Here is a 144,179-nt window from a genome sequence, read left to right on the forward strand (position 1 = left end):
CCTGCTCTTCACCAACAGCTTCTCCCACACTGCAGCACTAAAGCCTGCACGGCCAACACACACACACACACACACACACACACACACACACACACACACGCACACACACAGAGCTTTCTTAGAGTTTGTGGTTCACGAGCAGTCAGAGAAACCACACAGATGCAGACGGTTTCTCTGACTGCTCGCTGTTGTCGTGTCTTCAGAAAGCACTGCACGTGCGCGCCCTGCGGCCCTTCAAAGACGCCGGCGGACGCGAACGTCGCACTGGGGAGGAATGGCTGGTCACCATGGCCGACAGGGAGGCGCACATCCCCTCTGTGGCAGAGGAGGTGGTGGGCGTGGTGGATGTGACCACCCTGAGCAGCAGGCAGTACTGCGTGATCCTGGACCCGGTGGGACCCGATGGGAAACCTCAGCTGGGTCAGAAGAGGGTGGTGAAGGTGAGTCGAAGCTTCAGTTTTGCCGTTTCTAGTTTTGCGGCGTTCGTGTCATTTCCTCAGGCCTCATCGTTTCCCCTCGTCTTCCTCCATCAGGGCGAGCGCTCGTTTTTCCTGCAGCCTGGGGAGCACCTGGAAAACGGCATCCAGGATGTGTACGTGCTGTCGGAGGAGGAGGGGCTGGTGCTGCGAGCTGTGGAGGCCTTTAACGACACCCAGGAGGTAAGAAGAGAGCAAAACACAGAATCGCTTCATGTTTCGGTTGATTTTCCTAAAATATTCAGAAATTTGCACGACTGACTAAATCACGGCTGCCTCATGCAAACCTTTGTCTTGTGCTTTCACTGTTAAACCCTTCTGCGAGCTGGATTTGAGCTCTTTCTGAATTTCTCCTGAGCTCTGCTGTGTCTGCTAATCTCTCTCTGGGAGCGTCAGCTGAGCAGAAAGGAATGACAGGACGAGGCGTTGTCGGATGAAGGTTGGGCCTGCACAGATGTGCTGCGGTTTAAAACCATCTTGTGCAACCGGTCGATCAGAGAGCTTAAACAAGCAAACATGATAAGCGCAATAAAGAGGCCATCTGTGCTGCAGCTCTGTAAAGCCTGGTATGGAGGTCAAAGGCGTGTCTCTGGTTGAAAGGTGAGAACGCCTCGCAGCGCTGAGGGGTGTGGTTGGAAGGTTGGCTTTATTGCAGGTATTTCTAGGAACAGAGTGAACTCTGGTGCAGAGCAGTCATAGAAAGCAGCAGGTCCGGTTGAGGCCCAGGCTGTGAGCTGTTTGTGCAGACTGAGCGACCACTCCTGTGGAAATATTTATTGTGTGTATAGTTTTGGCAGTCGTTTAGGGTTTTTATTCAAAATCCTTCCAGGAGCAGCACTCGCCACTCTGCAGCCATCACAGTGTGAATGAACAGAGAGCCAAAACTATCATCACCTTCAAGTAGAAGAGAAATGGGACGCAATTAGTCTTCTGGGTCTTCGAGACCAAAGCACTAAAAGCCAACTGTTCCTAGAAAGAAGAGAACTCACTGAACAATAGAGTGAAACCAAAAAACAAGGCCTGAGCTCGCAGCCTGGCCACAAAACAGGAAAAAAGGTTTGCATAAACCAAAGTGTCAGAAAAACCCTACCAGGCCCCACAAACTTGTCACCTTTACCTTCCTATAGTAACAGCAGCGACTGCAGGCACACGTCCCAGCGCTCAGTAGCCAAAGAGCGAAGCTGCTGGAGCTGTATGCGCTGACCATAACCGGAAACGGCGAGGGAGGGAGCGGCTCTCCTCCAGGATGAGGCCAAAAGGTCAGCGGACGTGACGCCTCGCATTTCGTGTACAGAGGAGGTCGTGGTCCCCGCGTGCTGCTGGGCGTGATGGACAAACATCTGCACGTCGGTCTCTCGTTCCAGAAGTCTTTGCTTTGTTCGTCATGCTGCCACATTCTTTTAGACAGGAGACACGTTCGCCTGCTGTCCTTCCAAACAGCCGTACAACAGCCTGTTTATAACTGTGCTGCCCTGACCTTTGACCTTTAACATGGAAGTGACCTCTAATGTGAAACAGAAGTTTGTTCTTTTAAGGCAGAGATGGGACAATCAGCCTTTTAGCCCTTAACCCTAACATACATCAAGTCATGTCTCTATTTAATGTCATCATAGTGCATCAGAGGCAGTTTGTTTAACATGTGTGAGTACGTGCATTAAAACATGCGCTCTCTTGTGGTGCCTGATCCAGAACTGGGTGGAAATGTGAGCTTCCAGCAGGAACTGGTTTATATCCGGGTCACTGGTGATCCTGTTCTTCACCTTCCTTTCCTAACCCAGAGTAACCCACTCTCCTCCCCTTCTTCTTCTCTTCCTTCCTTTGACTAACCCCCCAACCCCTCTCCTGACTCCACCCACCATCACACCTTCCACCTTTTCCTCTTTTTATCTTCCCTTCACTTTTTTACTCAGTATTTTCCTCCAATCCCGTTTCCTCTCCCTCCCGCTCCCCCACCGCTCCAGTGCATCACCACGTTAACCCTTCTCTGCGTCGTCCTCCTCTCTGTCTCCCGTTCTCTCTGCCAGCAGGAGGAAGACGAGGAGGAGGAGGAAGAGCTGCAGGAGAGGGCCAAGCGCTCTCGCAGAAGTGGCACCCTCCGTCGCCCTGGAGACCGCTGGATGCTGCGGGGCCCCATCGAGTACGTCCCCCCTGCCAGCGTGGAGGTGTTGCTGCGGCGCCAAGCCATCCCGCTGGACGAGAACGAGGGCATCTACGTCAGGGACATCAAAACAGGAAAGGTAGGAGTGGCCTCAGCGTTCCCAGCCCCGCCTCTTTACATTGCCTTATATTTAGCAGATTGCTGCAGTCAGGTGACGCGCTATTGGAGGGATGAGCACTCGTCTTCCTAAAAGCGATGCTCTCACATGGTGCTGGTCTGTCTAACATGTCGGTCCAAAATCTCCTGTCGGTGTTCAGTTGGGTTGAGATGTGTGACTGTGAGGGTCAAAGGTCAATCTTCATCCTCATTAAAGCACTCAGAGAGCCCGTGTGTCCCGTGGTTGGATCCAACCTGGAAGAGAGCTCTCCCATCACGGTCCGAGGGTCGTCAGCATTTATCTGACCGTCGTGTTCAGGTGGACCCGAAGCGTCACCGCAGATTGTCCCAGCAGCCCACAGGCTGTGTGCGACGATGGGCGGAGCTTCCAGGACATAAGAGTCCTTTAAACCTAAACATAGAAGTCTGCATGTAAAGATGCTGAACCGCCTCAGCTCACTCATCATCACAGGACCCTCAGTGCAGAGGGTTCAGGGTTTTCCTTTTATGTGCCACGTGTCTGTAAATGATTGATGATCATGGTCAACGCCATAGCAACGTGTTGCTGGTCTGCAGGTGCGCGCGGTGATCGGTCACACCTACATGCTGACTCAGGACGAGGAGCTGTGGGAGAAGGACCTTCCTCCGAACGTCGAGGCCCTGCTGGGCGCTCGTCTAGACCCGCTGGCCGACCGCTCAGACCGCGGCCAGCAGGCACCGGCCGCCCCGAGGGAGAAGACCAGGGTGGTGTCCTTCAGGGTGCCCCACAACGCCGCCGTGCAGGTCTATGACTACAGGGAGAAGAAAGCCAGGTGGGCCCTGCTGTGGGCGGAGGTTGGGGTTAAATGCAGCTGAACTGCTGGTGCTGATGGTGGTGGTGGTTTTGTCTGCAGGGTGGTGTTTGGACCGGAGATGGTGATGCTGGGACCCGACGAGCAGTTCACCGTGCTGTCGCTGTCTGGGGACAAGCCAAAGAGGGCCAACGTCATCAAGGCCATCTGCCTCCTGCTGGGGCCCGACTTCTTCACCGACATCATCACCATCGAGACGGCCGACCACGCCCGGCTGCAGCTGCAGCTCTCCTACAACTGGTAACCGCACGCGTGTGTTTCATGTGAGGAGTCCATGGAGAGGCCGGTTCACAGCACAGCAGCATGATCTCTGACTGCTCTGTGTTTTTAAAAAAAATGTACATTTCCAGGTTAAAGCGCCGACAAACGCCGACGCCTCTCAAGTGTTTCTTACCTTAGCCCCTCCCCTTCTCCCTCTCAGGCACTTCGAGGTTAAGTCTCGGACGGATGTGGCCGACGCCGCGGCCGTGTTTTCAGTCCCTGACTTTGTGGGCGACGCCTGTAAAGCCATTGCATCGCGGATCCGTGGAGCCGTCGCCTCGGTGCAGTTTGATGATTTCCACAAGGTTTGTATGGGAACATCCAGCCTGTGACATCCTCAGCTCCTTAAGGTTTTACATTCAGAATGAAATTAAATCACAAACTGATGAAAAACAAGCTGGTCTGCAGGTCAGGCCGACCTACGTCCATCTCTGTGTCTGTGTTCTGGGACTTCACTCGAGCAGCTTTGCATGATTCAGTTCAAAATAATCCTCCTTTGTCTCATGCTGAACCTCAGAGCGGTCTCTGAAACGAGCTGTTTTACCCCCAGACCACCGCAGGTTCAAGTAATGGATTACTCTTACTTTTAAAAAAGTCTATTTTAAAAGTAAGAGTAATCCATTACTCGAACCTGCAGCCGATGTTTTGTTTTTTTTTTCTCCTCATAATTAATGTCAGCTGTACTCTGGCTTGATAAGAACAAATGACTAAAGTAAAATATTAAAGACTAAAATGTCCCTCCATCCGTTGTGGCGGGAGCTCGAGTCTAAACGGAGTCGAGTTTATTTATATTCAAATAAAAATATAAGCTCTTTACTTCAGCACCGTCTCTGTGGATCATAACTGCTCAGTTCATGTCCGAGTACCACGAATCATTTAAAAATCCCAGATTCTGACGTGATCATCGAGCCAACGTGTCTCTGTCTGCAGAACTCAAACCGGATCATCTGCTCGGCCGTGTTTGGCTTCGATGAGAAGATGCAGGTTCGCTCGAGTCTTCGCTTCCACCAGAACAACCTGGTGATCAGCAGCGTGGACATCCAGTCCGTGGAGCCCGTCGACCAGCGTACACGAGACGCCCTGCAGAAGAGCGTCCAGCTGGCCATCGAGATCACCACCAACTCCCAGGAAGCGGCTGCACGGTCCGACACACACACGCGCACACGCACACACACAGTATCAATGAGACGTCGCAGCTTCATGAGGTTTGCTTGCGTGCAGACACGAGGCCGAGCGTCTGGAGCAGGAGGCCCGGGGAAAGCTGGAGAGGCAGCGGATCACCGACCAGGCCGAGGCGGAGAGAGCCAGGAAGGAGCTGCTGGAGCTGGAGGCGCTCAGGTGAAGCCAGACGCTCCCAGCAGGAGAAAATCAGAGCATTAAATGGCTCTTAAATATCTTCTCAAGGTCACAGAATGCAAACAAACCACAACGCCTAACGTTATTAATTATGAGACTTTGACATGTTTTATGTCTGTCGTCACATTTTTGTCCAATTTCTAAAGATCAGCTTGGAGCTGTTTCAATGAGGCAGAGCTTGAATGTAAAACACAAAAACTTTGACAGACTCCAACCATCAGAAACTAATTTACAACAAACTGCAGACAAAACTAAAAGTGTGCGTGTGCGTGTGCGTGTGCGTGTGCGTGTGTGTGTGTGTGTGTGTGTGTGTGTGTGTTTCAGCGCGGCGGTGGAGAGCACCGGAGCAGCGAAGGCTGAAGCTCAGTCTCGGGCGGAGGCAGCTCGAATTCAGGGAGAGGCGGCGGTCAGCGAGGCCAAACTGAAGGCTGAGGCTCAGAGGATTGAGGCGGTACGTTCAGACTTCCTCCCTTTCAGTATAAAACATGTCACTAAAATCTGCCGCCTGCTTTAAAGTAACGAGTCGGCATCAAACGCTGACTCACAGCTCACTGATTTCACCAAAAATATTAAAAGTGAGCTTTAAATAAGTTTAAGGGTCGAATGATGTCACACCGATTAATTCAAAAACAACACAAAAAGACTTTGTGCTGTAATGTTATCTTCAAAAATATTTTAGTGGATATAACCTCGCCGTCTGAAAGAAAGCGGCCGGCTCACCCGAGAGCTCAGAGTCGCTGACATATTTCAAAGAAATAAAAAGTGACGGCCACAGTCGAAGGTGTTATCTTTTCCATTTTTTTCTCCACATCAGCTTTATTCAATTTAATCCAGCCTCAGTGCGCTTTATAGTGTACAGTAGACCCCATGATAATATATACAGAGAACAATCATATGACCCCCTATGAGCAAGCACTTTAGCGACAGTGGGAAGGAAAAACTCCCTTTTAACAGGAAGAAACCTCCGGCAGAACCAGGCTCAGGGAGGGGCGGGGCCATCTCCTGCCACCGGTTGAGGTGAGAGAAGGAAGACAGGATAAAGACAATATGTCTCTGTAATGTGTGTGTGTGTGTGTGTGTGTGTGTGTGTGTGTGTGTGTGTGTGTGCGCAGGAGGCGGAGCTGCAGCGCCTGGCGAAGGCTCGTGAGCAGGAGCTGAACTATAAGAAGGAGATCGACCGTCTGGAGGTGGAGAAGCAGCAGCGGCTGGCTCAGATCGAGAGTCAGCGCTTCAAGGAGATGATGGAGAGTTTGGGCAGCGAGACACTGAAGGAGATCGCCAGAGCCGGCCCCGAGATGCAGGTACAACACGCACGCCGCCGACACCACACCCACGCCGCCGCACAAACATGAAATGCTCAGAATTATTTTAAGAATAAGAAAGACTCGGCTGAGAGTCCACTCCACACAGAAGCTGATTTTAATGGGGATAAAACTGATGTTTAATTAATATAAATGAACATTTTCACAGTTCAGCATCTGAAGTGTTGCGTCAGTCAGTTCGTTCATACAAATGTTTATTAAAGTAAAAACATGAGCATTTTTCTCTGCTCTTTTTGTAGACGTCTGAGAACGACACATTTTATTTCACTGAGCATCAAACGAGCCATCGCTGTTCATGCCCTGCGCTTTTATTTTGAAAAATCAAACTACAGTTGCTAACTGACCACCGAGTGAGAGTGAAACTGGAAAACGTGCGACACAAACCGGAAACCCAAGGTTTGGTTGATGTGTGGCCTTCCAACAAACCAAACACGCTTTATTTTGAAAAGCTCAACAGTCGCGGTTTCCTGTTTCATCGCACTTTTTCAGTTTCACAACCAGCACTCCAACCACCGCTGCACTTTGGACAACTAAACCGATTAATCTGAAGCTCCGTGTGTTTGTGGACAGGCGTGTTTCAGACCAGACGCCCGAGACTTTGTTCACTTTGGGCGTGCTGTTTGTAACTGAAGACAAGCTCGTCATCGAGCTTCAACATGACCTCGATGAGTGGTCTGTGTATGAACGGCGTGATGATGAATAAGGCGAGAGGACGCTGAACTGCAGCACAGACTCGTTACAGCCTGTCTCCTGAAGATTTATTAACGTAGTCTTTGCTTTTAATTTGTGCTTGTTTAGTTTTCCATCACATCGCTCGCCTGACTCGGACGCTGGCTCGTTTTTGTAGCGTTTGCTCGAATAATAAACGTGTAATAATTAATTAAAACAAATATGAGATTGTTTACAGATGTAACAGAGTAACGTTTATTGTCTCATTTAAACCTGTTATTGCTGCGCAGCTGTTTATTCTGTATTATAATGGGGGGGTTATATTTAAGCATCTGCCCCAAAATAAGGTTTTAAACCCTTTTTTTAAATTTCTCTTGTCGTTTTTGCTGCTGCTGAGTTTAAAACTGTCTGCACTGGTTTGTTCCCTCCAGGTGAAGTTGCTGCAGTCTCTGGGGCTCAAGTCCACCCTCATCACGGACGGCTCGTCTCCCATCAACCTCTTCACCACAGCCAACGGCCTGCTGGGGGCGCTGCCGGGTCAGGGACAGGCCCAGTGAGGAAGAGGAGGGGAAGAGATGTGAAAGTAAACCTCAGCAGATCTTCTCTCCTGTGTTTCTCCAACTGTTACTTTCAGCTTCCTCCATCACAGCATGCAGACTTTTCAGTGATTTCTTTGTTTCTGCAGCCGTCAAACAAAACCCGTCTTTTAACCTCATTCATCAACGAGAAATGTTTATTTTTAATCATTTAAGCACAAATTTGTTTAGCTTTATGCAACACGAGTGTCAAACAGGAAACGTTAGACTAACTGTGACGGAGCTTCAGAGATTTAAAAAAACAAACCTGGACGCAGCTTCAGGCTCAGAAAAATGAAGCTGATGTACCTGCAATTCTGTCTGAAGGACACCAGGTGGCGACAGAGTTGCTGAAAAAGACTTGATCTGATGTGGAAAAATGGCTTTGTGACCTCTGACCTCTGTAAACTGGTCGTTCTGAGTCCTGCTCTTTTGTAGATCACAGTAAGTCTGCGTTCTCCTTTAAGCTGATTGGCTGACGGAGCGTGCAGTTTCAGTCAGACCCTCATCACATCTCGTTTTTTTAAACTAGTCGCTGACTAGTTTAGAACAACTGACTTTTCAAAATAAAAGCCAGAGGAAGTGCCACCAGTAGATGGGCTGCAGGTGGCGTCGCTCTGTGAAACGGTTAAAGACAAATATAAAAAGACTGCTGGTCGAAATTAACGACACACCTGATGGTTCAGTGGAACAAAGTTCACTGATGAAGATGACTCGTGACATTTAGGAATTTCATTCTGTCTCGTTTTCTTTATTTTTCAGGTTCAACATTGAAGCACGAGGTCGTGACAGGTTTTTTCTCCACCCACCAGTGAATATGTTAATATTCAATATTAAAGCGATGTCTGCTGTCCGGAGAAAGTGATTTGTGCACGTGTCGGAGAACCCGCGGCAAAGATGTTTCACCGTCGTAGCGCTGACAGCCAAAGATTTGTTCCTACTGAGCACTTTTTCTCCCAAGGCTAACAAGCTAAACTAGCTGTTTACAGATGCTGACTCTCTGGTGTGTGGATGTCTCTGCCTTACAAAGTGCTGATGTTCTTCCTTCTGTCGTTTATTCACTGAAGCAATATTAAAACTGACGTCCTCCTCTGTGCCCGTGTTTTATTTTCATGAGCTGTTCTGATTCGCCAATAATGAGCAAACAAAAGCTCCAACTGCTCAGTTCATCACCGTGTTTCTACTCCTGGCTCTGTGTGAGGTCATAGGGTGTCCCATCTCTGGGTTCAAATGTTCCTCCAGTCCAAAATCAAACCGTCCTCACTTTCAGCTCCAGTCAAACGATCGCGTGTTCTCTCAGCTGTTACAATAAAGTTCAACGTCAAAAAAAGGTTTGTGCTTTCCGTTTAAATCTGATACGCCCAGATTTAGGCTCTCCGAAGTGTTTGGGTGTTTGAGCACACTGCAAACAGTGTCTCGCCCACCTGTTCTTCAGCCAATCAGAAGAAAGAGTCTCAAAGGTCAAGGAGTGCACGAAGGCCTGGCGTAAAACAAGCAGGGATGATTTTGAGCTGTGACCCACGCAAAGCCAAAGAGCAGAGGCGGGCCCGTTTACCTCCACCTGAGGAAAATACACCTGAATGTAAAATGAACCTGGGCCGGTTCTAGACAGGCGTATATGAGGGGGCAGACAGAAATGTAAAGGGGGCACATGGTGGCAAAGGAGGAGGGGTGGGGGTGGTGGTGGGGTGCTCTGCATAACTGTTTTTGTCATATAATTGGATTGCACTTTTTCAGGCCTCTACCCTAACACCTGACCAACGTGGGTGGCCAAGATTCTGCTGGTCTAGCTTTTAGGGTCACTGAGACCACGTTAAGGTGGTAATCCCTCAGGGGGAAAACAGAAAAACAAAACCATAAAAAAATAAACATCTTGATACATGCTGAATCATCCAGATATCATCCCTTCAAGCTGGCTGTACTTAAACCTTTACTTAAAAAGCATCTCTAGACCCAGCTGTCTTAGCTAATTATAGGCCAATCTCCAACCTTCCTTTCATATCAAAAATCCTTGAAAGAGTAGTTGTCAAACAGCTAACAGATCATCTGCAGAGGAATGGCTTATTTGAAGCGTTTCAGTCAGGTTTCAGAGCTCAGCACAGCACAGAAACAGCTTTAGTGAAGGTTACAAATGATCTTCTTATGGCCTCTGACAGTGGACTCATCTCTGTGCTTGTCCTGCTAGACCTCAGTGCTGCGTTCGATGCTGTTGACCATAATATCCTATTAGAGCGATTAGAACATGCTGTAGGTATTACAGGTACTGCACTGCAGTGGTTTGTATCATATCTATCTAATAGACTCCAGTTTGTACATGTAAATAGAGAGTCCTCTTCACACACTAAGGTCAATTATGGTGTTCCACAGGGTTCAGTGCTAGGACCAATTCTGTTTACATTATACATGCTTCCCTTAGGCAGCATCATTAGAAGACATAGCATAAATTTTCACTGCTATGCTGATGACACACAGCTCTATCTATCCATGAAGCCAGGTAACACACACCAATTAGTTAAACTGCAGGAATGCCTTAAAGACATAAAGACCTGGATGGCCGCTAACTTTCTGCTTCTTAATTCAGATCAAACTGAGGTTATTGTACTCGGCCCTGAAAATCTTAGAAATATGGTATCTAAGCAGATTCTTACTCTGGATGGCATTACCTTGGCCTCCAGTAATGCTGTGAGGAACCTTGGAGTCATTTTTGACCAGGACATGTCCTTCAACGCACATATTAAACAAATATGTAAGACTGCTTTCTTCCATTTGCGCAACATCTCTAAAGTTAGAAATATCCTGTCTCAGAGTGATGCTGAAAAACTAGTTCATGCATTTATTACTTCCAGGCTGGACTACTGTAATTCTTTATTATCAGGATGTCCTAAAAACTCCCTGAAAAGCCTTCAGCTGATCCAAAATGCTGCAGCAAGAGTGCTGACAGGGACTAGAAAGAGAGAGCATATTTCTTCTGTTTTGGCTTCCCTTCATTGGCTTCCTGTTAAATCCAGAATTCAAAATCCTGCTCCTCACATACAAGGTCTTAAATAATCAGGCCCCATCTTATCTTAATGACCTTGTAGTACCATATCACCCTATTAGAGCACTTCGCTCTCACACTGCAGGCCTACTTGTTGTTCCTAGAGTATTTAAAAGTAGAATGGGAGGCAGAGCCTTCAGTTTTCAGGCCCCTCTTCTGTGGAACCAGCTTCCAGTTTGGATTCAGGAGACAGACACTATCTCTACTCTCAAGATTAGGCTTCAAACTTTCCTTTTTGCTAAAGCATATAGTTAGGGCTGGACCAGGTGACCCTGAATCCTCCCTTAGTTATGCTGCAATAGGTGTAGGCTGCCGGGGATTCCCATGATGCATTGAGTTTTTCCTTTCCAAAAGTTGATTCGGTTCATCTGGATGTTTTCAGTGGGAGAAATGTTTCGTCACTCATCCAGGTGACTTCTTCAGTCTCAGCTGACTGCAGGTTTCCCCAACCTTATAAACAGGACATTTGCATAATGACTGAAACCAGCCCAGTGAAGGAACAATGGGCTGTGAGGTCAGTTCCTTCATTATAATTATGCAAATTCTCATGACCACTGATCAAAGAACACTGATCAATGGCCATGAGTCCCATTCACAGAGAGTTGGGAAATGGCTGCAATCACAGCATTGTAAGATGGTGACAGATGTACCCTTAGGCCCCCTCCTCGATTCAGAGATGGTCTTTCCCTCTTCACGTAAATGGCCTCCTTGACTCCGCCCTCAAACCAGCGTTCCTCCCTGTCCAGGATGTGTACATCCTCATCATTGAAAGAGTGTCCACTAGTGATGGTAAATTCGATTCTTTTTACTGAATCGAGTTTTAATGAGTCACTCACCAAAGTGAATCGGGTTTCTTGAGTCATTTGAGTCACTGAGTCAGTTGACCAGAGAGTGCAAAAATGTATATTTTCACTCAAACTTAATTTGATTCTCTTTTAATGTAAATCCTACTGCTAAGATGAATGATTGTAAAAGAAAACAACTATTTTTTTAGAGCAAAAAAGAGCAAAAAAAATTCTAAAGGGAACATTTATTTATTTTTATTTTATTGGTATTTTCCTTAAATGTGTCAAATATATCTCATCTAAATGTCCACTGAGCTGTGAGCCAGGGGGCGGTAAAGCGCCTTAACATTGGTTGCCAACCAAGAAGAAGAAGAAGCTGTGCGCCAGGAGGGAGGGGGTGAGTGAGTGAGTGAGTGATTCACTTATGCTGTGATTCAGCACAGCAAGGGAGGGGGTGTCACTACCTGCTACTGTGAACCGAGGAGCTATTGTCTTGATGTGAGCTTCTACTCAGGGTTTTTTCTTCCAGTTCAGAGCAGAAATGTTTTTGTTAAGAAACTGGCTGATGTTGTTTTTTTCCCCACAATTTTAATTATAAGCTAGATATATTTCTACTAATGGAATTAGTTTGCTAACAGCAACAGGGATGAGTCAGTGAGTCAGTTGCGCTTGTGAATCATGATTCACGAGTCAGTAAAGTGATTCTCGAGTATTGAACGATTCGTTCACGAATCGAACATCACTAGTGTCCACTGGCCTGTAGGTGTAAATAGACTGCAGAGTCCTGGCCTGACGAGGTCGCTCTTCTGTGTTGTAGCCAGAGGTTGTTTGGTTTCCCCGATGTATAAATCCTGGCAATCCTCCTGGCACTGAACAGCGTACACTATGTTACTCTGTTTGTGTCGGGGGACCCGATCCTTGGGGTGGACCAGTTTTTGGCACAGCGTGTTTTGGGGTTTAAAAGCCACAGAGACCCGGTGTTTAGAAAAAATGCGTCTCAGCTGCTCCGATACTCCTGACACATATGGGATCACTACAGGTTTTCGCCTGGGCAGCGGTTGTCCTTCTCTCCTGGATCGGCTGGAGCTTTCTTTAGGTGCCTTCCCAGCTTTGACAAAAGTCCAGCTGGGATAACCACATTTACTCAGGGCCTTCTTGATGTGCTGTTCTTCTGCCTCCCTGGCTGCTGTGTCAGTGGGGATGGTGTTCGCTCTGTGTTGTAGCGTCCTGATGACACCCAGTTTGTGCTCCAGTGGATGATTAAAGTATTTGATCAATGAGCTTTGATCAGTGGTTGTTGATCAATGGTCATGAGAATTTGCAAATTAACCATCAAGGAACTGACCTCCCAGCCCATTGTTCCTTCAGTGGGCTGGTTTCAGTCATTATGCAAATGTACTGTTTATAAGATTGGGGAAACCTGCAGTCAGCTGAGACTGAAGAAGTCACTTGGATGAGTGACGAAACGTTTCTCCCACAAAACGCTACGTCCAGATGAACAGATTCAACCTTTAGGGAACAAAAAAGAAAATATTCCTCATCAGACTCTAACAACTAAAAACATAACATTTACCTTAATTGGATGGCCTATAACAAATATATTCAAGCTCAACAATAACACTTCTCACTACTGCTAATTTAAAAAGAAAAAAAAAAGTAGGCCAAGTTATAAAGAAAAAGGCAATTAACCAAGTCTTGAAAAATTAAACTGAAAAATAGAAATACAGAATAAAATAAAATATCCTTTACAACCAACAACATAAAATCTGTCTTAATTAAATGACCCAATTGTCAAATAAATTAGCCAAAAATGAAGTAAGAATAAAATAAGACATTCAATTTATGGCCACTCAAATTAACAGAGTCACATTAAACGCACCTCATTGCCTGCCGTAGCTGCACTTCACCTCAAAGGTAGGTTAATAAATTGGATTTAACTTAACCAAAGTCCCGCAATTATTGGAAAATTACAAAAAAAAAATGTTTCCAACAAATACAGTGAAGAATATTAAAATAATTCACTGTCAGTTACAGTCGTTATGATTCTGATGCCCTACCTACTGAGAAACCTGCCACCGGATCATTTGCATACTAACAGTGATTGGCTGAGGGGGAGGTGAGTGGGGGGTTCTCTGCCTCGTGCTCTGTGAGCCTGCGCACAAACAGCACGGAGGGAAAGAGCGAACGAGATGTGAAATATCTTATCTCATGTTTTTAGTCTGTTATTAGGATGGACTCGATCGCAGAGACGTCAGAGAGGAGGCGGCTCCTCTTTAACTCAATTCATCGACCCCGTAATTGAATCAGGGGAGGATAATGAAATCCCTCAAGGTTGACTCTAACTCTCTCCAACTGTCTCCTCTCCTTCAGTTTCCTCTTCATCTTCTGTAATCGATCCATCGGCCTCTGCCGGCTCCGTGTTTGCGTGGATATCCAGGATTCATCGATAAATCAGCTGATCGATGCCACAGAAACTCTGAGCAGTAAACAGTGACCGTCACAGTCAGACTGAGAACAGAGACGTGTGTTTGTGCAGCGACTTTTCAGTAAAAATGAATCTTAATTCATTAAGAAACTGACAGAAAATTAACTGGTGACTCACTCAGTCCTGCACTAATCTAATCTCTCCTCCCTGTTGGACTTTGTGTCAGATTTGATCTTTCGAGGACGTTTTCACATTTTTAATAGACTCATTACATTTTTATGTTCTGACTGTTCTTTTTTCTCTTACTTGTAAAAACAATAAGATCCAGAAACACGATGGTTCGTGACATCCTGAAGCCGGAGGCCCTCAGAGACAGTGCTGGAACAATCGCTTTATATTTTCAGAGTGATGTCAGAAACAGCGTTCACCTCAGCGTCTCTCTGCAGAGAAGTCGGCACCGTCCAGGCGACCAGTCAGGACCTGTGTGTTCTTCACATCCACCAGATCCAAGCAGAAGCAAACACAGCAACATTTACTGCAAGTCCGACTTCAGCCTGTAACCAGCATCACGCAGAGAAACACATCTGAGAGCGTTTTCCTGATAACCAATCAGGAGGCCACGCTGAGGACAATCCGAAGCCCTGAACCTCCCGAGTGCATTTTTAAATCATGACCCTGTGAGCCAGCGAGCGCGGCGCAGGCACAGATTCACCATCCTCAGGTCCTCAGCAGGGAGCCAGACCGCAGTGGCATCACGCTGAGCTCCAGAACGCTCGCCAAGGTGATACGAAGGCAGACGAACACAGAGAAACCAACTGCACCTTGTAAGGACCCAAGCACAGATTTACTGCACAGAAAACACTCTACAGCAAGAAGAAGAAGATCAGAAACACGCAGCGCTGCCGACTGAAGCCTCCGTCACACCATGAACTCCACAAGTACATACACAATACACAACTACACACATCCAACCACAAACAAAGGAAAGACAACAGCAATAACAATGAAGGCGAACCTTCAGGGTCATGATCTGCACAGCAGCAACTAGACTTGTTGTCCTTCGTGCCCCTGGTACTGTAGGAACGCAACAATCAGAAGCAGATTTTGGTCACAGCTGACCTCCTCTGAGTTTCATCGTTGGTTCTGGGAAAATGGGCTGAAAGGAAAAAGGCAGCAGGGTGGAGACAAAGGCTGAAGCAGCTCCGGCTTCAATTCATCACCACGTCACATGATCAACTATTGGTTAAACTTAAAAGTTTAAACTTAAGAGTTTAACCAAACTCCAACTTCTGCCTGAAATCACTTTGAAAGCCATTTAATGTGAAGGTGGCATCGCCCAACCACTGCAACATCAGCAACTCCTCCAACCTGCAACTAAACACAGCAATGACTGCAACATCAGCAACTACACCGACCAATGAAATTAAAACAGGATCTGCACGTAAAGTCGTACTGCAGCCAAACATGGAAACCACTGGGAGAACCAACCATACAGCAAAACACCGGCAGCTAAACCAACCAATCACAGTGAGGCAACATCTGCACTTAACAGCAATTTCTGCAGCCAATCACTGCAAAAACTCAGAGCAACTAGTCACAGACGCTACGGCAACAACAGCAATCTCTGCTAATACAGCAACCGTTGCATTGACAACCTGCAACTAAACTGTTGCAGTGGATTGGTTCTCCACCCACCTGCTGTTCAAACCTTGCCTTTGGAAGGGGCAGCCAATCATAAACAAAGGTGTCTTAAAGGAGGAGGGGCTAAAACAGCTCGTTTCAGACAGAGAATGACCCGAGGGACGGCAGTGAGGCCCAGTATCAGATAAAGAAGGATTATTATCAATCATGCAAAGCTGGGAGTGAGCAGAGCAGGAGTTGATAATCACCATCTTCCCTGTAATCATAAATCTGTGATTTTTCAGTGTTTTCTTGGTGTTTGCTGTCGCTCCGGCCTCACAGATAGATCGCTGTGACACAGGGAGTCTTCACACTCATTCCTGTGACAGCAGGCAGCAACACACACACTGAAACACAAGTACACTTCTCTCTGTGTTTTCCTTTAACAGCCATCTGTTTGTGTAGCTGTAGCACTCTGTGACCTTTATTTTGAAAGACACTCATACAGCCTCAGACTGGGTGAGTGGAAAACGGTTCACTTTAATGCTTTTGAGCTGCTTTTGTCTCCATCGAACATGAGTTATAGGAGCAGTACGCTCCCTAAACAGTACGCGTGTTTTTTGTTTCACTGTCTCCTCTGTGAGCGCCTCCTCCTGCCTCCTGAAGGAGGCTTTTCCTTTTTTCACCAGTGTTTGGGGTCATTTAGCTTCTCGCTTTCTCCTCATTTGTTATTGTTTTCACCTCATACCCCCTTCCTCTCCCTCCCCTGCTGCATTATGACAGTTCCTCTCCTCCTCCTCCTCCGTCGCGCCTCCTCCTGTGCTCATCTGTCGTTTCTCCTCCTGTCTTGTTACTTTTCCATCTTTTGTTCCTTCTGCAGAAACCCGGAGATGCCTCCATCTCAGCCCCCACACATGTAACACGAGCGCTCTTTAAAATTTTATTTCCTCTGCTTTTCTTCCCTGTTTCCCATCCTCCCTGCACCTCCCCACCTTCCTCCTGCTCCTGCTGTCCATCTCCTCATCTCTCCTCTCACAGCCCCAGCGGAGTCCTTTAATAATTTATAAGAATCTAAAATTCAAATGCAGCTCGCTGGGATAGAGAGCAAGCGAGCTTTTATTAACAGTGAAGAGCCAGACCTCTCTCTCTACTCTCCCACCACATCCCAACATCTCACTCCCTTGCTGGCGGTTACCATGACAACCCTCTCGCCCTAGAAACAAGTTGCAAGAAAATGAAGTCTGCCACCCCATCATGTCTCTGTCCTTCCTCCCTTGCTGCCTTAACGTCAAATTAAAAAGACATAAAACAAACATAAAAGCATCTGCAGCATGCAGCACGGTGACTTTTTAAGATGACGTTGAACACAAACGGTTGTTTCACTTTTGCAAACTGAGCCTCTGCGTTTCCAGTATCGATTACTGTGTACTTAAACACCCACACGCCTTCTGATTTATGGGCTTCTATTAAGCTGCTGATGGGCTGTGAATAACACACAAGTGACTCACGCATTTCAATGGCGTGACCGCGTTCAAAAAGAGAACGTTATTTTGCCTTTGCCATCAGAACGCCATGACAGAAAATGACAACGAATCCACATTTTTGCACAGATTTGGCCTTTTAAAGGCACGTCGTCCTAAACAGTCCTAAAAAACTCTTTTGTCTCGCTCCCATTTTTTGTTGTTGCATGTTGAAGTTTGATTTGGAACTTTGTTGCAATCCAACCGTGCAAAATATGATTTTTTTTACATTTCTAAGTGGTCTTAAACTTTTGATCGGGACTGTGTGTGCACCTGTGGCATTTGTATAAAATATTTTCATACATCATATAGATGTTGGTACTCACAGACAATGTTTATGCAAAGTCTCATCAAAATTGTTCCACCAGTCTAGAAGGAAGCGGAACATGCTATATATATATATATATATATATATATATATATATATATATATATATGTATATATATATATATATATATATATATATATATATATATATATATATATATATATATATATATATATATATATATATACACGACTACGAACGGAGCAGTTGTCAGCCACCTCCTGTACATGGATGACATCAAGCTGTATGCCAAGAGTGAAGCGAGACATCGATTCACTGATACACACTACCAGACTATACAGCAATGACATCGGGATGCCGTTCGGACTGGAGAAGTGTAGTCGGATGGTAACAAAGAGAGGGAAGGTAGTCAGAACTGAGGGGATCGAGCTACCAGAAGGCAACATTGCAGACATAGAGGACAGTTACAAGTACCTGGGGATCCCGCAGGCGAATGGGAACCATGAAGAGGCTGCTAGGAAAGCTGCAACCACCAAATACCTGTAGAGGGTCAGGCAAGTCCTGAGGAGTCAGCTGAACAGTAAGAACAAGATCCGGGCCATCAACACCTACGCCCTGCCCGTGATCAGGTACCCTGCTGGGGTAATAGGCTGGCCAAAGGAGGAGATAGAAGCCACTGACATAAAGACAAGAAAGCTCCTTACCACGCATGGAGGGTTTCACCCCAAGTCCAGCACCCTGAGGCTGTACGCTAAGCGGAAGGAAGGGGGCCGGGGACTGGTGAGTGTCAGCACCACAGTCCAGGATGAGACAACGAACATCCAAGAATACATTGGGAAGATGGCCCCAACTTACCGAGTGCTCAGTGAATACCTCAGGCAGCAGAAACCCAAGAAAGAGGAGGAAGGCGAGGATCCATCATGGAAGGACAGGCCCCTGCACGGTATGTACCACCGGCAGATAGAGGAGGTGGCTGATATCCAGAAATCCTACCAGTGGCTGTCATGATCCTGGGCCATGTTGGCCCAGCATTCTTGGTTCTCGTGTATTTTTGTATTTCTTTATTTAGGCCATGGTTCCTGGGTTGCTCTGTTAAGTTGTTTCTTATTTGATTTCCCCTTGTGGCTTTTACCCCCTGTGTGCCCCTCTGTGTATCTGTGAGCCCTCGTCTCCCCTCCTTGTGTTTTATTCCATGTTTTCCCCAGCCCGTTATGTCTGTGCTCTCTCTCCTCCTGTCTGAACCTCTGTACTTCCTGTTTTACTTTGACAGTCTCCCGTCAGTGTTGCGTTTTCTCCTGCCTTGTCTTGTTATGATTATCAGTGTCACCTGTGTTCCTTGTGTGCTCCCACTTCCCTCGTTAACCCTCTGTGTATTTATGTCTGCGTCTCTTTCAGTTCGTTGTCGCGTTCTCCCTCATACATGGCCGTGTGTTTCCCCGTGCAATATGTTTAGTTTCCAGTTTAGTTTGTATGGTCTTCCTGTCCAGCAATAAAGCTGCGTTCTGAGTTCATTCCTGCCTCCGCGAGCTTGCGTTTGGGTCCACTCCCTGCCTGCCACACAGCCGGTTCATGACAGTGGCTGGACCAAGCTGGACTGAAAGACAGCACAGAGGCACTAATCATGGCAGCACAAGAACAAGCTCTGAGTACAAGATCCATAGAGGCTGGGGTCTATCACACCAGGCAAGACCCCAGGTGCAGGCTGTGTAAAGATGCCCCAGAGACAATCCAGCACATAACAGCAGGGTGCAAGATGCTAGCAGGCAAGGCATACATGGAACGCCATAACCAAGTGGCCGGCATAGTGTACAGGAACATCTGTGCCGAGTATAACCTGGAAGTCCCAAGGTCAAAATGGGAGATGCCCCCAAGGGTGGTGGAGAATGACCGAGCTAAGATCCTGTGGGACTTCCAGATACAGACAGACAAAATGGTGGTGGCTAACCAACCGGACATAGTGGTGGTAGACAAACAGAAGAAGACGGCCGTAGTGATCGATGTAGCGGTTCCGAATGACAGCAATATCAGGAAGAAGGAACACGAGAAGCTGGAGAAATACCAAGGGCTCAGAGAAGAGCTCGAGAGGATGTGGAGGGTGAAGGTAACGGTGGTCCCCGTGGTAATCGGAGCACTAGGTGCGGTGACTCCCAAGCTAGGCGAGTGGCTCCAGCAGATCCCGGGAACAACATCGGAGATCTCTGTCCAGAAGAGCGCAGTCCTGGGAACAGCTAAGATACTGCGCAGGACCCTCAAGCTCCCAGGCCTCTGGTAGAGGACCCGAGCTTGAAGGATAAACCGCCCACAGGGGCGTGCTGGGTGTTTTGTTTTTATATATATGAAGTACTTGGACTTGGATGGTAAAGACAAGATAAAGTATATTTCTAAGTCAAATTAAATGGTTTTTAAATAAAATACACCACAGATGTTAATCCTGAGGCCAGACTAGACTAATGGCTGTAAGATTTTAAAAGATTAACGGCACTGGAAAAAAATCAAGATGACAATTTAGTCATCACTACTGCCCTTAAAGCAGCAGCTGACCGTCTTCTTAACAACTTTTCCTACTGCTGAAAAAAACCTGACAAGTTTGGATTTCTTTGGAGGATCCATGACAACACCGAGATTAATTGTTCTGAGGTCAGAGCAGCAAAGAGGAACTGGTCTGGAGATCCAAACTCCTTGAAAAGGCCTTTAGCTGTGGCCTTGGCTACTTTATCAGCGTTATTTTTAAGAGCTGTCAGAGATTTAATGCATCTCCCTTCAGAGTGCACCAAATCTACCAGATCGTAGACAGCGGTGGTTATTGTTTTTCCATCCACATGTATTTTCATGTGCTCGTGGGATTTGCTCATTAATAGAAAACAACTAAATTCCTGGGTAATTTTCTTAGCATCAGGTGACACCAGTGTTTCTGACAGTTCTTCCTCATCTGGGTTTTTGGAGGTTAGCGGCTGATGCTGACCCTCTGTGGGTTGAGTGTGAGACTGGCGTCTGCTCATTGCTTGTTTGTGAAGGTGGGTCCTGGTCTACTGCACTCACAGAGAAGGCTGGCTGCTTCATGGGAGCAGTAACTGGACTTGACTGCGACGTGATCCAATCATATCTCCTTCCTCCGATGGGGTCAGTGCTCTTACGATATCTTCCATGGCACCAGAAATGTTGTCATTTTGAATAGTTTGGACTAAACTTTCATTCTCCAACCAAAACCAGATGTTTTGTAAGAACTTTTCCACTGATTCTTGTACGAGCACATAGAGCACCTCAGGAGAAAAGGATACGTCAGATACACGCTGTGAACTCTTGGAGATGTCAGACTCCGAGAGACTTTTACCCATTTGCGTCCTGCGGGTTGGATATGTTGACTGGACGTGGTCGTACACTTTATCTGTCAACTCCCTTGTGAACATCTTGATTTCCTCACTTGACAGGTTCTCCAGGGGTTTTCTGATCATCTTAAGGGTTAATTTACTAAACAGATGATTAAGACCTGGCATGATGGTGCTAAATTTGAGTGGAAAAGAACTTTTAGCTGTGGTTTCTAAGGTTGGTGATTTTCGGGAAACTTCTGGGAGTGAACCTGATGGATTTAAATGTAAACCTGTGCTGGAGTCTCAGGGGAGTTTGACTGTTCTCTGAGAAAGGTGAAAAACCTTTTGCTTTTCTTCTGTTGTTTGTGGTGTTTTGGTTCATCTGATTTTGCAACTGATGATTCGCATGATGTGAAAAAGTCTTTCAGCTGTTTGATAATTAAGCCCACATCAGAAGCAGGCTTGGGTGAGCAACATTTCTCCCCTTATGTAATATCTTCTGCATCAGGATACTCAAAGTTATCAACTATTGCATTTGCTATGCCAGCTACAACTTTTTCTGCATTATCTTCCACATGTAAATACTGCAGACTGTCGAGTATTGTGTCATCGACATTAGCTACACTGGCTTCCCCGGAGTACCAGGAGGATGGACACTTTGAGCCTTCCCCTCAGTTTCTGCAGACTTCTTTCTCCTCGCGTTGCAGTTCTGAGCGACAGTCCTCGTCATCTTGCCTTATCTCTGCGTCTGTACTCCATCTCACAAAGCCTTAGTTACTTCTTTGATTGTTCCCGTCTTATAGATGATGGATTCAAGGTTCTCATTGCTTGGACCAGAGGAGCTGGGTGAAGCCTCCCTCTGCATGCACAGGCAGCTCAGCCCACCTGAATATCTCTTCAGACATGAGAAAGCATGCGTCTGAGTTTTTTTATGTTGGTTGTTTGATTGTGATGTTAACATGGACTGCATTTTGATCTAAGACAAAATAATTATTTAAAAAACGTATCCTTAAATGTAAATGTGGAGACACAGGTCATATCTGCCATCACATTATACTGGCATACAGTTTCTGGGCACTGACTCGGGTGATTCAGGACTCAATATCATGTTGGAATTACATGAAAGTTTGTAAAGGTTGCTATTTGAACTCTGCAGAGAACAAAAATATGTGCGGCAGATGTAAATGTGTGAGTTTCTCCAGCCTACGAAGGTCTCGCATTGACGTCAACAGAAATGATGGAAAATCAAAGACGCCACTTGTTTCTCTAGTTTCAGAGGAGGTGTGCGCTGGCAGGCCATGGTTACCCAGCGATAACAACGTTTGGTCCCCTGAGACGACCGGCGTGTAGCGAGAGAGCCAGCGAGCGGGATTTTTATTTTGGTTCGAGCCGCCAGTGAAAGTGTTTCTGTGCCGCTGCTCTCGGCAGATTCATGAGCCTGCAGACGTCGAGGAGGTCGTATTTAACGTGGGCTTTATTGCCTTCAAACATGGTCAAATATTCAACATCAGAAGTCAAGATCAACAGTGTCTTTGATAAATGTTTTGTGTACAACCATACTCATTCATTATGCTCCATAAAGCAATCAATTTAAGGCATGCACAGGCACAACGAGAGTCCGGTGTCAGGACACAGCAATCAATAATAAGAGGACATAATGAAGTTGGTATACTCATGCTTACACCATCCCCCGCCTTGCAGTTTCTCCTTTGTCTTAAAAAGAAAAAGCAGGAAGCAGGTCATACTGAGCGATACAAACATTAGATTACCATGTAAATACAAAAGAGATTCAGAGGATGAGACTAGAAATATAAAAATACAAAGATCAGGTTATCAGGTGTTCAAAGAGCATTTACAAAAGAAATGAAAATGACAACTGGTGTAACATAAAGAGTTAAAGTAGGCATCAAATGAACGGACCGTCACTAACTGCAGCTTCTATACAGCATGTACAGGTGTGTGTTCAAAATGAGAAGCTCCTGGGAAACTTTTCAGTATTTAAATGACAAAATGATAAAAGTCTTTTAGGTATTTTGGAAAAAATGTAACCTAATTTCATGATCGTTGATGAGAAATTATGACATTGAAATAATTAGCTAAACATGACAGAACATACAGCACATCCACACTGGTACTGGTTCAAAATTAGCATAAACCGTATTAAATTACATTTGATTTTATTTGCTTTGAATCAGATTGTTAAAAAAAAAAGAGCATTAATAAAATTTCAGTGGTAATTTCAGCTGCCGACCATGGCTCAGGGGATTGGGACGCTCATCTGTAACCAGAAGGTTGCTGGTTTGATCCCCATGCTCTCTCTGTCCTGGTTGTTGTGTCCTTGGGCAAGACACTTTACCTACCCCTGCCTACTGGTGATGGCCAGAGGGGCCGATATGGCAGCCTCGCTTCTGTCATCCTGCCCCAGGGCAGCTGTGGCTACAACTGTAGCTGCCTCCACCAGTGTGTGAATGAATTGTAGAATTGTAAAGCGCTTTATAAATGCAATCCATTATAATTTAATTTTTTTACTATTTCTTGTTGGAAAGTAGATTTCTAGCTAACCGCTGCCACTGATTTTTAGATTTTGTGCTAAGCTAATCATATTCTGCATCATTTTATTTAAAACAATTCAGATAATTTCTCTATGAAGAACAAGAAAGCGTCACCATGAAGCAGTTGGATTTAAATATTTTCATACATTATAGTTTTGTGTCAGGATTAGCTAACTAGCTAGCAATGCGAATGTTTGCTTCCTTCTATTCAATTAAACATTGTGCCTAAAACCCCAGTAAAGAACACTTCCCTGTCTGTTCAATATATAATGTCACAGAGTCACATGATCATATTAAACATTATGGTGGTTTCATATAAAGCATGCATTTCAGAAACATTTTTTTAAGTAAATTTCAAACAAGTTGCAAATTTTCTAAATGAAAAGCAAATTTATATATTTTCAAGCATTCTTTGGTATCTAGATTTGTTAGCTAGCATGCCAGCCTCCCACACTTTGCATTGTCAAATAAAATGTTAGCTTCCCCACTGAAGAACCAGGCCGTCTATTCACTGCGGACTCATTTTCTGTGAATTTATAATGTTAAGGAATTAGAAGGTCATATTAATCATGGCCAAGTTTTCCAAAAACAAGTTAAACATATGCTCAAGTATGTGTTAAACGTTGTGTTGACTTTTGTTTAAATTTATTTATGTAATGATGTCATGGGATTGCAACTAAAAGTGCAGAATTTAAGGCACGTTTCAGATGTTTTGAGCTCATCTTTTACTGGATCGTTTTTAGGGTTTGAACTTTGGGGTCATTCGTGTCATCAAATATTACCTGAAAACTTTTACATTTATTATATTATGACATCGTGGTGGGCACAGCCACAAAACACCCCTAAAGTAAAAAGAGTGTAGCTGACAAACTCTTGCTGCTGACCCTCAGCAGGCTTCCAGAATCTGGCCAATCAGAAGACAGTGGGTTTTAGCCGGGGCGGCATAAAAAAGATTTCAAAAAGATGAACTAAAAACATTTAGTATGGCATCTTCTTTAAAAAAAAAAAAAAAAATCTAAATTAGAAAACAAGACTATTTTACTAATTGTTTCTTTAAAGATGATAAATGCTGGTTACCAAAATCTTCCTCAGAGCTTTTCATTTCTCAGTGTTAGACAGCTTGATTCTTATAACACAGTTTTCTGTTTAAATATATCTTGTAGAGATTTTTCTATTTACACGAGTTGTGGCGGCTGGACAGATGAAGAAACGTATAGATTTGTGGAAATATGTTCATAATCAAAACCCTGCATGTAGATATCATAATTACAATGGCTGCAGTGAAACTCTCACAGGAACAGAAGCACAAAGATTTAACAGTCACTTAGAAATCGGTGACACCGTGTGATGTGTGGTTGGTTAATAAAACACGGTAGGCAGCTTTGAGAGGTAGCGCAAGCAGAGTCCGTATGAAACCGTGTAAGAGTACACCACAGCAGAAATCAGCAAAGCTAGCATTCATACTGATACTGAGCCAGGCCTTTTTTTTCCTTTTTATCATTTTTATTTTACAGTTTATTTTTTTGCATAATGTGATTAGTAAACAGGCATGCTACATACAGAACAGGAGTGGGCGGAGTGAAGGTGTGAATGGGATGGAGGTGACCTCGTGCTGCGTTCATGTCATACTGGAAGTATTTGTGTTGGTTTACGACACGTTTCTGATTTTTCATGTGAAAATACGGACAATGAAACCCGCGCTGAAGAAAGTTCTACAATTAACTAATGTTGTGACGCTGTCAACAAACGTACATCTAACCCTTAAACGACCGCCTCTGCAGTGACGCAGTCGATGATGCGACTGCTAACATTTGTGAAATATGACATGAACGCAGCGCTATAAGACCCTCCTTTCCTCCCCCACCTCTGAGCCTGACCTCACCTGTACACTCTGATTGGCTCTCAGTCCAAATGTGTCACCTGATCTCCTTAAAGACCTGCAGTGCATTTTTGGCACCGAGGTGACTGCAGTTTTGTCTCAGTGACAAACCCAGAGAGGCTGATGGGTTACCTTCCAATTATCATCCCATACTATTTATTTACAAAGTGCTACTCAGTTAGCTCACCTGCTAACTGAGGCTACAGTCTGTATAAAAGCATTCAGTAATAAATACTCCAAGCATGCACAGGTTATAGGGGATGAAGGGCTGATTTAGTTCCACAACAACAGCTTATATCCTCAAAAACTCCCTAAAGTTTCTGTTAGCATGCACACAGAGAGGCTAAAAGAGAAAGCGGTCCTGTGCTGGTTGGTGCGCACTCTCTGGTATTTGGCACAGCGTCACACTGAGGCTCAGCAAGCTGAGAGAACGCCGACTGGATGAGGACAAAATGAACGTTTTGAGAGCTTTTCTATGTAAAACACAAGCTGTTAAATAGCCAGTGTGCTCTAAATGGGGTCATGTCATAACCACAGCTACACCCGGCAACTAAGAATGAGCGTGTGGCCCAGAATCGCGTTTCAACAGCAATAAAAATCGTGATTTCAGGTTTGCTAAACAGTGTGTGGCTGCAGACAGTCGCTTTGTTTACAGTGGATTAGATCATTCATCAGGTAAACCGTAATACTCCATCATAAACATCTGTGAGTGTTGGATGGATTGATAATGCCAAAGCTGTTTCGCAGCTGCACTCTAACCAGATTTGGGTATTAGTATTAGCATAGTTTAACTTGGTAATTATTAACAGAAATTAAAGGCTGGTAAGAAAGAAGGAGACACCTTATAGATCTTATAGATCCCTCAGACTGACTTACAAACTAATTACATTGATGACTCCTGATGAATAACTGCAATTAAAAGAAGTAAAATGCCAATGATGGGCTATAAACAAGCTACACCATGGTTGCATGACTTTAACATCACTTCACCACCTTTAAGCTCCTGTGTCACATGTACGTGAATCCGTGTAGTCTCCTTTAGGCCCTTGTTAGTGAACACCTTATCCTGAACATGTAAAACGCTCATCATTCAGCCCTTTATTAGCAACTTAGCTACTGGTTCTAAGACAACAGGTCCTTTTAAACCAAACCATTCAGGAGACTCTATACATATCCTTCGGGGCTTTTTTCTGGTTTTGCATTTGCACTGCAAACAGGAACGATAACGAGCCAGCTGGTAGCAGGTATAGATGACTCAAAATCCCATTTGCTTCCCGTAAAGGTCAGTAAAGCCGGGGCTTCACCTCTTAACATCCACATGTCATTTAGAATTTGAGCCTGTTTGGAAGAACCAAACGGAAAACACGCCTCACAAAACTCAAAATTCTAAAGATACGAATATATGAATATATGCAAACATCTTCATGTTATCACTAATGTAACAATTCAGCACGTGAGCGTCGGCTAGAACAAATTCCACCTGCAGCGCTGAGCTTAAATGGGTTGCTAGTTACAAGAAAACAATCGCTTGTTGCCAATGTTGCACCTTTAGCCAATAACCAGACAAAGTGAACCTCCAGTTTAAGTCATTATCGGTAACCCTAACTCTGTGTTTTTCAGAAAAGCCAAAAGGACTTTTTAGGAAGAAATGTAAATAGTTTTAAAATGTTATCGTCTCCTGCCAGGAGAATAGTTTAAAAGAGGATAATTTAAAAGTATATTACATATTCTGATAGCGTTAGCTTTAAGGATAGAACTAACAGCCACCAGGTCACCAACGAACCACCTACGTTTAAGGTTAGCACTGCAATTCCGACATATGCTAAACAAGCCTAGCTTAGAACCTCAAACCATTCAAAGATCAAGGCTGTCACAGTTCTTGTGTAGCTATAAGAACTACGTTCATCCACTGTCAAAGCAAAGAACCTGATTCAACACTTCCTAAAACTATGAACAAACTCCTTCCAAGGTTGTTACCAACATGAGGGTTACACTGACAAACAAAGATATTTCAGAATTATGATTTTAGGCCATTGAGTGAAGACTGAGAAAGAACTTCATACAGGAAGTTATTGTGGAAGTTCTTCTTGTATCTGCAGCAAAACACTTAAACAGAAAAATGACTTTGTCTCCTTTATGGGAAGCGGGCAGCAGCTGTAAATGCTAGACTAAAGTAAAAGACGGACATTAAAAGGCTGGAGAGAAAGGAATTGATCCATCTCACATGAGATCACGCTGTGAGCACTCAGAGGGAGATCCCTCGGTCCAAATGTAACCTCATCCACCCAAATTAATAGAAGTCCTGGAGAACATCAGGAATAATGTGAAACTTTCCATCATTTTACATCCACTTAGAGCCAAAGGCTGTGGTTAGGGAGAATAATTCATTAATTACTAAGGGACTCAGAATCGCTTACAGTCAGACGAGTGCAGCTAACAGCCGGGAGTCTGAGCATCTGTGGTCAGTTCACGGTCTCTGATAACCTTGGAACATGATGAATGTTATAGCAGCGCCGGGGGACATTTATCATGAATATGGAGAGTAAACGTCAGAATCATGCCTCCGGTTTTTCACAAAGACAGTGAAACAGAGAAGGTCCATCTCTGTGCTCGTGTGCTGAAACAAAGATCACTCTCCTACCTGCCGTCACAGTTCAAAGACTTTTAGAGTTCATCCTCAGTTCGAGTTAAACTATCACAGCAGCAGCTTCTCCCAGTTTCAGTTCAGCTGAGACTGCGTTTCTAAATTTTTGGCATCAAATGCAACAAACCAGGTCCCCCAGTTCGCACCATTATCGGACCATTAGGAATCCGAATAATCCCATTTCCCAGGATGTCCATTTCCTCTTGTAGGTGTGGCGTCTGAGGAGGAGATAAGCTGCTACCACAGACTGAAATGAGCATCTGGTGATCCATCCTTTTCTCCAGATCAGGTGTCAGGCATCAGGATTGGGTTTGTCGGTCGTGTCAGAGGTAGAGTGTCAGGCAGACCATGCTTGTCGTGCAGCAAGAAACAACAGCAAAGAACGGAAACTGGTTTTTATTCGTTTTACATCTGGTGCAGGCGCTCGACAACGATAGTGCTTCAGGAACGGGAGGAAAAGGTGTCGTGTCGGGTTCGATGTTGTCATGAAGTCAGTCTCGCCGTACTGGTTGGTTTTAATCAGGATTTTAATATCACTGGAGAGAGATAAGGATCAAATTCACACAGATTTAAGCTGGTTTTACATTTTTAATGATCCTGAACATTCGAGAAAAGCTAGTAGAGTCAACTTTAGGTCACTTTTTGAATCATGAGACTTACATCCCCAGTTCAGGACGATGGCTGCTGTGATGATGGCAATCCCTCCTAAAATGGAGACAACAGACAGCACCATGGCGTTACGGCCCAAACGGCGAGCGCCGTCAACGTTGCCTTGCTGCAGACTGTTTCGGGACTGAAGGAAAGCAGAGAGCAAAGAAAACAAGCAACAAACTCTCACTCAACATCGTAAAATAATGATATGATTGGGTTGGCACAACAAGACAACATTATAGCTACTGTTAAAATGAAGACAAAGATCACCAGATTAGACAGCAGACAATACGACTCGATACTGACAATTTAAGTGTTATATAAATGTTTTTCTGCCTGCGGCTCTATATTTCTATTGTGGGACCTCACCAAAGAACCTCGAGGCTCTCAGCTAAAATATATTCCTTATTCATCATTTGCTGGTTCTTTCTGCAGTTCTTCTAACAGGTCAAATAGATTCTTCTGTTTTTCGAGTTGTCAGCTCTTTTTGTCCTTAAAGATGAACAAGTTTTTGGTTGTGACTTATAAATCTGTCCGAGCTGCTGTTAACTGAGAGGTTTAAATGTGATACTGTTGTCAGAAGTCGTACCATCACAGAGAAGGTGAGGGCCACGATGTTGATGGGCCACATTGGGCAGAAGCAGGATAAGATGGCGAGGATCAGGTAGTCCCTCGGCTTGGACCCATCCACAGCGGCCTCTGTGATGGCGCTGGGCTGGCGGGTGAGCGAGGGCCTGGGCGAGCCCATCGCTAGCGAGCCAGACCGGCTGCCCAAGCGAGGCCGGCCATTAGCATGGCCAGCTGGCTTTGCATGCAGCTTGGGCGACACAGAGGGCGCTATGGGTGACGAGTCAGCCATGACAGGTGCGACGCCATTACCTAGAAAACAAGAAGCTGTCAGAGGGAACTGAAAAATAACTGATAAGCAACCATCATCTCTGCCTGGGGTTTTAGCTTTTGTTGGCTGTGTTGAGCTTCCCTGAAAGTATATTCCTCAAGAGGAAACCTAGTAGGTGCTGAACCGCTTCACCGTGCTCTTTTCAAAGCAGGTGAAGCGGTTCAGCATCGGAAATCTTGGCCTTTTTCTAAAAATAAAACACCTAAAAATAGATGTCAGGGCAGGAAGTCAGGAAGCTCCAAGAGATGAACTAGCATGTTGTTTTTGGATATTCTCACAGGAAAGGATTGTGATTAAAACAACGATCTGCCAAAAAACACCTTTCAATATGTTTTGTTCATTTTCATTCCTGACGGCCCGGTTCAGTCGCAGCACCGGCCGTAATCCTGCTGACACGGTGCAGGCTGTACCAACAAAACAAAGCCAGTCAGGACAGTGGGCCATTTTCCATCATCGTCAGAATTTCCATCTAAAACGAACATCCATCCATCCATTTTCTTCCGCTCATCCAGTTCAGGGTCATGGTGTGGGTGGAGCCTATCCCAGCTGTACATCCTGGACACGTTGCCAGTCAAATGCAGGGGTTCCACAGACAGCCTAATTTAGCCTGTTCACGTCTTTGGACTGTGAACCCACGCAGAGACGGGAGCTGTGTCCAAATTCATAGGCTGCATCCTCCTGAGGCCACATTTGTAGGCTGATTACGTCACAGCGACATGACAAAGGCTGTCGAAATTCGTGGACTCCTCCAAATGCGTCCTCCTTTTCCCCAGATTTGAAGGATGGGTCGGGTGTGTCCTTCGTGGCCCACCTATCCCAGAATTCATAGCGCGGCCCAGCCAAACTCCAGTTTTCAACAATGGCGGCCGCAACTAAGTTTTAATATTACTCTTATTAATCTTTCTGGGTCACAAAATAAACTTTTAACATAGTTTCAGGCGAGAATGTTTCACACAGCTGAATAAACGTCAAACAGAAAACTGATTAAACAGAAGTGTGAGACGGTTGAGAGTTTACTCCAGTGTCCTGTTATATTTAGATAGCAAGGAGCAGATGGACGTGTTTATTAAACTGCACCGAGACAGCGGTGACGCAAATCTGAAGGCTCGACTGTCCCATTTCACAGCCTTGCACTTCTGGCCTTCTCGGTCTTTGAAGGACCCGGCCCACGTAGACCGCGAAGGCCGCGTCCTCCGAAGGATGCAGCCTATGAATTTGGACACAGCAAGGGAGAACTTTTAGTCAAATTTATTTTCAAAATGAAATTGATCAGAGTTTTTAACTGTTATATTATGTCTCTAGTAAATCCTGGATCTTCTACTATCCAACAACTTTTGTGACGTTGATATGTGATGTATGTAAATAAAGTCAAACCTGTCTTCATTCATTCTTATTCTGGGAACACAGATCAACCACTAAATCAACATCTTTGATGAGGAAGCTTGTTTCCTCCAATTGTATATTCAATCCTTCACTTTTGGTCACAAACACAAATAAAGATCTGCTGAATTCATGGCTGTATGTGAGATAAAAAGGTACATTGACCCACAAATCAATGACTTCAGCTTCACCCTCAGCTCTCAACATTGACATCACTGCACCGATGCATCTGTCCCACTCCAATCTTGCCCTGCTTGAGAACGAGACCCTGAGATAGAGATGTGAACCCACTCCAGGTTCTATCTCAGCCTCAGACTACACTACTACACACCCAGCTCTACGACACTGGACGAAACCGAGTCCACAAATCCAACAAGCAAAGATATGATCCCGGGGCCACCTAGAAATTCTGTCCATGAAACCTGAGAACAGAATTGGCGACAAAGGGCACCCAGGTGGAGTCCAACACCAACCACTGAATGAGTCTGACTGACCAAACTGTTACGTTAAAGTCAGAGAGCAACAGAATCAGAAACGTTTAATAACAGATTTTAGAACTGAGCAAAGGTAACGATGGTAACCTTTGTTCGGTATGATTGGCATTACACTGAGTCAACTCAAACATCAGCTTTGAGTGAAACTACTGGAGAAGAAAACTTATCATGGCAGACTTTTAGGGCTGTATTTACTGGTCTCCGTGTTTTCGCTGAGTACTGTCAGGTGGTCCATCCCCTTCCCGTCCTCTGTCTGCTGGACCTCGGGAGCATCTGTCGTTGAGGGTGGGGGCTGTTGGTCAGAGCTGGTTGGTTGGGAAGTCACAGCAGTTTGGGCAGCTTCTCCATCCTGCTGCGTGCTGATTGGCTGGTCTGGCTGCTGGGGTTCCTCCATATTACCGGGCTGATGGGTGGCGCTGGGGCTGGTGGTCATCGGACTGCTGAAGCTAACTGTTGAGGAAATCTGAAGGCAGGGCTCGCTCTGAAAAGAATTACAGAGATGCCGTCAGTTATGCTGCTGCTATGAAAGTCATTAGGGCATCATTTTGATTGTTGATTGGCTGATTGATCTGGCTAAACCGCCAGCTGCATAAATAAACAGAACGTGGCAGATCAGACTCGTGGAGGAAAAGCTTTGCAAACAGAAAAACACAACCACTGTATTCAAAGTCCTTGTATAATCTAGTTTGCATGGTGAAGCATTGCTTGATTTAAGAATGCAATCTATGGCAGCATGGAGCGTCCAGATGATCTAAAGGTTGCAGCATCAATAATTTGATTAAGAGCCAGAGGTCCTTTGTTGCAGGTCCTAATCATGTCTGTGTTTATATAAAGCAACCCTCAAAGTCATGTCAGCATTACTGAATATATAACAGCTTTTGTAACAGCCAGCCTTGCTCAAAGTTCATGTTTATCTGTATCCACATCTGGTTTTCAGGTGCAGCTGCCAGCCATCTCCAGCTTTTCTGGGGGACATTGAGCAGTTTGAGTGCCCATGTTACCAAGACCCCACCCTGGATCCAGGCCAGTGAGACAGGTTGGGCACCAGTACCTTCTGGCCATGCCTTCAGTGCAACATGTCTCCACCCTCATGTGGGATACCCACCCAGAGGAGCTTTAGAGGTTCAGTGCTTTGTGCAGCAATGCTTTGTTTATCTGATTCCATATATCAAAAAATCAACCTAAGATTTGTATTTTATTTTATTATTTTAACTGAATACAGCATTGAAATTATTTGCCACTCTTACTCCAACGATATTAATCATTGAAGTTTTGCTGAAGACATTCGGATGGCCCTGTTTGACTCCATGTTCTTGGATGTGTAGGGTTACTGTTGTGAGGAGCTGTAGTTTACCTTAAAGCACGACCTTTGCTTACCCTAACCAAACCAGCGTCTAGTGCCTGAACAGAATTACCATAATGAGTAAAAGTGACAATAAAACTTTAAGGTCTCCACCCTCTGAATCTGCAGGTCTGATTACCAGTAAATGAAGACATTAAAGACACCTCGAGTGTAACAGTGAGACATGGGCACTGAAATTATAAAGCTCTGTGTTGTAATTTCAACTTTGACCCAGTGGTGGCAGCATTGCTTCAACCAAGAAAATACCTCCAAATAGTCAGAAATCCTAAAGCATAGAGGTCGATGTCCCCATCTCTTTGTTCTGAAAGCACAAATAGAGAGTCGGGTGGAGCAGGCACCAACTTGCGAGGGGCTGCACGGCGCTAACGTGTTAACGAGCTAACCGCGCTAATGCGTTGACGTCGTGCAGCCCCATGCATGGGGCAATCCGCGCTAACTCGCTAATGGAGATTTGCTGCGTTAATGCGGTTATGGCGTTAACGTCATTTTAACGAGATTAACGCTGACAGCAGTACTTCTAATATAATGTACGACTCTGCAGATACAGTCGAGGTTTTAGATGTTTTACAGGTTTCTACTGCACTAAAATATCTTTGTGTGAGTATTTGCAACATCACAATACCACAAGCTGCTTTGCGTCATCCTCCATTTTGATTTGGGGCGTGAAGCAAGCAGCAGCAGAGTATTTGTAGCAACAGCCTCCTGATAGCATCATCTTTATTGGCCACGACCTGTTGCTTCTTCCAGACTATGGAAGTCCTGCTGGGCTTTAACAGCACTCCTGACGCCGGTCCAGATATACTCAATTCTTCTGGAGGAAGCCTCAAGTGGCCATTAGAGGAACTGCAGTCGTTGGGCACTTTGTTCAAACTGAAAGCAGTTTTAGTTTAATTTGATGAATTTTCTTTTAAGAAACTAAATTTGATTTTGTAGTTTTTAAATCATGTTGTTCTTTTTGGTTTGGATGTTTATGTGTTATAAAAAGAGGAGATTAATAAACTAATTGAAATGGATCACTTAGCTCAGCATTAATCCATTGTAACAAAAGCAATAATCCCTCAAATATCCTTGCATGCTTTCAGCAGGTTCTTTCCTCTCATAAGTTCAGTTTTATTAAATCGCAGCATCCTGAGAACGAGTCGGTGGATGCAGCAGAGGAGACATGATATTAAAACTATAATGAAAGAACAGGATTTCTGCTCTGCTCCCGTTTCTCTGACGTCTCTTTCAGGTGTTTACCGAGGATGTCGTCAGAGATATTAAAGGAAACAAAGCCTCAGATGAGTCCTGAGACTCCACACTTCATTGCCAGTGAAATAACAACAATATTGACGAGGGTCACATTTATGCCATATTTTATAAATTAAATTGAAATTAATCTTTAATATTAAATTTATTTACTATTTTGTTATTCCTTTAACTTTTGATCTTAATTTGATTATTTATTGAGATGTTCCTTTGTAGGCAGAGCCTCTGAGCTGTGATGTTCAGAGTTCCTTTATCCCGAGCTCCTTGTTCTTAGTAAAAGTTGAGATTCCTCCAAATGGACCGGGCGGCGGAGTTATTCATGAAGTATTCAGACGTTTTCTCTGACAGCTTATCTAACAGCACCAAAGTTAAAAGCTGAAATTATGACAGTGGTGCGTCACAAAGCTCAGAATAATTTTGTCTTTCCAAAGGTCGAGAAAAAGGAGAGGAATATTTATAAAACCGATCTGCAGCATCTGTGTGGGTTGATGAGGTTGCTGGTTTATTATGATGACTCAACACTTTCTTGCTGCTGAGGTTTGTAGCTCGCAGGCCTTCATGTAGGAGGACGTGAGCTCCGTCAGGAGCGCGGATTCATGCGTTGGTGAACAAAGAGCACAGTAACAATCATGTAATTTATCAGCGACTGAGAAGGGATCATTAGGCTGTCAGTCAGTCTGCGAGTACGAGCAGTCAGAGGAGTAATTACAGCCTTCAGTCACAACAGTTTTATCTGTTTTACATCCTTGGATTTAAATCTGAACAATGACTGTCTGAACCAGCTGTGAGATCCTCAGGTCTGTGCCCGGTCAGGTTACGGGCGTTATCTCAGAGCTCCGGTGTGTGGATGCAACGTGACGTGACATTACCTAACGAGGGTATCCTCAATAATCACAATCCTCCTTTCTGAAACTCTGAATGACCAAATTTACTAAAAGGACCCGACATCAGTGACCGAGCCCATAAACTAACCAGGAAAGTGTTACAGCAGAGGGCCGATCTCCCCGTAAACTACTACAGGACCAGAAGTCACGCTGTAAGCACAGGTATCGCCCCCTGGTGGCCATTGCAGAATGCAGAATGCACCCCGGCGCCCACATCGCTCCTCTGCTTTTAGAAGACGACAAAGAAAAGAAACGGCCCCAGCTGGGTCAATGTTTAGACGCACTCATAGAACTGCAGTTACGTCCAGTAACCACTGTTTCTGTTTCCCACATGCGGCTCCCACTAACAGGAGGTCACTGCTAGACTGGGTAACGTGTGGTGGAGGTCCAGCCTGAGCAACATGCAGACGTCCTCCACCGTCTTCATTCTTAAACAGAAAAACAGGAGCCTGGAAACCAAAGAGGGAAGACTCCAACACAAGCTCCACACGGTGGTGCAGACAGGTGCCAGCATGAGCTCGTGTTTGAGTTTCTGATACGAGCAGTTCACCGTCAATCAAATGAGACAGAGTTTAGATTCAGACACGTCTTTAAATGTTGTTTACACTCAAAATAAAGCCACATGCTTTAAATTTGATCCTTACACGAGTCTGAACAATACTTCCTGTTTCTAAGATAACATAAGAATTTATTAACACTGGAAACACTGCAGATTCCCCGAGTGTGCTAATATTTCAGACATTTTTACGTCTAAAGTTGTGCTAACCATAAAACTAAGTTTAATGTGTAAAGAGAGAAAAGCTGAAGCAGCATCATTTATCTGACTTTTTCAAACTTGTGCTGCGTTTGCTCCCGGTTCAGTGCTAACCCTGCGCTCCTCACTGTGATCAGCAGTAATCTTATCGGATCAATCAGACAGGCTCATCGATCCGAGCGATGCCTGGAGGACGAGCTGCTTCCTAAAGAGCAGGGGCTCTGTCGCAGCGCCTACACGCTCGCCGTTGTAACGACTGCCAGGACTGCATCGATCGCTCATCCCCCTCCCCGAGGACCCAGCGCTGCAGCGCTGCTTCGCTGACTGAAGCAGAGTGTGTTATTACAGCGCTGCACGAAGCTGCACGTGCTCCCTGATGCAGTGCGACCGTTTAGCAGCATCAGTGTCATTCGATGCAGGTCACAGGATACGTCTGCAAAACACCTCCGATCCTCCCAAGTCGCTGACGCGCTCAGCGTTTAGAGAAGAGGACGAGACAGAGGGTGTTTACCTCTTTCTTCCCTTTTTTCATCACTCAGCGAGGCGAGCACTCGGCTCTTTGTTCTTTTGGTGGTTACCTCAGGAGCTTCAGGTTAAACTTAACTAACTTTGAGATTTAAGTTTCATCCGGTCTCATCCTGGATCTGTGTATTAAAACCCATCAATCATTTAAAATGAAATGTGATGCAGAAAGATGAACTCAGCACTGCTACTGAGCGATCAGCAACATCCAATCAAAATCCTCGAATTTCACTGCTCCACTAAAACTGGAGCTCAGAGGGTCTGTTACTAAAGTGACCTCACAGGGCCATATTATTGGTCACATGACATCATTAAAAAGGCTCAAACAGCACAAACACAGTCCAGACCTCCAGTTCAGGTGAAGCTAGCAGCTACATCCACCTGTTAATCAAAGAGGCCACGCCCCTAATAATGCTAACTTTAAGCCTTAATGTGATTTAAACAAGTGAGTCATAAATTATCCACAGAGATCAAACAGTTTGTGCATCAGGATGTAAACATGTGTGCTTCTTTGGGGACTCACTGCTTCCTCTGCTGGACGTTAGAGGAACTGCAAGTTCTGTTTTTATTGTAAATTTATATTCTTATTACTTTTATAAAGATTTTTTTGATACCACTTTGTAAATGTTTTCCAACTATTTCAAGTTTTCACACAAAACCTTTGATCCCAATTAGGACACGCCTCTGCTTTCTCTTTATTCAAGACAAATTCAGGTGATTATCATAAAAATCTGACGCACTCTGCAGCTGATGAACTTTTCAATGTCTTCATCATCAGGTTGGAGCTTTTACTTCAGAAGCAGCTCGAGAAAATGACATGAGCATATATAATCATCAGCTTACTGCAGTTGGAAATAAGAATAGCCACATCAGAGGCTTCGAGGAAATATCTGCAGAAAAAGCACAGGACTGTTTTTTATCTGCTGCCAATATTTCAGATTTTTATTTTAACAACCTGAATTTGCCTGAACATGGAGGCACACGGGTGTCCTGAATAATTAAAGAGCTTCTGCTCAGAACGCCGGTTTGAATTATTTGTTAGACCCACGAGCCTCAGCGGCTGCTGTTTGGGACCAAGTTTGTCAGACATATGAACAAACTCTCCTATGAACATTTTAGGCTTCACAGTGAAACATCAAAAACTATGTTTCCATAAAAAAGGAGGGAAAACTCCCATAAAAATAAGGATATTTCATCATGATAATAATGACAACGTGCGAGAAATTAGGAAAAATTAAAACAAAATTCTGACACAAAACAGAAAAAAGCAAGTTGCTTTCATGTCCATCTTCAACGTACAGTCTGAAGTTCTCCATGAGGAAAATGATTTCTGTGACTAAATCAAACAAAATCATTGAATTTAAATGATTTATTAATCATCCATTCTGCTGATTACAGCGGTACACTGAGACTTTACTGTTGTGTCAAAGTTCAGGGACTCATTCAGATTTCCCCTTTTGTTCTCATTGGCTGGAGGAGGGTCACAAGGTCTTTAATGAAGGGTCCTTACAGGAGCCGGGGTTTAACATTAATTAACCTGCTGCTGCCTTCGTCCTGTCAGCGAGCGTCAGGATTAGCGCTGCGAGCCACGGCGGGCTCTCCGGAGGGAGCGACAGCAGGAAGACTCGACCATCGCAGCCATCAGTCTGTTGTTTTTAGCTCTGCGGCGGCGGGGCTCTGCTGATGTTTGTTTCATGCTGCTGGAGTTAGAGCGCCAGTCAGCTGATGCGCTGACATGATAGAAGCCTTTTATGAAATCCTGGGTAATGGCTGCTTCCCTGCACTCACAGACTCTGAGCTTGTTGGGCTGTAACTGCGAGGCTGTGGCACTAATCAGCTACAGGACCCTCGGACAACATGAGTCTGAGAGACGAGGCTATAACAGGATGAAACAGCCTCACACGGATCTCCGACTTGTGTCAGCTGATTTTACGCCACAGACACAAAATGAATCCGTTCAAATTTTATAGCATGAAAAAAAAAACATGTTTGGAGGCTGGATGGAGATTTCAGAGCTGCGAGTCATCTCACCGTTCACTTAGATTTGTCTTCTTAATCATTAATCACAGGGGATATCCTCCAACGCCCCCGTGACCCTGCAGGTTCAGGTTTAGTTTGTTTTTACTCACTAGAACAGCCTGGATCCAGATTCAGATCAGCCCCAAAAGGTCATCATGTTTTACGGTGGATCGAGACACCCCCACTGAGTTTGGTCCCACCCCAGTCAGAAAACCCCTCCAGGTTAGAGCTAGGGTTCAGTTTCTCTCTGTCTGTTTGGAACAAATGTGAAAGCCTCTGCCAGAAACAGTGAAATGCAAACGAGTACGAGCTTTTCTTTGAACAGCAACATCTTCCACCTCATGAGAGTTTGCCCCTTCGGCCCTGATCCAGCATGGGTTACTGGAGAGCTCGTGGATGACCTGACGGAGGTATGTAACCATGCAGCTCCTCTGCATGGTTACATACCTCGAACCAGAGGCGGACTTTGAACCTGCACAGAAGAAAATTCTTCATACACTGAGTTTGTATCCTTTACTTCGGTTAAAGCTGTCTGTAGTCATGTGCAAGGTTAAAGATGTTCACTTCTCCAACGCAGGCACCATAAGAAAGACTCAACTTTAAGGACAAGAAGAACACAGAGCCCTCAAACAGATGTATCAGTCTGGGATTGTGCGGGGAGTTTCAGGAGTAATCCACACAAGAGCTGTGGAAAGTTCACTGAGATGCTCCAAAGCCATGTAAGTCCAAGACCAGTATAAAACCCAGAGTCCCAATCCCAGCATCCATGGCACTGAGTCCCAAGTCCTCCGAGATGATCCAAAACCAGCCTAAACCATGTTCATGGGCGAACCCTGATCCAAAATACTGCACCAAGAGTCCTGACAGGGACTAGAACAAGAGACAATGAGATTGGGAGGCATATTTCTCCGATATTGGCTTCCCTTCATTGGCTCCCTGTTAAGGTCTTAAATAATCAGGCCCCATCTTATCTTAATGACCTTGTAGTACCATATCACCCTATTAGAGCACTTCGCTCTCACACTGCAGGCCTACTTGTTGTTCCTAGAGTATTTAAAAGTAGAATGGGAGGCAGAGCCTTCAGTTTTCAGGCCCCTCTTCTGTGGAACCAGCTTCCAGTTTGGATTCGGGAGACACTCTAGAGATAGTGGGTCTATCTCGGGCCCTCCCCCGTTAGGTCACGCCCAGAATAGCTCAATTGGCTTCTTCCAATATGGAGGAGCAGCAGCTCTACTCTGAGCCTCCTCTCAAAGTAGCTCCTACTGAGCTCCTCACCCTCTCTCTAAGGGAGAGGCCACCCACAGATCAAGCGGTAAATGGAGAATTTCACTTTCAGGTTCAGCTCTCTCTTCAGCACCTAAGACTGGTACAGCGGTCGCATCACTGCAGGTGCTGAACCAAACCGTCTGTCAGTGTCACGCTGCCCTCACTCGAGGACAAGACCCCGATATAGCTGAACTCCTGTAGCTGGGGCAGTAACTTATCCCTGACCTGGAAAGGGACTCCACCCGTTTCCGGCTGACGACCACGGCCTCACAGTTGGCTGCAAGGCTGGACTGGGGCAAAAAAAACGCCCTGATATTTCAGGGTGTGACCCGCTCTTCGGTCGGGTCACACCTCCTGACTGCGACTCCTCTTGTTAAAGCTGTCACTGTGACTAAAACCAGCTCACTCAGTCAAACGGAAACATCAAAAGTCTTTAAAGGCAGACTTTCAAAATAATATTCACATTTTTTAGGCAGTTTAATTTGAAATTCTTTGGCTGACTTCAGACTGTAAACAATCTGCTCTTCTTTCTTTCAGCTTTTTGGAAATGAAATATTTCCTGAGTTTAACCTACTGGTCGAGCAAAGCAGGTTAAACTGATTCACCTCAGGCGAGGACGGCACGGCGGCGAGGCAGCGAGGACACGAGGCGGCGAGGACACGAGGCGGCGAGGACACGAGGCGGTGTCTGTGTTTTCTAGAAAATACCCGAAAAGCTTGAATGAAATCCTGCGAGGCAGCACGACTGCAGCCATATTTTATACATAATTAACACACAGTGATGCATGAACATGTCCATGCCTCACTCTCTCTCTCACACACACACACACACACACACACACACACACACACACACACACACACACACACACACAGAGTCTTGGTGTGAATGCACCAAAACCTTCATCTTCATCACAGGCTGACAAAGAAAAGAGAAGAATCCAGATGGAGGTCCGATGCAGTGACACACCCACCCAGGCGGAGGCAGCCGCACATGTCCTGCACATCCAACCTGTGAAACTGAAAGATTTTTCCCAGGACGCTCACCTGGTCCTAGTCCAGCACGGGAAGCTGCAGGGTGAGGTTCATCGTGTCTGTGCAGGAGAAGCGGGAGGTACAGATCCCCTGATAGGAGCGATAGGAGCTGAAATGAGAGATGACAGGGCGCTGCGCTCGGCGAAACACCCGCCAGATCTTCTTTTAAATGATGCTGTGGCTCGCTCAGCCTCCTCTCACTGAGATCTGTTTGATTTGTGATGCAGAGAGTCTCTGCAGCAGCTCCGTCTGCTCCACCGCAAGAGGTGAAAGGGAAGGGAGGGGTGCTTTAACAGTGTGTGTGTGTGTGTGTGTGTGTGTGTGTGTGTGTGTGTGTGTGTGTGTGTGTGTGTGTGTGTGTAGTAGTAGTAGCTGCCCTCCTCTCCATCTTTCCTTCAGTATCGAGCTGGCTCAGGCTTAAAAGCACCTTCTGACAGAGCCTTCAAAATAAAAGCCTCAAGATGAAAGCTCAAACCCTTTCATTGATGTTAGCGCCTCTCTGCCACCAGATCAGTGATTCCAAAAGTTGAAATCCCTGATCCAAAAACCAGACTCTGACCCATGTTTAGCAGAATCTGTGACGTTAGCCCCAAATTAAAACCTGAAATTGAGCCTGTGAGATGTGGGCTGGTTCTCCAAAGGCACAAAGACCGAGTGGAAGATTTCTATTGGTCAAGACAAGCACCACAAAACTCCACAGCGACGCCTCGTACAACCTTGACTGTGAAAAAGTTAGGATGATATATCAAATATAAATAAAGCTGCACAAAATAGTAAAAATGATGATGTCAGCAGCACAGGTCTGTGTTTCCTCTCTAAAATCAGTCTGTGATGTCTGTGAGCCGAGGACAGCAGCTGGCCTGATGGAGGATACTTTTCTGACCTTTTATTGCTTCAGTCTCAACTTTTTTGAGACGTGTTTCTGCCATCAAATTCAAAATGAGCTCATATTAAACATTTGATATATTTCTGTGTTTTACTGATAATAAAAAAATTGTTTATAGAATAGAATAGAATAATCCTTTAATTGTCCCACAAGGGGAAATTTGGTTGTAACAGCAGCCAGAAAGACACATATATAAAAAAAACAGTACACAGGACACAGAACATATTTACATCAAGGACAATGGTTACTATAAACAGAGTACTGAACAGTTATTAAATTAAATAAAATTAACTACTGATAAGAGGCAAACCAGGTTGTAGTGCGAATCGGTTGATTAAATTATTGCAGTTACAGCGCAGATGTAAACATCTATGATTGTTGGGAGCAGTTTTGATTGTTCAGATTGTTTATGAGATTTGTATTTTCTTTCCTTAAATAATTTCCCAGGTTTTTGACTCTTACTTTGAAATAAGACCCTGATACTGAGAATCATGTGTGTTTCCTGCCCTCCAGTGGTCACAGTGTGAAACTGCTTTTACAAACGTGTTACAGGTGCTCAGTCTGACACACACTTTCCTGGTAGTTCTTTCAAAATAAGAGGGGAACCAAACAAATTAATCTTTTCATTTTCTTTGAACTAAACATTTCCACGTGTCTCAAAGGTTGAATATAAAGTTTTTAATGTAATCTTATTTTCCTAATAAGTTCACTTTCATTATAATCCTGTTCACCTGGCTGGGAGCGAGCACTCTGGGGGTCCTCCACGAGAGAAGTTTACCTCTGAATCTGACTTAAATGTTATTTTTGGTAATTGTGTTGTGTTTAGTGTTTGAACTTCCTGTATGACAAATGGAGTCCTGGCGTTTGTGTGTGTACATGTGCTGTGAGCCCATGAAGGATCCAGATGAAGGATCACAGTCTGTGACTGTGAGTTAAACCGCCTCACATTTTTCAACCATCAACCTCTAACCTGAAAAACGAGACAAGAGCTGCAGTTCCTCTGACGTCCAGCAGAGGCAGCAGTGAGTCAGTCCCATAGACTCCCATGTTAAATCCTTACAGCAGTAATAAACATGTTTACAGCCTGATACACAAACTGTTTGGTCTCTGTGGATCATTTCCCCGTCATAACAGCTGTTTTTATAACTTAGCCTTTAAAGTTTGCATTACTAGGGGCGTGGCCTCTTTGACCGGCAGGTGGAAGGTGATACAGGTGGCTGTAGCTGCTAGCTGTCTGCTAGCTTCACCTGAACTGGACCTCTGGACCGTGTTTCTGCTGTTGGAGCCTTTTGGAGCATCTTTAATGACATCATCAGATATGTCATATCTCTGCTGTGAGGTTACTGTAGCAACAGACCGTCCATCACTGAAAGTGGAGCTCAGCCTTGTTGGAGTCTACGGACGGAGACTGATGACCACGCTTTAATTTTGAAAGACCGGAGCTGAGCAGGAGCGTTTCCTGTCGGGTTTGTTGTTTCCGGTGTGGATGCAGCTGTTGGAGGTCCCAGCATCAAAATGACCAAGCTGCAGCTGCTGAACGCTTACCTGACGGAGCGGCTGACGGTGGTGGTGAAGGAGATCCTGGACGTGGTGGAGGATACGGTGGCCGAGTACCGGGAGGAGACCGCCAGAGCCAAGCGGGAGAACGAGAGCCTGCGGAGGCAGCTGCGGGACATCCTGCTCCTGGAGGCCGGGACCGAGTGGCTGAGTAAGGGCCGAACTAGCCGGCTAGCTCCGCGAGAGAACGCGCGTTCAGAACTGGGAAGAAAATACGCCTGGTTAAAAGAAATACGCCGTTTTAACCTTAAATTCGGGCTTAACTGTGGATTTTAACGGTTTTATGTGATGCTAAGGACGGACTTATGTATTCGGCATCATTCAAACCGTCTGATTTTGCCGACATTTTTACGATAGACGTGACTTTCTGTCATTTTTCGTGTCAGTTCCTCTTTGCCTTCGAGCTTAATGAGAGTTACCTGATGTAGGTAGTCATTTCACTTTTATTCACGCAGTGTTATTATTTAGACTTTATTTACACAACGTATTTCATTTACCCAATTAAAAAAAAACGGAACACAGCTGAGCATTAAATTGACAGATTATCACAGTGACTTTGGTATGAGGAGCTTTGCGTGAGGTGTCAGTTGGGGAGAGCTGACTTTCAGGAAGTTTGAAGGACTTTCGGTCATTCGGGTTTCTGTTAAAGGGGAATTCCGTACATATTTACGGTACAGCACAGTGAACTGTAAAAAAATCACACACACATTTGCATAGAAACCAGACGGTGAGAGCAAAGGAGGTTGTTTATGTTCGGTAACCTGTGAAAATATGTCAGCCTCTAAAATAATGAGGATAACTGGCTGACGCCTGGTGGCACTACTGCTTAACATGGACCTGTTCTGCTTTGTTTTATGTCCTGTTTTAAATAATGAGGTCAGTATAAGTACATGTATCCATGTGAGCTAAAAAAGAAAAATTAAAATGGCCCCACCCACCTCCCATTTATGAGGAGCAGCCAATCAGAAGAAAGCTGGCTTAGAGGACAAGGGGCTGTCCCTATTCAGGAGTGACAGTGTAACACAAAGAGAGCTTATTTTGAACTGTGAGTCATGCAAAGCTTTTCTTGGGGCCCAAAAACAAACTCTGGAGCTCCAGGTGTGAGTCGAATGTTTCTGCTGATGTGCTGGACGTCATTCGGTCACATTACCTGTTCGCTTTCTGTGTTTCAGAGTCCACCAGGTCCAGTCTTGGTTTGGCGGCTCCCGATCGGCCTGGTGAGCCCGAGCGGAGGCCTCGCTCCGAAGAGCCGGACTCCAATCCGAACCCACCCAGACCGCCGCCACCTAATGTGGCCAAGCCCACTCATGAGCAGGTGGTGTCCGTGCAGCTGCTGGCGGTCCACAGCGACTCATCTCCGGGGCCGGTGCACCTGCCTGTGGAGAAGAAGCTCTTGGAGCTGCGGGACGTGGCGCCGAAGCCTGACCGTCTACAGGAAGCGTTTGGGAAAACTTCACCTGTCACCTCGCACTCCTCGCTGAAACCTCCCACTGTCTCAGTCCCCAAAATTCACATTGAAGTTCCTGCAGTGCTCAGTGAGGAGCCCCGGGCTCCGCCCCCCGTGCTCATCAAAGCTGAACCTGATGAGTACAGCGTGAGCGAGCCCAAAGGTCGCACAGACTCTCTGACTGAGGCTGCAAACAGTGCCACAGAAGAGTTCTGGAGCAGGGCGGAGGCAGAGAGGACGGTGGTGGTGGTGCGCGCTGAGAGGCAGGAAGCTGAGCGGAGCAGGAAGTCCTCCCAGGAGAAGCCGGCAGCCGGAGACAGCGCAGCCTCCGCTTTCATCCCCGAACTTGTCCATCGCTGCCCGCGCTGTGGCGAGGCCTTCGGACAGGCCACCAGCCTCCGCCTCCACCTGGAGCAGAAGAGGAAGACCTACGCCTGCGACTGGTGCTGCAAGTCTTTCGCGCAGTCGGCCGACCTGCGGCGTCACCTGCGCACGCACACAGGGGAGCGGCCGCATCGCTGCACCTTCTGCTCCAAGAGCTTCAGCCAGAGAGGAAACCTGCGACGGCACCTGCGCATCCACACAGGCGAGCGGCCATACAGCTGCCCGTTCTGCTGCCGCACCTTCAGCGACGGCGACACCATGAAGAAGCACAAGCGCACGCACTCGGGAGAGAAACCGTACCGCTGTGCGCAGTGCGCCAAGACCTTCACCAGCGCCAGCGGCCTGCAGATTCACATGAAGAAGGACATGTGCTTTGTGGCTAACGCCTGATTGGGCCCCTTTGGGAATGGACGCCATTAGGATAGAGCGGAACGATCAGGCAGAAATGCTCAGACATAGCAGCCAATCAGAGTCCTCGAATGAAAGCTGGATGTATGACTGATGATGTCACTTCCAGGGAAGCACCGGTCCGATGTTTCAGACAGCTGAAGCCGTTTCAGGTGTTCTGTGTTTACTCTCATTAGCAGCAGGTGAGCTAGCGCAGCAGAGAGCACGCTAATGGTGACGGAGCGAGGGGCCGGCAGCGTTTCGTGCTGATGCACCCACAGATTTCTTTCTGTGTGTGTAAAATAGAGCTGGGCGATATAAGATTTTTTCATATCACGATATGTTTTTTTCATTTCAGGCAATAACGATATATATCACGATATAAGCCAAATAACTATATTTGTAAGATTTAAATGTGCCGTTGCTCACAAGTAAAATGTGAAATAATCAGCAGCTTGTTTTGATTTAAATATTTATTTCCCATAATAAGTTCAACAGGGCAGATGTACTTAAGGAACATGAGACTTCAGTTTCAGATAAATAAAGGCAAATATTGCAAACTACACAAAAGGCAGCCGCTAAAGCGTTTAAGTTTCAAAATAGAACAAACAAACAGACTAAATTGTCAATTCCACTTAGAAACAAAATATTAATTCTAAAAATAAATCTTAGGTCGTTTTACAGAAGAACAGACAAAATTGACTAACTTTTGTCAATATCAAATAAACTGAGAACTAAAAGGAAATTCTCCATCTCTCCTTGTTGTATAGCTTAGCTTTTCAAACAGTTTTAACAGTTACTTTAGTCTGACAAAAGCCGAATGACGAATCAGCGCTTTCAGTCAGAGATTGAGCATGCACCGCTTTATTGTATTTCCAGACTTGCTTTCGGCACAATTTACAGTGCGCGCTACTCTGTTTTTTGTCAGACTTGAAATAGCCGAAATACCTTCACACTACGGAACTTCTGTGGCCCTTCTGTTCGACAAGCTCTCCGGCATTGGAACCATCATCTGTTTTTTTCTTCGTAACCTTCGCCACGCTCTCGGTTGATTTTTCTCTAGTCGGCAAACTCATTTCCTTCATTACCGGGCTGCACGGCTGCAAAACAAATACACATGTGCGCCTTGGCGCTTGTGCTGCACGTAACAAGTCACGTGACGTGACGCTGCGGCTGTGATTGGTTCGGCTCTGCGCTACTTAATTTGGATTGGCTGTTCTTTTTTTTTTTTTTTTAAGAGGACAAGAGAGACGAGGCCTATCGCAATAGTTTAATTTTTCTATCGAGAAAAAATTATTTCGCAATACATATCGTTATCGTTCTATCGCCCAGCTCTAGTGTAAAACTTTAAACACTGCTCGGTGATGGCGTTTCCCATCCCAGCTTCTCCTCTAGTGTTTTAGCTTTGAGCTCCATGCTAACACGAGCCACGCCTCCTGCTGTCTGCTCGTCTCCATGTGTGAGGAGGCGCAGGAAATACTCCTGCACTCAGCTCCAATCAGAGCACAGATTTTATATTTATGTATTTATCTGTCGCTCAGTGAGATTAAAAATCACTTTTATTGAGAGCGAGTGACGGACGTGCCAGCAGAGGGCGTTTTAACCCTTTATCAGCCAGCTTCATAACCTGAATCCTGTCGTGTAACAACGGCCCGTGTTTCAGATTTTACCTTCGGCTTTTATTCAGATTATGTTCTGGCACCATGAAGCTCACTCAGACATTTTAGGAGTTTCCAGAACTTTCAGTAAATTTATTTAAAGTGTTGACAGCGATGAGCCGTCTTTGTGCTGGATCAGTTTCTGGGACAAATCCTGGCTGATGGAGATCTTTCCCGGATCTTCACAGTTTGTGGGCTTCTGCTTTTTAAACACTGACCACAGATCCCGGATCAGAGTGACTGATGGTTGGAAGAATCCAGTCATTCTTTAAAAAATAAATGCCCACAAAGCGCGAACCTTAGAATTAGACTTGAAGCCCTGCAGCGAGTGTTTCAGCTGCTGTAGGCGACGCTCGCTCTCTGCCTCCCGGCGAGGAAACGTCGGACTCAGAACACCTGAAGCCAGTTTTTCGTGGGTGACGCATCGGATCGGTGCGTCCCTGCTGCTGTCAGCAGACTTGTGGATTCATGACAACAACAGAAAGCTGGTGAAGCTGTCGGTCAGAGAGCAGCTGACCAATCAGAGCAGAGGATGTGACTGAGCTGCAGCTGTGAGTCTGTAGGTGTGATCAGAGCGAGCTGCAGCAGGAACTGAAAGTGAGACGCCGCGGGCCAACGTGTGAAGACGTGGGCGAGCGACGGGAAACTGCAGAGGATGAAGAGCACGCTCCTCCTCGTCCTCCCGTCTTTGACACAGTTTCTCTCTAACAGGACTTGGCGGCATTTGAAGGCAGCTACACGGACATCGTTATTTATCTATTTATTTTCCTCGCAGGTCACTTCCTGTGCGGCGCTTTGTTTCTTCTGTTTCCATCACAAATATATCCGTCTGTTATCACAACTGTCTGCTTACTTTGCACCATGAGGTGCTTCCTGAAACATCTCACTGAGCTGCCAGTTTGTTAGGTACGCCTCCACCTTAACGCAGGTCGGGGAGGTCAGCTTATCAGGGCTCACCTCCAACACTGTGCCAGCATGGAAGCAGCTTAAGAGTCCTGAAGGGATATGAAAGGAAAATAGTCTTTAAACTCACGAATGAGGTTGTTTGTGTTCGTGGACAGGAAGTTGACAGGTAAAGAGGTCGTGGTGTGTGCTCGGGTGGTTAGAGGGTTAAATGTGGCTGTTAATAAATGAGGTAAAAAGACACACGTGGACCCTGACTCTGAAAACTAAAAGTTTTATTTTGACTCAGTGAGGCTAAAAAAGTCAAAACAAAAAATACTGATGAGGTGACAGGTAATATCAGGACATCACACAGTGTGCAGTGCACAGATATGCCACCAGAGGGCAGTATATGCTGATGGGCTGGTAACCATGGTGACTACATGTTTAGTAAAATAAGACACATCTGTGACATCACACCGTGAGTGGAGCGTTTTCTCCATCTTAGTGTTTTGAATGTGGGCGGGTCAGTCTGTGATTGACAGGTCTCCGCCCCTGGTTTATTATTCAGACAGTTCACTGACCTCAGATCAGCTGAGCACATTTTCTCAGGTCAAGTCTCTCAAATCAGCGATCCTGGTAAAACTCCTGAGACCCACCTGAGCGCTTGAAATGTACGTATAAGTATAAAAAACTGCCTCCACCTGTGAGACTGTGTTAAACTATCAGATCTGACAGATTTCAGGACGCAGCTTTTAAAAGAAGAAAAATAACTGAGTTCATGACAAATACAATGCAAGTCAGCGAGTCTGTTTTAGGATCAGATTTTAAAGCCTTTGTGGAATGAAATATTTGAATAATCTCTGAAAGTGAACGTGTCCATGCTCCTCGTTTCCTTAGTTATTCCCAGCAGGACGTCCGGGAAGGCTGATCAAAAACAGGAAATACAAGCGAGTGAATTTTTAAGTTATGCTGAAGGTCCCTAATAATGATCTGTGAGAGCACCTGCACAGCACACTCACCTGTCCACAGTGTTTACCTCCAGCTCACAGGAACCAGGTGGAGTTCATGTCTGCAGCAGGTCGGCCATCACATCGTACAGTCTGTTTAAGGTTTCAGTGTTTCTGCTGAAACCGCCGTCAGCGCGCCGGCTCATCAGCGCGACATACAGAGGGTGAGAAGTCCTGCCTCTCAGGAGGCCGTCGTGCCGACTCTGAGGTTCAGGCAGAGCGCCGCCACTGCCCTAACCTGCGCTGAAGACGGTCGCGTTCAAGACCAGACAACTCACCTACTGACCAATCGGATCGCTCCGAGTGCAGGTGTGAAAAACTGTTTTATTGGTCCAAAAGCATCAATAACATCAAACGCAGCATCTGTTTGTCGACTTCATGTTAAACCTGTGAGGTTGAGCAGATCTGTGTCAGTTCACTGAGCTGAGAAACGTGTTTGATACTAGCTCCTCCTCCTCAGAGGAAGAGCTCCCCATAACTAGAACTTGCTCTTCCTGGACTTCCTGGTTCCTGATGTTGAACAAAAAATTGAAACCTTTTCTGAGTTTGTTGTGACCCTTTCAAACAGATTCTCCTCAGAGTTGAAGCTGCTTCCTGCAGCATCGATACAGACGCCACATTAAACACAGTCCAGGTGTCTTCCTGTGCTTACCTGATGAGAGCTCTTGTGCTGCGTTCAAGGCCCGTGGTATATCTTCAGCCCTGTGTCACATACAGACAAGGCGTTCGCTGTAAATTGGACATTTTGTTACTTTGAGTTTAGAATTTTAATTTAAACAAGTTTGGCTTCCAGAGATGTAATTGAGATAAATTATTGATATATTATTGTCATATTCTCTGTTGTATTTCAGCACATCTCTGTCCTGTGGCAGCTCTCGTTCAGTTCACATTGATTCATTTCATTTAGTTTTGTCGGCTGAATTATGAGTAAAGTTCATAAATACACAGTTTTTCCAGATTCTTTGATAAATATGAGTTTTGCTGTAACAAAGCAGCCCTGCTTCAGCTGCTGATGTGAGTGAGAAAGGTAAATCGCAATAACATTTAAATAAAAATATGAGCTTGTAAAAGCTTGGATCTGAAAAAAGATTTTGTGGAGCTTTGAGGTGAGTTTGTGTAGCGTTAGAAGGTTCTTCACATTTATAAGCTGAAAGAGCTGCAAGTGTGGTTCCATTCATCCTGCTGCGAGAATAAACTCAGCTGACAGACGGCAGCTGTTGTGCTTTCAGGCAGCAGGGGGCGGCGTGGCACCAGAACCATCCCGGTGTGAGAACAGATCCACACTCACTCTCCCGTCTGCATTGCATTCCAAATTTATTGTTGCATTGTACATAAAACACCTGATAGAAATGTAAGAACACCTGTAAAGCACGAGCTCAGTGTGTAAACAACGATATCGTATAGAAAGCCACATTCGTACATTCAGTCGTGCATAAAAGAGGACCAACAACAGCGTAAACAGGAGAGTCTGGAACACGAGCCGTCCCTGAAGGTCTCGCCGTGTCTCACTTCCATTAGAAAACAGGCAGGCGGAGTATAGAGATATAAAGAAGTATATCAACATATTGCATCATGCAACAACGAGGAAGAACCACTTGTATTGATATATCGTCATCATCATCAGTCGACAGGATGCATTTGGTTTTTCACAGTCTTACTGGAGAGTGCAATAGAAGTGTGATCCGTGCGTTATGACTCATCAGAGAAATGACATGAAGCAAACTCTGATTTGATCCCACACAGTTTTCATGTGGAACCTGCTCGGGTTAGCGTCTTTAAACGATGTCAGGCACTCTGGTTTCTCCCCCTCACAGCTGGAGCTCCCCTGCAGCGTTAAAGGGGACCTATTATCGTCACATCATGCTCAGCTTTACAATTTTTATTCTGGAGTAGCTTTGCACGAGTCACAGTTTTTAAAAATCCTCTTTATCAGAAACAAGCTACTGTCTCTTTTAGGTCCCCCTCCCTAAAAGCCCACTTTCTCCTGATTGGCCTCTTTCTGGAAGCATCCAGAGCTTCTGAGCTAATGATCGAGGATAACACAGTGTGTATTTCAAACTGTCGATCACATTCTCCGATAACCGGAGCTCGTTTTAAAAGCGGCGCCATGTGTAGCAAGTGTAGCTAACACTAGCACTGCTCGCACCAGCAGCCTTCTGTGGTGCGAGTGGACGTGGGCCCGTTTATTCCGGCTCGTTTCGCACATTCAATAACCTTTAAGCTGTTGCCGTCGTCTTGGTTGGAAAGTTGTTTCAAAATGAAAGTTGTGCTGATATCGGAGACTTAACATCGATGTCTACTTCACTCGCTTCTTGAACTTTGAGGAGATAATTCACTGTCATAGACCTGAACCTCATTCTCTAAAGTCTATTTCTGATCCCAGCTAGATAACTGATCAGGTTCAAGTCAAGGCTTCATCAGCAGCATCAACATCTCCATCATAGCGAGACCTGGGAGATGACGTCAGAGTTTCAGCCTTTACTCTTCTCGCAAAGCAAAAAAATTGATCCGATTCTTTCAGTGAAGACAGAAAATGTACGTGTTTGCTTTATTTAATGCTTTAATAAGTGATGGCGTCCACTTCACGTGTGCAGACTCGTAATGCTGGACCGTGTTTGTTCCTGTTTCTCTTTGTTAGAAGAAGTCCGGCACACGGTGTCTTTACATCTCCAGCATCAGCACAACTTTCATTCTGGAACAAGTCTCAACATCGATAAAAGATGGTCGGCTGTCAGTTATTCAAGATTAAAACATCTGCTGGAAATACTCATGAGGGGACAGGTGGGGAGTCAGTGAAGGCACTGGACTATCAGCTCGACGGCTGAGGTCTGAGCCAATCTTCATTTGCTTTGGGAAATTCAGAGAAAGGTCTGCAGTCCAATGTTGAAGTGTGCTTTCTGACACAGTTTAAATACAAGTGAACTGTTTCTGCAGAGCTAAGTTGATCAACATAACTTCCTGTCAGAGTGAGAGGCGTCCTAACATCTTAGGACCAGTAATTAACTGGTCCTGGTTTAAAGATCAATCCTTTATTTAACCGACTATCCAGCAGTCCCAGTGACATGTAAGCATCTACGTGACTAATCACTCGTATTGTGAGTGCAGACAGAGTAATCGAGGGCATACCTCCATGTCTGCACAGCGAAGTGAACCTGCATTCTTTGTCATGGCCAGCAGAGGGCGACTCTTGTTGCAAAAAGTATTTTGGTGACACAGAAAAGGATCCTCGCCTCCCTTCCTGGTGAGTTTATGTGCTCAGTCATTAGTTTCAGGTAAAGTTAAATAAAACCAGAAGCTCATTTTTAACATATCTGTATATATGTGAGAGAATAAAACTGCAATAGATCCCCTTTAAGACTCGTGCTCACTGCTGTGGATGGAGTCCTCCCTGATGCACATGCTTGAATCACCAGAGTAATGCATATGAACAAAAACTTTTACCAGAGATTATTTTAAAATGCAGTTAAGACGATATTTCCACTGGGCTCTGCAAAATAAAACTTTCCATCCAAACTCCATCAAAAGTGTTTCTGGCCCCAAACCACAGCTACAGTAAGGAAAAGCACCCCGTCAAGTCTTTTCCCCCAACAACACACCACATGAAAAAGCTGCCCAGTGATTTAAACAGGTCTCATCACAAACGTAATGTTACACTGGAGTCATAACTGAACCGAAGTTACATTCATCATCATTTTCAACCAGTTTTTACCCACAAAACTAAGAGAGAGCTACACTGTGTTCACTGCATCATTCCATGTTTGGCACTGATCACCACCTGCACTCATGTATGTATATATCTATCTATTTAGCACTTTTAATTCTTATTTTTATGTTTATTTAAGTGTTGTCTGACAGTATGTTTGCACTAAGTACCGCAGCAATTTCCTAATGTTGTAAACCTGCTCAACATTTGGCAATAAAACCCTTTCTGATTCTGATTCTGATTCAAATGATCGAGTTCCACGACAGCGAACAGAAAGCCCACGTGCTCCGTATGAGGGCTGGAACTCAACAAAACTACGGCGTCATCCAAAGGGCAGAAAGGCTTTGACCTCCCTGAACCCATGAGTTAAAACACCACCAACTGTAAGACTCCACATTACACAAGCAAACGTAAAGCTTCACGTTGTCCATATTTTGATATGTTTCATCTTTAAATGTGTTCAGCTTCCTCTCCACACGTTACTCCACGATGCCGAAGCACATCATGCTGAAATATTCCATTTATCAAAGCGCTGACTGCCACATAAGACTTTCAGTTCAGACACGTTATGGATGCTAGGTTGGTTAAAACTGAAATGAAATTTGGACTTTTTGTGCAGGAGCAGGTGGAAATCATTCAGAGCGCCCCCTGCTGAACTGCCGACATTTTGTGTCAAATGGGATTAACAGGAAGTGGATCGGCTCAGCTGTCCTTTGCTACAAGTCCATTAGCTTTTTAGCCAGCTAATGTTAGCGCCCAGTTTCTCCCAATAGCTCTTTTAGCCATTAGCTAAAGTGCAACACAAGACACGTCCATGCATGTTTCTCACAGTCTGGATTATAAGTACATGTAAACCTCGCACAGCATGCTGTGTAAGTACTGCAGTACTGAATCGTGGTCGAGCAAAGGAACAACAGTTCAGTGTAAACAGAGAACAGCGATATTCTGACTGATTGACTTTCTCGTTTTTACTTTTTAAAAGAGCACCACACACGTAATGCACAGGAAAATAACATGCAAATTCATTTTAGTCTTAAAGTCCACAGATTTTCTCTTAACTTTGATCAGTTCCTATGATGGCGAATTAAGCCAAGAGAGGGCAAAAATCACATCTAAGGGCTCGGCAGAGGAGTGAGATTATGAGAGAAAAAATGGCAAATTTACAAGAGAAAATATAAAATTACTAAAGAAAAACAGAAAAAATTATGAGAAAAAGTTGTATATTTACTAGAATTTAAACTTCACCAAAACAAGGAAAATTCAAGAGGAAAAAGAAAATCTATGAATAAGGTTAAAATTTTTAAAAAGACAAAGACAAAAGTCTTTTCTTGATGTGAAAATATAAGAAAACCAAACAAACTAAAAAGAAACAAATACACAAATTTTATGAAAAATTGGCAGATTTACAAAAAAGTTAAGTAAATTTTAAAACAAAGAAAAACTGTCAAAACATGTCAAATAAAATAACGTTTACAAAATGTGAATTTTTTGTGGCAAATTTGCAACTTTTCTCAAAACTTTTGAGGTTTTTGTTTTATTTTTTTTATTTTATTTTAACGCCTGGTCCAGCCCCTTAGTTTCTGTAAATGCTGTTTGTTAAATCGGAGAGTTCCACCCTTCATGAGTTTGACCCAGTTACGTATTTTTGTGACCTGATGCTGAGGGCAGATGTGACGCTGCTGATGTACCCAACGGCCTCTTTGCTCCAGATGACTTACAGATCAATAATGAAGGCACACCACCATGCTGCTCCGGCCTCGCCCTGCTCTCACGGCGGCTCATATTATAATACACTTGTCCACTAAGTTACCGCCGTTTCCTGTGCTGAAGTCGCTCACGTCTGTGCTGTAAAAACCCCGAGAATCTCTGTGAACATTGACAGCGACTGTCTGCATGCATGGACGCCGCTGCTCAGGTTTAGTCGTGGCTGAGGGTTCGCGGCAGCTCGTTGGTCAGGATGTGCCACCGCTCCACCCTTTGGCCCTTGTTCTTCAGGCAGTCAGTCCAGTGACGGAGGGCGTCGCCCTGGGACTTGGAGCTCAGACAGACGCCACCTGAACAACAGGAAGGAAGCACAGGAAGACTTCCTGCAGTTAGTGTAACAGTCTCACCTCAGGTGTCCTCTCTGGCTGTTTGAGTTTGTTCTGATACTTGAGGACAAACACGAGAATACTAACAGAGAGGAACAGTTTATGAAAACAGAGGAAAAGAATTAAGTCAGTAATGCAGATGGTAATTGTGATAAATATGCAGTGATAAGCAGCAGCATGTGTTAGACTCATGAATATTTACAGCAGTTTATCACAGCTCAGCCAGAGGACAATGATCCTGTTAAACTTACTGAGACACTCGACACAAGTACAAAACACATTTCTGACAACTTCCCAAGAAGCTGCAGGGTTCAGGCGAGTCTCAGTGGATGGGACTGATCGGTCGCTCACCTATGAAGTCGTTGGAGCGACCCAGGTCGTAGTCCCACACTGTGACCTCCAGAGTCTTGTTGGCCAGCTCTGACAGGGAGATCTCATAGAAGAACTCCTGCAGTGAACACAGAAACAAGAGGAAACAGATGCAGGGAGGGAGTGAATACAGGGCTGAGAGGTGGTCCTCAACTCTGGGTGGACCTGCAGCTCAGATGAAGCAACCAGACTCTCCAACCCCATCAGGAATCTAAAATTCACTGATTGGTTAGATCCCCCGATCCTAATGTTATAGATCCTCCTCGCTCTCACCCATCGAGAACTCTGCAGACTTCTGAAGGTGTCCTCTGCCCTCCATGGAGCTGCCTCATTTTTCCAGCACACCCTACAGTTCCCCAGTCGGATTGAGATCTTGGGAATTCAGAGGCCAAGTCAACACCTCAAACTAGTTGTACGACCTGTTCTCATCTCTCGGTGTAGAAAAGTCGTCTTTGTGGTGTTGTTCAGACCAGTCTGTCACTCCCACCTCGTCTTTGTCGACGAGGTGAACCCGGGGTACACCTGGAACTTGGTAGAGAGACCTTGTTTGGCTTTGAAGTGCTTCAGGAGGAACTGGAAATGACGTCTTATTCATCTCTGGCTCTCTTCCACCGCATGTCTTTTGTCCTGTCTTCCTCCCCTCACCCCGCCCCTCCCTGAGCCTGGTTCTGCTGAAGGTTTCTTGCTGTTAAAAGGGAGTTTTTCCTTCCCGCTGTCACCAAGTACTTGCTCACAGGGCTTTGTGTGATTGTTAATGTTATTGATTCTCTGTATTATTGCAGGGTCTTTACCATGATTATAACTGGAATACCCTGATTAACTGGCCGCCACCACTACATGACTGGACTTTTAAGCTTGAATTTTATCCCTGCAAACACCTAAATCACATATGGTTTTTTTTTTTTTAGTAACTTCACCAAAGTCTTCTTCTCACCAAAATGTTTCTACCAATATCTATTCATACTTCAAAGCAATACATTTTACGGTTTCTTCCATAAAATTAGGAAATAGAGTTTGCACTTGATTTTTTTCCAGCATGGCCTAAAAAAACTCATTTCAGTGCCAGAGAAGCGCAGTCGGCCTATCCACTGATGTGGGAGAAACAAGATTTATTTCCTCGGAGAGGAAAACAACATGCAGGAGATTCATCCTCCAGCGATGGCGTCGGCAAGCCAGACCAGATATAAATGAAACTTTAACCGCTGAGGTGAATGGAGCGAGCTTGTTAACGGCGCCGCTGTGTGAGGGCGGAGCTCGCTGGCATTCGGCTGAGGGGAGCAGCTGCGGGGATCTTACCTCGTTAAATTCGGGGTTCAGGGTCCTTTTCATCACGGCCGTTTTGTGCTTGGATTTCTTCTCTATGTCAGGCTTCAGGTATCTGACAGCAGAGGCAGAAAAGGAGGAGAAACATCAATATGTATGTCTGCAGAAACTATTAATATACAGAAATATCTGCAGAAACTAAAGTTTCAGCAGACAAGTCCGGCAAATGCTGAGGAAGGGGATAATAAATAAACAAAGACTGAATTCAGCTAATTAAACAGATCTGTTCAGTTACTCTGTTTGGGCTGCTGTTACACACTGGCTTCAATTTAATTTTCATATCATATCAGTGACTTGGAGAGGAGGTGAATGTTTCCATTGTGTGTGGTTGCTGTTAATAAGAAATGCATTAATGAGAGAAAACAATGCGATCTGAAGTCATAGACTGTAAATGAAGCTTAATTAAACGAGTGTTTGGGAGCCCGAGGCGACAGTCGCTCTGCGCAGGATGAATTTCGTGCTGCTGTCTGATGAAATCCTGGAAGTCATCGTTATTGAAGCTGTAATGCAGAAATAATCGAGTCAGTTTTACAGTGCTGACAGCAAAGTGATTAACCCAAACCTAATCATGCCCCGAACTCTTAGAGCAGAAGGTAAAAGGATGCTCTGAGGGGCAGTACAGACGGAGAACAGCCAGCTGAACGCGAGCAGAAACTGTGAGTGCAGGAAAAGCCAAAGTCGATCTTTATCGGGATGTGAACCAAACACTTCTGCTTCAAACCTCCCAACGAGGACTTTGTAAGTCTCAAACAGGACGGTTACCAAAGGACACTCCGTGAGTGACATCACGCAGCATCTGATGTGATGGGAGGAGATGTAATGGTCGTCATCAGTGAGCGGGCTAACCCTAACCTGACCTCGGTCCCCACAGTGATGCTGCTGGTCCAGATGTTCACAGGCCGGAGGAAGTTCGCCTCTATGGAGGGTTTGTATGAGCTGTTCTCAAAGTGGGTAGGACAATAGGAATGCAGTAAAGGTGGAGGACGGTGAGGGTCCCCTGATGGGCGGAGACAAACGCCATCATCTCACAGGAAGAAGACGCAGAAAACGGAGCAAAGTTCAGCCACAAGGACGTCTGAGACGATCCATCCGCATGGTTTGGATTACTCGCTGTCAAAAAGTCCTGATCCTCTGTGAGCCCGTGGGCTCCACCCATCGGGAACCCTCGCCATCCTCCACCTTTGCTGTGTTCCTGTTGTCCTGCTTTAAACACTGAGCTGACAGAAAGCTGCAGCCACCAAACTTATGTGGGGGAAAACGGAGCCACAGCCACAAAATTATTTCTGTGTTTTACTGCTGATGTTCCTGTGTTTGGAAAAAAGGCTACTCAGATAAAAGCTTATGATAAGTGTAAACTGACTGTAAATCCACACTAAAACTTATGAAAGTCATAAATCTCCTTGTGCTCGCTCGCTGCGGGCTCGGCCGACTGGTTGTTCTGGCTGCGTCTCTGTTTGTATTCGGCGAGCGTGCAACAGGAAAAAACAAAAAAACAACAACTGTCGTCCTCTTCAAAGCGAGCGTCCCTCGAGAGGAAACAAAAGCAAAAGAGAAGCTTTAAATCCCGGCTCCGGCCCCCAGTGTTTCCCTCCGACAGAGCCGAGACGCCGCTCGCAGTGCTCTCTCCTTCACGCTAATTATCCTTCCCGCCAGGAAACAGACGGAGCTTTTAAACAATAACTGCTTCCTTGATTTGCAAAAGTTAATAAGATGGCAAAACTCCAGCTTTTAATTGTCTTATTCAGGCGGAAGTGTCGGGTTGAGTCCTCAGCGATGGCTGCAGGGAGGAAACCGCAGAAAAAAAACAAAGAAATCTTTGTTTCCACTCTGGACCAACGTGCCGACCAGCCCCACTCACCGTTCCTGCTTTTAAACAGTCACTCGGGGAGACCATTATCTTTTTGATTAACGGCCAAAATGCTGAGCTGCTGAAACAATAGCAGAAGCTTTTCCACAAAAAGGTACTTCACTGCCCAAACGCACCAAAATATCTCCAAAATATGACTTCTCTTTTTAAAACAAATATATCTGGCTGGAAAAGCAAAAAATTAGGTACAAATTAGGAATTAAAAACCTTCTCTCACTGATTAGAAGTAACCTCTTTATGCCTAAAAGCAAAATACAGTGAACTGAAAAATTATTCTTAATGTGCCTGAATGAAGACCTTTTGTGTCGTTATGCAAAATATATTTACAGAAGAATTGTTTATAATGATCGGCAGTTCAGATCGGTTTAAAAAGACTTTTTCTGGTCTGATAGAATTCCTTTGGAAAACTCTGAGCTTTGTCTTCACTTTAATCACTTTGTAAAATTCTTCAAAAAAAAGTTTTAGCGCTGAAGACAGCATGAAAACAGGACTACAGCGCCCCCTGCCGGTTATGGTTAGGATCTTTTTCCACCTTCGGGACATAAAAATTAAGCTAACGATGAAACCTGCAGTTCCTCTAGTGTCCAGCAGAGGCAGCAGTGAGTCAGCCCCATAGACTCCAATGTTAAAACTTTACTACAGAAACAAACATGTTTACATCCTGATGCACAAACTGACTGGTCTAAATCAGACCCATCCACAGCCAATGAACAGCGCCGTTCATGGCTTCAAAAGAAAATGAATTTAGTTTTGGACTCACACACACACACATACACACATACACACACGTGGGGCTCAGCTCTTACATTTTCACGTAGGGGTCAGAGAATCCATTAACATCCATGGCTGCCAAGTGGGCGCAGCGCTTCACGCCCACACAGAGACCGCCGTTGCGACGACCTTCACCTCCACCTCCTTCTACGGCTTTATCCTCCAGACTGACAGGAGGCAGGAACTGAAGGGTGAGGAGAAGACGACCTCGCTCCTCCAGGCTGTGCAGCTGCTCGTTCTCCCACTGCAGACAAGATCACACCATTATCAGGGAAGTCGTGTCAGGTTGGTCATGTGACAGCTCAGGTTGGAGTTGGAGCGCCTGAGATGGTTTGCACGTGTGCAGAGGACAGAGGACGATGAAGATGGAACATCATCTGTTTTCTCACAGCACAGGAAGTCTTTCTGCAATCGCAGCCATCGCCACCTGGTGGCCTTCAGGTAGAACGCAGGATTTAAGGCATTTACGCTTCATTTTAACGTCCATGTTTTATACCCTTTACTCCAGCAAGCAGTAACCTTTAGGGAACCTTTCGGGAATGTTCCCTGAAGAACCTCTGGGTTTTTTCACCGGGTTAAAGAAATGAAAGTTTTAGGGTTATGCTTTAATTTCTTATCTTGGGTATAAATGTAATAAATACTAAAACAACGAATGTGTTACTGGACATGTAGATTTGAACTCAGCACCAGGTGTTCGTCACACCATTGCCAGCTGCCAATAAACCCCAGAGAAGAAGAAGAGTCTCCCAGCCTTGTTTTCATCAGGATTATGTGCAGGAGGCGTTTTTCCACGCTGAGGCTGAACCTGATTCTGTCGCAGTGTAAACGCAGCAAGCAGGAAAAACTGTTTTTTAATAATGATCTCTCAGTGTGATGATGTCACCCTCTGACCTGGTTATGTATTCATCATACTGGAGCCCTCATGCTGTCTTCATATTATAACAAATTATATTTATAATTATATTAATTATTATATTATTACAGTTATTAACTGCAGACCCGTAAGCAAACAGCTGAAGCTCTTCATCATCCCCGTATGTGTCGGAACAACTGGGAACATTTCCCCTTTATTTTCCTGTCAGTGGGGAAAATCTGGAATTGCGAGCCGTTATCAGGGCTCGCTTTAAATCTTATACGGTGCAACACACAACAATCAAAGTTTGTAGATTTTAAGGCCTTTTTATCATTTTTCCACCAATAAATCATGACGTTGACCTTGAGGGATGGAAGGGAAATTTTAATGATTGTTAACATGAGCCTGCTCTACACGCACAGAGTTTTATCACAATTCATTAAAATGTTTTTGAGCTATTGCCTTTGCAGACAGAGGGACACACACACACACACACACACACACAGACGCATATCACCTCATTGCAGAGGTCTATGAGCTACAGCGTGTGGAGCGTGTATTCGGCTCACATTAAGCTGGTCGTCTTTCCTGCACAGTCTCCGTGCCTGAGGAGAAAAACACTGACCCCTCATAAACACATGTATGTAAAACTTCACCATGAAATAAACTTCAGCAGAGGTTTATCTGAGCTAGTCTCGATTTATGCTGAACATTGTTGCTCTGTACCTGACAGCTTACATTACAACAGCCTGTGAAACTATGTTTGTGATTCTACGCCAAATCACAACAACAGAGAAAAACCCAACAATCATATGACCCCCTATGAGCAAGCACTTTGGCGACAGTGGGAAGGAAAAACTCCCTTTTAACAGGAAGAAACCTTCAGCTGAACTAGGATCAAGGAGGAGCAATCTGCCGTGACCGGTTGGGGTCACGGCAACACGGCAGAAGAGGGGCCTGAAAACTGAAGGCTCTGCCTCCCATTCTACTTTTAAATACTCTAGGAACAACAAGTAGGCCTGCAGTGTGAGAGCGAAGTGCTCTAATAGGGTGATATGGTACTACAAGGTCATTAAGATAAGATGGGGCCTGATTATTTAAGACCTTGTATGTGAGGAGCAGGATTTTGAATTCAATTCTGGATTTAACAGGAAGCCAATGAAGGGAAGCCAATACAGGAGAAATCTGCTCTCTCTTTCTAGCCCCTGTCAGGACTCTTGCTGCAGAAAGAAGTTGAACACTTGAGGAAAGTTGCCTGATGTGAAGCTAACATCAGACGCTTTGGATTAATTTCCCTTCGGAGCTTCAGTTTCTCCTGCAGGGCTTTGGTGCTTCAGCCGCTTTGATGGGTTTTTTTCAAGCGTTTCAGACTCATATTGCGGACCGGCTCCCACAGGTGAGAACGCTCCTGAACCGGGAACCAGAGCGTCGGTGTGACATGGAAGCCCTGTGTGTTCTCTTTGAGTGTGAGGCTGCCAGATTTATAATGACTGCGTCCACAAAGAGCGCTGTTCATTATTTCCACAGCAGAGTCCACACTGTGAGGCAGGAATGCTGTTTTTGGCCTGACAGGTGAGGATTTCACATCTGTCACAGTTTCATGTGTGTCAATGAAAGCAAAGAGTGGCAATGATCCAGAGTCCAATACCCATGTGACCTGTGGGAGTGGGCACAGGCAGTGCTGTCAGATCTGTCTGCTGTGAAGTACTCTGGTCCACGAGCATCTGGATGCTGACGCATTATTGCAGTTTTGTCTCTGTCCTTCACCACAGCAGCTTTTAAACCATCAGCTGTGATCGAAGTGCAGACGCGCAGCTTTAATCCAAGGGCTTCATCTAAAGTGTGGCATTAAAATTCGACTCATGTATTTCAGACATTTTTATGCACAGTCCCACATCATCAGAGGCTCAAACGCCATCAGATGATCGCCTGACAAGACAGTTTCAGGTCAGCCCAGTGCAGCTGATGCTCTTCTGACCTCTTCTGAACTTTCACCTTCTTCCTCCAAACATTTGACCCTCCTCCACCTCATCCCTGCTTCCTGTAGTCCTGCTGTCCTTTACAGAGGCCACAGTTTTATCCTGAAAGGGTTGAAATTACTGCACATTTCTGAAATCTTACTAAAACTGAAGTCCAAGATTCTCATATTAAAGAAACAAATTGATTTTTGTTTCTTTAAAATGTTCCCACAGACGAAGGAGGTCAAACAGACGCGTCTCCACGGTGATGGCGTTCGTTAAAACTCGTCTCACAGCAGGTCTTTGATTTGATCTCTCTGATCACGGCGCAGCAGAAGGTACGAAGATCGATAGTTTAATCCTCCGTCTCTGTCTCGCCCTTCTCCCAGGGTGAGCTTTCCTGTCTCCGTCAGATGCCACGAGTTCACTCCATCACTCCAGCCATTCTCATTACAGCCCTACTGAGCGCGCTCACAGTTTATCACCTGGACCTTGGCCTAATTCACACTTCGACCTTTCACTGTGCCTTAAAAAGACAAAAGCTTCGGTTTGGAACTCCGTGAAGGGAAAATGAAAGGGCAGAGACTTTATTTAAGTCGTGTACTAACCACCTCCTACGGTCTGAGTTGGTATTCAGCTCCAGCGAGCTCACTTTCCACCATTTGACACAAAGAGCTGCAGCTAAAAAAAGGAAAACAGGTCAGGAATGAGCAGATCGATGGCTTTTAGTGGGAATCAGCAGGGCCTGGCAGGATTTCTCTCCCGCCCACCAAACAGAGGGAGAGGCACTTTGTAAACACTCCGAGCTGAAATCAGAGTCTACAAAGTGAACCTCCCATCCACATTTCAACATGCTCCTCTGCTGCAGCAAATGTCATCGCGCCGCAGGTTCACGTTCCAGGTGAGTGGGTGACAGACAGCCGGCACGCAGACTGAAGCTTCCACGCTCGACTTTGAAAGGGAAAGGTCTGAGCTGCTCGGGTCATCCAGATAAACCGGCAGCAGGGATGGATTTAAAATCTGCTGTTTGATGTTTTCCACGAGACTGAAAAGCACCAAAAACACCTGAGAGACGGTTTGTTACACCGCAAACTCTGCTTCAGTGTGCTTTACCCAACTTTTCATGTATTAGATGCTTTTGACTGCCTCGAACAGCCTGTGGACTGATCTCCACGTGAACGGCTCTGTGAATTTTCCACTAAAGTCCAAAAAGGATGTGACGCCTTTCTTCTACTCCCAGCATCAACACAGAGTTCACATCAGGAAAGAAACTATAGACTGATGTTCACAGATGTTCACAGAGGATTTCAGTGAGGTTGGACAGCTAGCTGCTTCACAGGAGGCTGAAGCAGTTTCTCAGATTTCAGCAGAGCGAGTGAAAGAGCTACCATGAATACATTAGAGAGAGCAGCTGCTTGGTTGCAAACCTTTAGGGAATGTTCCCTGAAGGCTCCTTAGAGGGAACCTTCAGGGAACATTCTGAAATGCAACATTTAGGGAGCCTTTAGGGAACGTTTTCCACCAGTTGGGGATGAAAGACTTCCCACCCGATAGAAGTCTATTAGAACACAGCTTTCTGACCTCTGACCTCTGCATACCTGTCCTGCTGGGTTTATCTGCCCAGTCACTTGTTTCTGGTCATGCTGAATAAAAATTTAAAGTTTATTTCAGCTCCATCATGCTGTATTTCAGAAACCTGTGGTGTGACACTGCGTGCTCAAGTCCAATGACTCCAATGAGCCTGAAAATGAGGCGCTCCTCCGAGTCGCATCACAGAGATGCACATCAAGGTTTCAAAGCAGGGCTTCAGTGACCAGCGAGTGACGTCACGGCCACTGCGTCTGTCTTTAACTGTCTGTGAGACGAGGTCGCTAACATCAGTTCATTCTGTGGTTTTCACAACAGGAAAACTTGAAATAAGATATTTTACCAGCTTGAACATGTTGTTTTTTTGTTGTTGTTGGAAATGTGAATGCACTGTAACATAAACTGATGCTTTCTCCGTCTCTCGGTCATCATATATTATGCTGTGAGTAAATTTGGCCGGATTAATCAAACTAGTTTGTCTGCATGGCTGAAGACGCCAAAACTACAAAGCCAAAGTAATTTCTTGAGGCTAATTCTCTGCAGCCCCAACTCCTGTTTTACAGCTGCAGGGGGAATTTAAACCATCTTCATCCAGCCATCCACATAAAAAATAATACATATTAATGGCAGAGCAAACATTAACTGCAACACATTATGATGTGTAATAAATACTGATGGCTTTTTTGAGCTGAGGGCTGTAATTATACATATTCTGTGCCGCTATAATTAGTTTAATTGGACTTTTTGTGTAAGCCTCTAAAAGGGAAAACACTCAGCCTTTTAATTGCACTTCTAATCAATCAAATTACTTCATTTCCACAGAGAAAACGTGGAAAATGAGCCCGGAGAAGGAGCTCCTCTAATCCCCGGAGAGACTCCGAGCAGCTGTGTGTGTCCAGGTTGGATTTTCAGACTGAAGGTGAGTCATTAGGTAAAGATCTGTTTGTCTCCGCGCTGAGGCCAATTGGCTGAAAACAGCAATAGTAAAACACCCCCGAGCGCCCGTCTTTGTGAAAACACCTGTACGACCGCAGAGGCGAGCGCAGGCGGCTAATGAGCTCGCAGCCCTTTAAACAAATAAAAAAATAACAGCAGCGGCGAGCTGAGCCTGCGTCATCCACGCCGCGTGAATCCAGACTAATCTGTAAAAGAGTTCGACTCGACCCCGAGGCTCATTTCTTTCAAACGAAGACACGGCTCTGAATACATGTTTCTTTAATCGCCTGAAGGCAGCAGCCCCTCCGCCATGTTTTCAAAAGTCACAGACGGGAAACATCCAGAAAATCAGAACAGGAAGTGCAGGTTCAACGCTTCAGCCTTAACCAGCAGGACGATTAGCAACAAATTCTCTGATGTCATAGAGAGAATCAGGGATTTATATACCTAATCTATATACAGTGATATAATCATATATATATGTATACATATAGATGGATTAGTTCATACATCAAGTTACTTTTTGCACAACACGCAGTGATTGTTGCACTTTTCTGTTGCACTGTTGCGTCTTTGTTTAGGAGTCTTTGTCATATGTAGCACCGCCGTCTTGGAGGACCGTTGTCTCGTTTCCCCGTGTACTGTACGATGATGTCACATGGTTGGAATGACAGTAAAGTCACTTGCCTTGACCAGCACCACTATGATCACAGATGCAGGTTTACAGGTTTATATTTCAGGTTTCTTGTGTCGCTTGTGGCTTGTTGTTATTATTAGCACTGAGACCTCGTTCTGTTTCTTTATGATGGATCACCGTAAATTTTATTTAAATCATTTTTGATCGTATCTTTAGGCTCTTTGTTGCCAGCAGCTCGTCACCAGAACACATCACTGCTTCCCTTTTCTTTACCTGAATCTATGAAAAATGCCAGAGATGACAGTCTGACATTAAATGGTGGTAAAGTGATTCCCAAAACTTTAATACTAAATGCTGACTTCCAAGAACGGTACAAACTCTGGATTTCCACGTATGATCACACACTTCAGTAAATCCCTGCAGCCCTCTCCTGTGAGATGAGAGGTGACTCATTTCTTTTGTACATTACTGTAATATCTGAAGCTGTACATGACACTTGTGCCATTATTAGCGATCAGAGCACACGGTCATCTCCTTGGACATGTGCAGGTACAGATTAGTGACCGAAGCGACAGACTTATAACACGACGTCCCGAGGGTCCCGGGGATCGGTGGGACGGGCGTCGCTTTTCAAACCTGCTGCTCGGAGACACTCAGAGGTCCTGAAGGACTCATCCAGGAGAAAATGAGAAGTAGTTTCAACTCATGATGGTTTAATTCACTGGAAATGATCTCAGTCAGAGAGCGTATAATGAGGACTAATTCAGATAATGGGTTTCACTCTGCTCTGCCAACTTTATCTGCCCACATGGAGAGGAGTGATGAAGAGCGCATCGCAGAGAGCAGAAATGAACCTCTGAAAATAGACTCAGAGCCCCCGAGCGCCTGACCCACTGAGAACCAAACATAAATCACCTGTGAGGTGGATAACGCCTCATTTTAATATGAAAATGCTCTCTGCTTAAAGCCTGTCTCCAAGCTACCTGTGTGACATCACTGAGTTTGCTCCTCAGACCACGGCAGAGAGACTGGGCTCAGCACAGGAGAACACATCAGGGACGCACATGGACATAAAACAGCCCAATGGCCGGATCACAGAGGTCTGCGGACGATTCCAGAGTCCTGACCAGAAAACTAAACACACATCTGCACCGAGTCTGTGACGCCACATGAACCAGTTCTCCTCATGTGTAAATAAAAGTGTAATGTAATGTAAAATGTGACATTTACTAAAATGACATTTGGAAAATGAACTACATCCATATTTATTGTCACATCTTCATAGATGGTTTTGCTTTTAAATGACTGTAAAGGATGCACTGACTCGTCTTTGCTGCTGATCCTGGATCAGTGAGCTTTTCCTCCTGAACCACCTTCACAGCCTCAGTGTGACCTCCCGGGAATCTGTGAGAGACACGTCAGGATCTGAAATCCTCCGAGCATGTTTGAAAGCGTGCTGGAGTGGGCTGTGATGAGGTCACACTCCTTCAGGAAGTCTCACTCCCTACATTTCACACACGGGCCACGAATGTGTCTGAAAAAACAATCAGTAGTCGAGAGTTGTCAGAGTGTTTGTGAGGGCAATATTTCAGCACCAAAATCTGCCCCATGGCTTCCACCTCAGAGCACAGCAGCAGGATTCATGTGGTTTTCACTGTGATATGAGTACGAATCCGAGGCCTGAGGTACAGACAGATGATACAAAGCTGCAGTTCCTCTGATGTCCAGCAGAGGCAGCAGTGAGTCAGTCCCCATAGACTCTCATGTTAAAACTTCAGCAGTAACACGTTTTTTATAACCACATGTTTAAAGTTTGCATTATTAGGGGCGAGCCTCTGACTGACAGGTGGGTGGAGACACAGGTACAGCTGTGTGCTAGCTTGACCTGAGCTGGACCTCTGGACCGTGTTTGTTGGAGCCTTTTGGAGCATCTTTAATGACCAATCATATGTCTGCTGTGAGGTTACTGTAGTAACAAACTGTCCAATAAGGCTGAGCGCCAGCTTTAGTGGGCAGTAAAATTCTAGGATTTTGATTGGATGTCACTGAGCCACAGATGTGTCTTTGTCATGCTCTCAGTCTGTGGATGCACACTGTTTAGCAGCATTAGCTGCTAACTCAGCACTGCACCCGCTCGTCCTAAACACAGCTCAGAGTTGGTAGCCTCACGGTCCCACAGCAGAGCACACAAAGTCCCATCATGGGACACATCAGAACAACAGTCGCCTCCAGGTGCTTTATATTGTAAGGTAGACCCTACAATATTACATACAGAGAAAACCCAACAATCATACAACCCCATATGAGCAAGCACTTTGGCGACAGTGGGAAGGAAAAACTCCCTTTTAACAGGAAGAAACCTTCAGCTGAACTAGGATCAAGGAGGAGCAATCTGCCGTGACCGGTTGGGGATGAGCAGATGAAGTCCAAGGATCTGCCCGTGAGCCACCCGACTTCAAGGATCTACCACCAGCTTCTGCAGCTGGATGTCGGAGGAAGCCCTCGGAGGTCTGTGGGAGACCACTACAACATCTGATTAGTGTAAAAAAAAATAGTTCCTTGCATTTTAAATTGCGAGCATGAAATGGTGAAACTGGGAGAAACAAACAGCGAACTGGGCGTTCAGCAGAGGTTGTGTTTACACGTGCCTCGCTTCAAAGAGCGTCTGACCCTGTAACAGTACAGAAAAACAGGAAAGGTGAACTTAAACTGTGCCTGACTGAAATATTAAAACCCAGAGAGGTTTCTTTCAGTCTGACTGAGTCTGAAGACGTTACGCTCTGTATTTATGTCCTGAACCGTGAGCTCAGCGGGGGGAAGACATCTTTGTCTCCAGACTACTCAGGAACGAAGCACGAGTCACTGCGGGCTCCCCGCCGACCATCCAGACCTCTCAGTGGGTTTTAACTCGTCATCTGTCGCCTTTTTTCCTCCCGCTGTCACTTTCAGCTCGGGTGATGAATTAGCTCTCATTTTTCTGCAGACTCATGCTCTCCGACCTGCTGCTTCTGTCACAGGCTCGGGTTCTTTGATGACACGTATCTCCAGCGGCGGCTGCGCGTCCTGTCTCGGTGCTCCCGTCCTGTCTTCAGTCCTGCGCTGTCTCAGATTTTGTTCGTTAGTTTGAGCTCTTATTGTTTCCTGGCTCAGAGTTTCTCATTCTCTGAACCCAACACAGAATTCTGCCCAAGATAAATCATTACTGCAGACATCAAACCTCTAATAACACACTTCCTCAGATTCACGCAGGAATATTCCAATTAGTGGAGTAAATGGACTGAATCATGTAAAATGTTTTTTAAAAAGTTAAAGTTTCAAATGTAGGATACAGAAACAGAGAGACAAATAATTAGTTTAAGAGCCCTGATGAGTCCAACTATGATCCTAACCGAAACACTTTCACTTCCCCCTGGAGGATCCTGAGGATTTCCTGTGCCTGATGAGATGTACAACACACACTTCATGAAATAATCACAAGTTTAAATATTAATATTTTAATTTTTCCACATTCAGAACACAAAAACTGTCCATATTTGTAGGTTAGAGGTGCTGTCACAGACCTTCACCTTTTAATTCTTCATTCATTTAAAATACGTGGCGGGGTTAACGTCATTCATTATAACTGCTGGGTTAAATTATTAAAAGGGAGTTTTTCCTTCCCACTCTTGCCAAGTGCTCACAGGAGGTTGTCAGATTGTCGGGTCTTTACCTTACAGTACAAATACTTTTTAAAAGTTGAACTGAACTGAGTTACATTTGCAAAAAACGTCTTTTAGAGCTTTCCTTTTGTGGTTGCCATGGTGACGTCTCCCAGCTTCCTCAGGGCATGAAACATACTTCCTTTCCTTTGCCTTTATTTATGTATTCATGCTCACTACCACCAAAAATTAATGTCTGAAAATCAGTTTTGTGACTATTTACCGCAAAGATGCTTCATGTCTCCATGTTCAGCAAATTTCCTCCCAGCTGGAAAAACCTCCAAGGGGAAGCATCCCGAAGTATCCTGATCCCCCTCAGCAACACAAAGGAGGCTCTCCTCCACGTTTCCTCCAGATATCTGAGCCACCCCGCAGACAGAAACTATGGCAGCTGCAGCCCTGTTGTTCTGTCACGACCCAGCACTCCGGCCCAAACGTGAGTGTAGGAACGACTGGAAAATCATCAGCCTCACCACAAGGGTGCGCCCCATCCTCCACCGTCCCATCACTCCGAGCCCTGGCGTCCAAACAGGAAGCGATTCGTCAGTCGCTCGGTGCTTTGTGGACATTTCATGCTCTTGGTTCCCTTGGTAACGATCTAATGAATTTACCTCCCTGTCATAGGACAACCAACTGTATCCTCCCAGTACGGATCGCTAATTTCTGCGGTCGTTGCTTGAAGTCGCTCAGTGTGGTCAACTTCCTGTGGTCCCGCCTCGCTGTGAATCACTTCCTGTGACAGCGATCATTAAGACTCTCATCCCAGCTGCTGTGTTTTATATTTTAATGGAGTTAAAGCTGCAGCTCAGTTGTCCTCATTATTTCTGTAAATGTGTTTATTGTGTATTCGAAAGGAAACGACTCCCAGTCTCCTCTCATGGACTCATGGTTCGTATCTTCAGAACAACAAACATCTCCGGCCTCGTCCTCTGAAAAACACTTGGACAACACCAGAGGCTCACCTGCTGTGTGATCATGTGACCCATCTCGCGGTCACACACTGATTTCCATCATTACGGAGATCCCACAGGGAAAAGTCTAATTAACAGCTGTTCACTAATGATCAGACTGCACTGCAGGTGCACTGTGAAGTCCGCAAGCTTGAATCAGCTTCACGCTGTCTGATAACAGTGATCCTGCAGGTTACTCAAACTCAGGTCAGTTTGGGTCTGGGTCATCCCGTCCCACAGATCCTGATGTCCTAACTGCACTGTTTGTTTCTCACCATCTGTTTTTTTTTTTTTTTTTAAATTACGGGACACAGCCCAGGTAATGAGCCGCCAGGTGTGGTGCAGACTGTGAACCAAATGTGTAGCCTCCACGATCCTAACATGGCAACCTTTCACCTTTGACTGTTCAAACTCAGACGTCTCAGGAACTATTACTGCTGAACTTACTGCCACGCTGCACTTTGTTTCTGTTGATTTGGTTGGAGGTGCACTTTGACAGGATGGGTGGAGACAGATCGACAGAGCCAGGGTTTGTTTTGTTTTCACACCCGTGGAGCTGTTACTTTACATTTCGACACACTCGCTCCTGATATAATCAGAACATTTGGAGCAGCCTTTGAATTTGCTTCCTCCAAAACGAGGTCTGCAGTACACTGGAGGATGTGGAGAACACCGAGTTTGCTGTTGCCTGTTTTCAAAATAAATTGGCAGGCAATTTATTTTAGGGAGACTGAATGAGGTGGAGCTGAATCTAAATGAACTGCAGCACAATGTGAGACACGGCGAACCCCCCGGGGCCTCCGAAGGAGTCGAAAACCAATCAGCTGACACTCTGGTTTGTTACTTGAGGCCTTCACGTCCGAGGAAGACCAAACGCACGCAGCTTTGTGTGCGTAAATGTGATAAATGATCATTTATTACATTTGACTTTTTTGTTTTACACTGTTGAATGTCAGATCTCTGACAGCACCAAGCTTTTGTCTTGAATCTGTGGATCCAGCGGTGAGTTTCTGCAGTACTTTGGGTCGTGGTTGTAGTAGCAGAAGGTTTTGTTGTTTATGAGCAGCAGCCAATCAGAGGAAAGTTGGCTTAGAGAGGGAGGAGCTTATTTGGGGTTTGAGGAGCGCCTGCTCTGATGATTAATGATACTTTTATGTTTCTGTTTGATATCTCAGATTTTATTTTCCCTTCACCTGGGAACTTTTATCTAATTTTAATATTTTGCTGAAAATAAACCCATCAATTAAAAAGCCTCTCGTTAGCATCAACATGTGAAAACAGTCCCGGAGGGAAATCTTTAACCGCCTCCTCCCGAGGAGCCTCTCAGAGAGCTCGATGATGCCAGAGGGGAATCCAAAGAGCCTCTCCTCTATAAATGTTTTGAATCCACTTCACATCAAATATCACTTAAAGACAGAGACACACACACACACTCTCTCAGCTTCCTCGCTCAGCTCCTCATCGTGCAGATTATGCTTCCTTCACAGCTCTCTGGGTTCTGATGAATAAAGACGAGGAGCTCTGACAGCTTAGAGAGAGTCAGCGCTCTGCAGCGTCCCCAACTTAAAGAAACACACTACTCCAAACACAGAAACGGGGTTAATTAGAGCATTAATTCCTCCGACCTCTCCAGTTCTCAGCGTTTCAGAGCATGAGTCACATTCAGCTCAACACGCTGGATTTATTCAGGAAGGTCGAGCTCTGGAGACTTATTCCCCATGACAACCATCTCGTCAGGACGGGAACAGCTGAAGTCGTCGTTCAGAGATCTGATGCACCGACAGCTCTAACTAATAATGCTGTCCAACCAGTAACAGCAGTAATGAGGTGTAATCTGGGCTTAAACTGGGGTTTGTCACTGGTGGGACTTTTTCTTTAGCAGAAAGTAGATCCACTGGAAACTGCTTTTGTTTGCTGAGACTGTGGACTGAACCTGTCGCAGGTGTACCTGCTGTTTGTGCTTTGACTGCTGGGATATGCTCAATAACAACACATCCTTTCTGTAGGTTTGACCTCTGAACTACACCCACTCTGAGTCTGTTTCTGGTTTTGCTCCTGGGTCTTTTATTTTGAAAACTGATATGATTCTCTCTGCTGTTCCTGTGGTTGACTTCCTGCCCTGCCCAGCTGCTCTGTGTAGCTTCAGACGGTGAAACTGGATGTGTCACGAGTGGGTGTGAGCAGGTCCACTCATCAAAGCCAGAACACAACACGGCCGTGCACAGTGTGATTTCTGTTTCCACTGAAACAGGCCCCGCCCCCCCAGAGGGCCTAAAGCTGGGATCTAAGAACTGATTGATTTATGCTCTACTCACCCAGAGCACCAAAGTATTACACATACTGTCAGCTGAGTTTTGCAGAGGGGCCAGAAGATAAGTTCATGTAAAAATCATCACCAAACAAATCTGTTTTATTAAGCTCGTCACTGAAGGACCAGTTTCTGCTGAGCGAGGGTCAGTGTAAGGTCCTAATGACTGTTCAGCAGCACCACAGGACGCCAACAAGGAGTTCCAAAGATCAAACCCTCCCTGTCAGAGCACAGGCATCTGCAGCCACGCGTTTAGAAAACATCATATAAATACTTTAAAAAGACAAGAGCGCTTGTTTTAGACAGACAGCACAGCTGGATGCTGCTGGCGATCGATCAGACACCTCAGTGATAATTCATTACTGCACGCCTCCTGCTGCTGTACAAGCATGAAGAGTTTGCACAGCACAGCGTGTTTAGCATGAGCACTATAGTCATGTGATCACCTCACAAAGCTGATGACTGTGGTGATCACATGACTTTGAGTCTGCTGTGAGACCTGCAGACCTGCACTTGTAACCGGGCAGACGGAAAGCTGAAGCGTTACCTCTCGTAAGTAGCAGGAAATTCCTCTCAGGGCTTCACCCATGGCAGTCGGAGAGGGAAGCTGAGGGAGAGACGAGAATAGATCAGAGAGAGGAAACGGTGAGGATGACTTTTACTGCTTCATGCAGAATCATATCATAGACTGTATGTAACAGGTGGAAGTATCACACTGTAAACGTGTTTCTTTCTGCTGTAAAGTGTGTGTGTGTGTGTGTGTGTCTGTCTGTGTGTGTGTCTGTGTGTGTGTGTGTGTGTGTGTGTGTGTGTGTGTGTGTGTGTGTGTGTGTGTGTGTGTGTGTGTGTGTGTGTGTGTGTGTGTGTGTGTGTGTGTGTGTGTGTGTGTGTGTGTGTGTGTGTGTGTGTGTGTGTGTCTGTGTCTGTGTGTGTGTGTGTGTGTGTGTGTGTGTGTGTGTGTGTGTGTGTGTGTGTGTGTGTGTGTGTGTGTGTGTGTGTGTGTGTGTGTGTGTGTGTGTGTGTGTGTGTGTGTGTGTGTGTGTGTGTGTGTGTGTGTGTGTGTGTGTGTGTGTGTGTGTGTGTGTGTGTGTGTGTGTGTGTGTGTGTGTGTGTGTGTGTGTCTGTGTGTGTGTGTGTGTGTGTGTGTGTGTGTGTGTGTGTGTGTGTGTGTGTGTGTGTGTGTCTGTCTGTGTCTGTGTGTGTGTCTGTGTGTGTGTGTGTCTGTGTCTGTGTGTGTGTGTGTGTGTGTGTGTGTGTGTGTGTGTGTGTGTGTGTGTGTGTATGTGTGTGTGTGTCTGTGTCTGTGTCTGTGTCTGTGTGTGTGTGTGTGTGTGTGTGTGTGTGTGTGTGTGTGTGTGTGTGTGTGTGTGTGTGTGTGTGTGTGTGTGTGTGTGTGTGTGTGTCTGTGTGTGTGTGTGTGTGTGTGTGTGTGTGTGTCTGTGTCTGTGTCTGTGTGTGTGTGTGTGTGTGTGTGTGTGTGTGTGTGTGTGTGTGTGTGTCTGTGTCTGTGTGTGTGTGTGTGTGTGTGTGTGTGTGTGTCCTACCGGTGGCGGATGCTCCAGGCAGGTGTGGAAATGTTTCGTCTGGTCGGGTTTCACGCGCTTCAGAGGGACTCGGGACTCCCCGATTAACTCATTATGAGTCAACTTGTCCTCGTCGCACACGGACAACCTGAACAAGGAGAGGAAGCAAAGGAGTCAGGAAATAGGAAAAAGCAGAGGAAGGAAAAAAATGAAGAACTAGAACCCTTAAAATTAAATAAACAGGAGAGGAGAGTGAAAGAGCACCAGAGGCAGGAAAGGAACCAGGACATCGCAGAGGAGACAAAAAAAAATGCATTTAGGAGACTGGAGAGGAAACAGGGAAGGAAATATGAGACAGGAGATAAAACTGCAGATGTATTAGGAATATAGTAAAGATTAGATGAAACAGTACAGCAGACAGGAAAGGGATTAGGAAACAACTGGAGTAAAGGAAGCAGGAAACAAATCAGAAGGAAAAGGAAAAATGAATGGGATAAGGACACAGCAAAGGAAACAAGGGAGGACAGAGGAGATGAAACAGAAGAGGAAACAAATTAGGCAAAATGAAAGGAATCAGGAAACTGAAGAGGAAACAGGAGAGGGAATGGCAAAGGAGACAAGTGAGGGAAACAGAAGAAATAGAACAAGAAAAAAGACTGAAAACAGAAGAAGAAATAAGAAAGGAGAGGAGGAGATTACAAAGGAATCAAAAGAGGAAGCTGAAAAGAAACACAAGAGGGACAGGAAACAGGAAACAAATAAGGAAGAACATAAAGATCTGAAGCTCAAAACATCCTTTTTTTCTCAAGGATTCACTGAGAACTTTTAAACACACAAAGTGCTTCACAGACACAGGAAACACCCAGGCTGCATTTCTAAAATAGAAATGAGCCGTAAGAAATGCAACATAACCGAGTTAAAGATGAACAGACCCTCCGCCCGCACGCCGCTGCCATGATGAGCTTTATTCTTCTTTTGCCTTTCAGAGTGAGATTAATGATCATCTTTAGAGCATTTCAGTTTCCACTGCGTGGCTGTGTTTGCATCTCGTACTTTATTCAGTGGGAGAAATCTGGACATGAGCAGGAGACAGAGGGAGAGTCGACCTCCTTGGGCTCGACGTTTGACTGGAACTAATTCAGAACATCATTATTCCCGTGCTTCCTCTGGGATTTCCGACAGTGATTCACGCTCCTCCTCCGTCACCTCCGTCAGCAGCAGGCGTAGGAGAGGAAACCCTCCTCCTAATCGTCCTCCTCTTCCTCCTCCTGCTGCTGCTGACGAGCACTCGACAGCTCTGAAAAAGGTCGCGAGTGTGATCAAGATCAAACTGCAGAAGCTGCCAGTGAAAAAGCAAAATGTCAGATCAAACGAAGCTGCCGACTCCCGACACGCTCCTCCTCCTCCAGCCATCAAACACGGCACCTCCACAGGCTGTCGGAGGGTGTGGAGGCTGTGGCTGAGCGTCAGCAGGCCTTCGTCCACAAACACAGTTCATTTACATTTCGCTCTGACGTCGAGCCCTGCCGAGGTTCATACATTAGGACAAGAAAGGAAACAGGAAACAAGAGGAAAGTGTACATTTAGAAGACAGGAGACGAGAGAAAACAGGGGCACAAACTGCACTGGAAATATGGGACAAAACACTATAGGAAACAGGAAACAGGAAAAACAAACATGAAAAAGAAAAGGACAGGGGTAAGGAAACATAACAGAAAAAAGAAAAAGAATCAGGAAACAAATGGAAATCTGACAGGGGAAATGAAAAGTAGACAGGAGACTAAGTGTTGAGGATAAAGCAGTGAAGGAGGAAAAGAAACATCATCAGGAGGAGACATCAAAGAAAAAACCATGGAGAAAGATGAGGAGACATAAAATTGAGGAAACGACAGGAGAGGAAGAGGACACAGGAGAAGAGAAAATGGAGCAACAGCAAAGGCGAGAGAAACACAGGAGAGAAAAGTAAAAAAGAGGAAGTGAGAAGAGAAGAAATGGGAGGAACAGCAGAGGACAAAGGGAGGGAGAGAGGAGTGGAAATACAAGTGGGAACAAGACTGGAATAGGAAAGGAGACAGGATGGAAAACAGAGGAAACATGAGAGGAAACATGAGAGGAAACAGGAGAGGAAACAGGAGAGCGGTGTTGGTTTGGAACGTGCTGAGACCAGAGGCAGATGATCAGCACAGAGGTGAGAACGGGTTCATTTAATCCGCCCTGCTGGAGGTTTACCTGTCGTAATTCTCACCTGACTGTTTACATCTCCCTCCTGTTCTGACAGTGTGTAAACACACACACACACTGATATCAAACAGAAGCAACAGTAAACTGTCACTTTCACACAGCACAGTACAGTCCAGACGAATGAAAAGACGTTTCTGCTTTTCATCAAACTGCATCAGATCAAACGTCGTGTTTGCAGAGGAGACAGACGGCAGACGGCACAGCTTCGGATTAAACCACATACAAACAGCATTTTAAACGTGGACCCAAACAATGTGGGAATGCTGATGGGAAAAGTCGAGACACAGCGAATGCTGTGAGCCGAGCGTGTCACCAAACTGCTGCCCACCAGATATATTTATAAAAAATGAAATTCACAGCGTGGAGCCTGTCGACACTGAGAGTGGGTCTGTGTGTTTGGGTGACCGACCTCTCCTTAGCAGGCCTTTTATTTTTATTTACAGCCTGAATCAGTCTGAGATTTCCAGCTTCTGGGGATCAAATCGGTTCAAAGGTCAGAAGCCTGCTGAGCTAATATTGAGAAATCGAGACATCTTTATCTGAACATAATGAAGTCGTGACCTCTGACCCAGACCACGACCCTAAGCCGTGCTCTGACCTTTAAACGGGAGCTTAATGAGGCGAGGTCCACAGAAGCTGTGAGAACAGTTTTAGAAAATGAGGATTTTTCATAAGACACATTTGTAAAGAAAGTGAAAATATGGACTGTTTTTTAAAAAAGAAACTCGACTAAGAAATAAGGAATTGTTTTATAAATGAGACCAAAGCTGTTAAGAAAGGATTTAGCTTCTTTTAAAGAGAGGCCTTTTGTTAAAGACGATAGCAAGGACAGTGTAACTACAGCCCAGCCCATGCAGCAGTATATTAATGACTAACCTGGTATTGTGGATGGATTATCTCAGTTGTTCTCCTGACTGAAGTTTGGTCCGTTTACAGCATCCTGCCATGCGATTGCATTTGTCCCTAACCATCGGGAACCCTCACGTTAACTTTTATCGAGTGGAAAAAAGTTAGCGTTCATCCTCCAGCTTCACTGTTTATGTTGTGCTAACATAGCTGTGTCGCTAGCGATCACGTAGCACATCAAATGTAATAAATCCTGTTTTCATGGATGCTTGGATGATAAATTTAATTGTTACACCTGGTAAAGCAGCAACATGATCATTTTATTAAAGATGAAAGAATTCAGACAGTTTGTAACTCTCAGTGATGCCACAGTGTTCGTTTGACTTTGGCTTTGAAACGGCTAATGATGTCAGACTTACAGACCAGATAGGCTTATTATTAGTTACTAATCACTCTAACAGGAGTTTTGATGCTATCATTAGTATTTTTCTTTTCTTTCCTTATTTTTTTATGGCTGTGGCTCAGGAGGTAGAGCAGGTCATCCACTAATTAGAAGGTTCAGTCCCTGGCTGCTCCAGTCCAGTCTGTCCTTGGGTGAGATACTGAAGCCCAAGTCACACTCTGATGCTTTCATCAGAGTGTGACTGTTACACAGAAAGTTTTTAGGTGTAGAAAAAAGTACTTATGTGAATGAGGCATGTTTTATTTGAGTGATCCCGTAGAGTAGAAACTGCTGTATAACAAGAGATAAATCCACGATGTAGTGAGTCTGCGAAAGGTACACATCTGTGTGGTTACACAATGCCTGAGCTGACGGGGTAAGGGGCAATGTTTTTAAGCCCCGACTCTTTAATTAAGCTTGTTTTCCAAACAGGTGCTTTGGTTCAGAAAGACAAAACCTGTTTGTTAAAATGTGAAGTTTCATAACCGAGGATGTTTCAGCTAAACTGTTTTTGGAAGTGACATTAATACAACTGATTCTTGGAAGTTTTTTAAGTTTTGAAAAGTGAGAAGTGTCATCATCTGACTTTTAAAGCATAATGAGGAGAGTATTTTAATGAAACGCTTTTCTTTCAACTTTTCTTTTTCCCAAACCGTCGAAAAACGAGGTTTTCGCAGCACTGACATCAAACCCAGATCTGAGCTGTTTTCATCAGTGTTCAGCGAAGGTTTGACACTTACAGTTTTGGCTTGGGGCAAACTGAAAAGCCCTGGAGTCAAACAACTCCTGTGCACGGGAGGCCAAAGAAACTCCGGACTTACTGGGCTGCTGTTGCTTGGCCTACTTTTCATTTGGATTTCAGAGGTTTTCAGGCTGTGAGCGACGAGCAGAGACAGAAAAGTCATACACTGCACATCAGATCCATAACTAACCGTCAGATGTAACGATATCATCTGTATCGTTACATCTGATGTCCAAACTCATTTAGAAATCAGAGAACTAGAGAGTCTTCATGTTTTTATACTTCAGTGACGGCTCAGATGAAACGATAAAAAGCTAATTCTGTGGATTCAGTCTTCAAATTGTAAAGAAATGAAAGGCTACAAAAACTGCGGGTAATGGCCCCGAATGGCCGAGCTGCCGACAGAAATGACCGATAATCACCTGAGCCTGCAATTACCAGATAACGTCTCTCTGTTCAGTTTGCTTTCATGGCTGTACTGGACCTCCATGGGATGAAATATAATATAAGTCTCTTTTATTTATGCAGCTTCAAATCACAGATGCGTGTCAGAAGGTTAAAGCCAGAGATTTATTTCCTCTTGGGTATGTTAAAGCTCCCGAAGCAACAGGACGGCAAAGTTTTACCTCTGAAAAATAAAACTTGTCTCAGCCAGAATTTATTATCCCAAATCCTTTCAAATCCAAGCAGATCACTGCTTTCGTTGTAAAGAAGGAAGCAGAGTATTTGATGATGAAAAGTTTTGGAGTGGAGGATCACGTTAAGGAGCCAGGATGAGGAGGTCACTGCTTTAGGAGGAACTATCAGACGCACGTCGGCCAGCTCGTGTTTCCCTCACAGGTTCATTCACAGCTTTGCTTCTATGTGTTTTTCACACTAACGTTTGCTCCCAAGCTCCCTAATCGAAGGCTTCCCGCTCAGTTCTTTTTGATCATCCTGTGTTCACCGTCCCACTGTGCTGCAAACACACGTTTATCAGTACAGGGTGGGCGCCGTCATTTAGAAAACCACACCACACTCCACTGGAAACACATTTCTCCACAGGACACTTCTGATTATGCTGCACTCTGAAGTCAAATGAAAAAGCAGCAGGATCACTTTGAAGGAGCCGTTGCCTCTGTCATGTGTTCTGTACGTCATGCATGTTGGCAACAGCCTGGAGGGCAGAGTACGCTGTATTCTGACTCTACTTTCTGACGAAGCTCAGATCCTTCAGTGTCGGCACCAACATGTTGGAGATCTAACGGTCACCAGAGGTGAGAGCCATTGTCTCTGCTTTTGTGCCAGTGGGGTCAAAAACTAACGTGCAAGGCTGAAATGATTCAATCATTGGTCAGTCAGTCAGTGAGGGTCAGGACTGAACACACTGCTGTCCATCGTGGAGAACCAATCGTGGAGAACCCATCTGAGGAACGCTGCAGGAGATGATGCTGTTCTCTCTGCAGCTACAGCAGCTCTGACAGGTGAACACTCCTGTCAGGACGTTAGACTCCACACACATTTCTGGATTACCCTTCATGCTGCTGTCGCTTCAGATTTACACTCTATATATTATTTATTAATGCCACTTGCAGTACCACTCGCTAGAAGTCGAGGCCAGAATTCTCTCTTGCACAGTCTCAGTGCGCGCTACATCGTCTGCAGAGTTCAGCATGAGTCTCATTTTTTTGTTATCTTATCACTGCTGTATATACATTTTTGCACTACTGCATTATTAGTCTTTCACTTTACTATTAACAGTGTTGATTTTGTGAATTATACTATTTTATTCTGTATGCTGCTGTGGAAACAGTAGTTTCCTCTTCAGACCAACACAGTATCTATCAGAGAATCAGTACAGACCGGTGCTATATCGTTGAACCCAGACAGAGTATTTATTACTGCTGCCACTGTGGCACCGCGCGATAACGTGTGATAACGTGTGATAACGTGTTTCAGCCCTACAAACCACAGGTTCTAACTGTGACTGCTGCAGTGAATGACAGCCCGGTTAGGGTTAGGTTTTCACTCAGTCGTGTGGTTGTTTCTCTCAATCAGCTGAAAAACCAACAAACCATGACTGAGCAAAGCTTTCTAACTGCAGGGACTCACAACAAGTTTAAATAAGAAGCCACAGATTTCACCTTTGTAGGGTATTCTGATGTCCGTGTTCAGGCGTGTGGGGAGTCTCAATGTGGTCTGAATCTTTATGGACGTCTTGACTAATCATCATGGTGTTTCTAGAGTGACTCATTTTTCCTAGTTTAGTTTTCCCTAGTGGCTCTGGTTTCGTTCCCTTAGTGTTTTCCTTGTGTGTTGTCGGCAGTGCTTCCTGTGTTTGTCAGTCTTGTTGTCATGTCCCGTCCATTATCGGTCTCTGTGTTTGGTCTTTAGCACACTCCTCTGTGGGTCCCTCTCCTATTGTTAAGCTCGCGTGTCTTTGTCTGGGTCTCACGGTGGGTTTCACTTCCTGTTTTATTTTAAAGCTACATTGTCTCAGGTGTGTTAAAGAATAAAGTATTCTGATTCTGTTCTGTTAGTCAGATTTATTCCTGCTGTGTTTCCACCTGTTTCCCATCCTCTCGTTATCCTGTGTATTTAAGTCTCCAGTTTATCTCTGTCCCTCCGACATGTCCTCCCTCCAGTGCCGTGTGCTTCATGTTTGCAGCTCAGTTACCGCACCAGCACTGAAGCTGTTTAAGTTCATGTTTCGTCTCTGGAGTGCTGCGTTTGGGTCCAACCTGTGCTTGCCACACAGCCAGACCCTCACACTGATGTGAGGTCATGGACGCTGAAAGTTAAAGTTCATTTCTGGGTTTTTGTTTGCAGTGTAAATTATTTCAACATGCACCAGCTCAGTGTTAGCCATCATCAGCCAGAATAAAAATGGCTGAGGCTCATTTGTCATTTAAAACCAAACCCAAAAGTCCTTCTGATGTTTACTGTAGTTTTTTTTACGACGGTCAAATTCTTGGTCAGACATTCTTCATTTGCTAAAACTAGCCTTTTTTGGCTACAGCTGTTTATCTGATAACTCAGACAAACTGCTTTATTCACAGCAGCTCGCTGTGAACTCTTTACTGTTGTCTCTATCTGAATCCTCTGTGAAGGATTGTTTCAGTCCAATCAGACTGTTAGAGGCAGCCAGAGACTCGGGGAAGGTCTGATGTTGATACAATATTGGCAATAAAAAGTGTTTGATACCAGCGAAAAACAGCAAAGACAACATTTAATTTCATCTTGGTGCAGCTTTCTGCTCTGACAGCTAAACTAATGAAATGTGACAACTGAGCTTCATATGTGAATGTCAGGATGTCACAGCACCTGATTAATGGCTGTAAGTGAAATTGCTCTGAAATGAGATGTGATGAATTATCCCCAGTGTGTGTTTGTCACACACATGCAGATATACATTTAAACACAGACCTGAGGGTCTTCCTGTGCATGTCTTCCTCTGTGATGCCGACATAAGTGAGCGTTTCATTCCACACTGGATTCAGAGAGTTACGGATCGTCCTCGTTTTCAGCTTATTGGCCTGAAGGACACACACACACACACACGCACACACACACACACACACACACACTGATATATTAGTAATTACTAATATAGCTTGACATTTCATTTCAGCAGCTCTGCACAGAAGTTCAAACAGTGCACAAAATGTGTTTAAACCTTTTTAAACTCAGGTATAAATCACATTAAAGACTGAATTTACAGTAATCCAGGTTTCTAATTCACTTTATTTCCAGACTGGCTGCTGGCTTTTATTTGTCATTTAAGCTTTTATTAAGTTTTACCAATAAACGGCTGCATTTCTTCAAGACAAAAGTAAAATGAAAATAAGATCGCATCAACAACAGAACGAAAGGAAAAAACAGGTCAGAGAGAAGATTTTCTTGTTTCACACCAGAGCCAAGATGGAAATAAACTTTATTGTTATTTGGGGACCCAGACAGTCATTGCTGTCTCCTCACAGCAATAAACGCAAGTTCACAAAGATTGCACAATTAATAAAGCAACAATCAAACCATCACTTCAGCGAAGGTGCCAGAAACCTGCCGAGAGATTTAACTACCATCAGGATAAAAGTCAATCCGTCCTCAGTATTTTTACATGTTCCTCGTGTCAGCTATGGAGGAGGAGGATTTCATTTCATGGCTTTGAAACGGCTTCTGAAAATCCTGAAATGAGTTGAAGCCAAAAATGTGCTGCCAGCACCACCACTGAACCGTGGACGGTACATTTCAGGCGCTCACAGGCGGCTTTACATAAACACGGAGGCCATAAAACCAGAATAAAATCACTTTTTAAATATTTCAGCTGACTGTATAACGTTCTGCTTATTTCCAGCTTCATATTTTTATTCTTAGAGCAGTTTTGCATCATTGACTGCTCAAAGTAAAGCGCTCAACAAAAACAGGATTTTTTCCACAGACTTTCACACAAAATAACCTCCATGGGAAACAAAACCTTGTGACACTTTTTTTGAACATGATCAACTTTGTAAACTGATGTCAGTTTGATTTTCTGAAGCATAGATATTGATAGATAACAGTCACGTGATTTCAGCCTTCTAACTTCCTGTCTTTGACACGCCAGCGCCAGAGTGTCCCCAACAGCTTCTGTAGTCTAATGAACTGTTTACAATGGAAAATGAATAGTTGTTAATAACTAAGCTCGACGTTTTGAACCTGAAGTATCAGATTTGACCAATCAGAACATGAGGTTGACTTTTCTTCACATTGAGGATGAATTTTATCCAAAAACAACATGTTTGGTGTGTTATATGTTACACAGGAAGTTAAAAAAAATGTATCATCTTCACACAACCCACTCTGTGTGACCCGATGGCCACTCTGACAGAGGTCCAGTGTTGCTCTGTGGAGAGAGGAGAACCTTCCAGAAGGACGACCACTTCTACAGCACGCCACCAGTCAGGCCTACAGTAGTACATGTCTGCATGTGCAGAGTTTGAAGCTTAAAGTGAAGCGCTGTGAATACTTTACTGATGCGCTGAACACTGACTTCATTATTAGAACCTGGCCGTGTTTAATGTGAACGCCGTTGGAACAGCAAATATTTGAGAGGAAATAAGAAAAAGCAGAAAAATAAATCTAGTCAGTCTGTGGCTGCAGGAGCAGATCAGAGAGGCATTTTTAGCTCAGGCTCATCAAAATTCAGAGAGAAAAAATAACAGCCTCAAAACAATGAGTCAGTGACACCGATGTTACCGAAGCTGCTAAAAAAACCAAAAAAACTTAACTCGACCAAATCTGGTGTGAGAGAAATAAACAACATCCATTTTAAGCAGCGCAGCAGGAAGCTGAGTGACACAGAGGTCAGAGGGCGATGGTTCGTCTTCTTATTTGTTCAATTACACTAGCAGGTCTGCGCACCTGTCTGTAGGTGTTTGCTCCATCCACTGAGTATTAATCCTTTGCACTTGTTCAAATTCCAGTTGAGGGGAAGTTCCCATTTTCATCGACCGACTTGTGTAGAAACACGTCTGTTGATGCTACTTTATCCTCACGCTGGAGAGAATTTCACTTGTTCCTTTATCCAGCGTATACAATGAAAACTAAACAAGCGCGATGCAAACAGTTTGTACTTTGGTCATACTAGTGATATAAAAGAAGACAATTTATATATATATACATATAATATTCTTTTTTGGAGTATGAGTTTCTAACCTGCCCACAGTGGTTCAGACTCAAGCACGTCTTTCATGATGAAGGCTACCATGTCCTTCATGGCCCCGTTTGGCTTTACTGTGAAACTGTTCCAAACGTAACCTTTAATTCACGTTGATGTTCGTGTGGGATGAATTGTTGTAACTGTTGAGAACAGAGTCATCATCTTTAATTACTTTACAGCACCAAACTCTGGTACTGTGTGGCTTCCCCTAACACAAAGTCTAACGTCAACAGCAACTTTGTTCTAGGTAAGTAGAAGTATGTGTAGTATCTGCAGGATGGTTATTATTCCTTCAGCTGTTTCGTCAGGGCACTGATGTCTCCGTGTGCACATCTCTCCAAAGACAGTGAGATCTAAAGGACGAGTAGTGTTGGATAGTCTGGGATGTTGCATTAGTCGGTACACTCAAATCTTGCCCTCACCACGTTTCACTGGTATCACTGGTATAACCCTGTGGTATCGATCACAAAGAGGACGACGAGCCAGCAGGTAGCAAAGTATGAAACCTCACAAATTAGTGCCGGGTGAAGCAAGATGATCCCAACAGTAAGTGAATAATAGTAACACAGGACTGAACAGCTAAAGTCAGGGACTACAGTGAGGACAAAGACAGCAGATCAGACTGTATGTCAGAGGAAAACAAGACAGAGGCAAAAACACCAGAGACACACATGGTGAAAAATACTTTCAAAATAAAACAGGAAGTAAAGAATTTCTCATGAAGGTTTCTAACAGAGCAAAGGGACCTGGAAGTATCTGCAGTCATAACAACATTAAGATGACCTCCTTCACCCGAGGATGCTCTGGAGGATCCTTACAAGCATCCTTCACTTACTGCCACTAATGAGTCATCAGTCGTTTTTGCCATCACCCACTGTGGAATGATGGGAGGTCAGCTGAGTGTTTCCTCTTTTTCTTTCCCCTCCTGAGAATGCTTTAGTGCTCCTCATCCAGCAACGCTTTACTGGAAACATGAGGCACAGCCTGCAAGTTGGTCAGAAACACCTGAACACTCAGTGGGACTTTCTTCATCTTTCCACTGGAACTTTTAAGGTCCACACAGTCTGCCTCCATCCTACCCAATCCCAGCGTCCTGCTCTGTCACACCAACCCTCTGTGGTTATGAACGGTTATAATGACGGTCTCTCACCTTACAGGCTCCGGGCAGCAGGTGCAGTTTGACGTACGGGTCAGCTAAACCATTGAAGTCCATCGGCTTCAGACCCTGCAGAAAACAGAAGTAAGCATATAATTATTATTATTTGAGGTTTCATTGCATCCAGATTACAATCACGAAGATGGCAAGAGGAACGTCACGGCAGGTACAGCCATTCTTTATATTGACCATGAGACTAACCCTGGACCTGCCAAAGGTTATAAAAGCTATAATAATAATAAAGTTAAGACAGCTGAAACTTGTCATTAGAATAAATACAAAATCCGAACAGGAACCCAAAAACAAGTATTCCCACTTTATTATAAATCCAGCTGGTATAATCTGTGATTCCTGACATTTTGTCCACATCTTCTTCCTCCGGCTGTTCTCGGGAGCATAAAAACTAAAAGAAGCGACAGGACAGATGATTTTTCCACATGGGCAGATGAAACACTTGATTTGAATCTCTTGACCTCATCAGCGGGAGCGGATCATCATGACAAATTGCTCCTAAATCTCTTTCAACAGCTTTGACATTTGCAGTGAAGCAGTTTCTTCTTCTGTGCATATTCCCCTCCACCTCACACCACCTCACCTCCACCCACGGCATTTTTAATGAGACTGAGGCACCACACAGAATCTGACCTTCCACATCTACCTGAAATACAATCCAGTGTCACAAGTGACAGCTATGATACCTCGAGTTTCAATTACATGTACTTTTGTTCATCAGTGTCAGACGTCCAGTTTAATTTGAGTGGTGTAAGCAGGTAGTTGGTTCAGCCGAGGTCGTTCAATGCAAGTTTCATTCTGAAGACTAAAGAGCAGCACGAGGACTCATTACGAGTCGTGTTTGTGTTTGACTCTCCTAAAGCTTTGAGTTTGGGCTTTGGCAGCTTCCAAGGAAAGCTGAAGGTCAAAAACCTGCAGTTCCTCTAACGTCCAGCAGAGGCGTCAGCAGTGAGTCAGTCCCCATAGTTAAAACTTTACAGCAGAAATAAACATGTTTAGAGCATGCGACAAAAGTTCCCCCCTCATAACCACCTGTTTAAAATGTTTTAAGACTTAAAGTTTGGATCAATCACAGAGATCAAACACACCTGGGAACACAGGTGAACTAAATCAGACTAACAAGAAGGTGGAAGCAAAACTGAACACAACCCAGGAAGCTGAGGAGATAAGACTCAGACATGGGACCAGTGGAGGCAGGACCGACACAGGAAGATGGGCTGATAAAGTAAAAGAGGAAATGACAGAACACAAACGCAGACTTGACACTGAGACAAAGTAAACAAACACGGAGACAAGACTGACCAAATATGAGGGACGCCAGGGGAACGCAGAGACGAGACAAGACAGGCCGGACATGAAAGGGAACTGAGGAAATGAAACAGGGAACTAGGACCTAGAAATAACAAGACTGAGGTACCAGGAAAACTATGTGCAGGACTAGCTGATAAAGAACTTGAATTTTAATTATTATATAGCTTCAAAAGACTGAATCATGAGTCTATAACGAAGCCTCAAAACAACAGGTCCAAACCCAGAAATCCGAGGTCCAGTTTTGGTGAGTAAAATTCCCCAAATCTAGAAATATTTTGATTGGATGTTTCTAGGATCCAAGACTCCACCATTTATGAGTCTTTAAAAGGGATTTGCAAACCAGTAGGTGTTACCACAGGAACCATCTTCTGATTGTCCAGACACCACACCAGCATCTGTTTGCAGTTTGTAAAAATATGCAACTTTATCTTAATTTCAATTACAATTGTATTTATACAGCACCAAATCACAGCCAGGCGCTCTTTAATGTAAGGCAGCCCTCACGATAGACAATGAGAACTTAAGACGTATCTAGCATTACTAAAGTTTGGCTAAAGTATATTTTCAAGCCACCAAGAGTACTTTACTAAAGGTTTCCTGACAAAGGTGCCACATGTAAAAACTACACTTATTGGCATTCAGGACCCACCCTACTGCTCCCACGGGACACTGATCCCGCCATAACACAAAACCTAAGGAAGGGCACGGGTCTTGACCTGGCCTCTTGACTCGCCTGAGCCAAAACCATCCATCTGCTGCCCTTTTTCCAACGTTGGATCATGGCAGCGTCAGGCTTAACAGGATATATCCCAGCAATGTTCCCCAGGTCCTCCTGGAGGATCCTGAGGTGCTCCCAGGCCAGATGATTTAAGAACAAAGGAGCGACTTCTGTGGTTGAGTCGAGGTTCCAACTGCTTCTGAAATCTTGGATTCAGGAGGAGTGTTGATGTTCACATGTGTAAACTTACAACAGGGACTCGCTTATGGGCAGAAATCTGTGCCATCAGAAACTGAATTTGAATAAGTTAAATTTGAATTTATGGTTTGAAAATGAATTGATTTGGGTTTTTATGTTTGGAACAAAAATGCCCAGAAAATCTAAGAAAAAGGATGAAAGAGAACGGAGTGAAGTGGAAGAAGATGCTTCGTCGCTAGCTAGCAGTAATATGGAAGAAGACCAGCAATCTGATACTAACGCTACTGCGAAAGATCACCCAGCTACGATGGACATGATACTAAAAGAATTGCGTGCTTTCAGAAAAGACACCAACGATCAGTTTAATGCCATAAGGGAGAATGTCGACGGCATTGGTAAAAGACTCGATGAAGCAGAGGGACGCTTAGATGTAGTGGAGACTCGAATTCAGGCTTCGGAGGAGCTGTTAATTGAAATGGCAAATCTTCAGCTGCGATGCGAAACAAAGCTTCTGGATTTAGAGGGACGGTCACGTCGCAAGAATCTTAGAATATACGGCGTGAAGGAAGGGGAAGAGGATAGATTCCCATCCTTTGCCAACTTTATAGAGGTTTTGTTTGAAAAGACAATGTGTCTCTCTCCTCCCACCACGTTGGGAATCGAAAGAGCACACCGAGCCGGTGCTAAGAAACCCCCGGAAGGTGCCCCTCCACGCTCAATTGTTGTTAAACTCGCAAGCTATCTTATCAAAGAAGACCTTATCAAGAAGGCCTGGCAGGCTAGGGGTTTTGACTTTAAGGATTCTAGGATATATGTGGACAATGATTATGCCCCGGAGATACAACGAAGAAGAAAAGAATATGCGGCAGCGAAGAAGGTGCTTAAAGAGAATAACATTCGCTTCCAGACGCCTTTCCGGCCAAGCTAAGTGTGCTACAGAGAAGGTACTGCGACGTACAACACGGCGCATGAAGCGACTATCGACATGGTGAAGAGAGGATTATCGGTAGACGTTGTGAAAGACAGGGACACACTTTTGGATCAAATAAAACAGCAGACTTGGCAAACAAGTACGAAGAAGAAACGCGGAAACACGATCCTAAAGCAGGGTTTCAAGGAGCGCCTCCAGGTATTTAGGCACCAAGATGACAGTGGATAACCAACATGTATGTGACGGAGCATCATACTAGAGGTAAACTCAAGAGTATTGAGACTTAAGATGAGCTGAGAATACGAACATTACTTTGATAAAGATGTTTTTGTTATATAATTAGATAACTCTATAAAGAGGGCATATGAAAGTACATTAAGGCCGGGTCATTTATATGCATAGTAAGCTGGACCCTGCAGACCACTGGGCTTCCGGCCTGTGTGCCAAGAGGGCACTCTTCCACAAGTGGACAGAAGAGCTTTTTCCTCACCAATTACAGCTAATATAGTGTTTATGTTTTTGAAGTCAACATGATTGTATGTTTTTGTTGTATAATATTTTTTTCGATAATGTGCTGTGTGTGTGTGTTTTTTTTTTTTTTTCTTTTCATCGGGTGTACTTTTCGATTTTTGGCTATGTGCAGAGATAAAAATCATATAAGGTCGTACAATAATGCCTTGTAAGGTAACTAAAATAGTGTCATTTAATGTAAATGGCTTGGGGAGTCATATTAAAAGAAGTAAAATTATGTCAAAAATAAAAAGAGAAGGAATAGAAGTTGCTTTTCTACAGGAATCTCACCTATCGAAGTTTGAGCATGAAAACTAAAGAAATGGAAATTTAACCAGTATTCTTCTTCCTGCCTTCAGAGTTCAAAAGAGGTGTGGTAATTTTAATTTCGAGAAGGTTAAATTTTGAATGCTGCTCAAGAAATCGGTGATAAGGAGGGAGGTTTGTGTTAGTTAAGGGTATCTGGAGGGTACACTGACTACTCTTATAAATGTATATGCTCCCCAGGATCTGAGTTAAAAAATTTTTAAACAGGTTTTTGAAATGATAGTGGTAGAAGCACAAGGTACTCTAATTTTGGGAGGGGATTGGAATGTTCGACTTAATCCGTCTTTGGACTCATCAAACCCACACGCCCGGGATTAAATAAAATAACCAAAAATATTAAATTAATTTTAAAGGATTTAGGGCTTATAGATGTATGGAGAGAATTAAACCCCATCAAGAAGGACTATACCTTTTTTTTCTCACCCACATTCATTTTATTCTAGATTGGATTATTTCTTTATGTTTCAAAAAGACTTTAACAGTGTGGTCAATTGCAGGATAGGAGTGATGGATTTATCGGATCATGCCCCACTGTATCTGGAAGTAGTGCTTGGACATGAAAGAAGAGCTACATCTTGGAAATTAAATACAAGTACTCTATGTCCGTTGAAAGAGCAAATTAGCCAAGATATAATAGATTACGTAGCGGAAAATGACAATGAAGAAGTCTCTCCGAGTATTTTATGGGATGCCCTAAAAGCGGTTATACGAGGAAAACTTATAGGCTACAGTACTAATTTAAAAAGAAGAGAAATGAGCATATAAGAAAACTCCAGACACAACTACAATATCTTGAAGATGCCCATAAAATAAGAGCAGATATAAATCTGAAATTAGAAATACAAAAGAAGAAAAATGAAATTGATGAAATCTTCTCAAGTGAAATACAAAAAAACATGGCTTTTTACAACAAAGATATTATGAGGTAGGAGGTAAATCCGCAAAATTACTGGCCTATAAATTAAAAAAAAAACAACAATCAGAAAATACAATATATAAAATAAAGGACCCTCAAACAAATAACATTGTGTATAAATTGGAAGACATTCAGTTAGCTTTTCTAAAATTTTATAAAGAACTATACACACAACCTAGAGTGGATGTTACAGGAATGATATCTTTCTTGGATTCACTTTGCTTACCAAAGCTGAATGAAAACCAGAATATAACCTTAATTAAGGACATATCTGAAATTGAAATTAAAAAGCTATTTCAAAATTAAAACCTAATAAATCCCCAGGCCCGGATGGATTCCCATCAGATTGGTATAAGGAAATGAAAGAGTTATTGATTCCCTTGATGAGAACATCATTCAATTATATTTTAAAGACGGGAGTAATTCCCCATCTTGGAATGAGGCTTCTATTTCCTTAATAGCTAAAGAAGGAAAGGACAGGCTTGATTGTGGAAATTACCGCCCTATTAGTGTTCTTAACCAGGACTATAAGATATTCACATATATCCTTGCCAAAAGAATTGAAAATATTCTTGCTCAGATAATTAGCTTGGATCAGACTGGTTTTATTAAGCAGAGACAAACGCAGGATAATGTTCACGAACATTACATGTTATTGATTATGTTGGAAAAATAAAATTCGATGGTTCTTATGAGCTTAGATGCTGAAAAGGCTTTCGATCGGGTTAATTGGGAATTTTATATAAAGTCATGGGCAAGTTTGGATTTCATCAATCGTTTATCAGGATTATTCAAGCACTATATAAATCACCAAGGGCAAGAATTAAAGTTAACGGGCACTCTCTAATGTTTTTAATTTACAGAGAGGGACACGTCAGGGTTGTCCCTTAAGTCCCTCACTCTTTGCTCTTATAGAGGCCCTGAGTCAAAGTGTTATACAAAGAAATAATATTACTGGTGTCAAGATCATGGGTCGAGAGCATAAGATTTCCTTGTTTGCTGATGATATTTTGATTTACTTGACAAACCGAACATTACTTTCCCCAAGCTGCTATCACTTCTGGAGACCTTTGGCTCACTATCAGGTTATAAATTAAATATACTGAAGACTCAGATATTAACTTTTAATTATAAGCCAAATCAGGAAATTAAGTCTAAGGTCAATTTGAACTGGGAGTCGGAGTGGATGAAGTATCTTGGAGTAAATATTACTAAAGATCTCTCTAAGTTATATAATGCAAACTTTAATCCTTTGTGTTATAAAATAAATGAGGATATTAAAAGATGGAACTTATTACCATTTTTAAATTTTGAATCACGTATTGATACAATTAAAATGAATATTTTGCCCAGGATGCTTTATCTGTTCCAAACACTCCCAGTTGAAATAACTGATAAACAATTTCAGGAATGGGACAAAACAATCTCTAGGTTCATATGGCAGGGGAAAAACCACGGATTAAGTACCAAACTATCCAGTTGGCTAAAGATAAAGGGGGTTGGGGTTCCCATGTTTGAAAGATTATTATATTTCAGCTCAATTTAGGATATTAGTGTGTTGGTGTAATGTAGACTACCAAGCGAGATGGAAAGAAATAGAAACAGAAACAGAGGCCTTAAAAGATTTTCCAATTCAGGCAAGCTTAGGAGATGTGAGACTTATTAAAAACAAATTAATCAAGGAAACCAATGGATTAACTTGCCTTTAAAACTTTGGTCACAATTTCTTAATAAGAACGATTGGAATGAAGAGGCCAGGATTTTAAGATGGTGCGCTTATGATCTTGACTTTTACCCAATAAGTTAGATGCAAGATATAAAAATGGGCAGGACAAGGCTTAATGGCATATTGTATGTTTTATGATAAGGGAATTTTAGGGACTTCCAATCACTAAAAGATCAATACCAGTTAAGCAAAACGGATTTTTTAGGTTTCTCCAAATTAGGCATCACATACATAACTATATACCCAAAAGAACAGATCTTTTCTTTCTTCCTGTTTTGAATATATTTGTCAAGGCTTACCAGGCAGATCCTGGCCTCAAGGTGATTTCTAGATTGTATAAGGGTATACAAGAGGTTAAGAAGTGGAATACTGCCTACATTAAAAAAAAAATGGGAAAGGGAAACGAATACAGCAATTTCAAATGATATTTGGTATCAGCAGTGTGCTTTTCAGTGGAGAATTTCTAGTTCTAATATATGGAGATGTTTTGGTTGGAAGAGTCTCTGTAGGTTTTTATTACCCCTGCACAAAGTAAACATTATTCTATTCACTCTAGCTGTTGGAGAAAATGTGGGGCCCAAGGAATAAAACATTTCCACTTGTTTTGGTCATGCCCATTGATCAACACTTTTGGGTATCGATTCATTCTGAGTTACAGATCATTTTAGCATGCAACTTCCCTTTAATTGGGATGAACTTTTGTTTGGATATTTATACTCAGTGAATGTAGATAAAACGTCCAAGCTGTTGTATGGTATTCTGAGTCTGGCTGCCCGTAAGACTATTACCAAGAAATGGCTTAGTGTGAAAATTCCATCACTTAATGATTGGTATGAGATTGTTTATGGGATGTTTAAAATGGAAAGAATTACTTTCATTAATAGACTCCAATATGACATATTTAATGATATTTGGGATAAATGGAAACATTACATTTTGTCAAGGAGACCCGATTTTGTTTGAATCTCTGTAATTATGTATGCCATATTTCTGAATGGTTATGTGTATATATGTATATGTCACTATGTATGAGTGTATAGGCTTAATACACATGTATGTAGGTATGTGTATGTATGACTAAGTATAGTGTGTATACACACTAGATGGTACACCCGTTTGTTTATTTTTGATTATTTGATTATTTTGGGTTATTTGTGCTCTTATATGTTGTTTAAAAATAAAAAAAAATTAAAAAAAAGAAAAAAGAAAATGAATTGCTTTGCTTTGAAACTGCATTTTATACTTTAAAAATTCAGCTCTCGAATAATTTCAGTTTCAGTTCCAAAATTCAGTTTTTTGGGACTTACATCCGGTTCCGGTTCAAGAGTAATCGAGCGCAGATTAATAGAACTACGTTTTACTAGCGGACCGAAAGTGTTACTGACGGGAATCTACAGCGTCTTGAGCTGAATTAAGACTTCAGAAGTCATTCGTCATGTCGAATGACCAGCGGATAAACTCTCAGGTTGGTAATAAATGTATTACATGTATAAGAACAAGCGTCATGTTAACAATTGATAGCCGTACAGTAACTTTTATGCTTATTGTAGCTGTTAGCTAAAAACGCTAATTTAGCCTAGTTTGCCCTGGATTCAGCTTTGACAAACAAATATGATCGACTGTTTCTAGTAGGATTCCAAAGTTGTCATCTTGTACCCTCTCAGAGCCCTGTATGCTTGCAGAGACCCCTACAGTAGGGAAACATGCAAAACAGTGTCCAAACCTTTGTATTTGAGCTTTATTTATGTCTTACACAGCATCCCAACTCTTTAGCTAACTTAATAACCTTAGCTAAAGTGAATAGTTAGTCTAATTCATTAGTGCAGCATTACTGGATCACCTCTGTTTGAAGTGATATGATATGTGACTATCACTGTGTTTAACTATCATAATAATTCTTAGGGTACTGAGTGCATGCTTAATTAGTTGGGGTTTTTTTAAACATACTGCTCCATTGCTATGTTTGACAGGCTGAAGTTGTCGGGTCACCTCCTAAATCGACCGTCTTTTACAGGTGTTTTGTGCCAGAAATGGAGTGTCCACTGAAGACTGAAGATACTGAATCTCTACGCCGTGCCATTGATCCCTCCTGTGCCTTCATCTAGACAAGAGACATTAACTTAACCACTCTCACATGCTCTGTACCTACATCACCTTCCCTGACAGTCGTAGTTTGGCTCATCTGAGGGTGAAATTATAAGAATGTGTTATTTTGCAAAGTGCTCTCTAGGGTTCCTAAATAAAATATGGCATTGAGGTCATTTCTTTTGAATTAATCCCTTCTTCTGAAATATAAGAACCTCTCCTGGTTTTAATGGCACTTTGGATTTCCTTACTTTCTGTTCCACTCCCAACCCCAAATAGATGCTGACAAGTTGACACAGTAACATGGAAGAGGGAAAGAAGTTGGAAAGGACTACTGTAAATAAACCTAATGCCTAACAATGAAAAATGTAAAATAAGAACAATAATAATAATAAAGATAAAAGATGAAGTAACAAGTTTTTAGTTTTTTGTTTATTCCAAATGATCATCCAGATGTCTGTGACATGTGATGACAAACACCATAATGGAAGGCCTTTGTCATCACATGCTTAAACTCATCATATATTTTTGCATATGCTGAACAGGCAGTCAGACATGCTGTAACTGTGGGGTAGAAAACTGCATGAACACCATACGGCAGGGGTCTCAAACTCCAGTTATCAAGGGCATGGAAAAGTTGCATGAAACTGGCCCTCGAGGACTGGAGTTTGAGACCCCTGTCATATTCCATATGACAGGTGTGGTTGAACTGCATGAAGACTCTGAAGTTTCTCTTCTCTCCTGACAGGACAGGAATGTCGCCTTGTCCTGTGAGCCACCGTAAGGATGTACTTAGAGTAGAACTGGAGTGTCACCGGCCTCAGGCTCTTCACCTTTTCAAAGACAAAGCAGTCATTTAGATAAAATATTAGATATTGTTTACCTGTAAATGCACAAAGAGAATTTAGAAATGTAATTATTGTCAAGAGTGAACAAGCACTAATAGTGTAATCTACAGCTGTGGCCAAACGTTTAGAGAATGAGAAGTGTTGTTTGTTTACAAAGTTTGCTGTTTCAGTGATAGTTGTATATCATATTATATCACTTCAAACAGAGGTGATCCAGTAATGCTGCACTAATGAATTAGACTAACTATTCACTTTAGCTAAAGTTATTAAGTTAGCTAAAGAGTTGGGATGCTGTGTAAGACATAAATAAAGCTCAAATACAAAGGTTTGGACAGCGTTTTGCATGTTTCCCTACTGTAGGGGTCTCTGCAAGCATACAGGGCTCTGACAGGGTACAAGATGACAACTTTGGAATTCTACTAGAAACAGTCGATCATATTTGTTTGTCAAAGCTGAATCCAGGGCAAACTAGGCTAAATTAGCGTTTTTAGCTACCAGCTACAATAAGCATAAAAGTTACTGTACGGCTATCAATTGTTAACATGACGCTTGTTCTTATACATGTAATACATTTATTACCAACCTGAGAGTTTATCCGCTGGTCATTCGACATGACGAATGACTTCTGAAGTCTTAATTCAGCTCAAGACGCTGTAGATTCCATCAGTAACGCTATCAGTCTGTAGTTCTATTAATCTGCGCTTGAACCGGAACCGGATGTAAGTCCCAAAAAACTGAATTGTAGAACTGAAACTGAATGGTGAGAAGTGAATCTGAAATTATTCGAGAGCTGAATTTTTAAAGGATAAAATGCAGTTTCAAAGCAAATCAATTCATTTTCAAACCATAAATTCAATTTCAAATGAGACTAATTCAAATTCAGTTTTCAAAAGCTTTTATTCAAGTTACAATTCAAATTCAAATTTAACTTATTCAAATTCAGTTTCTGATGGCACAGATTTCTGCCCATACTCGCTGCCACCTTCAGAGGTCCCGTGTCCACGGCCCCATTGGGTCAGAGCTGGATTGTGCTTCATCTGTGACTGTTTGAATAATGTCGGATTCACTGCCAACACAAAAAGCTGCTTCTTAATGTTTCTATCAAATATTTAACCTTAGAATCAGAGGATTATTCTGCTGAACGTTTCTGGCAGCGGTTACCAGGCATGTCTTTTATTTGCTGATGTTAAAGGTGTTAAAAAATCTCAGCTTTCCCTCGTTCCTGCAGAAATGTATGCGCACAGCAGGGAGCCCTGAGTTAATCCACCTGCTCGAATCTGAAACTGCTCCTTCATCTGCTACAGAAATGAGTCGATGCCAGGAGGGAAATCATTGACATTCAAGTAGGTACTCAAATTAAGAAAACAGCAGAGGAAACAAAGGATACAGCAGGTGCTCAGATTATCTCCCATCCCTCACAAAATAAAGCAATTTCATTCTCACATGTGTTTCTATTAGTGTTGCACTGCAGAGTGAGAGCAGCGTCGACTGCATCAGTGTCACGGTGATCTCAGAGGGAAGGAGAGGACTATCAGCAGCTTTCACAAACGCACACCGAGCTTTGCCTCTGTGCTCGAAGCGGCTCGTGCTGATCTCCGCTTCCTTAAAATCTGAAGACTTTGCAGCTTCAGGACACAAAGCTTTGAGCTCCAACAACTTTATGTCACCAGCTGTGGAGCTCAAAGTGTGATTCAGTAATGGGACGAATTCTGCAGGATTCTTTTCATTTGTGTTAATTGTGTTATTTTGTTTTCAAAATTCGACTGTAGTTCATTATGACCTAAAGTTAGCTTTCTGCTTACATTAAATAAAGCTGAATCTGTGGGATTTTGTGATCTTTTTACTCTATCATTTCCTTTTTATTTGTTGGGTTTTTACAGGAAGCCATTAAACATCCCCTGTTAGATTTAGGCACTAAAAACTACTCAGGTTTAAGCAGTGGAAGCACTCGGGTTCAGGCATCACACGGTGCCGCCGTGAACCTTCAAACGTATGCGTGTTGCAGACGTGAAACTTCCAGCTCAACTAAAAAATGAAAGAGTTCATATAAACAAACAGCCGTTATCTTTCTCATGCCGGTGGGAGGTTTTTCCACATGAGAGCTGGAAGTTTTGAAAGAAAACCTCAAGCAGTCAGAGTCATGGCTTTGCCTTCCAGCACGACAACAACCAGAAACACGCGTTTGGTCATCACGTTGGTCTCGTGGTGAAGAATGACCTCCAGAAGACCAAAGTGAAGGTTACTGACGGGCTTCAGCCCCACCGATGGTGAAAACACCATCGAACCTGAGGAGCTTCAGAGATGCTCCTCAGAAGAATGAGCCGAGATTGGTCAGGAGACGTGTGTGAGGCTGCAACCGCTGCAGCTCTTAGCACAAAGGACGACCATTTGAGCCTAGTAGCTTTTGGTTTTTGTTGCAAAGTGAAATTATAAACGAATCCAAAATAAAACTGGGATGTTTGGAAATTTGTCTGGGGAAACAGTTTGTGGAAGGTGCATTCATAACTGTGTCCTCATGTGTAACACAGGCTGAGAGCTGAGCTGAAAAAATGCAGTTTGTTCTTTTGTGTTAATATTTTGAATTTGCTGAAATCCATTTCTGGTTCTTTGAAGCTAACTTTGGTGTGACTAATGAAAAGCTTTTTGTGAAATACAAACACTTTGGTGTTGTTTATTTAATGAGAACGAAGAGTTTATTCTCACCGTGAAATATAAAGCCAGCAGCCTGAGGGGACAAATAAACCTGCTTCAAACAAACGGTCTCTGGACAGATAAACAAGGTAAAGGCAGGAGATGAAGCGACTGTGCCATAATTCAGATCAAGCTGTCACAGCAGAGTCCAATTTAAGTGTCACAAACAACAAGAGGGAGACAAATGGAGGCTGTAAAGAGACGACGGGCTGCAGTCAGAGCAGGTTCAGCTCCCCACACTGACTGTAACTGTGACTGGATCTGTGCATGCACACTGAGACAGCGGCTGCATGCAGCACACACCAACATGCAGGGAGGAGAAATGTCTTTAATATATGCTGTGTTTGTGCAGGTTAGCAATGCTGAACAGCCTCAGCAGTGCGCGCACGGCGACAGCAAACACCGAGGGACAAACACGTCTCCATCATATTTGTGTCTGTAATGATGATGCTGGGAGACGCCACGCAGAGGTTCTCTGAGACAGCCAGAAATAACCTTTCATTTCTCTCCTCACTCAAAATAACTCTTTAGATCCACTTTTTATAAACACCTAAAACTTCATAGATATTTTTTTGTTGATGGCTGAAGGCATCAAACACCGACCCGTCACTTCCTGGACTCCACAGCCTACTGTGGTTTGCAAATCCCACTTTTTAAAGCCTCAAAGAGGGTGGAGTGTTATTCCCAGTAACATGCAATTAAAATACTGGAATTCCACTCAGCACACCTGGAGCTCAGGCTTCCTGAACTGTTAGTACAGTAACCTCACAGCTGCCATATTACGGGTCAAAAAATGTCATTATTATAATTTGAAGGCTCCAACAGCACAAACACAGTCTGGAGGTCCAGCTCAGGTAAAGCTAGCAGACAGCTAGCAGCTGCAGCCACCTGTGTCAGCTACAGTGGCCACGCCCCTAATAATGCAAACATTAAGCCTTAATATAGACAGGCTATAAAGTGTTGGAGCCTCTAGATATTATATGGACATTAGAGGAACTGCAGATTTTGGTTCTTCAGCCCGTAATGCTGATAGTTGTTGATGTTTCAGTAAAATCAGCACCAAAAACCTTCTGCTGGGACGTACGCACCCTAATCCAGAGTAAGAGTTCACTGCTGGGACTGGCTGCAGCAGCAAATTCAACCCACGAACAGAACGATCCAAAAAGACGTCTGCAGTAACTCCACAATATCCTCACGGATCTGCTGTTGGTCCATCTGCATTCTGAAAAAGGTGGTGCAGATTTAAGCTGATTAGCAGCATGAAGCAGCTGTCAGATCTTTAGGAACACCCCGCTCTGGATACATGGATGAAAGGTGGAGCTGTTGGATGGAGTTGTTTGACCACACTAAGCACAGTAGTTATCAGGAAGAGAACCTCAGACCATCTGTGAAGCCCAGTGGTGGAAATGTTCTGGGTGGGTTTGTTTCACTGCCTCAGGGATGAGTAGACACCTTCAGATAAGTGGAAGTAGGTCTTTCAGCTACAGATGATTTTCAAATGATCAATCATCGAGTTATAATAAACATTTCTGATTTTTTCCATCTTCTGCCACAAGCTGAACGCAGATAAGTTTGCTCCATCTCCGTGGGCTCGTGTTGAGGGTGGGAACGTAATGGAGAGCGTTCCTTTCACCTTCAGCTCTCTTCATGACGTCTCAAGCCGAGAGTTTGAAATCACCATCTTGGTGTAAGATGTGTGAAATCAAGAGTACCATATGCTCGTAGTGATTGTGATTGAAACACTGACCCGTTAGACAGTGAGCTGGATGATCCTCCTCTCACACTCTGAGAATGACCATAATTTACAAAATGCATTCAATGTTTTATTGAGTAAGACTTCAGACTTGTGACCGAGCCCATAAACCCATCAGGAGAGTGTTTACTGAGGTCACAGAGGAAGTCATGTGACTTCTACACAACCAGGAACCTTTTTGTATCCGACAGAGTCGCCTCCTATTCTTTTGTAATATCTGTGAACATTCAAAGTGAGCTGTGAGATGCTCCTCCGAGCACGCATGTCCGCCCGGATGAATGTCTGTGGTGCTCAAATAACTCCACCAAGGAACGGCTCAAAAAGAGGAAATGGTGTGAAAGCCAGGAATGAATCCTACGTGGTGTGATGGAGAAAAACCTTCAAACATTTTGCAGCTGAAGGAATTTTAAAAAGAAGACTGGTCAAAGATTTCAACGAGCCGATGTCAGACACTGCTGGACAATTATGCAAAACGCCTACAAGGAGGTATTTTGGTTAAAGTGGGCGACGCGTGTAACTGATGCCAGCGGTGTAGTACGTTTTTCCAAGGGAGAAAATTTTAGTCTGTTAGTCTGATGTTTGTATTGATGTGTATCGGTGCTGATATTCAAACAAAATGTCAGATATGCAAACTGAGGAACAGTTTTCAAAGGGACGAATTACATTTTTCTTGTTTTCCGTAATCACACTTTGAGGTAAAACCAAATGCATCCTGATGTAAAACAGCTGAAAATGTCATATGTTTCAGGCTGGGTGGATGTGACTATTTGCTGGATATAGCACGCGGCATGCCCATCACACACCTGCTCTTCACACCAAACACGGGTCTCCGGCAGCAGCCCGAGGCTCGGCTGCCTCGTATCTCACCTCCTCCTGACTCCTAACACCTGCTGCGTGTTACCGGGTCAACGACGAGCTGAGCTGCACGCAGACGCATCGTTTTCCTGCAGCTTCCTCAGATCCATAATCAGAGATTACTCTCGCTCCTCAGCAGCAGCATCCAGACGAATAAACGTGTGTGAGTGAAATTTACTGACCAAATCACAATCTGTGCAGCAGACCCACAGGTCCAAGTAGCTCAATAAATCTGAATTTCCACAGAAATACTATTAGAGCTTATATTTATCTTTGACAGCACAGCCTTCATTATTCTTCACTCTGTGGAGGGAATCTAATTCGTAGCGGTTCATGAAACTAGAGCAGATTTAATTTATGATGAGTGGTGAAAATCCACAGCTGAGGGCAGACTTTAATTATATAACATAGTTTCCTGTGTTTGATCTGCTTTATGCAACTTTCTCATATATTATTATTATCATTATTATTATCATTATTACTCTTATTGTCAGCGTCTGCATGGATTATAACTTGTCTTTAAAAAAAACCCTAAACAAAGTGAATTTCACGTGAAGGGCCCGGGGCGGATTTTTCTTTAAAATCCTGGGATACTCCTCCTTCAACGTGTCTTTCATTCCTGATATGAAGGTTTATGAAATATACTGAAGCTAAAATCAGCTGATCGGTTTCAGGCTGACCCTGATATCAGAGAAACTAGAACACAGAAGACGATTGTGTCCGTGTCTGCAGAGCGTCCTCACCTTGGCCCGGATCACGGTGCAGTGCAGCTTGTTGGAGCTCTGCTCGTACTTCAGCTCGAACTCCAGCGTTCCCAGAGCAGCTGGGGAATCATCGCAGGCAGAGGGAGGAAACAGACAACATCCATGACTCATGAGAGAAAACATGATTACAAGCCTCACATCAACAAGCACAAGAGATCAAAACTGTTGGATTTAATTGAAAGCATGCAAGAGAACAGAGAAACATGTCAGGCATGTCATGCAATCAGAAGATGGAAATCCAATTTGGAGGAGAGCGCACGTGCCCGTGACTCGGAGCGCGTCACATGTATGCGTGAAAGTCTTCCTACAAAGAAGAGCAAACATTCACAGCCGTGCACGTGTAACAGGGCACACATGCTCGCTCAGATAACACGTATGATTCACACTAACACATCAATGCTTACATAACTAACTGCACTCATACGCTAAACTCTGAGCTGCTGTGTGTAGCGTACTAACGGCTACGTTATTCTGCTGCACGGTGAACCAGAGCGGCCTCTGCCACATCCTGGTTTTTCTTCTTCACCGAGTGAACCTCCTGGCTCAGGGCCGGATGCTGTGACTGAACATTTTAATGTTCACATGACAGAAAGACATGAAAATGACTGCAGAGGCCACAGGATGAGCTGGGAGTCACGGTAACACAAAGAAAAAGACAATCAAACACAAAGGCGTGATTTTGACTCATGGTATTCATTTCATTTCAGTCTTTTGATGAAAATGTTTTAGTTTTACACAGTTTCAATTCAGGTAATCAGGTAAACTCCCAACACACAGTGATCAGGAACGTTTCAGGCCACGAGCAGGTTGTAGAGGACTTTGTGGGTTGTTGTGATGAGTCTTTCGTCTCATTAAAGGCCTCAAAAAGAAAAGACGTGATTATTGATTTTGGGAAGTCTTCTTAAAGCTCATCACCTGCTGTCATTAAAGATACTGAGTGTGAGCCTGTGATTCAGCTTCATGCAAAAAAGTTCTTTTTAAGGAAAATGAGATCTTTTAATGTCTCATCTGAGATTCTGTCCTTGTTTTACAGAAGTTTTATTGAATCTGTATCACTGCTTGGTTTGGTAACATGACTCTGAAGAACAAGAATCAGTTGGGACTTTTGGTATAAACTGCCAAGATGGACTTTTGGCCATTTATAACAAGCACATGCTGAAGAAGGCTCGTGTTCAGTTTGACTCGTTGCCCTCTGGCTGTCGTTTTACCTGTGAGGAAGACCAAAACACTGCAGGATTCTTTCATCCCGACTGCGACTCGTCTCCTTAATGGAAAATAATCTAAATAACTGTCTTGCCTTTGCTGCTAAACTAATTTCCCCCTGTGGGACAATAAAGTATTGAGTTGAATATCCATCCATTCTTTTCCACTCTTATCCTTTTCAGGGTCGCGGAAGAGTGGAGCCTATGGACAGGTCGCCAGTCTGTCGCTAACACATGGACAACCATTCACACAATTAACCTATCCCCACTAACTGCATGTGTTTGGATTGTGGGAGGAAGCCGGAATACCCGGACAGAACCCACATACAAACTTCACACAGAAAGACCCCGCCCAGATGGTGGAATTGAACTCAGGACCTTCTTGCGGTGAGGCCACACTGCTAACCATTGTGCTGCCTGTGAATCAAAAGTCCCAAATATTTCATTAGCAGATAGTACTTATACACAGATCAACGTAGCGAACACTTCTAGAAGCAAAATATTCAAAAAAAAATGTTCTTATTTAAAACTATAAACTAGGAAAACACGAGAGAAGCTAATTTTGAATCCGAGCTTGAGTAAATCCCTCAGAGGCTGGATTACATCTTCAGTACAAAGATGATGTTGCTAACTAATTAGCTTAGCTAACTGCACACAGTTGGTGCAGAAAAAGGCGGGAAAACCAACTGGCATCCAGCATGAGACAGACATGGAAGCCTGTTGGTTTAGTGATAACGTCTGTCCTGCATGAGAGTAAAACTCAGAGACTCAGTATCTCAACACTATGAGACACATTTTCAGAACAGTTAATGATGACTTTATATCCCATAAGGTCATGTTTGTATCAGTGATAGCTCACTCTGTATCCCAAAGACATGACTCGCTATCACATCCAGGTAACTTTGCATCTCATAGCACCGACTCTGTATCTTGTAAGGCAGCGTAGTTGTGTTATAACAAAGATGCTGTATTTGACGTCTGTATGTCTTTTAGTATCTCGAAGCAGAAGCAGGCTTCAGTTTCTGTATTTGAGTCTTTTGGCTTTTTTCCTGTAAGTAAAAGATCAGAAGTTGTCCTCAGAAACTTAAATCACTGCTTCTGACTGTTGGGGGAACTTTTTTGAGTCGATCCTATAGTCGTCCTCTCTCTGCTGAATCCACTGCAGTCCTGAACACTGAGTACAAATAAAAAAGACTCCGAGCCTGTTTCCACCCACCTACACTGACTTACAGCAGCCCGAGGCAGAGACGGCTGAAACATGTCAGCAAAACCTCAAAACGCCCTGTGACCGTCCTGCGCAGGAATCATCGCTCTGCAGCACCGAGGCTGCAGGGATCACGCGTGCACAAAGGAGCGCCCCTGTGAAGACGTTCTTTGTTAGCCAGAGTTTCTTTTATGTTTGATCAAAGCCTGGAGTTTCAGTTCGAGGAGACGGCCTGTCAAACGTCGGCGCTCCGCTCCTCCCTCAGGCTTTCCCCGCGCTGATGAATCTGACGCCTCGTTATTAAAAAGCACAAAAAAATCATCAAGTGGTGACTGCAAAACAAATATATGTTAATGAGGGGATAAAAATGGTAAAAACCTCTAATTAGTCTTTGCTTTCTGAATCACAGCAGAGCTTGAAAACATGTCAGCAGCTCTGAGAGCATTCAGCCTGACTCATTTATCACAATTTATTCTCGTTTTGTAACTGAAGCGGCGATGAAGGAGAGGATGAAGGAGAGGATGAAGGAGACGATCGGCACGCTCTCGCTCCTTGTCACATTTCAGCCATCTCTGAAGGACGGACCGTGTTTCGGCTGCGGTCGCGTCTTTTACCTGCCTCCCCAAAAACGTTCAGCATCTGCAGTCTGTGAGCTGCAAACACATGAATTATGTATCCACGAGCACCGGTGGAGGAGCGGCTGTTAGGGTTGCTGCTGGTTAAATACATGAAATGATCAGATTGGAGCTGCTGCAGCGTTTTAGCTCCCCTCAGTTACCCCGAGCGACCTTCGTGGTGTTTCTGCAGAATCTGTGACCTTTCATCCCAAACTCACATCGACATCTCCATAAAAGGCGATTCTGGCAAATTAGCCAAAGGAGACTTGAGCACTGTTGTCTGAAGGAAATTCACAATGAAAATATTTGTTTTAGTTTTGTCCTAAGCCAGCTTTCAGCCTCCAACAAACAACATGATTCATTAAAAAAGATGAGAAATAATTCAGCCCCAGATTTGTTCTTCAGAGAGAGAATTAAGAGATTTAAGAGACGTGGAAAAAATATTTCAGTCCATCTGACAGACCCAAAACATGCTGTGATGTCACTGCAGAGGTCGCTCCTGCTGTTTCTCCGTCCTGCTTTATGTGCACTACGGTGCATCCACCAGGTAAACGTCTGTGGTGTATGTAGCAGACGTCAGGTATGTAGCAGAGGGGTTGTTCATGAGTTTCAGCTGCTTTGGTGTTCATTAAAATAACAACAGGGGCAACAATGAGTGGGATCATCCTGACAGAGAGCAGAACAAAAGAAACATCCAAAGAAGAGCTCTGAATGTCCTTCAGGAAGCCTGGAGAATATCCCTGGAGATCCTCACCGAGCCGACAGAGAGCTCAGCCTGAGCTGGAGGATGAAGCAAATGTTCACTTTCAAACTCATTGCAGGTTTTGTTCTATAGTGTTGTGTTTGCATTTTCAATAAATCTCTGAAGCCATTTTCCTGCAAAATATAAATGAATGAAGGGTAACTGTAGACTGACGGCTCTCACAGTGATGGTCTTTTAAAGTCCTCTGTACTGTGTTACAGGCCTAACGGTGGCCTGTACACCCCTGGTCATCACTCTGATAACCAAGGAGTAAAAACAAATCCGAACCCCAAAAGCATGACTGATCCCTGGGACCGTGACAGTGGCGAGTCACGAGCACTTCCTGTGTGATATTTTTGAGCCTCATGAAATGTATGAAAACAGACTTGAGACGGACCGGCGTGCAGGAAGCAGCAGCAGCCTCAGGGTGACGTTAAACAGATGTGTACAGATGGGTGACACACGCACACAGACACATGCCGACAGCGAGGCTCACTGCAGTCGTCGCTGTCGTCGCTGTTGATCTCCACCGACGTGTCCACGCTGCTGGTCAGGGATAGGGACCCGCCCCCGCCCGGCCTGCCCTGGGCCAACAGAGGAGACAGGAGGTGAGACCCGCCCATTCCAGACGCCACCGAGCCGGGGCTGAGGGACGGCGGCGGGGACACGGTGGGGTTCGGGGAGACGGGGGTGGGGGAGGTGGGGGACAGGCGGGGGAAGTAGGCGGAGATCTGGCGGATGGGTCTGATGGGGCCGGGGCAAACGTCTATGGCCATGTGTTCCTGGATGGAGATGCTGAGCTTCTTTCCTCTCCGAACCGTCATAGAGTCTGAAAACAAACAAACAAACAAACATGTTTACTCACTGAGAGCTTTTGATGTCAGCACATTAACGTCATTTAAATTCAGATTATTTCGTTTATTTTAAGTTTACTTGAAGTTTTTTTGTGTTTTTTTTAGTTTAAACTAGTTGGTTTAAATACAGATTAATTAGATTTAGATTCATAATAATTAATTACATACATAACTTTGATTTACTGGTTTAACTTTATGTGGGTTTAATTTAGTTTACTTTGGTTACAGTTATAGGAATTTGGTTTGGTGTAGCATAACTAATTTAGTTTCAGATGAGTTTAAGTTGGTTTAGTTGAGCTTAAATTTGGGTTAGTTTGGATTAGTAGTCTGGTTTATTGTCTCTGCTTTGGTTCGTTAACCCAGTTAGTTACAGACTCAGAATAAGTGTTTAACCCAACAGTTTCCTAAACCTGACCGAGCATTATGAAACATCTGACGTGACTTTCTTTACGTGTCCTTAAGAAGATATTCCGAATGAACCCAGGTCTGGATCTCATTTGTTTGAAGTGACTCACAGAAAAACTGAATAACAGCTGAATAGATCTGTTGTGATGAACACCTGAGGAATACTTGAGTGTGTTTGATGTCAGATTTCAAAGGAAATAGCACGAGGCGTTCGGGAAATTAGTCATGGGAAAGGTGTTGCTGCTGTCACAGGACTTAATTGAGCCACCAGGAGATGAAAAGAATTTGAAGGGAGCCTCAGATTTTAGGCGGTTCATGACTAATTATCCCAGATTTTTCTTCCTGGCAATGAAAGGAGAAATTGTCGTCATATTTTGAGGAGAATCTCTGACAGTCACAGCCCTGAAGACACGATGATTTTAAGGGTTCGTTGTAGTGAATTATACCTGCTATCTATCAGAGGTACCTTACATCACACGGCGCTGCTTTCTAAGAACTGAATGTGACGAGCTTCAGGTTACGTCAGGTAAAATAATCGCAGTGAGCGGTGGAGCCTGTGCCAGCATTCATAGCTGTGAGAGGCGGCGCACACCTGGACAGGTTACCAGTGTCCGGCGGGGTGAACACAGACACAGACGATCAGTCACACCCTGTTAGCTGAATTTCATTACAAAATAAAATCCACGAGGAAGAAACACTTTAACTCTTCCTTCTGTTTGGTCTTATTATCCTCGCCCAGCTTTTCCTCCTGTCTGTATAGCTGCACTGTAATTATACACTTTGTTTTCCCAACCTATGCTATTTAAAACATCCTCAGCTCTCTCTGGATAACTCGAGTAAGGTGCCTTTTCCTGCTGCAGCAGTTTGTTCAATAATCCTCTGACCTGAAATTAAATGCAGTGTTTCATTTGACAGAAACTCGGTTTTATTTTGGCACTAACAGCACATCTCAGACAGACGGAGGCAGTTTTATTGACAGCCGGCTGTAACACTGATAAATATGTTAAGCCAACTGCAGGCGACTACTGTTGTGGTCCAAAGACAGGAATAGACTCGAGCTGCAGGAGAAATATCAGCTAAACTCTGCGAAGAAGCCTCATCGCCAGCCTGCAGATACAGCCCGTCTTTATCCAGATGTGTACAGATGTTCAGTCCCGCTGTCACTTTTACAGCTGCTGATCTCTATGAACATGCTGGGTCAGAGATGAAGATCTGGACCAGCTGACTAACAGCAGACCAAGAAAACTAGCATCGGAAGAGTACAGTCCAAGATCCAAGACCCAACCAGGCAACCCACAACTGGATAAAAACATCATCACTGAAAGATCAGAGTCATAGTTGGAGTACCAAGGCAAGAAAAACAAGACCAAAGCTCAAGATCTCCACTTTATTTATACAGCACCAAATTACAGCAACAGTCACCTCAAGGTGCTTTATATTATAAGTCAGTACAATAATATAGATGAAACCCAACAATTATATCACCCCAAGCACTTTGGCGACAGTGGGAAGGAAAAACTTTGTTTTAACAGGAAGAAACCTCCAGCAGAACCAGGCTCAGGGAGGCGGGGCCATCTGAGAGACTGGTTAGGGGTGCAGTGAAAATCAGCAGGGCTGAGCGGACGTAGACCGAGATACATACAAGTCAGGACACATCAAACACGTGAGCAGTGATGCAGCAGTCGTGACCAGAATATCCCAAATTAAACACAGCAAACAAACCAAAGTCAAGACTGACCGACTGAGTGAAGACCAGAGTGTCTCTGCCATGGCTGATATGAGCAGAGTTAATAATCAAGTTAAAACTAGCCTGAACTTTAAGTGTTGCTGGACGAGGGACAAAGTCTTGCTGATGAAAAGAAGAAACAAAAAACTGTCGATGTTACTGAAAGCAGATGGAGATACTCGTCAGAGAGCAAAAATAAGCTTAGAGCTTCACATGAGTGAGCTGACAGAGTGACAGAAAGTCATGGAAGACTTTCCACAGGTGAGGCCAAGCCTCAGCCAGGTGCTGCTAATCAAACACACCCGATTAACTGATCATCATCAGAGTGAGCACATCTGTAAAGCAGAGGTTTCTGATGTTTGCAGGTCTGGAGCGTTCAGGTGTGTTAACAGCAACACAGTCTTCCCAGGAGTGGACGTCCCAGCAGATTCAGCCTGAGCAAAAACCCAGGAGCTCCATCTCAGACTCCACAGGCCCCAGTCAAAGGTTAAAGGTTAAACGTAGCAGCACAGTTAGAAACAGACTGAACAAGTATGGAAAGTCTGTCCATGAATCAGAAAACCAAACTCATAAGACCTCAGAGCAGCTGTGAGCGCGGCGCTGGAGGGATGATGGTTTGGGTGCTTCAGGGTCACTGAGTGGACCATGAGCTCCTTCATCAAGCTGCATCTCAACAGTAAGCACCGAGTGTTGGGCCTCAGCGACACAAACAGAAACACCTGTGTGGAAGGATACCTGCTGGTACGTTCATCATCAGCTCGGCTGTGCTCGAGGGAGTTACTGTCTAAAACTGCAGAAAAGGATCAGTGCAGCTGTTTAAGCTCAGAGCTAACAGTCAGGAGGCGAGCGTGTTCGATCGTCCGTGTTAAAGGAAACCCTTTTCTTCTGTTTGACACATCGTCGTCCTGACAGCAGCTCCACGCCGCTGCAGGTAGCTGACAGTAGGTGTTTAATGAGGAGTGTGTGTGTGTGTGTGTGTGTGTCTGACACATGAAAAAGAGGGAAGCCCAGGCGTGCAGGGTTCATAGAAAGCACAAAGAAAAGGTGTCGCAGCAGGACGCCGACACACACAGGCTGATGAAACAGGAAGTTTAATGACCACAGTCCTGTAAGGAGGTGTGGTCATAATGGGGGAAAATCACAAGACCAGAACGACCCGAGAGTGAAAAGTTAGCTCACTAACAACACACAAACACACAGCCTGCAGGTTGCATGAACAGCAGGGTGAAGTCAAACAGCTTCTTGGGCCTCGAGCCAGAATATTTAATCAGTGAGCCCCTGAGGGAAGATCTCCACCTGCTGCAACAGCGAGGCAGGTGAGACACCTGAACGCAGCTCAGACTGCAGAGCGAGGGCTCAGCCCCGACTTACAGCGGCGTCAGCAAACGAGAGTTATCAATGAGAACAAACCGCAGTCAGAACGGCTCACATCAGCCCCAGTGTGTTTGCTTTAGAGCAGCTTCGCTTTCAGATTAAACAGATCTTTGAGTCAGGCTCACGTTTGTGCAACTTTCATTTAGTTTGTGTGAAGGAAGCTGGAGGAGAAAAACTGAGCTACAGATGAGCTAAACTGGTCCAAGAAAACAGTTCAGAGATCTGCTTTAAATATGCAAAGGCTATGCCCACACGTAGACAGCCATCACGTTTACATCTCTGTACACATGAGAAGGCAAAAAATGACTTCCTGTGCTGTCGAGAACATGTCGAACCAGCAGGTGGCGATATAGCTGTAGCGTAGGGTGTGGCTGCGGCTTAGCTGCAGAGGGAGAGAGGCGGTGTATGGGCTCAAAATGTGGTCATAAATATTTTGTACTTGTAAATCAGGATTTGTATGTGTAAAAAGAATTTGTGTGTGTGTAAAAAAGATTTGTATGTGTAAAAAAGATTTGTGTGTGGACTTAGCCAAAAAAAACCCTGCAAGTTACAAGTACGAATTTTGACCCTGTTTTTCTTCCTGTCATCTGATTGGTCAATGTCATGTCAATCACAAATGTAACAATCCAATCAGAGGACAGATGGGTTTGGCTGTCGGAGGGGCGCTTTTTTGAACTGCAGGTCCTTGAAGGGAATAAATGCCCTTTTACATGCCAACCCAGCGTTTTCCTTCATCACCATGAAGGTAAACAGTCTGTGGTCGTCCGAGTTCAGGTCTATGTGGTCTATGAGGTCTATGTGCTTTATACAGGGCAGTGTTTTGGAAATGACAGGCTTCATTACAAAGCTTTCTTCGTTATGAATTAGCATACATGTTTTTATTGAACATTTGAAGAACTAGCAAAAAAACCAGAAACTGTTGTAGAGGACATAAAGTCAGAGATAGAAACGACAAGGAGCAGGTGCATCTAGTACAGGTAGAGCTGCTGCAAAAACCCACAGAGCTCAGCAGCCAGCGCAACAAATTCTGGATCCTTTGCTTTTAGTTAGCAGTTAGCATTAGCAGCACATCCTGCGTCCGATGTGAAAGGACCTTTATGCTGCGCACTGTGACTCACAGCAATGGTCCCGGGTCAGCCCTGACTTTGTGTTAAACTAATCCTAAAGTAATAATGGTATTTCTAACCACTGACATACCACAACTTTATCCTTTCAACAGCTGCTGAAAGTAACGGGACCTAGCTGCTATCGGATATTTATATAGAGATCCTCCAGCTTCAAACTGTATTACCCTTCAAGGACCTGCAGTTCAAAAAAGTGCCCCTCCGACAGCCAAACCCATCTGTTCTCTGATTGGATTGTTACATTTGTGATTGACATGACATTGACCAATCAGATGACAGGAAGAAAAATAGGGTCAAAATTCGTACTTGTAACTTGCAGGGGTTTTTTTGGCTAAGTCCACACACAAATCTTTTTTACGCACGCACAAATTCTTTTTACACATACAAATCCTGATTTACAAGTACAAAATATTTATGACCACATTTTGAGCCCATAGCGGTGCTGCACAGCTGGTGCTGTTTCTGCAGGGGTGCGCTGGGACTGGGCGGAGCAGCTGGCAACACTCCCAGAGCTACGACTGAAAAGTAAAAGCAGAAACACGTACGTGTGCTACGGAAACGGCCAATGAAAAGCTCACAAACAGGAATGCAGCCAAAAAAGGAAGTGAAGGTGCACGCCAGAAACCACGTCAGATTGTGAAACGTGTTTATTTCTGCTGCAACGTTTAACATGGGAGTCAATGGGGACTGACTCACTGCTGGAGCCTCTAGTGGGCGTCAGAGGAACTGCAGGCATCGGCTTCATTTTCGAACATTGTTTTATTTGCAGGCTGAATAAAATCCACATACATAAATGCAAAGTCCCTCTGAATTCAACATGTACTGTGATTATTTTTTAGAAATTTACACTGATGACATCAGCATCCTATTCTATTTAAAATATCTTTATTTACTGTACAGATTAAAATCCTACGCCTGATTACATTTCATAATATAACCTAGTCTTTATGTTCCAAAGCCTGAACACAAAGTCAGTTAGTCATCTTGCTCCTGTGTGTGAGAGCTGAATCCTCATGCTTTGACCTTTCAGAGTAATTTTCGTGGTCAAATGTGGCGCCATCAACCCTCCATCACCAGACCCGAGGAGTGCAGATCGCCGCTGCAGGCTCGAGTGGATGCTGAGTCACCGCACAGGTAGAGGTAAACAGTGTCAGAGGTATTACACGATGATTCACTTTAACATTTACATGTGAATATGATATAAAAACACATTTTAATGGACTTTCAGTCTTTTCAGCTGCAGCACTCGTATGACTGATGCCTTGAAGTGCTGATTATGAGAAATGCTAAAGGGAAAGGGACGTTAAGGGAAAGTCTTTTAATTAAAGGCCATGATGAAGCAGAAAAGTTCTCTCAGAGTTTCTTCCAGAAATGTGGAGCATAAAGCAGCGAGTGCTGCCTCTGCTCAAACACTCTGGGGACGCTCAACAACACCAATAAATATGCAACTCCAAACCAGCTCCACCCTCAGGAGAGCCGACTCGATTTAGAAAAAATACACAACAGGCAAAATAAAAGTACGTAAGTCACTGCTTCTACCGCCAGTGTCATCCTCCACGATCAGGCTGAATACAGTCGCTCCTTTTTCTGCTTTATTTACTCCGCAAAGACTCAAATTCAAAATATTACATTTGTATTTCCTTCTATTACTGGCTTATATGGAAGGCCATGCATAAAATTATTAAAATAGATTAATTAATAAATCAATATGTCATGAAATTCATTATTATTGCTTTGATTGTATTTGTTATTACACAATATTTCCCCTATTTATGTACTCTGTGTGTAATCCATTACTTTGTTTATGATGATATCCATGTCAACCAGCAGCCCTCTCTCTCTGTCAGCCACCTCATTCATTTCCTGTTTTACTTTGATGGCTGGTCGTCTCATGTCTTGTTTTTGAGTTTCACTTCCTCCTCGTTGTCTTGATTGTGTTCAGCTGTTTCTCGTTGCCCTCCTGTGTTCGGTCCCTGTCTTTGCCTGCCTGTGCTGGTTCTGGTCACCGTGTTACTCCGTGTGCCCTCGTGTCTCTGTAGCTGCCCTGTTGGATCTTACAGCCGGGTCTTTGGCATTAAAAGTTTGATATTTGTTCCTGAGCTCTGCCTCCTTCGTTCTGTGGCTCGGGTTTGGAAACTCTCTCTGTAGTTTTTGACAGATGTTGCTTCAGTCTGTCTGTAAATCTCCCACGGCCTTCCTTTCTGACTCTTGAAGCCTGACTCTGACTTCTGCATTTGTTGCAGCAACATGGAGTCAGCACTCCACCCTTTTCTGACTGCGAGCTGTGGCCCCAAACTGCATCAGATTGTGAGGGTGGATAATCCCTGCAGGACACCCTGTTGTAATGAACACACATTAAATTACAGCAGATTGAATAAAAATGTAATCATTTTAATAATATTATAATAATAATATTGGCGATTTCAGCCTTAGTTCGTACACTGATGACAGCAGTGAGGTAAACTGAATGTAGTGCGACTCAGAGACGACCTGACTGAAACCCGATAACAGGTTTGGTAATCCTCTGAGAGCTGAGGCTGGAGAACAGAACACTGTGCAGTTTGTGACAGCATTTAATCGTGCTCCTTATTTTCTGTTTAACAAACACGTGTCTTTCAGCTTAGCGGTGTTATGTTGAGATTCATGTCCACAAACTGAAGACTTCTGCTGTTAAATTAGCGCGAGGACGATACGGCTGTAAGGAGATACAAACTGCTCGTTTAGCTTTAGATGAAGCTTTTGGGGGTAAAATAGCGCACGTGCAGTTTTTTAAAGTTCAGTTTTCACCAGGCTGAGAAGAGGCCATGTTCACAAACACAGTCGGTGTTGTAATGACTAGTTCACCTTCTGCTCTGAGCCCGCATCAGAGAGAAAGCAGAGAGGGGCCTCGTCATTAGCTCAAAATGTTCAACAGCTGGCTCCAGTTATCTAACATGCAGCCTGAGCTTCTTTCTTGTTAAGTGATCATAAAGAGAGAGGACGACTCGGATGTCCAACAAGACATTTAAGCAGTGGGAAATTTCACAAGCTGTGTAATTGGAAGGAGATCATGCTTGTTTAAGTGTCTCCTCTTTAGAAACTCTGCAGGGCGTCCTTAACGAAGCCGGAGCAGAGCCTCGAATCGAACATGCGCGAGTGAAGGTTTACGACTGGATGCGTCCTGCAGACATGATGTTATTGGTGCTTATTGTTCTTAAATATTCCACTTAAACCAGTGGAGCAGACAGGGTAAGAGATTAGGAGCTAACGACCTGCTGCTGGATGCAGTTTGGAGAATGTACCGGTTTTGTTTTTGTGTTTTACTCAGAGATCTGAGGAGAGATTCTGCTGTGTTGCTTGGTTCGGCCCTCAGAGAAGAGCTCCAAATAAAATTAACAGAATAAATTCTCACATCCTCATTCTGTGTGTTCAGCCTGCAGGAAGCTTGAAGCTTGTAGTCCTATTAGCAACACACAAGACGTAAACAGCAGGGTCACGAAGCTATGCAAGTGTCTGTGATGCTCCTTCAGTTCCCAAAACCAAAAAACACACTCAGAGCTCACGAATTTACACGTTAGCTACACCTAACAACCAAAACACCTGTATATGAAAGATGGTCATAATCAACCCAATGGTTAGACTCCAACAGCACAAACACGGTCCAGAGGTGCAGTTCAGGTGAAGCTAGCAGACAGCTACACCCGTGTCTCCATCCACCTGTCAGTCACAGAGGCCACACCCCTAATAATGCAAACTTTAATCCTTAATACAATTTAAAAAGGTTAGATATAAAAACAGGTGTTATGAAGGGGACATGATCCACAGAGACCAGACAGTTTGTGTATCAGGCTGTAAACATGTTTATTTCTGCTGTAAGGATTTAACATGGGGGTCTATGGGGACTGACATACTGCTGCCTCTGCTGGACATCAGGGGAACTGCAGGTGTTGTGGCTTTATTTGTCAGCCTTAGGTGCTAATGTTTGGGCTATAGCGCTTTATTAACGGGGAAAACTAAGGGGGGCATTGGGAGGGTATTTGATTCATGGAGGATCGTTTGGTTTTCTAGATAAAATCTAAATTCTAAATCAACTATTTTATTCTATTTAATTTATTCTATTCTGTTGTTTTTCTTAATTTTTGCTGCTCTTAACTTAGTACTGTCCACTTTCTGCCGTGACCAAGCAAATTTCCCACTTGTGGGACTAATAAAGGTTTATCTCATCTTCATTCACGTAATTTTCCAGGGAAGAACAGTGAGCTTTGAGCTTTGCTGCTGAGGCTGCAGCTGCCAACATTTTAACTTTACTGAATTTAATTTGAACTTAATTTAATGAGAAGTCAAATTTATTAGACTGTTCTTGAATGTGCACTAATCACTTTGTCCCACTGAGGAGATCTCCAGGCATCGTGTAAAATTTCAAAATGTAATGAGGATGTAATTATAAATTAGAAGTCACACATCTGAGACGCCGTCTCCTGGGTTTAAATCTTCCTGTTTTGATTTTCCGGCCCTTCCCACTCTGTCGCGTGTGTTTGCAGACACTCGGGGCCGCCGGCGTCATGTTTAATTCAGGGGGAGGTGGCGTTTATCAGCCAAAACATTCTCCCACATGAAAGTGAAACCTGGTGCCCGTCCAGTGTTGGATATGCAGTCACAGCGGGATTACTGGTGAGACTTCAGCACAGGGGAGGATCTTAATGAAGACACACAAAACGCCTCTCCCTCCCACTCACTCGTGCCGGTCTCGTTCCCACCCTGGAGTCTGCAGACACTCTCCCTCCCCGCCTGTTTTTGCCCGCCCTGTCACCGTTTCATGTTCCTCTCCGCATTAACAGTCTCAGCCTCGCTGTGCAGAGGCAACTCGGTGGTCAGAGAGTCCTGTCACCTTATATACGCTCACCTGATGACTGAGTGACAGGTGTGAGGGGAGCTGCAGCCGCACACGTCGCTATGATTGGACCGATTCTGTCACTTTTCAGCTCCTGGCAGTTTCAAACCCAACTGCACGACAATAATTAAGTTCAGCGTTAATTCAATCATGGACTGGAGTTTTCGGTTAATGATGATGTCACCCATCAGTTGTTTTCACAATACACCCCTTCGCCAAGGAGGCCACGCCCCTAATGGTGCAAAGGCTTTCTTATTAGCATCAGACTCTGTGGGGAATACCTGCTGTGAGCCAGCCAATAACTAAAGAAGGTGGCTCAAAGGGGGTGGGGCTAAAACACAGCTTGTTTCAGACAGGATGAAGTGATGAGCTGCACAGAGACATGAGGATTACTTTGAACTGTGACTCATGCAAAGCTGCTCTGTGAGGTCAGCCTGTGAGACAGTGTTCAGTCACTGTAGGGACAAAAAATCTGAAATTTGGAATAAGCACAAACACAGCTGCTCCTCCATAACTTCATTAATTACTCATCATTATTTGATTATTATTGCAGGGTGTTCATTATTACTCTGTCTCTGTCTCACAGCTTCCTCTCTTCCTAAACTGAGCATCAGCTCGTGTGGTGCAGAGAGGGGAGACGAGGAAACCTAATATAATTCAGTTGTTCTGCCAAAAAAAATCTCTGTTCCTCTCTGGGATTTAAAAATCCTCCAGTCACAGAAAATACCACATTATAATTCATAACCAGCTGCATGCAAATCAATACCCAGACCTGATGTTACTGGCTGATGTGAGGAAGCTGCTTTGGCACAGAAAAAGGAGGAAGGAGGGGGAGCAACAACACGTTAGCGTAGCATCCATCACAAAGCGACACGCTGTGGCTCGGCAGAATTAGCTCAGTCTGAGTGCCGGTCCCTGAAGAGACCGCCAACCAATTTTCAGTCAGAAGCAGGAGGCAGTGTGATCCAAGCACACGGATTTGGACATTTGTTTTTTGGGGTTGTGGTTGTTTGGTTGGAGTCAGCAGAGAGGTTGTAATTATTTTAATGAGTTCAACGGACACACGAGAGCTCGCTCGCACACCTCAGAAACAAACACATCGTCATCACACTGAAGCTTGTGTGTCATCGGCCCTGTCTTCCTCACACAGCCCCTCCCAGAGCCTGGTTCTGACGGATGTTTCTTCCTGTTAAACGGAAGTTTTTCCTTCCCACTGTCACCAGTGCTTTGGTCTCTCTGTGTTCACATTATAACTGCTGCTGTGATTTGTTGCTATATAAAAAAACTGTACTGAACTTAATTAAAAGCAAGGCCAGGCGGTCGGTGTGCAGGTGTGCACGACTTTGAGCGCGCAACTTCTTGCAACAGCGTTCCAGTAGGAAAGTCGGAAAAGTGAGAAAAAGGCAGGATTTGTTTTGCTTTTTAATGAGGTAGAACTTTGCATGCATCACTAGTGTTGCAGCATGTTCACTGCCGCCATCGTGGAACATTAACTTGGGTTGGTTGGCTTGCTCCAACTTTCCAAGTAGGAAATCAAACAGGAATGGAGAGCAATTCCTCAACAACAGATCCAGAGATCAGACCCATGTTATATGTGCCGATATTACAGATCTGGACTATAAAACCTCCCTAAAACACACACTTGAGGGTTTTTTTGTGACTGCTTTATTTTCAGGCTCGGTCGCTCATTTTGAGTCAAACTGAATGAAACATTAATTTGGGTCATTTGAACTTCGATAAAGGAGGATACTTTAACAGCTCGAATCTATCACTCACTTACTTCATGTGTATTTAATGTGCAGCACAGTCACTTCATCTGTGTGACGCTGCAGAAGCTTCCAGTTTGTTTTCATCATGTTCGAGGTCTGTGACATTAATAAATATCAGACTTATCTTTGTCCTCTTAAAGTAATTAAGATGAAATTAGCTGGCTGGGCCGAGTATTAGATTTGGGACCGTTGCTGACTTGGTAGCATCCACCCATCTGTTGGAGGGTGGTGCAGCTTCCTCTGATGTTTTAACTGCTGATTTTAATTGGCCTGTTTTGTTTGGGAACAAATGGCACCACAGCAGATCAGCAGCAGTCACTCGTGAGGTGCGGCTCAGTCCTGTCTTTTTAAGAACCTCCTTCGCTAAAAGCCTACTTTCCTCTGATTGGCTAACATCCAGAAGCCTGCTGAGGGGCAGTTTGTGCAGCAGAACAACTGAATAAAGAAATCTGGCTGGAACGTACGACAGAAACACGGTGAAGCATGAAGGTACCGTTTGACCTGCTGTTGGATATTCCCTGTAGAACAAAGCCATTGGATGACCTTTACAGCACAGCTGTATACAGGAAGGTCCCGTGAATCATTAATGACCGCACGCGTCGCTCTATAGATCAGCCCCGACAAGGAGAACCATCCACGAGAGTTCTTTATTCTAAATGCCATTAATGTGGTGAGCACACTCACCCAGTACACTATACTGCTGTTTTTATCTTTTAGGCATAAAATCGTATTTTGTGCTTATTTTATATCTTTTTGTGGCAGCATTAGTGATTATTTGTAGAAGGAACTCTAGCCCCAACTTATTAACTGCGGTTTGTTTAATGCACTGAACTTCCATCGGGTCAGCAGAAAACTAAAGGTGGAAGGTTAAAGTTGCATTTTAGCCTCATGCTAAACACGTTCATATCAGATCTCTTTCTTCTTCTTTGGTCTCACTTCTGTTTAAGATTTCCCGCTTGGTGCCAAATGGATTAAAATAAATAACTGGGTGAATATGAACCTGAAGCTAAGGGTAAACCTGTTTGGAAGTTAAGAGGTTAAATCTACCAACGTGTTGCTTTCAGTGCTCCTCGATAACCTCGGAATAAAAAATAAACTCATGTTTGTGTCCAGGTCAGTGGAAGATTAATGTTGGGATTAACTGAGCCTGACTCAAATGTTTAAAGGACACATCATTTAGTGACACATCAGTTTGGCTGAAACAAAAACCAACCTTAACCCTGCAGAGGTCACATGGCTGATGTTACAGTCGATTTTTCCTTTTCCTGAAACCTGAGGTCGAGGAGCAGGACCACCTTAACGACTCCTTTAACCACCTGCCCACCCAGAACTCGCGTCATCAGGTCACCCTCCTACTTTAACCACCTCTCACCCATCCCTCTTCTGTCCTTGCTCCAGAACAGCCGTGACCTCACCAGAGCCAATCAGGATGTCTCCAACCTGTCAGTCCTCATTCCTTATTTATCCCCATCATCCAGCATTCGCTCTGCTCTTTAAGCCTGTAAACTCACATTATTTTGTCATGGTGCTCGCTATTAAAATAATATAACGTGTAATTTGAATAAAAAAAGTGACAGGGCCTCCGTCATACTTTCATCCATTCTTTGAATAGTGGGTGGTGCCAGTTCTCCACTTAACGTCATTTTAACCATCGCAGAATAACAACAGACGAGCTCCGCTCTAACTTCGAGACAGGAAGAGAAAGGAAATCTGATTCTCCTGGTTTCCTGTTCAGGTTTGGTCTCATCACGTTCGTCTCTTCACTGGATCAGAAGCTTGAAGCAGACTTTACCTGAACCTGACCTGCTGAAACCTGCAAACACTCCAACAACTTGCACAGGTTTCTATTCTTTGTAAATATGTAAGACTTCAGAGTAAACAGCCGCGTGTTTGGACAAAGACGACTTCAAGCATTCTTTGAGAATGCTGATGACAGACAACATTCAAAGACTTTCAAAAGTCCAGCAGCTGAAAGTATCAGCATGGACAGGATTAAATATGAGTCCATCATATTTATACCAAGGTGCTGATGCCACTTTTGTGCTGCAGCTCCTGGTTGGTGCTTTTGCAGTACTGCTGTCCAAGTCTTGTCAATGAACACTGAGGTCAAAGGAATAAAGTTCTGCAGAAAGAACAGATGTTCTTCAGGCAACATGTGGAGACGTCGAACATGAGCCGGATACAGTTTTTATCCCACAGAATCAATTCCAGAGTCATCATGTGTGCTTACTTCTGTTCTGTCTTTATTTCACGACGACTTTTCCACCACAGCTATTGAGATAAATGTTTTAAATCATCATAATTCACAGCATGCAACACATGCATGAAGTACTAACTGCACAAAAAGAACATTTTCGCCTTAAATCCAAACAACAGACAAAACTTAAATGGAACCACAGCGATGGCACAGTTTGGTCTCTGGGCTTTATTCAGATTAACATCCAAATAAAATCCCAGAATTTAATCAAACCTGGAGCTCAGCCTTGTTGCACGGTCTGTTGCTATAGTGACCTCACGGCAGCCATATTATTGGTCAGATCATTAAAGAGGCTCCAAAAGGCTCCAACAGCACAAACACGGTCCAGAGGTCCAGCTCAGGTGAAGCTAGCACACAGCTAGCAGCTACAGCCGCCTGTGTCACCATCCACCTGTCAGTCAAAGAGGCCACGCCCCTAATAATGCAAACTGTAAACCTTAATACAATTTAAACAGCTGATTCGTCTCGTATGGAGGTCCAAACCAGCCGAATAAGTAAAAAAATAAGTAACTTATCATTAATCACTTGCTTTAGTATGTTTTCACTTTTTGTTCATATTTTTGCTCTCCCTCTCTTCACACCGTGTCCCGTACTCGTGTATCGAAAGAGAATGTCAATAATGTACGAGCCCTTATTAACAAATAATGTAAATTATTACAGACATAATTAAATTCATACGTACAGTTGTATACTGAGGGAACTGAATGAGAGGTCATTTCTGTGAGGAAGCCAAACTATGAATGATTTCACATTTTATTAATTGACTTGTGTGCGCATATATTTCAACATTATTTCCTTCTATCCTCTCTTTTATTTTTTTATGTCTCAATATTAATAATATTGTTGCATTTTCAGTCCTCCATAGATCACACATCACCAAAATAACTTGATAACAACATTTAAATCAGATTTAAAAATGTGAATTTTTAGCTACATAATCAATAAACAGGCCATCTGTGGTTAGTGTTTTATTTTTTTCTCAAACTCAAAAATGAAACATGGCTACTAAATACCTCCAAACTGTAATTAAAGCATTAAAGTGCAATAAAACAGCAGAGCGCGTCACGTAAACCTCGCTGCATCAGAGTAAATGTACTTTGCACCACTTGCAGAAACACAGAAATTTGTTGAGAGACGAGAGGAGGGATACTGTAGAGGAGGCAGAGACTGGAACGGGAATAAAAGCTTCTGAGAAGTGAATAATCCCCCCCACCCCCCACCCCCACCCCCAAAAAGAAAAATAAAAGAAGAAGAAGACGCGCAGCAGCATGAAGGCAGAATAACGAGAGTAAATGTCCGTACCTTTGATGGTGAGTGGAGGAGATTCCTGCACAAACAAGTGGATGTCAGTGCATGAGGGGTCCGCACTAACAGGTGGTGAGAGAGGAGCGAGCAGCCGAGCGGTCGAGAGAGGTAGGAGGGAGGAGAGAGAGAGAGATCTCCTTCTCATAGATTCGGACTTTTAACTCTTTCTGCCCCCCACCCCACCCCCTCCTCACTGCCTCTGTTTTCAGTGCGATATTTAAGTGTGTTTAATATCCTTTCGCCGGGCTTCACATCCATCTGAAATGTCACCGGTGATGAAGCTCTTCCTTTAATCACACTACACATGTATTAGATTAACTCCCCCTCCCTCCCTCCCTCCCTCCCCTCTTTCTCCCCTTCTTTTTCCTTCCCAGGGCTGCAGATTGCAGGGAGCAGAAAAATGTGCCAACAGCAGCATCTGTCTTTCTCTCTCTGTATAATTTGTGGTTAATGATGCCTAATGATACATTTGTGCATCCAGCACACATATACAATCACACATAGCATTTTTTCCTCCTCCCTTGCAGGAAAGGGTGGAAAACATGTGGCCTCCTCCTCCCCCCGATCCCTCTCGTCCCACCACCTCCTCGGCCCTTTGTTCCTCCTCTTCCTCGCTCCTGTGGTCACACAGATAGGTGTCCCTGGGGTAGAGCAACCCCTTGTTAAAGAGAGAGAGAGAGAGAGAGAATGTGCCACTCTCCATCCTTCCTCCTCCTCCTCCTCCTCTTCTTCTTCTCTCTGCATCTCATCCACCCACACACTCAGTCTTTCTCTCTCCGTCCACGCATGCCAAAATGGACAAGGAAACCCTGTGATTATTTCTCATGTTTCATGCACACCTCTCTCCTTCTCCATCTCCACCTCTGGTCTCAAGTGCAACATAACAGGAAACCCTGCAGTCCACTTCAAGGGTAAAACGAGGACGGGTACCACAGCTGCTCCCGCTGCTGATGTTCTTGGTTCTTGTTTTTAAGAGCCCAGATGGAACAGTTTCCTTTTAAGAGGCGGTAATGAGTACACTGAGTGAAACGACTGAACTCTGTGGGTAGATGGAGATGATGCTCTGGAGACTGGAAGCTGGCAGAGGTTTGAGGAGGTGAGCAGGATGGAGGATTAGGTGGAGAGCGTTGGGGAGTCTGGGCGGGTAGGGCAGTTGAATTATTATTACAACTGCACAAAAGGTAGGGAAAAAAACTTTAAATGTACTAACTAAGTAATACTAATGACTTCCAAGTTTTATTTATATAGCAGCAAATCAGAACGGCCGTCGCTTCAATGTGCTTTATATTGTAAGGTCGTCCTACAGTAATCACAATAATCCAGAAAACCCCGACACTCACATGACCCAACTATGAGGAAGATCCTTGGCAACAGTGGGAAGGAAAAACTCCCTCTAAACAGGAAGAAACCTCCGGCAGAACCAGGCTCAGGGAGGGGCGGGGCCATCTGCTGGGGTGAGGTGGATTCAGCAGCGCTGGTCAGCGTTGACCCAATGAGCAATAGCGTGCGTATGAATAATTATAAAGTAGACAGGAAGCACAGACTTTGGCTGTGCCATGAAGTGAGTGGCCACACCCACAAGAAAAACATGAATCACACTCCCTTTTAGCCCCACCCCTTTTCTTGAAGCCGTCCTCAGAGAGCTGACACGCTTTTTGCTTAACTCCTGTGCTATGTGTTTATTCACCTGTCTGCATTTAATCTTTAGTTATTATTCATCTCTGACTCTTCCACAGCACGTCTCTGTCCGGTCTTCCTCCCCCCACCCGGTCACAGCAGATGGCCGCCCCACCCGGTCGCAGGTTTCTTCCTGTTGAAAGGGAGTTTTTTTCATCCCACTGTCACCAAGTGCTTGCTCATAGGGGGTCATATGATTGTTGGGTTTTGGGTGTATTACTCTAAGGTCTTTACCTTACATTGTAAAGCACCTTGAGGGGACTGTTGTGATTTTGTGTGATTTTATGTCTTTTCCTTCAGAGCTACACAAATAATTTTGCGCTGCAAAAGCTGCAACAACAATATCTTTTCTGAAAAGCATTCAGGGTTGAGAGCTGCAGGGGTTTTATGATGATGAAATTTAGAAATGTGTGCAGAAAGAAGCTGTTTGCTGAGACAGCAGAGGGTGAACATGGGGTAATTAAAGAGCTTTTGCTTCCTTCTTTACTTTCTCGTCTGTTTCCTGGACTTTGATCCAAAGAAAACTTTGAAAATCCAAAACTTGAAGTAAACGTCCTCTGCTTTTCCTCACTTCCTGTCACATATGTGCTGCTCTTTTTGTGGACGTGGATATTAAACATAAAGTTTCTAATAATGAGCTCCGTGTATGCACACGACTCCTGCAGACTGGTCTGAACACTCAGTTTGTAGCAGGTTTTTTAAGTTGTTTTAATTCTGTATTCTTCATACTGCAAAGTAACGACGGTACAATATGAACCCGAGCGGCCTCTGAAGGTCCCACCGCAGCACTGGGAAGACTGTGTCGCTGTTAACGCTGCTGAACACTGCTGAACGCTCACACTGATGATGATCAGCCAATCAGGTGTGTTTGATTATTAGCACCTGGCTGCTTCTCATCATCTTAATTCTGGTGGAAGGAATGAGAACCTGTGAAAAGCTCTGCGTCCATATTTCTCGTGTATGTCATGTAGTTTATTTTAAGTAGATTTAATGTTGGAAACCTCGGAGAGAAAGAAGAGCAGGGCAGGATTAATTTAGCTTCTTCCAGCAGGTCTGTCCTCTGAACGTCTCCCCTGCAGGACGAAGGATTTCCGCTATAAGAGCAGTTAAATATTCTATCATCGGGGCCACGTCCAGCCGCCCTCGGACAGACGTGCCTTTAATCAGAAACCTGGTCACACTGTATAATAAACTACCTCACCCTGTTCTACTTTTTCTCCTCTCTTCTTCATTCATTCTCATGGCCAACGATGCCGTTAATTATCGATGATAATGATTCAGGTAATTGAAAATGTTAACCGGCCCGCTCGTCTGTGCCGATCTCTGCCTTAGAGATATTGTTGGATTGTTGTGTATTATGCAGATTGAGTGTTATTAACCCCGATGGCCTGAAGACATGAGGCAATACCCAGTGAGTCTGAATTCAATCGGGTTGTGTGTTGTGATCCTGTTGTCATGTGGAGCCTTTATCCTGCTTTGTGTCATTTCCTCGGTGCTACGGTTCATCTTCTCGCCTGAATCTCACTCGGCTTGTTGGAGATTCAGCTCACGTCTCAGTGACTGCTCAGCAGCATCGACTGTCTTTGAATGCTTCACCTCGTGGGTCCACACTTCAACCCCCCCCCCTCAGCAGAAGATACTGGCTGAAACTTTGCTCCCTTAGCTCATAACCATCATCCACAGCTGCCATGCCCCTAAATTCTGTGTGACAGCATTTGTTATTCATGCCTTAATTAATTCACACCAACGTCTTTGTTGTTAATCACCCTGAAGACTTTTAGATTTGTTAAAAAAGCTGAAAGTAAAACTATAAACCTTTTGATTTGGTTTCACCTCTGGGTGAAAACGTCAGTTAGACGTTCCTCACGGTACCGACAGCATCTGCAGTGATGACAGAAAACAAACGTCCACTGAGATCCTGATCACACCATCAGGGATGTTTGGCTTCCGTATGCGGTGCCACGAGAAAACCCGCAGCAGCTCATCCATGACGGACGGATCGATGTTCTCGTCGCTGAAGTTCGATCAGTGTTCCTAATGTGTCTTTGTTAGCCTCACCACAGCTCTGCAGCCGCCAGCAGGTATCACACCATCTCCAGACTTCACCCTCCAACCTTTCACATCAGAGTGAAATGGAGGCGACTGGTTGAACAGGTACTGGTGGTGTGTGTTAAAACATGAACATTCTCGTAACACTGTTTGTGATTCATTCAGTGGATTTAGTCAGCTCTGCAGCTGATTTTAAATCAAAACTCTGAACATCACCTGCTCCAGACCAGGTTATATATTCATCATCAGTTACCATGGTGATTTAGCCAGGTAAAAAGTGATCCACTTTCCTACATGGAGAAGAAGTTGGACACAGCTCGTTGTCCCATTAGTCCTCCGGGGGGAGGGAGGGCTGCAGCTCCGTTTTTGTTTTTGTCTGTTCTGTGTTACAGCGATGTTCAGCTTTAACGCCATCTTTAGCTGCCTACACCTAGGATGGGTGGAGGAAGTGCAGTCTCTGGTGTGTAGTTCATGTGTTTTGTCCACCCATCGTCCACCCCAGCCTCCTCCCGATGTCGTTCTGAACTGTGAAGCTTCATTCAGAACATTTCCTCTCTGATTTTTCTGCATCTCTAACTGACGAAGCAGCTCGGTGGTGTAGGAACATCATTTCTTTGAGCCATTAGTGACAGACTGGTGAAAAACACTTGAATGTCACTGAGTCAGAGGTTCCTTACACTGCATTTCCATTTCAGACTCCATCTGTCTGCTCCTGCGTGCTGAGGAAAAATCATTTTAAAGGCAGTAACCAACACGTTGCACGCTCCCATCATCTGGGAGAGGGGAGATTAAAAGTGCCCAGAAGTGTCCTGTTATTGTTTCATAAAGCTCATAAAGCCTTTGCTGGCATCAGAGCTGATGTACGCTCGGAGAGGATTTTATGTGCTTGCTGCCAAATGTTGCTTTGATTGGGAAGTTTTGGTTGCAGTTTGGTGTGTCACATGGTGACAGTCAGAAAGTGATGCAGTCAGCTTTTATTTGGCACTGTGAGGGTGTGTTTTGACACTCGGTGTGTTTTTATAGAGCAGAGCTTCTCCAGAGAACAGCCAGTACAAAAGTCTGCTCGTACATCAGCCTTTATTTTAGCAGAAACAGAAACTCACTGATTGAGAATGAATTTCTCTGATGAGCACAGGCTCGGCTTCAGCCGGCTCCTCTGTGGAGTCGAGCTGCACTTCTTACTTTGTTGTTGTTTTTATTCTTTTATCTGATTTTTTGTGGTCCTTTTGTGTCTTTTGGTTGTCGTCACTTTAAAAAATAAAAAGCAGCACTGAGCCAGAAAATCATTCTGTGGATTTAAAATGTTTTGCTGCTCTGTGCGCTGAACCACCAGATTTCCTGCAGCTTAGCTTTGTTTTTTATATATTTGTATCATCAGCAGCTGATAATGTCTCTGATTGGAGTAGGTGACACTCATAGGGATCACTTTGTGTTGATGTAGAGTCACGTGTCTACTGTGGACTTTGGACCCTGATGCAAGATTCAGAAAAAGGCCGAGTTAACTCAAAGTCCATGAAGGCAAAGCACGAGTCAGGAAACAGTGTGAACAGACGCTGAGACAAGAAGGAAGACGGCGCTATTTAAACATATAATCAGAAACTGTGGACACAACGAGGTAACAAACCACAGGTGAAGATAAAGATGGTGACACAGGAGAGGAAGTCAAACTAAACCAAGACACATAAAAGAGGAAGTGAGATACCTCAACTACACTGACACGAGATGAGGATGAGACGAAACACAGAGGGATTTTTTCTCCTGCTGTTTAATCTTTGCTCATTGAAAAGGTCCCGATGAGCTAATGAACCGTTAATTTACCCACTGCAGTGTGTGCTCGTGCTTCAGCTGGAGCTCGTGGCTGTACAGAGACGAGCAGGATCATTTTTAACGCTCCCGAGTGTTTACGTCCTCCGCCTGACCGCGTGCCGGGTCGCGAGCCCACGAGTCTTAAACTCTTTGATGAGCGCCCGCTCCCTCCGAGCCTCATTACGTCGCTCGTGTCGAGCTGGATTTCCTGTCGCCGCTGCTTTGCTGCTCTTTGTAGACTCGCCATGGCCCTCAGAGAGTCTCCGCTGCGGCTGCTGGACAGCATGAATGATCAGATTCCTTTTTTATTATTAGGAGGACTGCATTTCATTACGACGCCTAAAGCTTCTAACAGAGAAACAATGGAGGAAAAGCACCCTCGTCGTGTTTTATTTATTATCTGCTCACACAGGGTCGTATCTCCCCGATTCAGTCATGGCCTCGTTGATGTCCACGTGCAGATTGATTTCTTTAATAGTCTGCAGAGATTAGGCAACAAATCCCAGTTAAACAGCCGTGTCCAACATCAGCAGCCATGTGATTAGATTCAAATTTTCCAATCTTTCTTTCACATCTCGACGCTGCATTCAGGGATGAATTTACGAGTTTTTAACACCATCGCATGTAAATGAGCTCCACGCCGCGCTCGCACAGGATTCGGTTAGTTGGAGATATAGTGCACGGAGTTGCAGCTGCTGCTTATCACCTTCACTTTGTCGTTTTTTAATATGTTCCCCTGATTCTTGTCCTCTGCCTGGATTTAATCAGGTTTTCACAAAGTCGCCGCCTCTCAGCTAATGTGGTGATTTAAGCTCGGAAATCATCATTATTAACGACGACCGAGGCCGCTAACACCAGTCCTCTCCGCTGCTCGCCTCCATGTGCTGATGTGTAAACACCGTCTGTAACAGCTGAGAGAGCAGCGTACATACTGTACACCTCAGACAGCAAACAGCAAAGCATCTGTTAATGACCTTGTAGTACCATATCACCCTATTAGAGCACTTCGCTCTCACACTGCAGGCCTACTTGTTGTTCCTAGAGTATTTAAAAGTAGAATGGGAGGCAGAGCCTTCAGTTTTCAGGCCCCTCTTCTGTGGAACCAGCTTCCAGTTTGGATTTGGGAGACAGACACTATCTCTACTTTCAAGATTAGGCTTCAAACTTTCCTTTTTGCTAAAGCATATAGTTAGGGCTGGACCAGGTGACCCTGAATCCTCCCTTAGTTATGCTGCAATAGACGTAGGCTGCCGGGGATTCCCATGATGCACTGGGTGTTTCCTCTTCACTCATTATGTGTTTATACATCTCACTGCATTCAGTCATTAGCTGTTACTAATCCCTGCTCTCTTCCACAGTGTGTCTTTATCCTGTCGTCCTTCTCTCTCCCATGGCAGATGGCCCCGCCCCTCCCTGAGCCTGGTTCTGCTGGAGGTTTCTTCCTGTTGTTTTTCCTTCCCACTGTCACCAATTGTTTGCATGTTAGACATCACACGGTGCTGTTTGCACCACGCAGCAGGTATAAAATCGTCTTTAATCCTCAGTGAAGCCACATCGGGGTTCGTGTGAGTCCTTACGTGTTTGTGTTGGGATGTTTAACACGTGTGCTGTTTAGTCTTTCCCGCTCGCTGCAGTTTATTTGTGCAGATGTGGCGTGTAACTACCGCGCACTCGAGGCAACCACAGCTGTGAGGGGAGTCGTCTCAGTCCAGTTCCCAGTGACTGTTTATGGTGAGGGGGTGACCCGACCAAAGAACCTTCCTAAAGTCAGATATGCTTTGCATTCTGGGATGCAGGAGGATCCAACATGTTGTCGACCAAACAAGCAAACAAGGCACCTGCTTCCTCCGTCACACGGGTGTAGAGGCCGGCCAGCGACTCCTGGAAACCTCTGGAAGAGTGTCTGATATTACAGTCCGATACCAAGCACTAATATTTTTAACTCATAAATGCAGCTTATGCAGGGGAGAGCAGCGCGTCATAATTTGAGGTGAATCACCATCAGTATACTAAATCTGCATACATGTTAATGATCACTGAATGATGTGATTGTTGTTCTTCACTGTTACAAATACACTTCTCGCAGGTTTTCACGTGTTTTAAACCTTTTGGAGTCCTGAAATTTAAATGAGTCTGCATGAGAGACGTGTAGGTCAGCTTCTGCTGTCTAAATCAAAATGGACCTGACAGTTAACACAGAAGGGTTTTTATATTCACAGGTTAGGATTTCAGCTCTAATAAAATGACACACTGGTGTCAGAGGGCTGAATGTAGTATTGGACTGTCTGAATATAATCTGCTGAAGAACCAACATGATGACCAATAAGATTTACTGAAGGATCGCTGTTATCGTCATCTGTTACCTGGATATTCTTTACCTCTCTGAAAGAACTGCCTGTGACCTCCGACCTCTGAGCTGCAGGTATGAGTCTTGTCACAGTCGAGTTTTGCTTCATGTACGCCATCAAATATCTCCATGTGAAGCTGCTCGCTGTCACTCGCTGCAGCCTACCTGCAGTCAGGGGGAGGAGCTTCTTTCTGATAAGCAACACAGTGAAACTAAAATATCGTTCCCATCGTGCTAGTATCGATTCAACACCAATACTTGTGCTAGTGTCAGTACTGTCAATGTTTGGGTCGACCCCCCTCCCCACCCCAAATCTCCCGACGCTTGTAAACTTGCTGCAGAGAAACACCGACAATCACATGAGCACACGCTTGGCGACAGTGGGAAGGAAAAACTCCCTTTTAACCCCATACGCTCAGTCTGTGTGACCTCAGCCCACTGAGTGTTTGTAGTGCTCCATTGTGGTTCACTTGCAGTTAGCTTTGAGCTTTCTTTGTGGACAAGAAACTAAATCACAGAAAAAAGTCGTCAAACAAACTCGTCAAAGGATTCAGAGCAGAGTAAACGATCTGGAGCTGAGAACGCTGCGCTCTGAAGGCGGGACCAGAACAAACACTCGAAGCATGAACATCCTTTGAGTTTAAATTCATCTTTCAAACAGTTAAAGTCTAATTTTCTAGCACTGACGACGCCGAGTGTTTGGCACATGAAAAAGAGTTTGTGCGTTTTTTGCCCGGTTCTCGTGAAGCGTGTGAAGTCTGTGCCGCGGTCAGAGCTGCTCGTACTCATACAAATCTTCAAGCGGAGCTTTTTTCCTGTAGAGAACAAGCGAAGCATCCTCTCTTGCTCTAATCATCGTCATCATCGTTATGCACAAGTCAGCGGGTGTCAGTGTGTGTTTGTGAGCCTTTGACGCTCGGGGATCGTCGTGTTCCACTAAGACCAAAGTCAGCTCATTGCTTTCGTGGGGAGTCGCTGCGCGGTGAACTTAACATTTCATAACATCTTATTATTAGCAGCCGTAATGACTTCTGTAAAGACCTGCAGGCCACACTGTGGAAGATATTAACTGCAGACTCACATCGACTGCTGCTCCAATCTCAGGGCGGGAACACTTTAGTCAGAATAACCTCTGTTTACCCTTCATGATGCTTTTCCTTTTCTTTAACAAATATTTATATTACAGTGTCAGATATTTATAACTGAAGTTAAAAATGACGTGACCCAGACGCTCAGGCCTTTGCTGTGGTCATCTGTTACCACTGCAGGCCACAGTGAGATTATTTAACACATTTTATACAGAAAGACATTTCAAAGCACTTTTTTAAAAACAGCAAATCATTAAAAGTGAAAATGAGAAGAATCCGAGGAAAACAAATAGACGTAAAAGATACAGAGAAGACAACAAGATTACTGGAAGTAGAAACAGGTTTAAACCTGATTATTTTGAAGCAGCAGTAGCGGGTAAATTAAAAGTAAGTAAGTAAGTAAGTAAAATTTTATTTATATAGCACATTTCTAGATAAAAGATCACAAAGTGCTTCACAAGGTATAAAACAAAAACAGTCCAAAGTTAACAAAATGCAATTCTAAAAAGATGTGTTTTTAGCTGTTTTTTAAAAGTAGTCAATGAGTCTGCAGATCTTAAGTTCTGAGGAAGAGAGTTCCACAGTCTGGCGGCCACAGTGGCAAAAGCTCTATCACCCTTGGTTTTCAGCCTAGTATGCTGAATAACAAGTAGGCCCTGATCACAAGACCTCAGGGACCTACTAGGGACATAGGGCTGTAAAAGTTCAATGATGTAGGCTGGTGCTTGTCCTTGAAGAGCTTTAAATGTCAGAACCAGTATCTTAAAATGGACTCTGAATTCAACGGGGAGCCAGTGCAGCTGTATAAGCAACGGTGTCACATGAGAGTACTTAGATGTTCTTGTCAAAAGCTGTGAAGAGAAACTGATTTTACTTTTTCAGCAGATGAAACTGAATATTAAACTGTGTAAATCAGATGTAAATAAATGATCGTAGCTGGGATTAAAGGGTTCTGGCAGATATTTAGGAAGCTTTTTCCACAGATGAGGAGAACAGAAAAGCTTCTTCAGCCTGAAAAGTTACAGCCCTGAACAAAACGAGGGTCTCGGATGACCGGCGAGCTCGGACGCGTCCTCTGAAAGTGAATCTACCGTTAACAGCACAGACACTCAAAGTCCTCAGTGGTCATCTGCAGAGATGCAGCTCTGCTAAGGACTGCTTGGTTTCCCTCTCATCTGTTCTTTTATTTGTGGTGGTCCCCAAGGATCAGTACTAGTTACTCCTTAATTTCTGTTGTCACCACAAACAGAACATTCCCATGGGTTTGGACTCAACCGCCATGTTTGATTGACCAACCATATTTGGAGAGAGAGCTGTGTTTGTGTTTGTGCTTCGAACCACACCTTAGCCTGCCTCCTCTTCAGCACACCTGAAGCAATCAAGCTCACCTGTTTCTCATCTGCTGATGAGTCTGCCACTACCGGGAGATGGGGGCAAGACACTAACCCCCGCAGTGGAGGAGATTCTGTTCTTGCTTGATGATTTTGTAAATGGTTATCCCCCACCACCACCACCACCACCACCACCACCACACTTCATCGCCTCCTGTAACGCTGCATCTACGTGTAGCAGCTAGTGCATGCAGCACTGCACACCTCCACTCTAATCCCTGACAGCAGCTACATCAGGTGTGATAGCAGCGTGTAGGTGGTGCAAACAAAAACAGGTCATAACAATGTTTTTATTTTTGAAATAAAACCTACATATTTGACAACTGGTTGAGGAATACATCCCTTCCTTCCTTCCTTCCTTCCTCTCCTCCATCCCGCCTTTTCCTTTTCAATCCTTAGATTCCTTCGTTTGCTGCTTTTCCTTTTTTCCTTTTCTCTTTGTTCTTTTTTTATTCATTCTCCATTCTTCGCCTCCTTCCTTCCATCTTTTCTTCATTTACCTTTCCTTTTCCTTTCATAGTTTCCTTTACTTCCTCCTTTCTTTCTTTTCTTTTACTTCCTTCCCTCCTTTTGCACCGGCGGCTGCCTCACAGCTTCGTGCTGAATGTGCTGCAGCTGTAACCAACAGGAGATAAACTCTGCAGACAGTTCACGTATGTCACGTGTTCGTTGTAGCCAAACTGTAACATTAACGTTCATTTGTGTTCACCTCCCTCTGCCCGCCTGCTCGCGTCCTCTCTCCTGAACACGGTTTCAGTCGTATAACAGGAAGCGGCCCAGTCGATATTTGTTGACCCACAGGCCGCCGGGAACGAGAAAACAATGTCTGCAGGGCGACCTTTCCCTCGCGCCCGCTGTTCCCTGTAATAAAACCAGCAGCTCACACAGCAGATACCATCAGCAGCAGGAAGTTCGATCTGGGCTGATTTCATTCAGCTCTCCGCGTCCTCGTCACCGCCTGAGCCTCCATCACGTCCGAAAGCGTGGTTATCTCCGTCAGCCTCGATATGAGACTCGTTATGATGCGAAGACGGACTCCTCGGCGGTCGATGTGTTTTGTTTTCATCTCACTGTATGACAAAGGTTTATAGATTTTTGTGCTTTAGGCCGACCTCTCTGACCTTAAACCGCTGTTAACCTGCTGTCCACAAACATGGAGGCCAGATTAGTGACCAGGACTAAAACTTTAGTACTCGGCCTCGACCTAAATGTTCCTGTTTGTCTCTATGTGGCAGAAAAGAAGATGAAATTGTAACGAAGCTGGAAGTTTACTTAACAGGCTTTATACACTCAAACAGATACATTTATATAAACATAATGTAAAAATAATCAGATTTCATCAAAGGAAATTTACTTTACTTGGTCACGTTTCAGTTTATTTCATGAATATTTCCCTTAATGGTTAAATATTTGATAAACGTTTGTCCCCAATACACAAAACATGTCCCCACTTTACAGAAACTCCATGAAATGTCTGATTTGCTTACATACATGCAGAACAGTCGTGTCGACGTGTGATGGTCGAGGGCAGACGTGGACGGCGTCCCGACTCGTCACAGCTGAGCCCTCAAACGTGCTTGGTTCCAAAAAAACTTCAGTCGGTCCTCACAAACATGGACGTGAAAGCTCACACCCCCACTTACACAATATCATATTACCCACTCATAACAGACGAATGATCTCTGTCTCTTTGGCAATCCTCAGGACCAGTTGCTAGGCAACCAGGGGAGTTTCTAAGAGCACTGGTATCTCCTCTGCAGAGGGGGAGGTGATGGGGGAGGCGTGTGTGTGAGATAGTGGTACAGAAACACTGATCTGGATGTTGAATGGCGAGGCTGGTTATGTAAGCGTGTATAAATATTCCTGATCCCTGTTTCCACATCGGAGCCAAATCCTGCAGGTGTACGGGGGATCCGAGCCGTCCTGCTCCCCGCTCGTCCAGCAGCAGCAGATTTTTCCGGCAGCATCGCTTACAACGGTGGTGGAGCCAAACAGGAAGTCAGGATTAAACAGAAATAGACCGTTTAGTTGGCCCCGTTCGCACCGCACGAACTGATCCTGTCTCACTAAACGCTCGGGATCTGGTTTCCTGGCAGCAGGAGGCCCATGGACGCTCCGGACTGAAGGTCAGGATCTGCAAACAGGTGAGACCGTTCAGGTGTGCTGCGCATCAGCCCGTGGACTGAAAAACCCTCAAAATCCATCAGCTGATCAGAGCGGCAGGGTTCACGCTGTGACAGGCAGATGCTGCCAAAGTCATGAATAATAAAGGAAAAAATAATCCATCAAATGCATCAAAAATATAAAACATAAATATACATGTTTGGTTTTGTGAAAATCACAAATAAGATAGCTATAAATAAAAAATTATTAAATTTTAAATGAAATATGAAGGTAAACTCCAAACATGCCAGTTTATGTAAATGAGTCAATAAATAGATTTATCTGAATGTTTTTGGTCCCTTTGATGGCATCTTGATGATACGGAGCCATTTATTTGTTCCAGCCTCTTACTGAAGAAGGCCTCCATTAAAAATTAGCAAAGTCATTTTTCCACCGATGGGGCTAAATACCTAGAAATATAAATCATTTACAGGTATCTTTCCAAGACAGATAAATATTTGGATGAGCATTCTTTAGCCTGCAGGTGTAGATTTGATGAAACGTGTTCTGTTTTCACACTGACACCAACCAGCCTCCAGTCTCTGAAGTTTCCACATCCTGCCCGGTGCCGGGCTTACTCCCAACTCAGCCGCCGCAGAGCTGGATGTTAAATTATAGATCTGACTTGTCGACTTCTTTAAACTTTGGGCCTTCAGTAGAGATCTTTATAAAAGATATATGTCGCCATGGTGACTTGACCCAGAGGTTTCTGGGTTCTGCATTTTGAAGTTTCAACAAGTTACTACTGATGCTAACTAGTTTTGCTAGCTGTTAGCTGCTAGCTGTCCGCAAAGACAGCTAGCAGCTAACAGCCACCTGTAGGTTCCTCTAACATCCATTTTTAATAGGGTGACCAACCGTCCTCTTTTCCCCGGACATGTCCACTTTTCACGTTCTGTCCGGGGGGATTTTCGAGATGGATGAAAATGTCCGGGTTTTCCTATAGGCCTACAGAGGACACATATGTGCAACGTCATCTCCGAACTGCTGCGTTGTAAGTGGTTGTTCAGCGCTCACAGACGGGACAGCGCGCGCAACGGCACGCTGAAAAGATGCCAAAGCGCAAGTGCATCTTTTCAGACAAACCGCAAAAGAAATTTCCCTTGTACCATCCCGGTCAGAATAAATGGGAGGCGGAGTGCACTGTGTGCAGAGCTGGCACACACTTTTGTGTGTGTAACAAAGGTGCCAGAGATCTTCTTGCTCACAAGGACACAGAAAAACATAAAAAGGTGAAAATTCATCTCAGTTCTTTTTTACACCTGGGAAAAACGAGGATGCTGTTGTATCTGCAGCAGAAGGTGCACTGGCATTTCATACTATGAAGCATCCCAATAGCTACAGATCCATGGATTGCACTAGTGTGTTTCTAGAAAAAAAAGAAAAGTATTTCCAGACTTTAACACAGCTCAAAAAAAAAAAGTTCAGCAGTGCCCGCACCAAGACTGAAGCTATTGTCAATGGTGTGGTAGTGCTACACTCAGTGGAAGTCCTTCTTGAAGCTCTTAATGAAATTCAGTACTGTGGCATTTCTCAGACTTAAGTAACCATGGAACAGAAAATATTCCCAATCATACTTTGACTGGAAGAATGGTGGCGTGCAAACAAAATTAACTGAGGTTAGAAACGCCAAATGAGACAGCAGAAACCATTGCACAATACCTCACTGGTCATTTTTTCTTATACAGATGAGGCATTATTTTTGTAACATTATTTAATTCCAGAGGTTTTTAAGTTATTTTTTTTTTTTGCACTTGTTGACTTGTAAAAGCCTATATGACACTTTTTATTTCACTATTCATTAACTGCACAGAGAAGGCATCATTTAAATATGTTAAAAATTTCTTTAAGCAAACATTATCCTCCTAGGACCTGGCGTCCACACATGTGGACATCACATTTTGGGTTGTCTCGAGCAAAATACTAAATTTTGCTCTACAAGCGCCTGATATCCACTTACCAGGACATTATACTGCCTCTGTTTTATCAAAATGTAAAACAAATATCCTCATATGTGGCTCTCATTTTTCTTAGAAACAAAAATCAGGTTTGAACAATCTATTGTGTTAAGGACTTTGAGCTATGGAAAGAACACGCTTACAAAACACATATGCTATGTGATTTATTATTATCCTTTATTCATTTATATTCTTTTATTAAGCTTTGAGTAGTGGCATTTGATGAGAACATTTATTCAACATATTACATGTATGTTTCAGTTAGGTTATTGCACACATGCAGAGTTGGCCTCTGTCCTTATAGACAGAGTGAATGCTGAGGTCGAGGCACACACACACACACACAAGCAGCAGTTAAACTCATGTGTAGGTGAGAGTTCAAATATTTAAATAACAATCTGCAAAGCCTTGTAGCTGTTTGATTATGTTTGCAGAAAAGACGGTTTGTTCCAGGGGATAAGCAGAGTTAGAAGATTACTGGGAAGGATCTGGCCTCGGGAAGAAGAAGATGTTCTTTTAATGTGTTACAAGTTGTCAACATTGATTGTATTGTACCTACTTTACGCATGAGGGGGCGTTCCAATACCCTGATGTTCATAAAAACTATTGTTGTGTGGTTTTCAGTGAGAGATCTGGTGCTGTCTGCGTACAGTGTTCATCTCCCACACGTGTGCATTAAAATCATCGTTTGACTTGACCCGGCCAGACCAGTGTTGTTATTCTGGTTTTCCTCCTGTATCCATCCCCAATATTTTGAATCTGTAACACTCTATTTATATTTATATTGTATCCCGTTCTTATTTTTTTTATCTCTTTATCCTGTATATATTCTTATTAGGTCATATCTCCAGTGTTTCCTCAGAGGGGGCTCTCTGCACCGGGGCTGTGATCGACCGTGGCTGCTGGGGCTCTGTGGGTCCTCTCAGCCTGGCTGGGGGGCTTCTTTGCCTCCCTCTTGCTGCGTGCCCAGCCTGGAGGCTGCGGTCTGTCACCGGCTCCCGGTGCAGACGGCTCCCTGTGATAGTGTTTCCTCACCTGGCTAATACGTACCCAGCTTAATATTATTCTTTAAGTGTGTGTGTGTGTGTGGGGGGGAATGTGTGTATTCATGATCTTTTATGTTAACGAGAGTGTGGGGAGTGAGTGGGAGGGTGGGGTGGGGTGGGCTGCTTTTAACCATGTAAAGCACTTTGTGCTACATTTTTTTTTTGTATGAAAAGTGCTTTATAAATAAAGATTGATTGATTGATTGATTGATTGATTGATTGATTGATTGATTGATTGATTGATTGATAATAAAGGGGAAGCAATCAGGAAAAAGCAGCAAATTATTCTGTATTGAGTATTGGGGTCTGTATGGAGTCCAGTTTTAGAGCTGTTAAAGAAACAAAAGTCAAGCAGTGACCACACATGAGATTTGTTGTTGAGATGAGGAAAAGTACAGAGTACAGAACTCCTGTTTTTTCTGGAAAGACATCAGATATGAAATAATAATGAAAAAGTGTCAGCCGTTGTCAGCGAGGCATCTCCACCGCTGAAGCCCTGACGGCACACATGAAAGTGCCTGTGTTCAATAAACCGAGTGAAGCATCCCGTCTCACGCCGTATCTGCGCTCACATGGAGCGAGGCGGGCGATGAACCAATCACAGCAATGGTTCAGATTCAGCCGCCGTGAGCGGAGGAGAGCTGCTGCAGGTACGCAGCGCTTCACTTTGATAAACACAGATAAACAGTGTTGGGACTAACGCGTTATTAAGTAACGCGTTACAGTAACTACGTTATTATTGTGGTAACGAGCACGGTAACTAGTTATTATGCCAAAACCAGGAACGCGTTACTCGTTACTGGGATTTAGATAGGCTCGTTACCAGTGTTGGGTAAGTTACTTTAAATTAGTAACTTAGTTACATTACTAGTTACTTCTCTAAAAAAGTAACTCAGTTACTTCAAGTTACTCGTTACTTTCAGAGTAACTAGTTACTAGGGAAAGTAACTTTGGGTTTACTCAGAATTCTCTTGTTAATGTGTTGCTTCCGTAACTGGATACCCAGCCAGATTGCCAGTCTTCTAGCTTGCTTACTTGCCACAAGTGCACTGTGCCACCTACCAATAGAAAGGAAAAAATAATGTGCACATTTCCACGAGAGAAATCCCACGCCTGGACCGTCGTTGACATGATTCTAGCCTGCTTTTTACATCCAACACAAAAACTGCAGTCGTGGTGCTTTTGATTGTACTCAGAACTTGGAAATTCTGCCTTCTGAATAGGAAGATGTAGGTAACACCAGACTGCAGATGAGCTGCATACAGAGCTGGACTGGGACAAAACAATCATCCCGGGCATTTTGACTAGAGACCGCCCACCATTATAGGAAAAATCATAAAGCCTTTGAATGAAAACAAACACTGTTGTGACAGTGATGTACACTGTTCTGATGGTATATATGTATCAATCTATCAATCGTTTGTTGTAAGACTCAGATAATTATTTATTAAAAGCGAGACATTTTAAATGAGAATAATAAAGAAAAGTATTTCTTTGTGCCCCCTTTCCCTGTTAATGCCCTACCTGGCCCCTGGCAACACTTTGCTAGACCCGCCCTGCACAGTTACCAGCTGTCAGCTACTTAGAAAAGGATCCTGGTGTTATTTGTCTCTCAGAAACAGTTCATAACTTCCTTCAACTCATTCATGTCACCTAAAAGGTAAACCTGTTTCTCCATCACCTGTTCAGCTCTGATGATTCAGTAAGGACATCTCCTGGTTTCATCTTCATGTTTCCTCTCACCAGATAACCAAACCGACATCATGACCAGCAGCTTTACAGCTGTGGCTCCAGCAAACATCAGCTGATACTAGAAATTAATATTAAACATGCTGTTGTTTAGCGCGACATCCGCTGGTTTCCTCTTTCTGGCGCAAAGTGGGCGATAAACAAACAAAAGAGAAAAGCCGATCAGCTGATCATTGATCAGTTTCGTGATTGAAGTAGAAACGGGAGAGAGAATGAGAGAAGAAGAGGCAGCTGTGCAGCTTCAGCTTTGTGTCTTTTCATTGTAGCTGAAGTCCGGGACAAACTGTGTTCCTTTTCACCTCAGTACTAAACGCGTAATATTTTCTCTGAATACCAGGCGATTCTGTTTTTACGGGACGGTTGGCAACTCTAATAATTAACCGTATGAACAAAATAAAGTTCAACATCAGTAACATAGCACCCACACAGCTGTATAGAAACTCCGTCATGCTAGCTAGCACGCAGATACGAAAATGTCAGCATACCGAAAATAAACTCCACCTAAACTTGGTTTATATCTGACTCCGATAGACTGCAGGTCATAACTTCTTACCTGAAGTTCAGTTCACCTGACACGCGGACCGGCGGCGCGCCGGGTCTCTCCTCTTGCCTCCCTTTTCCTTCATCCACCTGCTGGCCTCCACCACTTGCTAATGTTATTGAATCTGTGGAAGCTCCGCGATATCCACCACACGAAGTAACGAGTAACGAGCCTATCTAAATCCCAGTAACGAGTAACGCGTTCCTGGTTTTGGCATAATAACTAGTTACCGTGCTCGTTACCACAATAATAACGTAGTTACTGTAACGCGTTACTTAATAACGCGTTAGTCCCAACACTGCTCGTTACTCGTTACTGGACCAATTACAGCCGAGGAGGCCGGATGCACCCTCCCCCTTGTTTAGCAATCTTATAGACGAACTAAAGAAAATGGAGAACAAAAAAAGGAAAGGAGGTGTTTATGAAAATATCACTAAATCTGTCATTTATTAATTTTAATATTAATTAATGATCATGTCTCACCTCTAGTGTTCTTGGTCTTAATTTAAGGTTTCTACCATGTGTTGTAGATAGTTCAGGAGGTTAACTCGACCAAGCAGTCTTTTTGTTTCTGCTATGTACTGTTTAAAATCCAGAACAGGGAGGATGGTGTAGGTTTAAGTTTATTAGATTGATACATATATACCAACAAGGCAGTGTACATCAAAGCAGTTGTTTTCATGCAAAGGCTTTATGGTTTTTCCTATAGCGATTGACAGATCACGTGACTTTCGCGCATTGCATTCCGGGAACTCGTGGCGAAACAATCCAAGTACCGCATCAAATGCAAGCATTTGCAGCACCGCAAAACGTTCATTCTCCGGTTCCAATACCTTCTTGGTTTTTCTTTGCCGCACAAAAAAGGAATGTACAAAACTAAGGAGAACAATGCCGGTCCGTACAAAGACAGACTCGACGAAAAGGCAAAGAAAAGATACGAGGAAAAAATCAAAGGAGTGAGAGGGTCAGACCCTTAGGAGCACACAGAGTGGACAAAAGACGTCAGCGTGCTGCCCAACTTTCACCACGCTCAGAGTTCTGAGACGTTATATTTGGTATATCCAGACCATCCGTCGGCTCTTACTTCGGAAACATGGCTTAAAAAATTTCTCTTCAATGACGTAATCCGATAAAAAAAACGATCTCTTTACCCGTCGGCTTCCCGTGGCTGTCATGCGACCGGCTATTGCAGTTAATAATACAACAGCTTCTTGCCATTTTTTGGGTTTCTTTTTATCGCTGTGTAACTGAGTTCAATTGAAAGCCTGCGTGCGCTAGTACCTCTTGCCACAAGTTCCCAGAATCTCTATCCTGGTGGGCCGGTCTCTAGTCAAAATGCCCGGGCCGATTTTTTGTCCCAGTCCAGCCCTGCCCGAAGCGGCCGCCTGTCCGAGAGTGTCAGGTGAACTTCAGGTAAGAAGTTATGACCTGCAGTCTATCTGGGTCAGATATAAACCAAGTTTAGGTGGAGTTTATTTTCGTTATGCTGACTTTTCCGTACTACGTGCTAGCTAGCATGACGGAGTTTCTATACAGCTGGGTGGGTGCTATGTTACTGATGTTGAACTTTATTTTATTCATACAGTTAATTATTAGAGTTGCCAACCGTCCCCTAAAAAACAGAATCGTCTCGTATTCAGAGAAAATATTACGCGTTTCGTACTGAGGTGAAAAGGAACACAGTTTGTCCCGGACTTCAGCTACAATGAAAAAGACACAAAGCTGAAGCTGCACAGCTGCCTCTTCTTCTCTCATTCTCTCCCCTCTCTCTCCTGTTGCTACTTCAATCATGAAACTGATCAATGATCAGCTGATCAGCTTTTCTCGCATGTTTGTTTATTTGCGCCAGAAAGAGGAAACCAGCAGATGTCGCACTAAACAACAGCAGCACGTTTAAGTAGACTTGTAGTCAAGACCGCTTAATCCGAGACCAAGACAAGACCAAGACCAGAGGGTATCGAGACCAAGACAAGACCAAGACCAAGACCAAGTAGACGAGACCAAGACCGAGACCAAGTAGACGAGACCAAGACCAAGACCAAGTAGACGAGACCAAGACCGAGACCAAGTAGACGAGACCAAGACCGAGACCAAGTCGAGACGAGACCGAGACAAAAAAGTCTTTAAACTGCAGCCAGATGCTGCTACGTTTACGGGTGTCAGGCATATTTATGTGTTTTTGCTTTCGCACAGCCCTCCTCACCGCTGTCTACTGTCTCACTCACTTACTGAGAGGACAGACGCACGCTCCACTTGACTGTCGCGTCCATCACCCTCTCTGTTTTTCACATAATGATATTATCCTATATCCTCGCATGTGATTGGCCACAATATGGAGGAATTGGAGCATAGCTGAGCCACTGTGTGAGAGCTGAGCAGCGAAAGGAAATTAAGTGAGGGTAGAAATGACGGAAAGATTATTAGGCTCTGTTTTGAGTTTTGTTCAAAAAAAAATGACTTCATATAGGAAAAAAAATAAATATCACATATGCAGGACACCTTAAACTAGTTTTTTAATTAAGCAGCAAGGCAGAACAAAGTCGGGCCTGTATCAAGACACAGGGACTAAACCGCAATTCAACCAGACCCAGAACTGATCCTGAATTAAAACAGGACTACAACAGTTCAAAATCAGGACTACTTAGGACTTAACCAAAACAGAACCAGAATCAAAACTAGATGATAGTAGCACTGAAAATCATCATAGACCTGCACTACACTTATTTTTTAATTCTACCAAAGTACACTATTTAGATTCAGAAAAGTTTATATAATTATTTAGCCTTCATAAGCCTGCATAGCTTAATGAATATAGAATTTGAAAAGTAACAAATGGTATCTAAAAAGTTACACTAGGTACTAGATACATGTTCTGATGAGTTTTGGTAAACAACCATTTGACAAACGTGTGTCTCACCTGCTCTTGTTCCATCTCTGTTTTGTCCTCTCTCCCTCTCTCTCCCTCTCTGTTCCTCTCTCTCCCTCTCTGTGCTGACAATCAAGCCAAACACCAACATCATCAAATAAACAGTTGAAACCAGATATTTACATACTCTTCAGATAAAAACACAAACATTGTAACATCAAATCAGACTAAATGTTTATTTTTTTTAGATTGATAAATATAAAAAACATATTTGTTAACTTTTGTATTTTGTATTCAAAATTGAGCCACACTTATGGAGCTCCACGATTCTTTTCCTGGTGTTTCGGTTGACATTTCTTGATTTCCCCATTTCAAAGAAACAGACTCTGTGTTTTGCCTTATATGCATCCACAGCTGTGCCACCAATTTACTCACATGGACTCTACTAACCTATCAGAAGCTTCTTCAGCTCAGAATGGAATCGTCTGGAGTTTTCTTATTAATTAACACTAAACTTAGTGTATATGTACTCCTAAATTTGATGAAAGTGATTAAAATACACAGCTCCCTCTTTTTATTCTGACATTTAACTAATTCAGAAGATATTTCAACATTTATTTATCTAAAACAAAAGTTTACTCTAAATTGATGTTTAACAGTAAAAAAAAAAAGTTTTTATGTTTTCTCCCTAAAATGTAAATATTTGGTTTCATCTGTGAATATACTGCTGTGTATTGGAATTCCTCTTGTTTTGCATAGAAATATACTGAACAACATACAAAGCATAATATATAAAATAACATCTACCTGAGTTTTTTCTTTGAAAGAAGCTCCTTATGTCCATTGTTGTGTTCATCAGTACACAATTGAAACCGATTTAGAGAGTTTGTTTAGCCGTGGAGGGTAACAACTGAAAATATGAAATGTAAGCTAAGACTCTCTAAAAAAATCAGCATTGTTGTTCGGCTTTTTATTTATCCATTTGTTGATTCACTCGAAGAGCAAGTAACGCAACCAACTGATCAGTTTGATATCAATCTTTTGTGATACACCGTCATATTTACATTATTTGTACAGTACGAATGATTTGCTTTGGTACCTGGTCAAACTTAAGCTCTCCTCTGTCTGCAGCAAACTCGCAGGCAGCAGCTTCTCCCCCCTCGCTCACATGCGTGCTGTGCTCAGTCGCCCAGTGCCTGAGCTCGGATCATACCAAAATTAGGGGAAATTTACGACGGTGCGCTCTACGCTTCGTGTGTTGTTTTTGTTTTATACAGTTGTCAGTCAGGCATCTAACTAATAAATTACACTCCAAAAGACCCCATGCTTCTGAAAAAATGACCCTGGCTTAAGCCCAGTATGCCCCCCGCCCTCCCCGCTCCGCTGATGGTTGACTCCAAATCTCCCGAACACTACGTCGATTTGAGAACGCAAGACCGAGACCAAGACCGAGACCAAAGTCAGTCGAGACCAAGACGAGACCAAGACCACGTAAAAGTGGTCTCGAGACCGGTCTCAAGACATCCAACTCTACGTTTAAGCTTGATCAGCTGTTGTTAGAATTTATTTAATATTAATTTCTAGTATCAGCTGATGTTTGCTGGAGCCACAGCTGTAAAGCTGCTGGTCATGATATCGGTTTGGTTATCTGGTGAGAGGGAAACATGCAGATGAAACCAGGAGATGTCCTTACTGAATCATCAGAGCTGAACAGGTGATGGAGAAACAGGTTTACCTGTTAGGTGACATGAATGAGTTGAAATTATGAACTGTTTCTGAGAGACAAATAACACCAGGATCCTTTTCTGAGTAGCTGACAGCTGGTAACTGTGCAGGGGCGGGTCTAGCAAAGTGTTGCCAGGGGGCCAGGTAGGGCATTAACAGGGAAAGGGGGGGACAAGGAAATACTTTTCTTTATTATTCTCATTTAAAATGTCTCGCTTTAAAAAAAAAAATGATTATCTGAGTCTTACAACAAACGATTGATAGATTGATACATATATACCATCAGAACAGTGTACATCACTGTCACAACAGTGTTTGTTTTCATTCAAAGGCTTTATGATTTTTCCTATAATGGCGGGCGGTCTCTAGTCAAAATGCCTGGGGACGATTTTTGTCCCAGTCCAGCTCTGTATGCAGCTCATCTGCAGTCTGGTGTTACCTACATCTTCCTATTCAGAAGGCAGAATTTCCGAGTTCTGAGTACAATCAAAAGCACCACGACTGCAGTTTTTGTGTTGGATGTAAAAAGCAGGCTAGAATCATGGCGGCGGTCAACGACGGTCCAGGCGTGGGATTTCTCTCGTGGAAATGTGCACATTATTTTTTCCTTTCTGTTGGTAGGTGGCACAGTGCACTTGTGGCAAGTAAGCAAGCTAGAAGACTGGCAGTCTGGCTGGGTATCCAGTTACGGAAGCAACACATTAACAAGAGAATTCTGAGTAAACCCAAAGTTACTTTCCCTAGTAACTAGTTACTTTCCCTAGTAACTAGTTACTCTGAAAGTAACGAGTAACTTGAAGTAACTGAGTTACTTTTGATAGAAGTAACTAGTAATGTAACTAAGTTACTAATTTAAAGTAACTTACCCAACACTGCAGATAAACAAACATCTGCACAGATGCAAACACACAGTCAACCTGCAGGTCACATGACCACGCCCAGCTCATACCTGAAAAGCTTTTTTTAAACTTTCACTTAATCAAACTAATCAAACGTTTCTTTATAAAAACAAGCAAACAACAACCCAGCAAACTGCTGCTTCCATCGCTGTCACAGACCTGATCTCGCCATCCAGCGAAGACTTTACAAGAAGACTGATTTGATCCTTTTATTAGTTACAAAAAAAATTGACCCGAAACGTTTCCATGAGGAAGAATAAAACAGCTTTGAGAGGGAGACCCAAACAGGTCGAGGTGATGTGGACGGTTTGTTCTGGACTCCTGAGGCTGGGCACACAAAGGAAGTTCAGCACAGCCAGGCTGCTCTGTGTTAGCTGGCTCAACAAAACTTAAACCCCAGTTGGTAATAACAGGGATCACAATGGCGAGCATAGATACGCCCACATCGCTCTCCTGCCCAGGTCCTCAGGCTATTTCTTCTGGAGTACTGAGGTGTTCCCAAGCCAGCTGAGACATACTCTCAGGTCTGCCCAGAACGTCCTGAATCACCTCCTCGGGCTCCTTTCCATGTGGAGAAGCAGCGACTCCACACCGAGCTCCTCCTGAATGACTGGGCTCTTTACCCCCGTGTGCTTCTTTCTGAACAGTTTCATTAGTTAAAACAAAAACCCAAGAACACGACCAAATGTTAATGCAGGACATGGATGATGTCATCTTTGCCTATGTCCATCATTTATATACAGTTTGTGTGCTTTTAAAAGAGAGAAGCTGAAGGTTGCTATGCTAATTCCTAATGAAGTGCTCGCTGAGTGTAGGGATGATTTTTATTCCATATAAAAACCCAAAAGGTCGTTGGAGCATCTTTGATTGTGGGGACATTGTGGGCATGCCTGAGCGTTGAGTGCGGTTTCATCACCTGCTGCTGCTCACAGCTCTGCAGCTCGTCCTGAACTTCAGTGTGAGCTCCGCAGAGTCTGTGTTACATAACGCTGCGCTGTTGCATAAGCTCGCATCTAAAACTGCAGCACAATAAACTTCAGTGTGATCAGACAACTTTTCTCTGAGTCTTGCTCAAAGTCTGTGCTCACAGAACGACAGGGCCAGAGTCCAAGGTGAAGCCAGGCAACACATCACAGCAACTGGCAACACATTACTGCAACTGGCAACACATCACTGTGATCTGTAAAGTCCTCACACACTTCACACACTCATACCAGACTCTCGATGGCTGAGAGATGCTGCCCCCTGCTGGAGGATCCATCCTCTACACACACACAGAGACAGTCAGGTATTCATATCCTAGTGGGGACATCGTATTGACATAATGCTTTGCGTAGCCCCTTACTTTAACCATAACTAACTGTAACCCTGACACTAAAACCAGTCTAAGTGAGTGTGAGTCTCAAAAATGCCATCAAACTTATGGGGATGGGCATTTTGGTCCCCATAAAGATATAAATACACGCTCACACACACACACACATATGTGGGTGTGTGTGTGAGTGTCGTGGTAACAAAAGGATGGATGTAAGTCAGAGAGGATAATACAAATCTC

The 144,179-nt window shown here is 44.1% G+C and overlaps 3 protein-coding genes and 1 long non-coding RNA gene across 5 annotated transcripts in view; 2 read left to right on the plus strand and 2 right to left on the minus strand.

The window, feature by feature from the left end:
* LOC116318622 (major vault protein) overlaps window positions 1–8,858 on the plus strand; it is a 17,006-nt gene extending 8,148 nt beyond the window's left edge. Inside the window, exons 7-18 of one of the 2 annotated variants that reach the window (XM_031737697.2) lie at window positions 204–440; window positions 534–659; window positions 2,504–2,713; window positions 3,307–3,542; window positions 3,624–3,821; window positions 4,003–4,147; window positions 4,773–4,984; window positions 5,064–5,180; window positions 5,523–5,649; window positions 6,311–6,499; window positions 7,621–7,772; window positions 8,527–8,858. In XM_031737697.2, coding sequence (XP_031593557.1) covers window positions 204–440; window positions 534–659; window positions 2,504–2,713; window positions 3,307–3,542; window positions 3,624–3,821; window positions 4,003–4,147; window positions 4,773–4,984; window positions 5,064–5,180; window positions 5,523–5,649; window positions 6,311–6,499; window positions 7,621–7,746 — 1,923 coding nt within the window. In that variant the 3' untranslated portion in view covers window positions 7,747–7,772; window positions 8,527–8,858. Of the gene's footprint in view, window positions 1–203; window positions 441–533; window positions 660–2,500; window positions 2,714–3,306; window positions 3,543–3,623; window positions 3,822–4,002; window positions 4,148–4,772; window positions 4,985–5,063; window positions 5,181–5,522; window positions 5,650–6,310; window positions 6,500–7,620; window positions 7,773–8,526 lie in introns of both variants that reach the window. The other variant, XM_031737696.2, reaches the window with a different exon arrangement.
* A 33,779-nt stretch (window positions 8,859–42,637) lies between these two features.
* Window positions 42,638–45,397, plus strand: LOC120439780 (protein glass-like). The gene is made up of 2 exons (XM_039610832.1): window positions 42,638–42,931; window positions 43,953–45,397. Exons 1-2 carry the CDS (start codon window positions 42,739–42,741, stop codon window positions 44,999–45,001), a joined length of 1,242 nt encoding a protein of 413 aa, XP_039466766.1. The 5' UTR covers window positions 42,638–42,738; the 3' UTR covers window positions 45,002–45,397.
* A 2,422-nt stretch (window positions 45,398–47,819) lies between these two features.
* On the minus strand, window positions 47,820–49,626 carry LOC120439735. The gene is made up of 2 exons (XR_005612707.1): window positions 48,561–49,626; window positions 47,820–48,465 (listed from the first exon to the last, which is right to left on the minus strand). It is a non-coding gene; the product is annotated as an uncharacterized LOC120439735 (long non-coding RNA).
* A 4,074-nt stretch (window positions 49,627–53,700) lies between these two features.
* Window positions 53,701–104,459, minus strand: doc2a (double C2-like domains, alpha). Its single transcript, XM_031737703.2, has 10 exons — window positions 104,132–104,459; window positions 99,850–99,929; window positions 84,220–84,294; window positions 80,798–80,907; window positions 73,143–73,269; window positions 72,146–72,205; window positions 58,707–58,915; window positions 56,007–56,088; window positions 54,693–54,789; window positions 53,701–54,305 (listed from the first exon to the last, which is right to left on the minus strand). Exons 1-10 carry the CDS (start codon window positions 104,457–104,459, stop codon window positions 54,169–54,171), a joined length of 1,305 nt encoding a protein of 434 aa, XP_031593563.2. The 3' UTR covers window positions 53,701–54,168.
* Between the last annotated feature and the right edge of the window lie 39,720 nt (window positions 104,460–144,179).

The sequence above is a fragment of the Oreochromis aureus genome, linkage group 4 (genome assembly GCF_013358895.1).
Source record: "Oreochromis aureus strain Israel breed Guangdong linkage group 4, ZZ_aureus, whole genome shotgun sequence".
Lineage (NCBI taxonomy): Eukaryota > Metazoa > Chordata > Actinopteri > Cichliformes > Cichlidae > Oreochromis > Oreochromis aureus.

Coding starts and splice junctions, on each gene's coding strand:
- LOC120439780 (XM_039610832.1), top strand. CDS start 42,739: ATGACCAAGCTGCAGCTGCTGAACGCTTACCTGACGGAGCGGCTGACG. Junction 42,932..43,952: donor GGCCGGGACCGAGTGGCTGA/GTAAGGGCCGAA, acceptor TCTGTGTTTCAG/AGTCCACCAGGTCCAGTCTT.
- doc2a (XM_031737703.2), bottom strand. CDS start 104,459: ATGACGGTTCGGAGAGGAAAGAAGCTCAGCATCTCCATCCAGGAACAC. Junction 54,790..56,006: donor TGAACCCCGAATTTAACGAG/GTAAGATCCCCG, acceptor TGTTCACTGCAG/GAGTTCTTCTATGAGATCTC. Junction 54,306..54,692: donor TCGCTCCAACGACTTCATAG/GTGAGCGACCGA, acceptor CCTGTTGTTCAG/GTGGCGTCTGTCTGAGCTCC.